Source organism: Clarias gariepinus, chromosome 23 (genome assembly GCF_024256425.1).
Source record: "Clarias gariepinus isolate MV-2021 ecotype Netherlands chromosome 23, CGAR_prim_01v2, whole genome shotgun sequence".
NCBI classification, from domain to species: Eukaryota; Metazoa; Chordata; class Actinopteri; order Siluriformes; family Clariidae; genus Clarias; species Clarias gariepinus.
The window spans coordinates 6491250-6603113 of NC_071122.1; the positions used below are offsets into that span (position 1 = coordinate 6491250).

Genomic DNA, 111864 nt, shown 5'->3' on the forward strand with positions numbered 1-111864 from the left:
AGGTTTTATCTCCTGGGACCTGAAAGGACCCGGACGTTACTGATTTTGTGTACAATGCAATTTCTCCTCAGTGTTTTTTCTTTATTACTTATTGATAACTACAAATTTAGTCAGTGTCTACACAGGAAGAGGTCTGGCAAAAGATTTGTACCCATGTAACGATCTTCATATGCAAATTATACAATGTAAAAAATCATGTCCCCATATAAGGACATTCGGGTCTCAAGAGATTAAATAACTAATTTGATCATATTTTGGGGAAATAAAACATCCTAGTTAGAAAAACACTGTATGCTGTGAAGGTACTGTACAATCAAAAATTATTGGTTAATTAACCTTTGTTGTGAAGAGCAAAGTGTGTATAAATCAAAAATTTGTGTAACTTAACAATAAAGGTACAAGTTAGTACAAGACATTATTTTTACTTTTTAAATGGCAATACCAAATCTCAATTAGTGCCACACGGCCTTTAATCGCTCATGAACCTTTGCTCTAAACTCACACTACACTCACATCCCCACAGAGATAAAATGAAAGCCTGATGCAGTATCACTGTGGTTTCGATCCACAAGCAGCTACCGAGCGCTTGTGGTCGCAGTTATGAAGTAACGCTCGTAGTGGGGGTCTGGAGTCAGCAACTGACTTCCTCCCACTGAAGCTGCAGAAAGCTGCATTCGGTACTCCTGCTTTCCACAAGAACTAGCAAACTCGCTTCTTTATATATTGCATGCCACTTCCTTCTCGGGTTTGTCGGTGAGTTCCTATCTACAAAGCTTCCCCTTCACCAGCAGCAGAACCTCCTGCCTCAGACACAAAGCTCATCAATGGAGAAACATGGCAACTGTGCTGCTTTTGCTGACGTTCAACACCTTTCGTATTTTCAGATTCTTATCGCACTTCCCGTTGAACAAGACGCCTGTTATTAATAGATAATGCATTTGGTTTTTGCTTCCTTGAGATTTGTTTAAGATGTAACTAAACAGAGTGTATTGATCACAATTGAGTTGTTTTAATAGCTGTGAAGTGGAAATCAGTCACACATATTGCTAATGATTCTATACAATTCTGTACTTTAGCATTCTTATACACCAACAAACATGACCTTTTTTTTAAGTGAAGAATGCCACTTGCTTATAATTATTATATAAGTTTGAAAAATATTATATTTCTTTAACAAAGGTTTAATTTTTAAGCCTGAGGAATGGAATGATTTATGGAAGTACTGCCCTCTTGTGGGTTTATTAAACACTTGTCCCTTGACTCCTATTGAATGCTTCGATTTGTATATTATTGATTTTCTCATAACACTATATGAACATGGCAACATTTGACAGAACCATTAGCTTTCATTAGGGATTTTTCTAAGACTGCCTGTTAGTAATACAACAAATTAAAAGAAAAGTAATAAATCAGTGGGTCTAAGTGACTATTTATAGTTTGTAGCTATGATTCAAATCATACCTCACCACCAGCATGCAGGGGAAATATCACCAGCAGTTTTGAGGTATCAGAAAGAATGCTGAAGGTGAATGGTACATAGTGTTCTTCTGAATCATTACATGAATTAATCAGATCAGAAAGTAAAAAGTGAAAGCATATGATCTGATCCAGCATTTAAAAATGAGAAAAAAGCCTACCTCAAGTGTTTCTTCAGCTGGCGAATCAGGCTAAACACAAACTCTCTGCCACATGGGTACAAAGCAAAGGTAAAGGAGTCCCTGTCGGAATACAGAACTTAATGTGGACTATATGTTTTTTTTTTTAAGTTAGCGGAGAAGTGGTGACTCGGAACCTTTAGTTTGTGTTACAGTAAATGTCCCACATGAAAACATTTTAAGCAGTGCAATGGATCAACGTAAATCTTATTACATCTCACCTGTCAGCAAACTTAAAGATTTTAAGTTAACATTTGTTGGTGTCCACAATCTTAATTTAAACATATTTTTTAAAATTGTGTTAAACATAACATTAAAAACATTAACATTAAAACCACCTAGGTAAAGTAAGTGATGTACTCTATTTTACGTGGATCGGACACTGGGTGTTCTGGCACCTTTCTATCAGAGCCAGCATTGACTTTTTTGAAGCAGTTAGCTTTTCTGTTGGATTGGACTAAATAGCCTTTAGACACCACAGGTATAAATAAGCCATCCTTAAGTGTACATAATGTTGTCACCAACTTCTGGGTAATCAATAATTATGAATCAGTGTTGTTCTCAGTTGTGAAATGTTGGCCTTTGTGTTAATGTCATGGTTGGCTGTGTGTGTATATATTTATTTATTACACATGCTGTTGTTAACACAGCAAACACTACAAATATTTTTATTTTACAAATTTACAACAACAAAAAAAGTTCTTCATAAAGTCCTATGTATGGTTTATTTTTTTCTACTTCTAAGCATGTGCTTTGTGAAAAAAAATTGTGAAAGGTAAAATTCTTTGTTTTATACTTTTTATTGGATTCCTAATTTTAAGAGGAGTTTCATAAAATTAGATCATAGTAGGTGGGCCTACATAAATATCCTTGAATATTTAGTTTTCCTATTATAAGATTATTATTAAACAAATATATAAATATATAAAACATTTATATATTTTTTTAAGCTTAACAAGCAGCAACTTTAAGCTTAAATTACTATTGGTATGTTAATTAAAGCATCTATTTCTAAGCAGAAGCAGCCTGGACAACCAAATTGTCACTGTTTACAAGCAGGGAAAACTAACTAATGGGAATTGCTTAAATTACTGGAATCGGGTTAAAACTCCAAAACGTTACATTAAAATCTAACTTTTTTTTTTTTGCTCTAAAATTCAGAATAGTGCTAAATCATCAACTTCATAGAAGAGCATAATTAGAGATTACTTTAACACTTGGTGGAGCTTGATTGTAAATCATTGGAATTTTCTACAGCTGCACGGTGGCGTAGTGGTTAGCACCGCCAGGGTCCGGGTTCGATTCCTGGCCAGGCTCGATTCCGGTCTCTTTGTGCATAAAGTTTGCATGTTCTCCCTGTGCTTGGTGGGTTTCCTCCGGGTACTCCGGTTTCCTCCCACAGTTCAAAGATATCCAACTAATTTCTGTTCCCAAAATTGCCCCGTAGTGTGTGAATGAATGTGTGTGTGTGTCCTGCAATGGATTGGCATCCTGTCCAGGGCCAGGTTGTACCTGTGCTCCAGGTCCCTGCCAGCCTAAATACAGCATAAAGCGGTATAGACGACGAGTGAGTGAGTGGAATTTCCTACATTTGACCTGAGCCTCCAATAACGAACTGGATTTCTGCTCTCTGTTTCACCCAAATGAGGATGGGTTCCCTGTTGAGTCAAGTTTTTTTTTTAGTTTTTCCTTGACACCATCCCCCTCGGGTCGCTCACCAGGGACTTTCTAATCATTTTGATTCAAACCCATTTTTCACATTTCATGCAAATTTCCATAATTTTCTTTTGATTGTAAAAAGCTGCTTTGGGACAATGGCAATTGTTAAAAACGCTAAACAAATGAAATTCTGTTGACTTTTAATTAGCTGAAATGCTGCATAGCAGACAGCTAATCATGTGACACCTGCAATTTAAGCTGTCACTCAAATCAGCCACTTTATGGTTTAATACAAGTTTAACTGATCAAGTCAAGTCATCACTACTGGTCAAGTCATCACTACTGGTCAAGTCATCACTCCGTCGCTCCCTCGGTGTCGTCAGTTTTCCACGAAAAAGTTTCACACCAAAAAAAAAAAATCAGTTAATGGAGCTTCCTTTAAAAGCTCATTGTACTGACATCTAGTGGACAGATTTTGTAAAGCAAATAGATCAACAAAATTAATATGGACATGTAACTACAAATTAAATGTTATACATAATTGACAGTCATGAGTTCCGAACTCGTACAACAGCTCCGCCATTTTGTACAGTTTAAAAATCCATGGTGCAAAGGAAATGTTTGTGCACGTTACTACCATCTCTGTATCTTAAAAAAAAAAAAAACCTGAATACGTTCTAGCAACTTATTACTGTACTTGCCTTATTGGGAGAACTTAACTTCGAAATGTTGCTAAATAATGCTTCTCTTTCTTGGCGCCTCTATTCAAACGTCATATCTGTGTAGCAGCACGTGAGCGCGCTTAAAGCCGGACAGTGTGCTGATTGGTCACGTCACTCTCAGGGAACCGCCCCTTCTGCTCGGCACGAGCCTCGGAGTCGGGCGTAATAATGTAGATCGTCCGGCAAACCCGTAATAGAGAGAAACATAAAGAGCAGTAATTGTGAGAAGAGAAAGAACAGATTTAGAGGTTAGTCATGCTCACACTGAAGTGGATAAACGGTGCCATCTTATTATAAGGAGCGATAATGTAATCTCTAGTCGTCTCGTTTAAGCCTGTGCGTGTGTGCGCACGCGCGTGGGAATCCCGAGTAACAATGCTCGCATTTTCCTTCCACCAGGGGCAACACGAGTCATAAGCGGACTGAGACTGAGGAGAACCGTGCAAGAATTGTAAGAAGACAAAAGGTGAGAAGTGCGCAAACCAAAAGCAAAAATAAGTAATATTTTAGTGTGTAAAAGTATTTATTATAAAGTGTGATTTAACCTACACCTACTGATGCTAAACAGGGCATCTTTTTAATGATGTAGGGAATAAAAAATAAATAATGTGGTGAGTGTTGGGCTTAACACTCACCTGTAATTCATTTTTTTACTCAAGAGAAATATCCTCTTTTTTATGAACTTGCAGGACACACACATGAGAAGTAACACACTACATGGTCAGCCATAAGCAAACAAAACACTTTAATGTTTTACTAGAAAAAACAAGATGCATCATTCACTGTTTAGAAAAAAAAAGCCAACAAACGAAACCAAAAATACAGAAATAAATGCTATCCAACAGTACTCCATCACGATACAGGAAATCCATCAGATGAGGTTAATTCGAGACGCTCTGTAGAAGCGTGATGTTGTCTCCTTTTAGCATGATCCTCCCTGATGGAGAGCAAAAACGGACAACTTGAAATGACAAGTAATAAACATTTTTGTACAACTAATATCACTCCTGCAGTTTTTACCTAAAGGCTTCCTGTTCTTGGTCTTCATGTGCACTTCCTCAGCGTCATCCAAAACCAAGTTCATGTACTCGTCAAAGCCCTATAATTACGAAACAAAACAGCTAAGTAAACACTTTTTTCAGCACTATAGCTCTCTACTAAGGAAAACACAAAGCTTTTATACAATAGTAACACTGAACCCACAAATCTGATCTGGACAGAAAGCCTGGGGTTGTGCCCCCTGATTGGCACAAACTGTAAATCATTTGTTCTAGGTTCTAACAGCAGCTTATTGGCTGGGATCTGTCCTGCTGCCGTCACATACTTTAAATCTAGAAATGAACACTAAAGGACACATTTTGCTCTGGTGAAGGAAGAAAAAGCCACAACATTGAAAGTAAATGAAAAAAATAAATAAATGGCAGTATAACAAATAAAACATGTTAGGATATGCATCTGTAAGAAAACTAATCAACTGCTGGGTAACCGCCACTACACTTTGTGCCAGAGTGCTTTACACCAACTGGATATTTACTTTTTCTATCTGTGTTTAACTTTAGCATTTTTTTTTTTACAGTAAAGACGAATTTAAGTACATTAACAAGAGTGAGAGACAACGAATATAGTTAAGATGCTGCTTATTAGATATCACATCAGCCATGATTGGACTATCTTTTTGACATCACTGCCACAACACTGGTCTCCCAGGAACGCCTTCAATGGCCCTTTACTTAAAAGCAAAATATGGTCTGATTTGATGACCAGAGGCATCTTACTGCTCTTGCTGCCCATTGCTCCACTTGTACATTACACGAACCTGGCTAGCAGTTACTGCCACATTCCATGTAAAGTCCTGACTTCGCTCCAAACCATTTCCACATTTGGGCAAACATTAAAGGAGCTCCTGGGAGACCAGCGTTTCCGAACCCTCAATTACTTGGCACACTTAACATAAAGTAAACGTCAAAATGAAACACTCAAGAAAATCTGAAGGCTAAGATACACACAGAAAATCGTCTCTCCTGTTTAAGTTTGTGCACTAAATCAATCATTCTTTTCACAAAAAGACATGATCAGTGTGTCATTCAAATCAGCACATGTGAAATTTACATAAACACATACAGGGTGATGACAGGTCAGGCACATCAATATTAACAGTATTAAACACTACACCACAGATTCTTCATGATCCCTAACATGCTGAACATTTTAACTGCTGATGTAGTGTGACGCAGGGTGACTAAGTATGTTCACTTACAATAATGCACCCTTCTATCCGCATGTTGATCTGCTCATAAAGCCAAACCTGGATACGGGATCGCTGCAAGAAGACAATAATGACTTATGATTATCAGAACTAAAATTAGACAAGATGCATATGTAGTAGTGTCTGCATTTAAGCTCTCCAAGGCTGATCACCACATGCTCACATTTTCATAGCAATACTTTTTAAAATTTTTAGGAAACTAACCACATTTTATTATTAATATTCTGCATAAAAGCAAAAAAATACTATGCAGATTTAAAATATCAATCCATAACAAAAAATAGCACTCCATACTGTGACCATATATCAAAAAGTTTCAACGTGATTCAGCCTTGGATAAAGATTAAATTTTAAAACACATGCAAAAGAGCAATGCAAAAAAAAAAAAAAAAAAAAAAAAGGCAAATAAACAAACACTTACATTCTGTAGGTACCTGAAAATAAGGTTCTGGGGTCATAAAGTCAAGGCCAAGTAACAATGTGTGCAAATACATCTAAAGTAGTGATTGGAAACCTGACTCGTTTTATTAGTGAGTGCATTTATTTGGACTCACTAATACGAATCGACTCTTTTATTGATCCAATTACATTTTTTTAAGCAAAACAGCGCAGGCAGCGATTAATTCTCATTGTCTAATTATAAGTAAAACTTTTAGTACAATTACTACTCCAAACAAAAAGTCTATAAAATTATTAGTCAACGTTTACTAAAAAGAACCGAGTCAGTGAGTCGAATCACTCCTAAACGACACATCAGTAGTTCTATCAAACCAAAAGTAGTTTTCATATGCACTCACTACATACACGTCTAATAAATAAACATAAACAAAGTATTTCAAAAACATTGTATTCATTTAGCTAATAAAAACAGCTTAAATGGATTACGTTAGCCAAGTTAAATGAATTAGCTTGTAGCCATGCTAACCGGCTAACAGCATGGAAAGATACAATTGGTTGCACCATAACCTTCTGGACTTTCTGCCCTTGTCCCCTGTACGCCATGATTTAGGAAATAATACGCTCCGGATGTTCTTCTGTAAACGTTAAGAAACTGGGGAAAAAAATGTAAGGCTTTCGGCGCGTTATTAAACGAGCTCCTCACGTTGATAAAGGCGACAATGGCCGCGCACCGGATGTAGAATGACGTTATAAATAATCACGTGTCATGAAATAGCGCAGCGCTGCGTGCGGCTAGGAGGAGAACTGTGGCCCTCTGTTACCCTATTACAGCGAAGGGTGCCTTATAATAATAATAATAATAATAATAATAATAATAATAATAATAAAACCTGTTTTTGTTTGTTTTGACAATTATTAATCTTTATGTAATACATAAACATTCCCTCTATAACTCATGTAGTTATGAATAATATATTACCCCTTAATATTTATAATTTGTCATCATTTTTTAAAATAAAGATCAGTTGTATAAATAAAAAGTTCAGGGCATTGAGATGAGTGCATACTTAGTTTGGGTTGGGTTAATTAACATACCCAAACTCCCTACTTGCTTCGAATTGTTTTAATAAAATGCAGAATGTACATTGTAACTCCCATTGATGCATTATAATTTAGCTTTTTAAAAATATAGAAGTTAGAAGTTAGAAGTATACTAGTTAGAAGTATGGTATCACTTTGGTGGTCTTGATATACAATATAACTTCAATTGCTGCATGGTGGCTTAGTGGTTAGCACTGTCAACTTGTACCTTCAGAGTCCGAGTTTGAGTCCTGTCTCCGGTCTGAATGAGTGTGTGTGCCCTGTGATGGATTGGCACCCCATCCAAAGTGTACCCCACCTAATTCTCCTGGGATGGGCCCCAGGCTCCCATGACCCTGTACACAGGATAAAACCATATAGATGATAAGTGAGTAAGTTGTAATGCATCCATGGGTGTTACTATAGACAATATGCATTTTATTAAAACAGCTCGAAGTAAGTAGGCGGTTTGGGTTGATTGGTATAATACAATGCCCTGAATTTTTTATTCATGCAAATGTAATCAATTTACAAATATATGACAAATGTTAAGTAGTATATAATAATAAAATACATATAACTACATAATTTATAGAAGGAACGTTTATGTATTTTATAAAGAATATTTAATATCGCTAATAGTTTATATTATATTAAGATTTTTATTTATACATTTTTGAATAACATTTACTAATTTTGTTAGACCTTTATTTACCAGATCTAAAATAAGTGTTTATTTGTTTGACAATTAAAGACAGATTAATCTTGGGTGTTCCTGTAAAATATATTAACCAAGTGTTTGATTTCGTGCGAAAATAGAGAACTCTAACTAGCTTGTGTAGTTGCTGACTAAAAGTGCGCGCACCTTGATGACGACGTGCGCAGATTCTGGTGACAATATACGCACGTTGCTTATTGGTCAGTGTGTCAGTTCTGTTGTTATTGTTGATATAAAGGCGCTCCGAGGTGAGTACAATGAAACAATGGAAATACACACAGCACTGGAAAATAAAATAAAATAAATAAATGTGTATGAGAATTTTGTTCTTAAAACTTTACTACACTATAAAATAGAACCTTAAAAAGAAAGAAACACATTTAATACTGAGCTACTTTAGCCAGCTAATGCTAATTAGCTAGTTTAGTCACGGTAGTTAGCATGCACGTTAAATATACATTTAACGAGCGGTTTCATATCGCGTGTTTTTGTTTCAGCTCTTTATTTAGATTATTAAGTGATGTATAAGATTTAGCACTGTGAAATATTTATTATTAAGTTACGTAGCTGTGCTAAAGTGGTGAGTAAAGCGGCTCTACATTCTCTTTAGTTATGTATCTAAAACTAACCGGTGCTGATGTAATCAAATACACTTTTAATCGATCTACTTTCTCACGCCTGCGTGCAGCTTGGTTAGTTATAAAGTGTGGATGTGAGGGACAATGACTGCAGCAACTCCCAGAGCTCACTTCTGTCCTGATTAAATCATTTATTTGGGGAAAGAGAAATCATAATTTTCAACATAATCTTTTTGCTTTAATACACTTTGGCTATATGTGCATCAACAAGCGTTCATGTTCTTTCATTAAAAATGTGAGCAACAACGCTGTCTTCACTTCACTCCATCAGAAGTGAACCTCTGGCCTTGTAAGGCTGCTGTCAGGTTCCCAAACAGGTGAAAGTCCTAGAGCACGATAAGGACTATAGGAAGGATGCTTTAACACCCAAACAAAGTTTTTGCAAAGTGTCTTTGGCAGAAGCTTTTGGTAGAAGTTTTTGGCAGAAGTGTGCAGATGCGCATCGTCATCCAAGGTCACAACATCCTTGGATAACAGTCCTCTGAGTTTAATCTGAAGTTTATTCTTCAGCTTTTTAATAAGTGAATCACTGTAACGTGCACTGCTGATTGTTAAACTTTTTTCCCTGATAATGTTCCAATACTGGCCTGTGAGAATCCCAGAAAACTAAGCAATAATGAATATTCAATTCAATTCCATTTTATTTGTATAGCGCTTTTAACGATTGACATTGTCCCAAAGCAGCTTTACACAATCAAAAGAATTATTTAAGTTATAATATTCCAGTTATATATTCCAGTTGATGGTTGACTTTTGAACTTTTTCTCAGAGTGAGGATGTTTCTGTTCCATACTCTGCCATTTCTCCTCACTAGTATTGATTCTCTTTATTGTCCAAATTTTGTCCACTGATATTTACTGCTGATACCAGGTACACCTGTAGACTAGAAAAATACCCACAAATTGCTGCCTGCTGCTCTTTATTCGTGCAGATCACTAGCAGAGCATCCATTTTTCCTCTTACTGCTGATTGTTAAACTGTTAACTGAAATAACATGTTCACACCTTGACGGCAGTGAATGGGGAGACCATAGTCTTAAACAGAAAATGCTGATAAAGAGTGCAAATATTACTTAGCAAATAACTCACTCCTACCGCACAGGATGAAAATGTGTAAATAGTTTACCTTTTAGGATTATGGCTAAACAGTGGAAAAGGCAAATCAGAGGCTTTTAACATGGGCCATTTTTGATAATTTAACGCAATAAAAATGCATTTCTGTTATGTCACTTGGAAGCATCTCTGCTCAGTACAGAATTGTTTATATCCGAGGCTGATCAGTCGATCACCGGTCATGGCCAGTTAAACTGAAAACCAGCCAATTCTAGTCACTGGTCGATCCATCTCTATTATAAATGTAACAGGTTTTAAAAAACAATTTTGGAGTCAGTGTGGCGATACACAAATCGGCACACAAAAGAATCTCGATTTATAACTTGTTTTGTCATAAGAATTTTCACTCAAATTCTATTAGGTATGAGAGGAGATGGTGCAGGAACACACCCGGGGACTGGATGATGGGGCATTATACACACAGTGCATCTTATTCTTAAAATCTTAAAATTAAAATATCATGAAAAAGAAATTTTTTCTTTGTAATTGGATAAAAAAATTAAGTTGTATAGAAGATCCATTACATGTGAAATGAAATATTTTAAATAATTTTAGATTTTTACATTTCCGGACAGTATCTTAAAATATTAAATATTTCCTAAGATCAATCAAAATGATTTACAATATAGAAAAATGTGAAAACATATGTCAATGTATACACGAAATACTTGATCCTTTAACAAAAAAATTTATAAATGTGGCATGGCATGGAGGCGATCAGCCTGTGGCACGACTGAGGCATTATTGATCATCATTGCACGCGCAGAGTGCTTTGTCTGCTCCCAAAATGTCAAACGTCGCTCTCAGAATTGTGGCAGGAATATAATGCCATAGAAATCGGCATCTTCTTAAAACATGTTACTAGATGTAAGTGCTATAAAAATATCGTGGTAGATGGCTGTGTTGACTTTGGACTTGATAAAAACACAGTGAACCAACACCAGCAGATGGCAATGCAATCCAAAACATCACAAACTGTTTAATCTTCACACTGGACTTGGATTCTGTGCCTCTTGACTCTGGGTAAGACTCTGGGACCTTGGCTTTCAAATAAAATGCAAAAAATATTTTCATTTAAAAAAAGGACTTGAGCAGTGGTCCAGTTTTTTTTCGCCTTAGCCCAAGTAAGTGGCTTGATACTTAGAATGTAACAGTTGTAGCCCCTGTTTTAAAGACATCTGCACATGGTGTCTCTTGATGTATTGAATCTGGCCTCACTCAATTTAAAGCTCTTATAACTTCTTAAATTAGCTTTGCTTGACAATTTAAGACTGCATTTTTTTCTTTACCTGTCCCTTTGAGTTAACTTTCCATTAAAATGCTTTGAAACAGCTCTCTGCAAACAGCCATCCCTTTCAACGTTTTCTGGACAATTGTATAGTCTGCAGTCACCCTCGTGTCTGTACTGAACTAATTTTTTTTTTTTTATAATTTGTAGTTTTACTAGTTTTTACTGATTAGTAATTCAACTAAACTCAAAATAAAATATTATAATATTTTAAGATAATGGATTTTTGATTTTCCTAAGCTGTAATGATTCTACAATACACAAGTTTTTCACTTTTTTAATTAAGTTTTGAAACAAAATAATTTTTTTCTGGATATAACATTTTTTCGAGATGCAGTGTATACATTGACATATATTGGGCAGTTTAGACAAGCTAAGGTGGGGAAGAAACCGGAGGAAACCTGCATAGATACAGGAAGTGTATTTTTGTGAGATTTCACAGAGACACAGTAACCTAAGATACTCTGAGGAGACAATGCACCCTGCCTAACCACTATATCTCTGTAATCACTGTAGTAACTCAATATAAAATATTAAGGCATTTGATAATTTTTCATGACAAATAACAGAAACAGCTATTGACTTGTGTGACTCTGTTATAGTGTTATACCGGCTCTGAGTGTTGAGAAATGTTTCACTGGTGCTGTATTTCTTTTGCTTCTCCTCAGGGAATCAGGATGCTGCGATTGCGGTGCAAGGCCAAGAATGGGACTCATCTGATGCAAGGCCTGACGCACCAGTCTTGTGTTCAGGAGCTAAAAGACAAGGTGGAGGAGCTGACAGGGATCCCATGTGACGTGCAAAAGATCATGGTAGGCTACCCACCCTCGAGCCTGGATTTCCGCAATGGAGACGCACATCTGAAAGATTATCCTATAAAATCAGGTGAGGAAGTTTTAGAGAAAGGTGGAAAAACAGCTTGATTCTTATCATACTGTCCAAATGAAAGTAGAATTAAAATAGTCTCATAAACCCTACTTGAATACAGAGATGTCATTTTCTTTATTTATCCAGAAGAGGGTGATATAGAAAAGGAACCATAATCTAGAGTAGGAAATTAAATAGACTTGAGTGATCACATGCACATCTTAAAATTCCTAAAACAGCGTCCTGTCACGTGACAATTTAAGCAGAAATGCATAGTAACATTTTAAAGTAAGATATTAGTTACACTAATTGGCCAGTTTATTAGCTACACTTGTACAGGCTATTCCTTAAGTATACAGTGCTTTAGGACAGTCCATTGGACACCATCACAGACCGTCCAAGATGTACCGTTATGGATGGGTGGACGAGGTCTTTTAGCCTTTTTTTCTTCTGATTGTTCTAGGAAATGTAGTGTAGGCCTCCGAGTGGTGGGGTGGTAAAGAGCTTGCCCTATCATCCAGACATTGCTGGTTCGATCCCCGGGTGATGCTGTTACCTCTCACAGCTGGAGGTCTAGAGAGAGCTGATTGGCCGAGCTCTCTCAGAGGGGAGGGATGAGAGGTACTTTGTGCTCCCACATTAATCACGGCTCTACAGCCAGTCAGGGGCGTCTGTGAGCTCGCACACGCGGAAGGAGCGGCTAGCGCGTGAGCAAGCAGTTCGAAAAGATGTGGTCGGCTGGCGTCCTATGTTCGGAGGAAACACGTGATAGTCTTCGGCCCTCCTGGCTGCATGGTAGTAGTAGCCTTAATGTGGGAGCCCCCCTAGTGACAGGGAGGAATTGGCCACGACTAAATTAGGGGAGAAAATCGAAAAAAAAAAGAATAAAAAAAAAAGAAAATGTAGTGTAGCCTTAGAGTTTCAAAAGCATGCTTAATATCCTCTGATAATCTCATGTAGCAATAAATATAAAATTGTCAATATGATAAAATAATGTTTGTTACTTGTCGTGCAGCATAGCAAGATTTCAAAGCTCCAAGAAACAGTTACTTAATTGAACAGGAAGTGAGGCCTTGTTTGACATTGATTACATGATTAGCTGAACATAATCCAAGCCTCGATACAAAGCCTCCATTGGTTTTCTAACTATTTGAAACATGCCTCACTCACTCATCTAATGTTACATCACTACAAGCTGTATACCCGAGTCGACCTGATAAAGATTCTGACATCAAATGATATGATCCCCATTTTAAATAAAATCCTCCTTGTGGTTGTTTACTGGAATTGAATCAAAAGATTAAAAAAAGAGGCGGCACCGTGGCATAGTGGTTAGCAGTGTGGTCTCGCAGCTCTAGCATCAAGGGTTCGATTAACACCCTTGGTCTGTGTGCATGTTATTCTCGTGCTTCCCATTTTGCATGTTCTTCCTGTGCGTGGTGGGTTTCCTCTGGGTACTCCGGTTAGGGTTAGGGTTAGCCCTTGTAATCATCGTTAAGCTTTTTACAACCCAGTTAATCCAAATACCTTCAGGAGAATAATCACGAGCTTATCAGATTTTTGTTGCTTTGCCTCTGTAAACGTGGCATATCTAGCACCAGGCAGACAGGAGGTACAGATATGGACTCATGTCCTGTCTTCTGTCTCATTCTCCTTTCTGCATTTTCTTATGATTTCTGAATTCTTTTCCAGGAGACACACTGATTGTAGAGGAAGAAAAAAACAAGCCTAAAGTTACCAAGCCGAAATCCCCTCTCCTGGACTGCACACCAGTTCTGGAGCGGCGCACTGTACCCGCTGACAACTCCTGTTTGTTCACCAGTGTTAATTACGTGGTGGAGGGAGGCGTGTATAACGCAGCCTGTGCGCCCGACATGCGCCAGCTCATCGCCCACATCGTAGCCAGCGATCCCTCCGCCTACTCTGAGGCGGTCCTGGGGAAAAATAACGAGGAATATTGTGCTTGGATCTGCCTTAGTGGCACGTGGGGCGGCGCCATCGAGCTCTCCATCCTGTCTAAGTTCTACCAGTGCGAGATCTGCGTGGTTGACACTCAGACAGTCCGCGTGGACCGCTTTGGGGAGGACGCTGGTTACGGCAAACGTGTGCTCCTCATCTACGATGGCATCCACTATGACCCCCTGCAGATGCTTGTGCCTGGGACAGACTGCCCTCCGCAGACCATCTTCTCCACTTCTGACGATGTCATTCTGGCGCAGGCGCTGGAGCTGGCCGACGAGGCGCGCCGCAAACGCCAGTACACGGACGTGAACCGCTTTACTCTGCGATGCATGACGTGTCAGACTGGTCTGGTGGGTCAGATCGAGGCGAGGGAACACGCCAAGGAGACAGGCCACACCAATTTTGGCGAGGTTTAAAACTCAGCTGCTCATAAACGTCAAATGTGTCTGTTACCACAATGCTACATGGTCTCATGATTTTACAGCTGTGTTTCAGTGCCGTTCTCTACCTCACGTTATTCCGATCCCCTTCCCTTTCAGTATTCAACTAAATGGATGACACTGGCTATTGACGTTCTCAAGTTTGAAGCATTAATTTGGTGTGTGTGTCTGTTGGTGTGCTTGTGTGTGAGCACAGTCAAGGTATTGTAATAACTTTTTTTTTTTTCAAATGTATTAGTAGCAGTTAAGTCTGTTGCCTAATCGACTGAGCCTCGATTCGAACCAAATCATGAGGGTGCTTTCACATATGCAGCGTTTAGTCAGTTTGAATCGAAAACTGGTGCAGGTAAGAAAACAGCAATCGCACTTGGATTTGGACCAAAACAACCGGTCTAAGGGGCCTGGTGTGGTTCCAGTGAAATTCCAGTGCAATTCGAACCTGACTTGACTTAAATACAGGAAGAAATGAACCAGTCATGTCATGTGTTTTGGCTTACGGACAATTTTTTTTTTCTTTTTTTTCTTTTTGTCTGTTTAGCACTTTGAGCTGCTAAAGTGAGTAGCAAACTGAGCCAAAGCATGAAGCAGTAGTGCCACAGAAGTGTAAGGTGTTCTGGAGAATGTAAACAGTTTACGCAATACACACGTCTGTTGATATCTTGAATGCGCCTCTCTGTGATTTCTTATGATTTTTTTACAAACACTTTGGCAAGGGCTTGCTTACTTATTTTGTCATTCTATACATGTAACACCTTTAGCCGACGTTTTTTTGTTTTGAGTATCAATTTTGCTCTGATTCAGACTCAAAACTGATAGTAAACATGACTTAAACACATCACAAAATAAATTGTCAAGCTGTGTGATTTAATCAGTTATAAAGCCTAATAAATTTTTGGTTGGTTGATTATAATCAGTTTTTGATTCAGAATTGATTCAGAATTGATTCACACTTTTTCAATGATTTCTATAAAGCTACAGATGTTGCACAGATAAATTTCTTAAGAATATACAACAGCTTCTGCAAAAAATACAAACCGCTTTCATTTTCTGCAAATACTCACGTTTTGTAAGCGCATCACTGTTTTATGCTTTTGACTTTATGGGTGGTTGGTGCAATACCACCACCCACTGGACAGGACAAAAAAAATTAAGACGTAAGCATCAACAACACAAGTTACACAGCATTTAATTCTTTTTTCGATACCTTTAGTAGTTTTAAAAACTTTAAAAAATATAGCTGCCTGAAATAAATCAGACATTAAATGTTACCGCTTTTTAATCAAATGCAAAATAGAGATTCTACCTGAGATATTTTTTTTTTTCATTTTCAGTATGAAAAGGATAGCAAAACATTATTCATCACTATATCAGGTTGTGATTTAGCACTGCTGCCCTCACAGCCTAAATTAGTGTCAAAATTGGGATAGAAGAATTTAAAAGAATGTGTGTCTTGTGTTTTTAAGTGCGTGATCTGCGTCCTGTCAGTTAACCTCGCAGGCATAAAGTACATTGTTGGATCAGGAGCTCTGTTTCACAGTTAAAGAAAAAAAAAATCCAGTTTCTGGTACTTAGGAAAGTAAAGCGCTGCTGAGAGTCAGGCAGTGTTATTTATTTGGATGCAGTGGTGATTTACTTACCTAATCTACTATGGAACCTTGGATTGCAAGTGACTTGGTTTGAGAGCATTTTAAATTAATTTTACCTTAATAAACAAGCGAGGTCTTGATATACGAGTGGTATACATGCGCTTTGTCTGCCAAGTGTCACATAATCACAACTAAGCCAATGGTTCTTTTTCTCTCTGAGCGGCAATCATCTCCTATATAGTCAATATAGTCATATAGTCAATATCCGTGCATACGTGTACTGTTTATTATAACATTTTGACCATGTGTGCACACACACGTAAAGCAAAAGCTAGTTTCATTAGAGGTTACTTATTAAAGATCCAGTTTCCAGAGTCTTTCTCTATTAGAGAGCAGTGATTCCGTTAGTGTGTGTGCGCGCACGCGCGAGTGTCATTAGAGAGGTTCCTTGTTAAAGAAGGTTCCTGACAGAGCAGTGTTTCAGTTAGTTTGTGTGTTAGTTGTGTTAGTTTTTTTTTACATTTTGTATTATTTATTTTTTTATGAATAGTTTTGGGTTATGGAACAAATCATCTGAGTTTCCATTATTTCTTAGTTCTTTGATATACAAGCACGCTTATGGAACGAATTATGCTCGCAATCTTTGACATTAATACTGTCGTCGGTGCCCTCATGCGCATTGTTCCATAGACTGCCAAGTCTCTCCTGTATCAGTTCAACTCCATGCATTGCATTCTGGGACTATAAGTCCGATGTTTGGTGCAAACTTTTCAGTGTAACACCACTAGCAAATCAACAAGTTTCAGGGTGCCCTTTGAGAGAGTCTAATCTGGTGTAAAAAGTGTGTCAGTAAGCAGCATTGCATGTGGCTAAGCCCAGATTACAGTCTGGTCCAGCGCTTCAGTCTAGCTTTGGTACTCAATCAGTAATTCCCTTACATTTCCAGAACGATTACTGGCACTACATGGTCTTAAATGCTCATCGGCTCAATATTAACTGGTACTTGAAGTGCTTGGAGAGATGAACAGAGTTCTATGTTTGCTCTTATCTGAGCTTCTCATTTGAAGGCTTTGTAAACTTCAGCTGTGATGAGAGTTCAGGCCTTCATCTATGAGTGTTTATAGAGACAATAGTGCTGATGGTTAAAATTGCGTAGTAGTGTGCGTTAGGGCTGCACGCTCAAAAATCACAATCACTGAATTTCAAACTCACACGGTGTAAAACAAAACACTATTAATTTACCAATCAGGCCAGAGATTAGCGAATGATTCAGTCATAACATGCCTGTTTCTCTCATTGCTCTTCCTCACTTATGGTGTTCCTCTGTCACTCATTTGACGCAAACTAAACAAGCTATTCATTTCATTTGGATTGAATTGGAGCAGTATGCCGTTCTTTTCGTGCCAAAAATCTAAGCGTAAAACACTTGTTGTTAAAGTCTCACTTAACTCGTGCCCAAACTAACTTTTTCGTGCTTGCTTAATTACAGTACAGCCAATCAAAGGCTAGTGAAGAGACAATACCAGCCAATCAGAAGCTGGGAGGGAGGATAACATTCTGACAACCTGTTTCTGATTTCCTCCTTTTGATGCTCTCTGTGTCATTCAATGCGCATGTATCAAACCATTACATTTTCTTCTCACATATGCGCCCACAAAAAAACTAAAATATATACTACTGTCTAGACAGAGAGTCATCTACAGTTCTAAGTGTGATATAACTTCACTATATTAGTTAATTAAACCCGAGGCCTTGATTCTATAGCATTAAACCTTTGACAACAATAAATTCTGTACCGCAAACTACATGTCTAATTACAAACTACTTAACAAACTTTATTACATTTACTTCATGATGATAAAAATTATATCAACTAATGGATGCAATGATGAAGTGCTGTAGTTGGCTGAATGTTCAAAGCACAGGAGCTATTTAATAGTTATTTTTATTTATCATTATTATTATTATTATTATTATTAACATTCTATTTATATTTAGCGGCTTATTTACTTTAAGGTTTCTAAAATAGGTAAAAGTGAATAGTAAATCACTTTTTGAGTGCAGTAAATGCTTTGGTTGAAAAAAAATAATTTTGGCAAGAAACGTGCAGCCCTATTGTGCATTTCTGTTCATGACATATGCAAAACACTTTGCAAATTGGCTATGAAGTGTGTGTGTGTGTGTGTGTGTGTTTGTGTGTGTATTTTTTAAGTGACTGCAGTGGCAATTATTATTTTTTATTATTATTTTTTTACTTCAGTGGAGAATCATGTCGCATCAGACTTTACTGAAACACTGGGGTAAACGTCACTCGATAACTGAGTAGTACGAGTGAATAAACTGTATATGGAATATATTCCACTAATGAAAACTCTACGTTTGCAATCAGGTATTGTCCATACACTACAAAGTTTTGTAAGTTATTTAACCATTTTCATTTGTGCAAAATTGTTCCACTGTGAGGCCAAAGGAAATCTGTTTATATCATGAAACTTTTTTTGGGTCAGATTATGATTGATATTTGTTTTATTGTTACAAAACTTCATTACTGAGTACGATGTGAGTGACCGAGAATCTGCATGATAAAGTTGTGAAACCAGAAATAAAGGTTACACGTTCTTAAACTAAAGTCTAAAGAATTCTACAAGAGTCATTGCTTCTGGGTTTTGTGGTGTTTTCCTTACTAATGTAAATAGATTTGAATAACATGGGACATTATTGTTTATAAAAGCTATTTATGCTGCAGCACTACATTTTCTATTGGTAGTCATCACAAGCTATAGATTAATTTTCTATAACAACTGGGATGCATAGTTTTATACACTGTTCGGCCAAAAACAGTCACACACTTTGAATATTTTTTGTTGGACCGCCTTTCGCTTAGATTATAGCACGATGAGCTTATGCAATTTTTGTCCAGACTTGCATTAATGTCTCTCCAAGATCTTGTATTATTAATGATGGGACAGTCAGACTGCTGTGTAAAGCCTTCTCTGGCAAATCCCAAAGATTCTCATTGGGGTAAAGGTCTGGACTCTGTGGTGACCAATCCATGAAAATGGTGAAAATGATGTCTTTCTTATCCTGATAAATCCTGATGATTTTAACCTAATATTGGTTAAAATCATGGAATATCCCTGTAAAATCAAGGAAGAAAAAATTAATTGAAGAAAAAACATGCCATAACATAACAGAAGTAGCCCAGATCAAAACACTACCTTCACACGCTTGCACGGTGTAACTGAACTCATTAGATGCTTTTCATTTGGAGAATGAAAAGCATCTAGTGAGTGCATCTCAATAATTAGAATATAATCAAAAAGTTTATTTATTTTCGTAATTCAACTGAAAAGGTGAATTTTGTATATTATATACTGTAGATACATTAACACAGTCTAATATATTTCATGTGTTTATTTCTTTTGATTTTGACGACTATGGCTTACAGGTAATGAAAACCCAAAATTCAGTATCTCAGAAAATTTTAATTATTGTGAAAAAGTTCAATATTGGAGATCATGGTGTCAGACTCTAATCAGCTAATTAATTTAAAACACCTGGTAAAAATGTGGTATACAAAGCTGCACAAGCAACAGGAATAACTGCAGCCTTATATGGATGGTGAAATCCATGGCCCATTCAAGAATTCGGGGAAGATTCAACAGGAGTGGACAGCAGCTGGAGTCGGTGCTTTAAAAGCCACCACAGAAGTATCCAGGACATGGGCTACAACTGTCGCATTCCTTGTGTCAAGCCACTTTTGAATGAGAGACAATGTTGGAGGTGTCTTACCTGGGCTACGGACAAAAAGGACTGGACTGTTCCTCAGTGGGCCAACGTCCTCTTTTCCTTCATTTGGAAATCAAGGTGCCAGAGTCAGGAGAAAGTGAAGAGAGGCACAGAATCCAAGTTGCCTGAAGGCCATTGTAAGGCCCAAGGTCAGCGCAGCTGTCTACCAGGACGTTTAGGAGCACTTTGTACTTCTGCTGACCAGCTTTATAGAGATGATGATTTTATTTTCCAGCAGGACTTGGCACCTACCCACACTGCCAAAAGTAGTAATACCTGGTTTTAGTACCATGGGATCCCTGTGCTTGATAGACCAGCAAACTCACCCAATCTAAATTCAATAGAGAATCTATTAGATTCTAGAGGTACCGTGATAAGGACATTATTTAACATTTCTGTGTTAAAAATTCTTTTTTTTTTTTTATTTATCTTAAGTAATATAAAAAAATTTTAAGATACTGAATTTTGGGGTTTTGTTAGCTGTCAGCGATAATCATCAAAATTAAAGGAAATAAACACTTGAAATATATCAGTCTGTGAGTAATGAAGTTTGCGAGCATTTTAAATTAATTTTACCTTAATAAACAAGCGAGGTCTTGATATACGAGTGGTATACATGCGCTTTGTCTGCCAAGTGTCACATAATCACAACTAAGCCAATGGTTCTTTTTCTCTCTGATGGGCAATCATTTCCTATATAGTCAATATAGTCATATAGTCAATATCCGTGCATACGTGTACTGTATATTATAACATTTTGACCATGTGTGCACACACACGTAAAGCAAAAGCTAGTGTCATTAGAGGTTACTTATTAAAGATCCAGTTTCCAGAGTCTTTCTCTATTAGAGAGCAGTGATTCCGTTAGTGTGTGCGCGCACGTGCGAGTGTCATTAGAGAGGTTCCTTGTTAAAGAAGGTTCCTGACAGAGCAGTGTTTCAGTTAGTTTGTGTGTTAGTTGTGTTAGTTTTTTTTTACATTTTGTATTATTTATTTTTTTATGAATATTTTTGGGTTATGGAACAAATCATCTGAGTTTCCATTATTTCTTAGTTCTTTGATATACAAGCACGCTTATAGAACGAATTATGCTCGCAATCTTTGACATTAATACTGTCGTCGGTGCCCTCATGCGCATTGTTCCATAGACAGATCAAAACACTACCTTCACACGCTTGCACGGTGTAACTCTGAACTCATTAGACCACATTCATTTGGAGAATGAAAAGCATCTAGTGAGTGCATCTCAATAAATTAGAATATAATCAAAAAGTTTATTTATTTTCGTAATTCAACTGAAAAGGTGAATTTTGTATATTATATACTGTAGATACATTAACACAGTCTAATATATTTCATGTGTTTATTTCTTTTGATTTTGACGACTATGGCTTACAGGTAATGAAAACCCAAAATTCAGTATCTCAAAAAATTTGAATTATTGTGAAAAAGTTCAATATTGGAGATCATGGTGTCAGACTCTAATCAGCTAATTAATTTAAAACGCCTGCAAAGGTTTCCTGAGCCTTTAAATGGTTTCTCACTCTGGTTCAGTAGGCCACTAAAGGTCATTGCTAAAGAACCTGGCTGTTTACAGAGTGCTGTATCCAAACACATTAATGGAAAGTTGAATGAAAGGAAAAAATGTGGTATACAAAGCTGCACAAGCAACAGGAATAACTGCAGCCTTATATGGATGGTGAAATCCATGGCCCATTCAAGAATTCGAGGGAGATTCAACAGGAGTGGACAGCAGCTGGAGTCAGTGCTTTAAAAGCCACCACAGAAGTATCCAGGACATGGGCTACAACTGTCGCATTCCTTGTGTCAAGCCACTTTTGAATGAGAGACAATGTTGGAGGTGTCTTACCTGGGCTACGGACAAAAAGGACTGGACTGTTCCTCAGTGGGCCAAAGTCCTCTTTTCCTTCATTTGGAAATCAAGGTGCCAGAGTCAGGAGAAAGTGAAGAGAGGCACAGAATCCAAGTTGCCTGAAGGCCATTGTAAGGCCCAAGGTCAGCGCAGCTGTCTACCAGGACGTTTAGGAGCACTTTGTACTTCTGCTGACCAGCTTTATAGAGATGATGATTTTATTTTCCAGCAGGACTTGGCATCTACCCACACTGCCAAAAGTACTAATACCTGGTTTTAGTACCATGGGATCCCTGTGCTTGATAGACCAGCGAACTCACCCAATCTAAATCCAATAGAGAATCTATTAGATTCTAGAGGTACCGTGATAAGGACATTATTTAACATTTCTGTGTTAAAAATCTTTTTTTTTTTAAATTTATCTTAAGTAATATAAAAAATTTTTAAGATACTGAATTTTGGGGTTTTGTTAGCTGTCAGCGATAATCATCAAAATTAAAGGAAATAAACACTTGAAATATATCAGTCTGTGAGTAATGAATCTGTATAATGTATAAGTTTCAATTTTGGAATTTAAGTACATAAATAAATTTTGATAATATTCTAATTTATTGAGATCCATCGGTATAAGATAAACAATAACCTGTGTCACATATTTTTACAACATGAAACGTTTTAGAATCTTTTATAGAACTTATATCAAAGCCAGTATAAAACCTGGAGTATAAAGTATATACTTTATAAAGTATAAAACCTATTAGTGTTTGCAAACTGCTGTGGTGTAAATATGAGAAATAAAATATGTCCTTATGTGTGGTTAAAGAAATTAATCAGGGTGATGTACCTGGCTAACTGATTATTTTCTAATAACAGCACAACTCCAAGTGCCTTATTACAACATAAATTTCATCCAGGTATGTATCAAGCCCCATAATGAGCGAGGGACATGAGAGGACATGAGAGGACATGAGAAAGAACCCTTAAAAAGAAATAAACTCAATAAGGAAGTGATCCTTTTTTGCTTTGAAACATGTCAAAAGTCCCCCTGCCTATTATCCCCAAACATGCAGTTTGAACTACCAGTCATGTCTGCACTGGGTCAAGCTGAAACAATTAAGACAGGACAGTAATAAACCCCATGACTTACCTACATTTCTCAATAAGATAAGAATCCATAAATAGGGGTCAGGGGTAGCTCAGTGGGTAAGGCATTGGACTACGGTTCGGAAGATCCCAGGTTCGAACCCCACAACCACCAAGTTGCCACTGTTGGGCCCTTGAGCGAGGCCTTTAACCCTCAACTGCTCAGATGTGTAATGAGATAAAAATGTAAGTCGCTCTGGATAAGAGCGTCTGACAAATGCCGTAATGTAATGTAATGTAAATAATACTGGATTTGTGAGCTTACAGTACTTGTGTATGAGGACACTCTGTCCTGAACAGTGGGTGCTGCGTCCTCTGGGGCTGCTTTTTAATTGGTTCCCTGAAGTCCCACCTGTTGCAAGGCAATTTATTTTATCATAGTTTATGGGTGCTGGATCATAAAGTGCACGACTCCGACACACGGTATGTGACTTTAGGACAGGTAAGTTAAGCTTGATTGTGTGCCTATACTTAGAGTCATAGTCTAGACATTGTGTTTTGCATTGGCTCTTTGATAGAATTATTAACACTGGAAGGATATTTGTATGTCTGTTAAGCTTTCTTTCCTTTTTATATATATAATGTTAGCATACCAATCTTTATATAGTTACACCTTCACTCATTACTCATTAATTGAATAAAAAATATCTTAATTATAAAACCACCAATGATGGAGAAAGAGACATTTAGAAACCAATTCTTTTTATTGAATCAAATTACTTTAACTCAAAGAATGGAGTCTGTATTCTAATCATTAACACCACGATTACTAAATTGAAATAGACCTAGATGTTGTAAATATAAAAGTTTTGTAAACGTGATCAATAGTTTTAAGAACTTACATTATCATAATTATTTGGTAAAATAAGTCATCCTTACTAAAATTTACAGGACAAAGTACAGTTTCACTTTCATTATAAGGCTCACAGAAAAAAAAAGTCTAATGGTAAGCTTTTTATCTGAAGGTTTGAAAGGCTTACAGTTTATGTAAGTAAGTAAAAAAACGTCTCATTTAAATAATAATCATTTAAAAAACAGTACATAGTTAATATAATAGTTATTCTGTAAATAAATGTAAAATGGGTATGGAATAGATTAGATCAGCTGTTTGGGTAAAATCCAATTCACTGACATGACTGGCTTAAGGATATGGACTTTGCACATTAAACTTTTAGTTATGGAGTTATAAACTTTAGTGTTTTAAAACTGTAATGTAATTAAATTACATTAAAGCTTTCTCTCTTACACACATTGTGCGTGTGCTGTTTGCATACTTTATTCAAAAGTACCAATTCATAATGTGAGATGTTGTTTCAAAAAGCTCTTTAAGAAGTGAAGATATCACTTAAGCATCACACAAACACATACAATCATGAAATCAGTGAACTGGTGTACTGGTACAAATTAAAACAAGATCAGAAATCTATATGTTTTTTTTACATGACCGTATATATATATATAGTTTAAGTTGTGCTCAAACCTTGGGAGAATTTCTAAGATGTGCAAGATATTTTTTTAAAAGAAAAGATCAGTAAGAATGCAAAACAAATGTATGTTATGTTTTAATTCAATTTTATTTGTATAGCGCTTTTAACAATCGTCATTGTCGCAAAACAGCTTTACACAATCAAAAGAATTATTTAAGTTTGTATGGAATGTGAATGTGTATGAATCAAAATGGTCAGTTTGTCCCTGGTGAGCAAGCCGAGGGCGACAGTGGCAAGGAAAAACTCCCTGAGATGGTAATAGGAAGAAACCTTGAGAGGAACCAGACTCAACAGGAAACCCATCCTCATTTGGGTGAAACAGAGAGCAGGAAATGATTTGCATTTATACAGTGTGTTAGGTGGCAGGCAGTTCAGCTATAACAGTTGATGTTAATTGATGTTAGTATGGAGTCCAGTTATTTATTAGAGGCTCAGGTAGACTTGTAGGAAATTCCAGTCCTGAACTATCGAGAACTGCAGCCAAGTCAAGTCCTCAGAGAAACAGCGGTCAGACACCAGTCTTCATGGTAGAGTGAAACCGTCCCCAGATACCAGACGCATCCCAAAGAGACACGTGACGAGATCTCCAACCAGAAGCGGGGCACCAGGATGGGTCAGACAGGTCCGGAGGGCAGAGGGAGTCTGGATCACTGGCAGCTCAGGAACGACATGAGTATTTCTCATGTATCCTCATTTCTTATACGACAGGACTCAATTTCATTTGTAACACATAACAGATCAAACAAAATCATCAAATAAAACAAGACAAAACAGAAATAATCTCTGTTCAAAAGTTTGCATACCTTTAGTTAATAATATTATGTATTGCCCCCTTTAGCATCAATGATGGCATGCAGTCCTTTAAAATAATTGTGCATGAGGTCCTTAATTCTCTCAGGTTTTATAGCTGCCCATTCTTCTTGGCAAAATGCTTCTTTCGTTGACTTGCATGAACTGCATGTTTAAGATCTCCCCAAAGTGGCTCATGATACTGAGGTCGAGAGACTGTGATGGACACTTCAAAACCTTCAGCTTTTGATGCTGTAGCCATTTGTGAGTAAATTTGTTCTTGTGATTTGGATCACTGTCATGTTGGAACATCCAAGAGCGTCCCATGCGCAGCTTTTATGCTGTAAAATGCAACTTATCTGCCAGTATTTTATGATAACATGCTGCATTCATCTTGCCATCAACTTTCCTGCGCCACTGGTGCAAACACAGGTCGAAAAAACATACAGTGCAAGCGCATTACAGTGGGGATAGTGTACTTTTCACCATAGGCTTGTTGACTCCTCACCAAACCTAACCTTTGGTCTTATCACTCTAAATGACCCTGCTCCAGAATCTGTGATGCTTGTCTAGGTTCTGTCTGTCGTACTTCACGCAGGCCTTTTTGTGCATACAACTATGTGATGATAAATGACTTCATGTGATCAAGATCCTTAAATAAGAAAAAGTATTTTGCATTATGTTATATTTCCCAAATAAATGGCAATGTTTAACAATTTCTCAATTTCTTTCGGGCTATAGACAAACAGACCGACGGATAGAAAGATAGCAGTAGACATGGACTGCATTTGAAGAATAACCTCATATTCTAATAGTTTTTTCTTTTTCTGTGTTAATAACTGATAAAGCATATGGTTCAACAATGAGCATAACTTCATGACAAGACTCTAAAAGCAGCAACATGAAGAGACAAGCACACAGAAGCACGGACAGCACTAGAAGCTATGACAGAATCATCAGCTTTCGATCTTCAGCTGTGAGTCTTCTTTTCCTAAATTTAAATCAATCCAATTTTGCATGAAAACACAATATATTACTTTTTTTTTAGTCAGATGTGATAATACATATATGCTTGCTATCTAAAATATAAATTGATGTATACAGAATCATAACTTTGTTCAGTAACTGAATATCTTATAAAGGCTGTTAATCCTTATTTATTGGTTAATTTTGTTGTTAAAAGCCATAAAGTGACCTTCTTAATAAATAGGACTGTGATCACACACTAGTGATCTGTCAAATGTTTACATGTTAATATTTTTTTTTTCTGTTACAAATCAGGGTACAGATTGCAAAATCAAAAACAAGATTTTGTCCTTTTCTTCGTGGACTGCACAATTCATGTTTGCTGTCCATCTAAACCTATGGTTAAAAACTTTGAGCCTTATGGATTTACTCAATTTTGTACAGTCACTCTCCAGTCCTACACATAACGGAGGCCATACATTGGATCTTGTTTTGACTTGTGGTTTCTCTGTACATATTTTTAAAATATTTGATGCTGGCATTTCTGATCATTATACTGTGGTGTTTGAACCTGTCATTGCATATGTTAGGCCCATCCTTTCCCAGCCAGTACACTACTCTTGTGCCTTTATGGAAATACTGCTCTTGAATTTTAAAAAGCTTATTCCAAGTTTTTCTGAATTTTTGTTCAGAAAATACAAGATAGTAGATGATACCTCTTATCTTTTGCCATAGATAATTCACATCTGGTTCATTTATCCAGTAGCTTTACAAACATTCAGGTGGTGTCTTCGTCTCAATTACTCAAAATAATTTCTCAGATGAACTTACCATTTTGTCAATCTGATGTATTGCCTGGTGGTCTATTTAGAAAGGTTTCAGACACAATCAGCCCCAGCCTCATAGCTATTATAAACAGCTCTTTAATAATCAAGATATTGCCAGAAAGTTTTAAACATGCGGTCGTACAGCCCCTTTTGAAAGGCTCTTATCCTGACCCCACTGTGCACAGCAATTATCATCCTATCTCTAAACTCTCGTTTATTTCAAAAGATGCTCTCACTGTTTAAACCATACCAAAATACCTTTAATATTTTAAACTCAGATTGTTGAAGGTTACAAATTACATTTTGCTGTCTATTGATTCTAGGTCATCTGCTATCATGAAACTTTTAAATTCAAGTGCCACATTCGATACTGTTACTCAATAAGCTCAAATGACTCAAGTGTGTTGTTGGGAGTTAGGGCCTAGCTGTGGTTTGTCTCATACTTAAAGTGAAAACTTTTTCCGTAAATATAGGTTCATTTACTTCACCCCTGTGCCTATCCATTGTGGTGTTTCTCAGGGATCCATTCTTGGACCTCTTTTGTTTTCACTTTAAATGCTCCCTTTGGACTCAATACTTCAGAAACATAATATTAATTATCATTGTTATGCTGATGATCTCCAACTATATCTTCCAATCAAACCAGGAAATGTCTTTTCATTAGATCATCTTTTTTATGCCCTAACGGAGAAAAAAATAAATAAATAAATGAAAATAAAACCCAAAAGTGATTTTACTGGTTCCTTCTGCTACTAACAACTCTATTAAAACAAAGTTAGATGTTTTAAGTAGCCTAATAACCTACACAATCATACAAAAAATCTTGAAGTCCTTTTTGATCCTTTTCTCCAATTTAACATGCATGTAAATGCAGTTGTAAGGAGTAGGATTTTTTTAAATTATCTCAGATAGGTGGCAAAGGTGAAACACCTTCTTTCTAGTAAAGACCTTAAAATTGCACAAAATTTCTTTGATTGGATTACTGTAACTCTTTGTACATTTGTCTGCCTCAAACTACAGTACATTTTGAACCATCTGGTTAAAGATTCTTAACAAAACCAAGAAAAGGGATCATATCTTCCCTGTCCTTGCCTCGTTGCATTGGATCCCTATAAAATTTAGAGTCGATTTTAAGATATTACTTTTTCGCATATAAGGCATTGCATAATTCTGCCCTAGAGTATATTTGTGATCTCATTAGGTCATGTACAGCTTCTAGGCCATTCAGATCTATCCCAATTACTTTTACCTGTCCCACATTTATGTTGTAAAACAAAAGGCGATCAAGCTTTCTCAGTAGTTGCCCCAAGAGCTTCTCCAGCATTGGATGCTTTTAAATCCAGCTTAAAGACTTATTTTTACTCTATAGCATTTGACTGATGTTGTATTTCTACTTTAAATAGTCGAATTGGTGTTAAATAGTTTATTAGTGTATTTTTATATTGTAAAGCACTTTGAATGAACTTGTGTTAAAATTGTGCTATATAAATAACATTTGCCTTGCCCTGCGTATGGACGAAATTTATTAATATAGACAAGATGAGATTAAAACTATTTCACTTGCCTTGTTCCTGAGATGTGGTGCTTACCTTTCAGCATATTTGTGTGTTGCAGGATGATGGCAACCTAAAGGATCTCTCTCCAGATGAGAAGGCTTGTCTCACAGCTTTGGAGGAAACCATCAAATACATAGACTCAGAGGACAGTGCTCTGTCCAGTGACATTGTCGAATCCTCTGGAAACACGATTAGTGCAACCCATCCTGTCACATGTGGTGTTCATGAGGACAGGTATGCTTTTGTTTATACTAAGCTAAATATATGAGTGGTTTTCAAGGCAAACCAGGACTTGTGATGATTTTTTTTGTAGATGAAGCTGTAAAAGCCTTCAATAACACAACTTGCAACTTATAGTAACTTGGCTGGGAGTTTTTGCGACATCCCCTGTACAATCCTGATCTTGCCTCAAGCTATTTTCACATGTTTGAGTAATTAAGATCCTGGGAGGCCAGTGATTCAGACGTGAAGCTGACAGTCTGATCATGGCTCTGGCGTCATGAGGAAAACTTTCTATCTTGATGCTATCCAAGCACTATTGAAACACTGTGATACGTGCATTGGTGTAGGAGGGCATTATATGGAGAAATAAAGAGAGGTTTTTTTACTTTCAGAACTGTGTTGCATTATTCTGTACAATCAAAAGTCCTGGTTTGATTTGAAAAAAAAAAACAACAACTTATAGTCAAATAAGAAAAACATATTCAGAAACCAAAAATGCCCAACATTAGTACTATCAGCTAGGATCCCTGTTAGGATTTGCAAAACTCTTCTTGGTGGCTACAGTTTCAAGATGTCCATGGTAGAAATAAATTAAGTTTTTTCCTCATTTTAAATTTCTACAAGCATATGAGGATCTATGTGTCTATATGCCTGTCTGTATGTCTGTCCAGCTGATTTTGTCACAGCTTCAAAAAACGGCTGCAAAGAATTTAATGGAACTTTTTCAGTCCTTTGGTATTTGCCTGAAGTTAAATCTGCATCATAAATTAAATCAAATTGTTGAGTAGAAGGGACAGATTACCTCACAGCAGCCAGCACCTTTTCCTTCAAAGTGGCCATGGCTATATGCATCACTAAACAGAACCAATCAATGCGATAGTTTACCATAAATACACAGAGTATGTGGAACACACAGAAATGAACCTAATGCCCCTAAAAAGCGCCCAAATCCAAACAAAAACAAACGCGTGACGCAGCATGTCTTACTCTCAAATGATGTTACAAAAGGTATGTAACTTTTGAAAACTGAATCTTCAAAGTTGTATGGACAGATTGTTATATGTTTTTTTTCTTCCCAGCTAGCTAGTGCTTATGTTAATATTCACTCCCTCCTTATTTTAATCTGTAATCCCCCACATCATGGTTCCTGTCCCAAAGAATTCCCGTCCTGCTTCCCTCAACGACTATCGCCCTGTAGCCCTGACCTCAGTAGTGATGAAATGCTTTGAGTCGCTGGTCAGAGACTTCATTATCCACACAACAGATGATGCCATTACTTACCTCCTTCACGCATCACTCACTTACCTGGACACTAGGAAGGGAAATTATGTTAAAATGCTGTTTGTTGACTACAGGTCAGCTTAAAATACTCTAATTCCCTTCTCACACACCACCAAGCTGAGATCCCTAAGACTCAGCCCATCTCTGTGTCAGTGGATCTCCAATTTCCTAACTGGATAAGGGATGGACAGACATGTCTCAGCCTCCCTCACCCTCAGCACTGGAACCCCCAGGGTTGTGTTCTGAGCCACCTGCTGTACTCATTATGTACAGTACATTCTGTATGTACACACATGACTGTGTGGCCACTACCAACTCCACCACCATCAAGTTTGCTGATGACAAACTTCATCAGTGGTGGGGCTGATCTCTGACAACAGAACAGCAAGACAAAAGAGTTGATAGCAGGAGATAAACTACAGTACCAGACTCCCATAATCAATGAGATTGATCTCCCAGTGGAGAGAGTGGACAGCTTCAGATACCTTAGTGTTCACATCATGCAAGACCTGTCATGGTCCTATCACATCTTCTATCACGTCCTAGACACTTCATACTGCTTCTAGTGAGCATCCTGACAGAAAAAATCACAACCTGATTTGGAACCGGCACCCTGCAAGACAGACAAGCTCTACAGAGGATGGTGCAATCAGCTGAGTGCTTCATTCGCACCAAGCTCCCTGACCTGCACTCAATATACTGTACAGCGAGCGGTGCTGGACCAAGGCCAGGAAGATTGTGAAGAACAGGCGGTCGTATAAGCATTTCACTGCATATCATACTGTGTTTAGCTGTGTATGTGACAAATAAAATTTTTATTTGATTTAATTTAATTATATCACTGATTACATTAAAGTTGATCAGCTTATTTTTGGCTTTAAGCTTTTAACTATTCCAAACAACTCTTTACCTGTCAATGACGGGTACTAACTTTAAGAGCAGAGATGAATACAGTGCAGTCTATTTCTTGTTTCTTATATAACTGTTGTCCTTGCTGTTTCCAGGTCTGGAAGGTGTAGCTCACAGGATCTCTCTGCAGAAGAAAATGCTTGTATCAAGCTTTTTGAGAAGACCCTTGAATCCATAGATGATGTTGATCTGTCCAGTGATGGTCCTTCCAAACAAAGAATAGCTTTTCCCAAGGAGAAAAGAGCTCCTAAAAAAGAAAACCAGACTCAGAATGTTCTACCATCATCTGATGATGCATCCCATTTAGGGTCCACGCCCTATGACAGTCTGGAGGAGCTATACAAGAGTGTGTCTTTAATAAAAACATCAATTGAGAAGAAACCATATACCTATAGTGACCAGATGTTTTCTAAAAAAACAGAGGACGTTTCAGAAAGGCATAGCAGTAAGACCAATCATCCACTTGTGCCGCCCAATCCCAAGATAAGACCTTCCTATATGGCTAATTTTATTAGTAAACCATGCACCAAGCCTTATCCAGATTCAAATCAGCATTGCTTACCCCCTAAAAATTTTGGTTTGATAACACCAAACAAGACCAATCTGGAGTCTTTAAGTCAACTATGTCTAATAAAGGAAGATGAAATGGCAGAAAACAAACAAGTTTCAGGCGCTTCATTGCCGAGTTTCTCTTCAGTCCAGCTAGAGCAGGACCAACTAGGAGCGGCTGGGACAAATTTAGAGAGCAACATATCCACGTATGAGCAATTAACACTCCAAAAGTTATCACGTGTTCTAAGCTTAAGCCTACCAAGGGGTCCTGAGACAGAAGGTGAGCGGCAATGGGCTCTAAGAAAACAGGATTTTCTTAAAGACTAATTATTAACAAACCGTTAACTCCAGATTACTGGAACCTTTTGTGGACTATTTGAGATACATAACAGACGAATAGACTAACATGGAAACTGTATAATGTATACAGTATATATGGTATATAATATATATATATATATATATATATATATTTAAAAATATTGTCATTTGATAATTAACATTTGGTGATGTGTCCTGTAGAGAGAATAAGAACCATGAATGTCGCTTGTAGAAGAGCTTGGGACACTTAAGAGTTTGGACACCTGCAGAAGAGCTTGGGACACTTAAGAGCATTAGACACTTGTAATATCACTTGGAACACTTGTATAAGATGTTGAAACATCTCTAGAAGAGCTTGGACACTTGTGGAGGTTTGCACACACTTGTAGAAGGGTATGGAACACTTGTGGAAGGGTATGGAACACTTGTAGCGGATATTGGAACACTTGTAGAAGACCTTGGAACACTTGTAGAAGACCTTGGCATACTTGTAAAGGATTTGGGACAATTGTATCTTAAAGAGCTTGGAAACTTTTAGAAAAGCTTGGAACACTTGTACATGAGCTTGGAACACTTGTAGTAGGCTCATGAACCATGTAGAAAACCATGAATGCTTGCAAATCTGAGTTTTTATGTTTATGCAACAATTTGTGTTGATTTAGTATGTAGAATTATTTTTTTCATAGAAGCTTTATCTATGTACAATAATTAATATCCTGAAAAAGGCAACTTATAGTAATTTATAATTAGGTATAATAATAATTGTATAATACCAGGGCATTATAAAATGTCCTGGTATTAAATAGTAAAGTTTAATTTTAATTCCATTTTACTTCAATGAATGATTCAAATTTGTAACTGAGCTACAAAATTTGTGAATTACATGAATTGCAGTGTATTCAGCACTGTCACTAGATCAGTAGATTAAAGATTGTAATGTTTACACTGCATGAGAGTATCCTATAATTTTATGAACTGCACTTGCACTTTTATCTGTGTGAAAGTATATTATCATTTTATATACTGCACTTGTACTTTAATAATTTATACTTTAATAATACATTTTATTTGGAAAGTAATGCAATGCTCGGTGCAGCGACATGAATGTTAAGGTCACAGGCGGCCGTATAAGCATTTCACTGCATATCATACTGTGTATAGCTGTGTATGTGACAAATAAAATTTTCATTTGATTTAATTTGATTATATCACTGATTACATTAAAGCTGGACAGCTTATTTTTGGCTTTAAGCTTTTAACTATTCCAAAAAACTCGAAGAGCAGAGATGAATACAGTGCAGTCTATTGCTTGTTGTTTCTTGTATAACTGTTGTTCCTGCTGTTTCCAGGTCTGGAAGGTGAAGCTCACAGGATCTCTTTGCAGAAGATATATATAGCAAAATACATGTACAAAGAACAAAAGATAGCACATTTTGGAAACAACATTTCACATATATAAAAATTACTTTTCCCTTTAGCAAAGTGATGTAAGACCAGACGACCGAGAACAATAACAGATTACAAAAATACTAGTCACCTGACTGTTATGCAATTACTTTTTCTTTCTATGAAGGGTCCTTTTATAAACATTTACAGCATAAGTTCTCAAATCTCATTTGTCAGAAGGTTATTTAACAAACAACATATCAGTTATTTAAACCTAATAATAATAATAATGATAAAAAATGTGCTCCGAGTGGCGCAGTGGTAAAACGCTCGCCCTATCATCCGGAGATCGCTGGTTCGATCCCCAGGTGATGCTGTTACCTCTCACAGCTGGAGGTCTAGAGAGAGCTGATTGGTCGAGCTCTCCCAGAGGGGAGGGATGAGAGGTACTTGCGCTTCCACATTAATCACGGCTCCACAGCCAATCAGGGGCGTCTGTGAGCTCGCGCACGCGGAAGGAGCGGCTAGCGCTTTCCTCCGAGTGTGTTACTCCGCCCCTACGGGGCGTGAGCGAGCAGTTCGAAAAGATGCGGTCGGCTGACGTCTTGCGGTTCGGAGGAAACACGGGATAGTCTTCGCCCTCCCGACTGAGTGGTAGTAGTAGCCTTAATGTGGGAGCCCCCTAGTGACGGGGAGGAATTGGCCACGACTACATTAGGGAGAAAATTGAAAAAAAATTATAAAAAAACATCTGTAGATATCGAATCTGTTCTGATGAATCTGTAATGTTTTGTGAATTTTCCATAATGGGAAAGTCTTCAGGCTAGCAAAGTTTTTTTTTTTTAAGTAAAATGGCAAGCTGCATATTTTCATATTATTAGTTTCATATTAATATACAGTTTCAGCACCGTGGGTGGTGACTGGTACAAACTTGTTTTATGGACATTTAACATAAAGAATTTTTAAATTGTCAAAATGAAATGTATTATTTGTAAATTGCTGGTGCAAATTACTTCACACCACTCCATTTTTTCCCTTAATACCCCAAAACAAAAAAGCTAGCCATCATCCATCATTAATAATATTATCCAAAGTTGATACATTTTGTATAAATCAACATATTTGTGAATTATGAATTAAATTAGATGATGAACACATGTTGATATTTATTCCAGCTATAAGTAAAAATAAACTAACAATCACCAATAGGACTAAGACACATGATGTTCAATGGGCAAAACTAATAAGGGAAATAATTATTATTCGCGATAAAGGGACTTATTTTTAGTTGTGGATGAAAGGGAGGCCTATATTTTTACATATAAACACTTATACGTATAAGCAGAAAATAAATGTTAATTCAGAGAGCCCTGATGTAGAGAGTTCCTCCTTCACTCTGATCTTATAACAAAAAGGGAGCCTGCGTAATCCATACTGTTCGCTCCTGAAGACAGTACAACTGAAGATCAGATACCGTCACACGAGGCGTACATCTTGCTCTTTTTTCTCTTGGTTTTGCTGTTGGCAGGCGCGATACCCAGCGACTCCAGGCGAAACGGGCGAGGGAGGAGGGCCTCTGCTGCAGGGTTGGATGCGCAAGGCGTTTGATGCGCCGGGATATTTCCTGGAACAGCAGAGTAAAGGCTGGACTTAGAGATGTGAAACATTAAGCGGATGTGGAACGTTAAAGCGTGTAATGAAGGTTTTCCAATTGATAAAACAAAAATGTTTAAAAACAATGATGCAATGAGCTTTTCACAGTCAATGGACTGAAAGATGTGCTCAGGAACACATAACGGTTTCTGAAATACTAGTGAAAGAATGTGATTTGTATATCTTTTGTCACTTTTGTATGTATTTATCCTTTGGAAAATTATATGCAATGTTTTTTTCACACCAATTTAAGGTAAAATATTATATCATATAACATTATATATATCATATTCATGTTTGCACTTTAAAGTCATGAATTAGTATTTAAGAGTTCCTTAAACAATCAAGTGACCTTAAAAATGTAAGTGGAAACATGATTTAGTTACATTTGGTATTCAATACAATTATCGAATAATATCCAATAAAACTTTTTTTCCCCTTCTTTACCAAACGTTTCAATAATTCTGAACCTTTAAGGAATTTTCTTGTTATTATTATTATGTTTATTTATTTCTTTTAGCATGGTACACAGGCCATTCTGGCCAGTGATCTAGGTGTGATCTAGGAAGCTTGTGCTCTTACCGTGACTCTTTATGGACTCTCCTGATAAAAGCTGATTGGCCCGCTTCATCTTGAAGTAGTTACTGGCGATGTTTTCACTGTCGCTGCGATTCAGCATCTCTTTATAACGATCCTCCTCCTCCTACAGATATAATCATAGCTGTGTATTAGAGTGCCTCCTGTGGGTTCGGCTTGTAGGTTGTACATTGCTTTTGGCTTGTTTCCATATGCATAACAGTCAAACTGCTTTAAACATACCATCTACTGTATATTATTGTCATGTAGTAATCTCGTCTTAATTATTTTATTGTTTTTGGCTTTAATTCGTATTTCTCAAAGTTGGTCATGAATCTGAATTTGCAGAAGTTCCTCTTGCCTACAGCAGAGGGCTTCAAAATTACAATTCCACCCCAACATATCAGGCTTACGGTAATTGAACAATTGATTACCAGGAAAAGCTCCGCTGGGTCCGAGGCTGAATTCCTGCGTCCTGGAAGTCTGGAAGAACTGCTGGCTGCCGACGGCGGCACTGCTGTGAGTCAGAAACATCCTGTCCATTACTGACAGAGCCAAGCATCCCCAGCCCATATCATCACTAATATCACCTCTTGCATCACAACAGCCTCGGACCTACCTGCAGGTAGCGCTGTTTTCTGCACCAGCACCTCAGGCAGCCTCCACACACCGCTGTCCTCATCCCACACCGCCTCCTTCTTCAGGCGCTCCAGGTTGCTGTAGTTGCAGTCCCTGCGCACGAGCGTCACCATGCGCTCCAGGAGGCTCTGTAGTAGCTGCGTTTCACGTTCCAGGCGCCGGATGGAGGCCAGGTAGTCATCACGCTCAGCTGCAAACTCCACCTGCAGATCTCGGATCTCCAACTTGGCAGCTTTTAGCTTAGGGAGAAAATGCGCTCATTGTAACTTGGAAAGATTTTGGCTTTACAGACCAGAAGTAGTCCTAGTTGTCCTGAATTCCCACCTTGCTATGCGTGTTCTCCAGCAGCCTGTTCTTGGCGTGTACCTCCTCCTGGATGGAGTCGTAGACGTTGAGCAGCATGACATCGCTGTCCTCGCTGCACTGACTCAAAGCCTCAATCAGCTGCTTCTTCCTCTGGTTAGCCAGAGTCTTCCTCTGCCTCCTCCGCTGCCGCAGCTCCTCGTTTCTTGCCTGCTCACCCCCGACAAACTCCTTCTCCAGCTGATGAAGCCTGAAGGTCAAAACAGCCTGTCATCTGCATGCTCACATTTGTGTGCATGTTTATTCTTATAATATTATAATGAAGCAGTTTTAGCAAAAAACAAACATAATAATTAGAAAAAGGTCATGTGGTCTGATGAGTCTAGATTTAACCCTGTTACAGAGTGATGGGTGCTTTAGTCTAAAGAAGAGAGTCGGATGAAGTGATGCATCCATCATGCATAGTGCCTACTGTACAAGCCTGGGAGGACAATGTGTTATGATCTGGGGTTGTTCCATTTAAAAGCTCTAAGTTCAGCAATGTGCCCAAAAAATGTGGTCTTTCCAGGTTTTTCCATCAATAGATTTTTTGGGGCAAAAACAAACTCCATGTTGACAATATCGGGATTGATTGGGTTCAAATTGTAAAAGAGTGGTTGATGGACTATGAGACATCATTGTCACACATGGGTTGGCCACTACAGAGTCCAGATCTTAAACCCAATGAGAATCTTTGGGATTTGCTGGAGAAGACGTTACGCAGAGGTCCAACGTTCCCATCATCAATACAAAATCTTGGAGAAACATAAATGCAACTCTGGATGGAAATAAATGTTCAGCATATGCTTATTGAAATGCTCCCACGGCCGTAATCATAGCAAAAGGAGATCCACTGAAATATTAAAATGTGGGACTTTTTTTGTTGGCCGGGCAGTGTACATTAGCTGTATGTTGTAGCTAGATGGGATTAAATAATACACTTTATTTATCAAACACAGTGAAGACATCAATTTTATAACCAGAATTATGTCCGGATTTCCAGCATGACCATGTCTCACATACGACACTGTTATGAAACACACAAAAAGAATTCCCCAGTTTCGTCACCTCACCTTTCCAAAACATGTTTCCGATCCAGTGGGTCTGGCGTAGCAACAACCACTGACTCGGGAACCCCGGGCTCTCCCCCTGGACCTGCTTGAATAGCTCCCTTGTTTTCTCTACTCTCCTGTGAGAAAGGTGTGAGTAAGTCTTGTAAAACAATGAGCACTTTTCCTTAAATGACCCCATATGACTCAGCAATGCACCAATAAAAAGAAAGGCGCTGACCTGTAACTTGACCTGGGACACCCCAGAGGCCCCTGGAGTTTCCCCGTTGACAGGACTGACCACTTTGGTGGAGGCATCTGCTGCAGAAAAGACCAGAGTAAGAATATAACCCTACACTTTTATTCATCTCTGAACAAATAGTAACAAAACAACTATTCACATTATATAAATACAAAAAAATAACAAAAAAAAATGCTCAAAGATATTCCTTCGAGCAGAACATTAATAAACCAAATAAACCAATGGCTCATCTCAGACCTGAAGGGCAAATCTTTCCTTTAAAATCCTCACATACACTCTGATTGTATTTGGTACTTTTTTTGCGGAGGGATGTTTTTAATTATTATTATTTTTTCCCTAATTTAGTCGTGTCCAATTCCTCCCTGTCACTAGGGGGCTCCAACATTAAGCTACTACTACCACTCAGTCGGCAGGGCCGAAGACTATCAAGTGTTTCCTCCGAACCGCGTGACGCCAGCCGACCTCATCTTTTCGAACTGTTTGCTCACGCACTGTTGTGGGCGGAGTAACACACTCGGAGGACAGTGCTATCTGCTCCTTCAGATTGCGCGAGCTCACAGACGCCCCTGATTGGCTGTAGAGCCGTGATTAATGTGCGAGCACGAAGTACCTCTCATTCCTCCCCCCTGAGAGAGCTCGGCCAATCAGCTCTCTCTAGACCTCCAGCTGCGAGAGGTAACAGCATGACCGGGAGATAGGGCGAGCACTTTACAACTGCGCCACTCAGAGGCCATTGTATTTGGTACTTAACCATCTTGTGCCTTAGTGCTCCTAACTTTTCCCTAAGGGTATAGAATCTACACTTGATCTTACATCCTCGACTAGCTTGGGCTCGCTCCAGGCTGGACAGCTTGGTCTCGTAAGACATTCTCAGGGCTGTGATGTCCTCCTGAAGCTTAGCTTTGGATTCCTGCTCTGCGTTGTAGTCTGCCTGTAGTCTGGCAAGCTTCTCCTCGTAATCCTGAATTCTCCACGCACACATCCAAACACACACAATTCTCTTTATCAATCCTGGTGCTCAAAGAAGATTTTCAATCTAAAGTCAGCCAAAGCATTGAATGCATTTTTTTACATTTTTACATTAAGAGCATCTATAACGTACATCCCAGAAAAGACTGTAGTGACATAAATATTTATAACCCAACCTAAAAATTACAACCATATAACTAAAAAGTGAATTTTCTAATATACATGTCAATATTTGTGTCCTTATGGTACAGTACGCACTGACTGGCCAAATCTGAAGAGTCAAATTATTGGCTTGCATCAAGCAAAAAAAACAACAACAACAATTAAGGACATTTGCAGCTACTGGAACTGGCTTAGGAACCCTTAAACACATTATCAAAACCTGGAAATATAGCGCTGAACTATGACTTTCATGAAAGAAATGCGCTCCTGAACAAATCATGATGGAGATGACTTAAACACATTCTAAGAGAGTGTGACTTTTTTTTGGCCAGGCAGTGCATACATCAATTACCTTATTCAAATATTTAGAAACAAAAATAATACCACTAGACAATGTGTGTGTGTGTGTTTGGACTCTGTATAATACAAACCCACCTGTTTAATCTTCTCCTCCTCGCTGCTCTGAGGTCTGGACTGAATGCCTGAGCTCCCCTGTGACCTCTGACCTGCTAGCAAAGCCGACACTAAACAAAGGAGATCTGGTGAACATTTGCAATGTTTACTCTTTTACCTTTTCATGATACGAAGTATTAGGGACGAATCAAAATCTTTTAGCATGAAAAATAACGTGCATGATTTTACAGCAATTACAGCCGCAGAAACCTGCTTACACTTTAGTAAGTGAATATTTATATATATTAAATATTTCAACAGTGTACTTTATCAGGTGTACTTAATGAGAACATAAAGAACTTTAGAGATCTTACAGCTGAGGCTTGCAGTCCCGAGCTGCCCAGAGATGAGCGATTTCAGCTGTTTGATCTCCTCCTGGTATTGCCGCAGGAGTGCATCCTTAGGGTCCTCGTTGATGCGTGGACGGTTCTGGATGCTCTTGGCACGGTTGGCATAGCGCAGCGTGCTCAGGCTCTCCTCGTAGTTGTTGTCGGCAGGAGAGAGGCAGGCCACCATGAGGGTGCGTGTGTTGCCACCTAAGGAGTCCTGAAGGAGGCGAGTAAGCTTGGAGTCGCGGTAAGGGATGTGCTTGGAGCGTCCATCCACCAGTGCCGAGATGACGTTGCCCAGTGCTGACAGGGAAAGGTTGATTTTGGTGGCTTCTTGTAGGCGGTCACCCGTGGCACCGGTCTTGGACTGGCGCTCGCTGCCAGCCAGATCCACCAAGTTGAGCTTCCCGGCGCGTAAGTGATCTTCACCAGCACCATCTCAGATTATATAAGAAAGACAATTAATTATTATTATTTTTCATACTGAAAGCCAAAGGTAAAGTAAGAGAATGCAAATGTTTGCAGTATATCAACAGAATAAAGTAAACACTATTCCGGCTTATTATGGGAATACTGGGTGAGGGGCAGGATTACACCGTGGTTAGAGCACCAGGCCATTATAGTTTCCACACACAAACACACACACGTGGCAATTTAGAGTCACCCTACCTTTTGGAGGTTGGAGGAAATTGGCAAACCAGAGGAAACCACACTGACACAAGGAAAACATAAAACACTCTATATAGATATAATGAATGGTGATTGCACCACCATGCCACTTAATACTATTATATTCAAATCCACATGAAGGTTTTTTAAATGTCTGGTAAAAAAAAAAAATGTAAACAACTTCAAAGCTTAAGCATAAGCAGGAGAAACATTACTCTTCAAACATCTAAAGAAGGTTAGAATAACTTTCCAGGTGAAAGGGTTTCTGTTTCTCTTGTATGGTATTATATTTGCATGTGTATGGTATGTGGGTGTGTGTGCTTGTGTGCGTGTGTGAGCGAGCCCATACCTGTGTTGCAGATCTCCAGGTGGATGGTGAATATGGAATGCGAGCGAGAAGAGTCTTTGTTCATAAGCGTGTATCCAACCGAGCGTTTTTTCCAGCCCAGCTCCATGATCCGCTCACACTCTCCTACACTGTGCACTGTGTGCATGGAGAGGTCTCGCACATACACTCCCTGCTCTGGATGTTCTTTTAGCTGCTCCACACACACAAACACACACACAAACACTAATTATGTGTGTATCTTAACCTGTAAGATTAAGACATGTATTATGCTGTATATACTGTAAATTAAAGAGCAACAGACCTCCAACTTCTGCTTGGTGTCTTTCCCCAGAAGGTCCCTGATTTCCTCTTTGTAGATCTCAAGGTAGGAGGCCCGCACAAGGAACTTGGTGTTTTCTGCGCACTTAAATGTACAGTACATCGATGTATTTAAACGTCCACTCTATAATTAATGGCACTCCTAAGTATTATTACTCAATGCATTTAATACTTTTGATCAATCATTTTTATGAAGGGTGCCAATAATTATGAAGAAGCAAGACAATAACAAGACAAAACATTGAGCTTCTGTTCATCTTTATTATCTCTAAACAAAATCAGGTTTATATGATAAAAAAAAGAAATAACTCTATGTAATAACCTCCCCAATTATTGGCAACCTGGTTATTGGTATTTTTAACAAATAGGCAAATAATAATTTAAAAAAAACGCCACATGAAATAAGTGATGTTATTTAAAGGTGAAAATAATTTTTTGCCACATACATTTTCTCACTCACTCACCCTCTATACCACTTTATCCTGTATTCAGGGCTGCAGCGGGCGTGAAGCCTATCTCAGGAGGCTTAGGGCACGAGGCAGGGTACATCCTGGACAGGGTGCCAATCTATCGCATCAAACTATGAGCAATTTGGGAACGCCAATTATCCTAAACTGCATATCTTTGGACTGTGGGAGGAAACCGGAGTACCCGGAGAAAACCCACCAAACACGGGGAGAACATGCAAACTCCATGCACAGAGAGACCGGAATCGAGTGCAAGGCGACAATGCTAACCACTACACCACAGTGCCACCTCATATACATTTTCTATTAAAAGAAAATGCTATGGTTCAAGTTTTGTTAAAGAACATATACTCCTCATATTGTTTGAGGAAAAAAAAAATACAAGTCATTGTGTTCGAGTTTTATGGCATACAAAAGTTTTTAGCCAACTCTTTTTAAGGGTGCTAATATTTCTGCAAAATACTGGAAAAAAATAGTATCACTAACCTGGATGGTCTCAAAGATGTGCTCAAAAGCTCTGGGTATGACCCCTCTCTGAGCTGGGGGGTCTGACACACCCTGCATGGTGAACGATTTTCCACTTCCTGTTTGTCCGTAAGCAAAAATCGTGCCGTTGTACCCCTCAGTGACACCCTGTAATAAAAGCAGATAAGAGAAAAAGATTGAAAAGTCCTTTAGGGCCTGTTAATTTTTAGGAGTCATCCTCTGTGTCCTCATTGTGTCATTTGAGCTTGACTACTGTAGACCAGGGCTGCTATCCGATTTACCCTCTGTGTCACTGGATTCTGTTTCACACATGGTCAGATTAATGTATATCCCATTGTTAACCCTTTCATCTACAGAGCTCACACTGATACATTGTTAATTAAGAGATGTAAATCTCCTCCAAATCACTGTCATGTTACACACACCTGATGTATCCAGATGTTCATTATTCTATGAAGTGATCTTTCAATCCAACATGGTGGACGTTGATACATGCAACATTTCTTGACCATTTCTCACTCAACTTTTTAATCAAAGTTAAATCAAGCAAAAAAAATGACAAACATCATCATCTTTATTATAAATAAACCTCTCATGAGTGGGAAAAAAAATGACCTCCACTAGAGGATATGCAATCTCGTTGTACATCTGCTCAGTGGTGTGATCGATGAAGTACGTCCCGTCGAAGGTGAACTGCTTAGGCGGCTCTTCGGCGGCTCCCGGCTTCTCAATAAAACATTGGCAGTGACTGCAATCAACAGACACCACCATCTTACAGTTAAGCGCCTTTTCCCTGTTGTTCAGAGGCCGGCATCGGACCACCACCTTCACCGACTCTGATGCCATCACAGAGTGAAGCACAGGAGAGATCAGCTTGAGCCCTCTGATAACTCTACCTAGGCTTTTTCTGTAAAACCATAAAAAATTATGCTTTTAGTCCAAAGATTACATGATTTCATTATACAGCAACTGGGTTCCAAAAAAAAAAAGTTAAAAATTAAAAGATTAATCAAAATAAATGATAATTTAGTGATAACATTTAATATGTATTAATAAAACATATTTTAAAAAGCTCATTATCCAATCAAAATTCACTGTAAAATTAATTAAAACCAGCATTAAATATAATTCTGACTGTTGCACAAATCTGCAATAAAAAAGTTAATTTACATATAAATCTATTTTTTTAACCAGAGATTAACCAGAGCAGGCAGTCTGATCATTCGGCGTACTGAGAAAACTTTCTACTTTGATAATAAGCAGTAGTGAAACACTGTAATGAATGCATTGGTGTAGCAAAGGATAACATAAAGAAATAAAGGGAGATGTTATCCTCATACCTGTGTTTTGTTATTCTGTACAATCCAATCAAAGTCCTGCTTCGAATAGATTGTTAAATTTTACATTACATCTGGTTTTAGCTTTAGAGTAAACCTGAATCGATTTTTATCTTAGTGCTTTATTACTTTTAACACATTAATTTTTAGTAAGGGACACATTTCCTGAGACGCCACAATGGCTTAGTGTTTTGTACTGTCGCCTTGCACCTCCGGTTTGTGGACATGGAGTTTGCATGTATCCCCCGTGCTTGGTGCATTTCCTCCAGGTACTCCGGTTTTCTCTGACAGTCCAAAGACATGCAGGTTAGGCTAATTGGCATTCCCAAATTGCCCATAGTGTATGCAAGAGAGTGTGTGTATGTGTGTGTGTTCAATGCAATGGATTGGCCTCCCATCCAGGGTGTACCCTGCCTCATGCCCTAAGTGTCCTGGGATAGGCTCTAGGCTCCCCATGATCATGTATACAGGATGAAGCGGTATAGATAATGAGTAATACATTCCTATTTTGAATCTTTGAAAAGCACATCACATGCAAAAACAAAACTAAAAATTCTCACTGCCGTAACAATGTTAGTGACAATTCACATGCAAAAATAATTTTTATCAGTCAGACTTAATACCAGTCTGAGATCAGCATGGCTCACAAATTAAGCTCTGTGTGACATGAATAAACATGAAAATCTGAGTTATAACATAAAATAATCCTATATTCATAAATATTCTATCCAGAATACGTTATATTCGAATTAACATCATCGAATAACAGTGCAAAGTCCTAAAGGGATAATAATAATACTGATAATAATAAACCAACTTTCTAGTCATCAATGTAGAAATATAACTTGACTGCCTGCTTAATGTCTTAATACCTCAGTTGCTATATAATAAATCCTATACTGACCTCCAAAGACAAAACATACTAATGCTAGTTTAGTAAAAAAAGTTACTTTATTTTTTTTTTTCAAAAGTACTTCCTAAAGATTCATTTACTTACTTATTCATTTTTTTCTTTTATTTTTAGTTTCCATTTTAAACCTCGTTTTTAATTTTTTTTTTATGTATTTTCTGCATTAAATACCATTAACCTAAATGTTACTATTTAGACACATTGACTTGTTACCCAGTAAAATGTTTAAGCTACTTTGATGCTCGATGTCCACATTTTATTTATTCTTATTCTTATGTAAATTTTACAAGCCTTTAAACAGTTATATTATTGGCATCATTCCTGGAAAGACATAATCACCCAAAAACGTAAATGTGCAATAAATAAAGATTATGGACCAAATTAATTCATTAGCATAACACAGTATATTACTTTATTAGCATAATTTTAAAATATAGCTAAAGGAACTAGCCTTCTAAGAAAAGCCAGCTCGTTATTCTGCCGGCTCTAACGCTATTTAAAAAAATAAAATAAATAAAGATTTAAGAACAGATAATAAAACAAAATATTTGCTTACACCAGTTCTCACCATTCCCAGATCCATAAAAGCGTTAAAGTCGAGCTTAAACAAACACCGTTATTATCAGTGCTGTGTGTCCTGCCGTGGCGTGCTACGTTGCCTAGCAACCTGAAACTCAGCTCGCGCAGAAGTCCCATTCTTTTTTGTTGTAGACACGTAATTACGTCATCAGCGCCGCCATGTAGGAGGAGCTTGGATGGAAGGGGGGGGGGGGGGGTCATCAGCTGTTAAAGAGACTGTAAATGTGACTTGTGGTAAAAGGTAGATGAAATTTACTGAACAGATTAGATTTTAAGAAGCACAAGTTAGTCTGAAGATAAGATTTAACAGAAATGTTCTAATCTTAAAATTAAAGTAAGAAACAACACACATTATGCAATAAGAAAACAATTAACAGAGTGGTATGATGTGCCACATATTTCTGACCTAGGTTTTTTTATATATATATATATATATATATATATATATATATATATATATATATATATATACATACATACATACATATACACACACACACATATCCCCAAGAACCCCTTGTGTTTTAATATAAGATAAATAAAACACTTTGCCAACAATAAATTTTTTTGTCTATAACTGAAGAGGACTTTATATCTATGTAACCATGCAGTTGTAGATATATTTTGTTCTCAACCATGAGACAAGCTCGTATTTATTATGGTACAGCAGTCATAAACTGCCATTTTGTCACCAAAGTCCTCTGTGTTGACACTTAAGAGTCCTCTTATAAAATGTTAAACACCTACCTTCCTATTAAAAAAAATAATAATAATTGCCATACAATATGGCATATGAGCAATATGTCTGTGTTAAATGAAAATAAATTTTTATAGAAACGATTTCGGATTAGTGAGAGTGAAATAGCTACAGTATAATAAATAATATAAATAAAAGAAAGAAAGAAATAAAGAAATAAAGAAAGAAACCAAACAAGGAATCACTTTAAAACATTTTTATATAATTTCAAGATTCTCTTAGGAAAGTGCTTCAGTAGTAAAGCTGATAAAAAGCCTAATAAAAGTTCAAGTTGTGTTAGAAAGGAAAAAGGAGCTGCTGCAATTTCAGAGCTCCTAAGCCAAAGTGCAACTCTGACTGGAGCCAAACACAAACAGTTCCATAAATACCATTAATAAAACAGATTTCACAGACTTTCACATCATTCACAAACTATTTAGCCAAAGTTTTAATTACTCTTCTGCTAACTTGTGTAGAGTGACTCAGTAGTTTACACCTCTGGTTAGTTAACAATACTGCTTAAGAAATTTTTTAAAAATGGTTGGACATAAAACACAAAAAATACAGGGAGGGGGAAAAGCCTCGTCAAGTGTTAACTAAAGAAAAAAAGCCCCTATTTATAAGAACAAAAATAAGAGATGAAAACAAACATAACACTCTAATCACCGTGTGTTTTGTGTCTAAAGTGCAGAACATTAGGAGTTAAGTGAGGTTAAAGATTAAAGTGTCTAGAAATTGATAAAACAGCTGATGAGTTCCCTGTTAAAGAGTCACAAGTCTAAAAATAAAGATATTTACACAGATAGGATTTAAACCCAGGGCTGATTTTTGCTGTTTTTCCGTTCTGGTGAACGTTTATTCTGGAATTTGCTCTCTTCCCATTCGTAACAGTGGTTAACACGAGCACAACTCAGTTGCACCTCCAGTTCTTCTCTTCTTTCAGTGTAGTGCTCGATCAGTGCCGTGAGACTCTCAAACTGTACACGACACTTCTACAGAAAGAATGGAAAAATGAAAGGAAAAAAGCTCAGTTAGTCAACAGACTACATAATGATAGGACACTAACTGATCAAGCACGTTCCCTAAAAGCTGAACAAAATGCATCCATTATAGCAGGAGGCGAACCTGAAATGTTTGTTGCATTGGGTTAAGCTTTACTTTCGGTCCTCATGACAACTCCCAGCACTGCAACATTTTAACAAAACTACTACTGATAAGTCCACTTTTTTTGCAATATCAACAGGTCTCAAAAAGCTCTTTTTGTTGCATGTGTCTAACCAGCCCAAATATGCAGACATATTAAATAACTCAACATCATCCTGATTAAATATATTTCATAAACAATGCAAATATATGGGTAAAAAATTTCACACCACCACTTTGTCATCACTCATAAAAACCGATAAACTTTTGTCTTTTGCTTTACACTGCAGTCCAGTAGATGCCGGTATTGCTCCAATCGCTCAAACTCAAAAGAAGAAGCAGCATTTAGCTCACAAAACAAGAATATTTCACAAGTATGTTGAGAAAGATGTACATGGTTCCTATTTTGCAAAATTAGCTACAATTCCACCTCTTCAGTTATATGATCTTCTCATTTAATTGAGTTTTAGGTGTAGCTCCTGCTGATTTGGAATGAAAACGTCCAGACACAATGGGTCTTTGTGGATAAAATTGGGACACTGTGACTTTCTAATACTACTAGATATTATAACTCTCCATACACGATGCATAAATTTTATAATAAAACCAAAGCTCACCTCGAGGAACAGTCGTCCATTGCTGGAGGTCTTGATAGCCAAATTGACCAGACCTGAAGGGAAGCGTATGAGCAAAGACTCAACACTGGGATCTTTGGGGTGGGGACACAACAAGTAGGAACCGAGGACGTCTTCGGGAAGCAGAGATGAACTGCAGTCACTGGAACACAATGATACTTATTTCACGCATCACTTAAAATCCAAAGTCTTGGTCAACATCTGACAAATTAAAACGTTCCTGAAGATGCTTTAGTCTCACCTTTCTAGCATAAATTTTTCTTTTAATTTTTTAAAATTTATTTTATTTATTTATATATTTTTTTTTAAACATGACTGTTGGATTTTCTTAACCATAAGAACTCCAGTGTGGTGGAAGCACTGCAAATAACCATTTCTTATTTCCTGGTAATAGTCCTGCTGTAGTAGTTATTAAACTTCATTATAGATAAGGCTATAAAAAAAAAAAACACACACACACAACAACAACACTTCACCTAGAGACGCCAGCCCAGCACCACACGGCATGCGCCAGTGCTTCTTCGGTTTCGGCCAAGCTTGGTGCGCGCACCCTGCATACTGGTACACTGTCCTGTCCCTTGTCTTTCACATACATATACACAGAGACACACACACACAAAGTCACATCACAAGGCCACAACAGTCATATACCTCACACACATATCAGACATTCAGTACACACGTGAACGGAATGCACAGACGCACATCACAAATCTCTCACACATACACGCACACAGATTTATCATGAGAAAAAGCCAAGCTGCGTGTATAAAGTGCCCATGTAAGAAGTAGCCCAGTGACACACCTCATCCTACCCCAACCAGTGAGGTCTAGCAGATATTAAGAGGTCTGCATTACCTAAGGAACTCTTTCACTTTTGACAGTGTTCTTTGAACACTCGTCCCACCTTGTAGAGCGTTCAGGCGTTCCTGCAGGCCCCGCTGTTTTACAGGAGTGCAGGTGAAGGAGCGGTAAGCCCCCGAGCGCAGCACTTTGTCCCTCATGGCCTGCTTTCGTACAAGTGTAGGGGACGTCGGAAAGACGTCGTCTGGACTGCTGACAATCTCCGCGCTGGGTTTCAAAGAGCCCTGGTGACGTCAACAGCAATGATCAGGAATCATAATGAGTAAAAAAAAAAAAAAAAAAAAAAACCTTTCCAGTGTGTGATAAAATTTTTTTTTTTTAATTTACCCCAGGCTTTTGGTCTGACAGGAGACCCTGAGCAGGCGCCCTGCGAAAGGACACCAGGGCGTTAACGCTAAGCGGGAAGCCATGGTTCAACAAAGAAGGGTTACGAGCCGGCTTCTTCCCAGATGTCTTGTCCTCGGCCTCTTCTGGATGTTTCTCCAGATAACACAGCTGGAAGCAGCGACACAGCAGCATGTTCAGAAACTGGGCCTTAAACACATCAGACACACACAATATATACTATGAGATTGTATGATATATAAAAGAGGAGAATGAAAAAACATGGCGTTTGGTGAAAACATACAGCTCTGGCATGTCTGGCCTTAAAGAGGTGGCAGTAGAGTTGAGAGTCTGGGGTGCCGGGATTGTGGGCGACAAATGCAAACTGAGCATCAGAGGGACGGGCGATGGACAGTGAGACTCGCTGCAGAGCGTGGGCCATCAGTAGTGTCTGAGTGAATAAACACGTTGAAGAATACTTTCAAGAGATGTCAATGTCTATAAGGAATAACCCAAGATAAGGTTAGATCTTACCGTCTCATCTTCGTTATAAACCTTCACTCCTCTAATGGAGAATTTTAGGGAGACGTATCGCCTACGCTTATACCGCTGTAAAGATGAAACAACTTAGGTGTACTGTACGGATAGGTATATTAAAACAATATTTAATATTGAATATTGTGCAAAAGTTACCTTAAGGGACTTGAGCTGCAAGTGCAGCTTTTGAATTTGTTCATCCAAACAGCAGTCATCCACAGGAAATGAACCAATGTACTAAACAAAAAAATAATAAAAATGAGGGTAGGACGGACTCATGCTCAAAAAAATACAACTAAAAATACATTTAGAAGAGCCTAGAAAAAAATGCCCAGCAGATGTGAGAAAGTTTATGGGGTATGTCAAACTTTTTCATTTGGGCAGGGCAATACAACAATAGACTGTTGAGGTCACAGTCAATTGTGTAACATTCTTTTCTGGTAGACAGATAGCTGTCTGGGTGAACGATATGACAAAAATACTCTATGATATTTAAAAACATTCCTATGATACATGATGTAAATCATGATAAAAAATTGCCACGAAAACAGATACAAAACAAAAACCTGAAATGCTAAAAGTTCTGTAAAGATTTGAACATTTTTCAATGTTAAAGACTTAAGACCGGCTTTTTAAAAAGCTTCTGTTGTAATTAAGAAATCTAACAAAAACATTTTTTGCTGTAGTATAAGCGGAACAAAACACTTTGGCATGAACTAATATTTTAAAATGATCCACTTCTGGATGGGTGCAGGAACTTGACACCACTCTGTTGCTAATTTCTTCCTGTAACTGTTCGGTGTGGTTTCCAAATAGAACCTCTTTTAAGACAAACCATGAAATAAACCCTTGTTAATCCATTTGTGGGAAGCCAGACTATAATCAGATAAACATTTTTTAAAAGCCGCCAATAAATGCACAAGATTTAAACTGTTCTTATTTAAAGCAAGTTTAAAACCTTAAAAGCAAGAAACAGGAAAGCAAACTGAAAATGTGAATAATAGTGACAAATTTTTATTTGATTTTGGGTGGTTGCTCCTCACCTCGGCAGACCTGGTTACAGTTCCATTCACACTGTCCACTTTCTCGTCCATGCTCTTATATGTTCTTCAACTGTGGTTAAGAAAAGAAAACACAAAAGGACACATATTTACACATACTTATTTTTATATTATTTGTGAAACATATTCAAGTTGTACTTTTAATTTTTTTTTTAACTCAATTCATTTAAATGGGGGTGGCACGGTGGTCGCCCTGCAACTCCAGGGTCTGGGTTCGATTCCTGCCTCTGCGTGCATGGAGTTTGCATGTTCTCCCCGTGCTAGATGGGTTTCCTCCTGGTAGACCTGCAGATTAGGCTAACTGGTGTTCCCAAATTGCCCGTAGTGCGTGTGTGTGTGTGTATGCATTTGCCCTGTGATGGTGTGGGTGTACCCCGCCTAGGGCCCCAAGTCTCCTGAGATAGGCACCAGGGCTTCCGCGACCCTGAATACAGGATAAAGTGGAATAGATGATGAGTGAGTGAATTTAAATGGGTCACTTTATAATTTGCTTTTAATAAAGTTTATTTTTGATGATTGTCCCATTGCTGGACAAGTGATCTTTATAGATTGAAACAAACATTTCTTAGTAAAATGTCTTTTAAATGTTTTTATAGTTTGTTTTTTCGCTTATTTGTTTAAGATGCTCCAGATCTAAAGCCGCTTGATTTTTATCTTTAGGGGCATGTGAAGTTCATGGTGTACCAGCTGAAGACAGAGCACCAATATCATTTAAAAAACAAAACAAAAAAACAGTGCAATAACATCCACCAAATATGTTAACACTAATTCATCACAAATGGAATAGACTGTATGTGTGCTTAAAGGGACAATCATGTAAGAAATACAGTTATGTTTTTATGGAGAGATTTGCAGCACCCTATATTATTATAAGATTAAATATAATCCATTTCATTTAAAAAAAAAAAAAGGGGGGGGGGGGTGCTTCATTGTATTTGAGGCATTCAAATAGACTTCGTACATGATGCAAAGTACAAGGAGTGTTTCAAGTAAGTTCCGGGAAACCTCAGCCGTGAACGAAAATCACGGCTGAGGTTTCTCGGAACTTACTGCAGTGATTCAGTGAGTGAAACGCCTGATCCATGAAATGAATAGACAGATAATGTGTTCTTAACTTGCAGTAAACAATAATCTGTCTGTGGCTACGGTACACAAAATCATTCACCAACACCACTTGCACAATACAGGAACTCGGCTGGGAGTTATTGCCACATCCCCTTGTACAGCCCTGCCCTTTCTACATGTTCCGGCCACTAAAGGAGTTCCTGGGAGGCCAGAATTTCAGACAAGCACTAGTCAATCTGATGATAAGTGTAGCAGGGAATTATCAAGAGAAGTAAGTTTTAAACTCTTATAACTGCATTGTTATTCTGCACATTTGAGAAGTCTTACATGGACGAGTTCACACCAGGCCACCTGAGGAAATCGATTTAAAGAGCTAATTTGATTGATCTGTACAAAGACTGTTCGAAATGCCTGAACATGTCTCATCTATATTGCACAAGCAGGATGTTCATAAGTCCACACACACACACACTTACTCACACACTCGTATATGTATTAGTGTCTAGACGTTGTATGAGGCAACTATAAAAGCTCAACATCATTATCTCTCAAAGTTAAACCACTTTATTGACATTGTAGTGTTCAGTTGCAGGTCAGGCCATAAACCTGTTTTAAAGTTAATAGAGTTAAAACCTCAATTATCAGGTACAAGAAAAGATTCACAAATAAACTTTTAAATCTAATCCTATTATTATAAGAATTACAAGTTAAAAACCTCAACAACAAAAAAACCCTTAGTCAGACTGAACGCCACCTGGAGCAGCGTTATAATCACACATGCAGGTGAACCTCGCCTCCGCACTTTCTGTCTTAAAGTTCACCAAACTAGAAAACAAAAAGCACATTAATATAGTGCTATAAGTGTGCCTAATAATCTCTAAAGCGATAAAAACGAAAGTTGGAAAACTTACACTCAAACCGACCACGCCGCGTAAAAACTCCCAGCTGAATTCCCCACCTCGAAGCCCAAGCGCACTGACTCACCTTATCTCTGTGGATCCGCCCACCGCGTTCCTTTGGCTCGGAGACACGCCCACTATAATCCGTTGAACGGTTTATGGTGCCTTCAAGTGCTGCCGGAATTGTTGTAAATACACATTTATGACTATAAAAATGCACACTTTCAAGGCACTTTTCTTTTTCTTTTACATAGTGTGTGTGTGTGATCCAGATTTATAAACGCCTTACACACACCCCTATACCCCCACCCCACCCCACCCCACCTTTCCCCAGTTTGTTTGCACATACAAGGAATTAGTTTTGGTGACAGGAGTTTCCAGAAATGACAACAACACAAAACAAACAAACAAAAACAATTAACAAGAAATGGAATAGGATGTGGGGTATTATTAAAAAAAATCAAATTTATATCCGTGGTATTGCATATATTTTTTATTGCACGGTAAGAACATTTAACTGTTCATAAGGTAAATTGCCTTGGGGTGTTTAGTGCTCTGTAACGCTGACCAGACAGCAAAAGTACAAAGAATAGATGGCTTGGATGAGACAGGGGGTTTCCCAATAAGCTATTAGAATAAAATGGCCAGGGGTAGCTCAGTGGTTAAGGCATTGGACTACGGTTCAGAAGATCACAGGTTCAAACCCCACAACCACTACGTTGCCACTGTTGGGCCACTGTTGGGCCCTTGAGCAAGGCCCTTAACCCCTTAACTGCTCAGATGTGTACTGAGATAAAAATGTAAGTCGCTCTGGATAAGAGTGTCTGCCAAATGCCTAAATGTAAAATCACCTGCCTAGGCATGGACTCCTGATCCAGATCCTCGCAGTCCTAAATGTTGCAAGGTGGGGCCTCCATGGATCAGACTAGTTAGTCCAGCACATTCCATAGATTCTCACTCAGACTGAGATTTGGGGAACTTGGAGGGCACGTCAACACCTTGAACTGTTTGTCATGTTTCTTGTCAAAGTAACATCCACAGGAATGCCAGGACTCAGAATTATTGAGCAGAAAATGAGTCATTGTCAGCTTGCCTCCTTCCCATAGTGCATCATGAAGCCATCTATTGCCAGGGAAATAAGGTACATGTACCCACCCATTCACGTAATGTAAAAGCAGATGCGATCCATCAATCCAGGCCACCTTCCGCCATTCTTCAGTTGTCCAGTTCCGATGTTCACATGCACATTGTAGTAGCTTTTAGCATTGGACAGGGGTCAGCAGGGGAACTCTGGCCAGTCTAAGGCTAGGCAGACCTATAACCAGAAGTAATTTTTTCAGTAAATTGGGTCACAAATCTGTGGGTTTGGCCCAACGGGGATAGCCTTTACTTCCCATGTAGATTAGTGACTTAGACACACATGGCTGTCACCAGTTTACCAGTTGTTGCTCTTTAGACTGTAGAGGTAACCTGGACTATTGTTCCCGAGGTTTTAACCACTATATACCAGGAACACCCCATAAGACCTGTTGTTTTGGAGATGCTCTAACCCAGTTTTCAAGGTCAAACACTTAGCCATTATTTCTGCTTCTAGCACACAAAATGAAACTTTGAAAACTGACTGTTCACTTGCTGCTTAATGTATCCCACCCCTTGATCTTGAAGTGTCAATATTAGGATATATTATTATTCTGAGTGCTTTTTATGTGATGGTTGGTCTGTGTATTGGGTTAGTGCAGTTTCCATGAAATGTAAACTTAAGTCATTGGGAGTACAAATATAGTCACTTTATTAAGGACTACATAAAAGCATAATCAGTTACATACATGCAGGCCATAATTAACGCTCAAATTAAATCAAATATTCTAAATCCGAATACCACTGGGTTTATTTACTGGGTGTGTTACATATCATTCAACATATTTTAATTCATGGAAGTTTTTACTTATTACACAAAGAAAAAAATATATAAAGATACACCTTTATATTACAATTTTAAAAAATCCTGCACGGCCCCAATTATGTGTCAAACTGAAAACTAGGCACCAGTCATGTGTAACTTTATCTCTTTTAATTTAAACAAAAGAACCATCCAGGTTTGCTATTTCCCTACATTACTGTAAATCCACAAGAACGACGAAGAGAGCCTTCTTTAAAAAGAGCGAAAAACGCGAATACTTCGATGGAGAATTCTCAAACACTGCTGAAACATGAGTGTGAACGAAAAGGTTACGGTGTGGATGAAATTAATCTCCCTACCCCAAGACAAACAAGTCGGAAAAAAGCATCTTTATGTGCACAGTCAAGACAACGTGGTGGCGACTACAGATCAGATCTCACAGCAGTGTGGATGTACTCTCAACACAAGAACTCTGTCATAAAAAATATATAATAATAATAATAATAAAATAAAGAGAAACAAAAATGAATTGCTTCTAATGTAGCACTATGGTAGACATTTCAGAACAAAAACAAAACATCTTTCTAACAGGACACTTTGAAAACAGTGAAGCTACTAAAATTATTTTAAAAAGAAAGAATTAGCAAAGCACTGCAGTGACGGGAGCTACAGGTGACAGCGTGGAATCGCTAGGAGATCACTTCCTGGCCCTGAGAGACTTTCGAGCAGCAGATTTAGACTCGGATGAGGTTTCCTGCTTCTTGGCTGGTGCCTTCTTGGGCGTTGGTCGCTTGGACACTCGGCTTGTCATCTTCTTGGCGATGGGCGTTTTAGGTTTTCGGGCTGGAGCTGCTTTCTTGACAGGCGTGGCTTTAGCAGGTGGAGGTATCTTCTTGGAAGCTGTTTTGCTATCAGAGGCTGAGGTTTTCTTAGCTGAAGCTGTCGGTCTCTTGGCAGGAGCAGGCTTTCTGCTGGTAGTCTTGGGTTTTTTTCTGGGTGGAGGTTGGCGCTTTCTGGGCGCGGGCCGCTTCTGACTCCTGTTTAGAACAATGATTCGTTTTTACAATTATTTCAAAGGACACTTTTCTTTTTGCCTTGGAAGCAAATATGCATTCATGTACATGCCTATAAAATTATACTTTGTCTAACCTCTTACGAGGAGGAGGCTCCTCATCCTCCGACTCCTCTTCTTCTTCTTCTTCATCATCTTCATCATCATCATCATCCTCATCTTCTTCATCGGACGACTCCTCTCTCCTCCTCTTTTGCCGTTGGAGCTTATCTTTCTCTTTCTGTTTGATTTTTTCCATCATTTCTGGAAACAGCATGTCTGGACTGATAAGACAATAGATGTATGTAAGGGGAGGAAAAAAAAAACAGCTTTGTGCAGTTACATAAACAGTATGAACAGTTTAGTGTGATGTGGCCTGATGCAAAAGATACATTTCTTATAACAGCATTATTGAAATATTACAGAATTCTGTTAACATTTGCAATTACAAGTCAGGCTTTTCATTTCCTTATAGTTTATAGTATACATTTGATGTTTTGTAGCCTACATTAGTCTCTTTTATCATTTAAACTATAGTAGATAAACAATCTTTATTTTCTTTTTCATACTAAATAACTGCAAAGTACATACTTCTGTTTATGACCCATGTCAGATTATTTACAGCTTTTTACACTGACTGTACAAATATCCAACACACACACACACACACAGACTGTCGGATTTATCAATCTTTGCAAATTTAGCAAACCAAGCTCGAAAAAAGGTACATTTACAAACATTTCAGGAAGACTGATCTACTTCATATTCGAGTTAACGTCATTAAAAACAAGTAATTTAAACTTGTTTCTACATTCTGGACATCATGAAGTAATCCATGTGAACTGAATTTTTATCTGTATGTTAGTTCCTTTCCTTACATGTAAATATCCACACCCAGAAGCATGAGTAGAATACAAAGTTTTTTTCTCCTTAAACTTTCCCCAGAATTTTCATGAATATCAAATTTCTTGCATCAACACTCAAATTCATGAATAAATCTGTTCATCTCCGGGTTGATAAATGAGTCCCACTGTTAAATCCACTTTCCTGGTTTAAATCCATACAGCAATATACAGTTAACGTTTCTCCCCCAAATAGGCCTGTTCTCAGAATAAGAGCCTGAACTTTTTACACACAGTGGCTGTAAATAAACTTGCTAAGACAAGATTTTATACAGTTGCCAGGTGAACAGGTGCTGATGCATCAGCTAACATCCATTTCATATAAATTCCTATTACTGTTTTAGTGCGCTTGTTTAACCGTTATGCAAGAATACCGTAGATTAATGTAAATGTGGATGCAGAAGTGAATCCAGAGTGTACCTCGGGTAAAAGGGGTAGCTGAGCTGGTATGACCCGCTGAGCCCGTGACCAGTGATCTGCTCCATCCAGCCCATCATCTTACACCTCTGCAGCGTTCTCTTCAGGTTTGCCACTGCGAAGAGTCAGTTTAAACACAAACAAACAAACAAAAAAGTCTGAATACCAAAGAAGATTAAACAAGAATGTGTAAAAGATAGTTGGACTGGAGATCATTACCGATGAAATAAGCCGTCTTGTCTTGGTGGTTCTCTACTAGGAACTTGCGCAGCACGCTTATGCTGCAGCACTTGGGCTCATTCATGGCGGTGATCGCAGCGACAATCGCATCCTCTAGGAGCCCACCGCCCAGAAGGACCTTATTCCCAGATTTCTTCAGCTAGTAAAATAAACAAATGAACAGAAACACCAGCCTTTAGTGAAGAGTACATAGTTAAAAGACAGCTCCCTGACTGATAATGAACTTTCTTTTTTTTTTTTTTTTTTTTTGATCAGGTGTTTTATCTGATAAGGAGTTTTATTCTTCACTTCTTGCATGCAAAGTGACATTTACAACCCCCCCCCATGCACTTCTTCAACTCATGCAAAATTCTCCGAACCCTTTAAGAACTTTCGAATTCCCTTCTGAATATATATTTAATGTGGTCATTCAAACTGAAGTGAAATAATTAAGGCAGTTAGCAATAAATAATAATAGCAAAAACAAATAGTAAGCATAAAGTAGGGATGCACCGAAATTTCGGCCGCCGAAAATTTTCGGCCGAAATAGCATTATCGGTTTCGGCAGAAACGTAAGAAAGCGCCGAAAATAAAAGCCGAAATTGTCGCCACGCCTCTCCCATCCTCCCGTCTCGTTCGCGCTGTCATTACGCATCAAACACGGAGTATGTCGGCGGTTTGGAAGCACTTCAAAGTTTCAGATGAGGACAGCAAAGTTGCAATATGTTACAGAAAGAAATTTTATTTAGTTTTATTACTGTTAAACAGCCTTATTACTGTTATTTATTATCAATAAAAGTTTGATTGCTTAATTAATTTGTGGTTTTTTATCATACAAACAAAAAGAAAATATTTTAAACATGTTTTTTAATGAAGCCATTTTCGGTATCGGTTTTCGGCCAAGTGCATCCAAAAATTTCGGTTTCGTTTTCGGCCCAGAATTTTCATTTCGGTGCATCCCTAGCATAAAGTGTTACTTTTGAGAACTTTAATTTCATCCTGACCAGACAGGGTACCAATTACTAGCAAGTTAATATTCAAACACATCTAAAACAACTTTCTGATGCTCTGAGCACAACACACCCTTTTAATCAAAATCATTCACGTGACAGAAACCAGAAGGTAGGAATGTTAACAACTAATCATCAGTTGCTGTTAAGGGTTTAATACTTATTAACCGATAATGTTTGTTTTCGCATCGTATTTTTAAGTAGCTGCCATTTGTAATAACTTGTACACCACAAGAGAGCACACCTAAAGGGAAAAGCAACAGCTTTTTTTTTTTTTTTTGGGATTGATTAATTCACAATCTGAAATGAATCAGATTTTTTTTATCTGACCTGCTGATTCAGACTTTCTTTCCAAAAACTTTAATTGACAAAAAATTTTCATTAAACTTTTTGTTGTATGTACATTGTTAAAAAACAACTTCTTCACACGGTTATGGACTCAAACAAATACAAAAAGTGCTCGGAGTTACATGACAGAGTAAAAACTTTTATTTACGGGTAAAACCTAAAACTGTCCGAATCTGCTCACTGACTCATCGATAGGTGCAGCTACATAAATCTGCTTTACACAACTACATTTGTTGGGATTGTGCCGCTAGGGGTGTCTAAATATAACTTAAACCAGGGGGGAAAAAAATGCCCTTTATATTATACCTCGTTATTAATAATTAATTGATTATTGAGTGTTGATTTTTCTAACCATCAATTCAGAAAAATGTTTTGAAATTTGCAAACCTGGAAGGTTCCTGAGGCGCCTTTCCCGGTGATCTGCTCCAAGTATCCCTTTTCCACAGACCTTTGCAGGCAGTTCTTAAGCACATCAGGCCTGAGAGACACCCAAACATCTGGCGCATCAGGCTTCATGTACGCATGACCATCAAAGTATAGCTTAAAGGTATAGTATATTCTACAGCCCCTGACCTGCTCTCTACGTTGAGCTGGGGGAAATGCTGCTCCAGGTATTTTTTGATGAGGATGTACGAAGCCTCCTTGGGTTCACAGAGGCGAGTCATGATCAGCGGAAGAGCCTCGCCCAGTGTCCCACCCTTCGTTCCTGACAAGCTTGAGGTTGAGTTCTTCTAAGGAGGGAAAAAAAAGGTAGAGATCCAACACTTATTATTAACGTCTGTTGATAGTATTAGAAAAATCACATGCGATGCACATGACCGGTGTGAAAATTACTCGACAAGGTGGGATCGTGGACTTGCCACTCCACCCAGTTAATACTGCATGATCAAACAACTTCATTCGCATCATACCTTCTTCGAGTTGGACTCAGTAGGGAGCTTCCCGATGGTGAAACTCCCTGAGAATCCTTTTCCTTTTAGCTGCAAAGGGAAACAAGACATACACGGAACAGCATTTAGCGTTTTCAAGAGAACTATCAGAACTTCACTGCTTTTAAAACTATTTTAATCCATTAGCAAAAAAACAACAACAAAAAAAAAAAAAAACATACTTCTAGAGTCCTGACTGACAATTCGAAAGGTCAAAAATTTTAAATATATACCGAGAGGTCATGAAAATGTCCTTAAACCCTATGTGGTGAGTAGTGAACTCGATTTCAATAAATTACTTATAATGAAGTAGTTGACATTACTGATAATTAATGATAAAAATCATTAATATTAAAAACACATTCTAACTCTGATAATGACGAGCGAACAATACTCCAGAGCTACTTTTTAAACCACCACTGACTTTGGTCACACACAAGACTCGCACGCGTAATTATTCGTCTCAGCTCACCTGCTTGACTACTCCTTTTTCCACCAGCTTCTTCATCGCCCGCTTGTACTGGCTTTTCGTCCTTTTGTCCATTTCCATGGAGGAATATTTCTTGGTTACGTATTTCATGATGGTGAAGATAGAAGCACCAGATCGTTCTTTACAGTTCTGAAAAATTGATACTAACATTAAAATTTAAATAAGTATCACAGCACAACTTCCCTTCCCATGTGATGAGTTACAAACTGCACAAAAAGTAAGGCACTTCACCTCTTACTTTATATACTAGCTTGAACTGATACTACAGGGCATCCCAAAACTTTCCGCACACAAGAAAAAATGTCTTTAAAATTGTTTTATAGTCAGGCAACCCTTAAAACGCCTTTACAAAAGAAGAATGTACTAAAGGCATTCTGGTGGCTGGATTATGAAGCTGTTTATTTCCTCTGTGGAAATAAAGTGTGGAGACTTTTGGGACACCCTGCGAGGTATTATGGTTGGAAAATAGACCTGAATAGCATCAAGGAGGATTTCTTCCACTTTGGGCTGAGACACAGAAAGGCTTTTTGGGGCACAGGCAAGTTTGCTGGCGGACATCGTGGCCCAAGCAGGGATTTTCCTTTTTACTTTTTTATTCTTCTCCTCACCTCCTTCCTTCTCCCTGTAATCAGATTAAATCAGCAACACAGACAATATTATGTAACTTTAAATTTATGACATTAACAATAAACTACGCAAATCTGCTCAATATCAAGCGCTCGTGTTTGACCCACTCTGCTTTCTTTGCAGCATCCTTCTTTTTCTTCTTCTTCCCCTGCTCATCTGCTCCGCTTTGCTTTTCGGATTTCTCCCCCTCCGCAGTTTCTCCATCCTCTCCAGTCTTTCCGTCTTCTGGAGCTTTTTCAGTGGACTTCTCTCCTGTGGCTGCCTTTTCCTCTCCCTCTGGGGCTGCTGCAGGTTCCTTTGACTCCTCCTCTGCAGAGGTGGACTCACCAGAGTTTGTTTTGGCCTCTGGAAAAACCACACAGAGCATGTTTCTTGATTAGACTACATTATTTAATTTTGGGAATGCTGCAACATTGTGAATAAAAACTTTTTAATGTTTGCACATGGATGCGACAAACTTAGCTCGTATTTACTGAGTTTTAAAGAGAGTTGTATATGACATGTTAGAATAATCTACAGTTAAAAGTCTTTCTTTCATCAGTAGGAACCCAATATGACCAAATGCGCTCTAGCATTGTTGTTAGTTCTTTAGCCGCTTCAGCCGGGGTTGCCACAGTGGACCATCCAATCCGCACACAACTTGGGATAGGTTTCATGCCGGGTGCCCTTCCTGATGCAACCGTCCCGTTTAATCCGGCTTGAGACCAGCACTGCATCCAGTGGCTGGGGTTTGGCCAAAGGTTTCTCAAGTGGGAATCGAACCAGGACAGAGAAACCGATCACTAAGCCACCAATGCCCAGTTTGCAGCATTGTATTTAATAAGAATTGAGAATATTTAAATTAAAATACAGCGTACACAGGAAATAAAGTCACATTTTGCTTTGGAGTGCGAATGCAGGGTTAGAGACCTGGTAAAGGTGCGGCTCATACCTGGCTCAGGTGCCGGTGCTGGAGGCGTGTCCTCTTTAGGAGGAGCCGCAGCTGAACGGCGAATCGGCATGATGATATGCTGCAAACGAGATAGACATAATCTTTTTTTAATTTATAATAAAATGACATGGTAGTGCATAAGTTCTTAAATGGGACAAGATATTCAGATCATTTGTTTATGTTTGCATGCTCAAGTGCTCCAAAGCTCTAGTGAATGAAAACCCTGCAAAAATGATTCATAATAATCCATGCATAATTACTTTGTATGTCTGGATTTTTTTTTTAAGGTTGTGTTTGTGTAATGATACAATTCGAGTGCAATAAAACTGTGCAAGCTTAGTATGAGTGTAAAGGTGACCGGCAGGGTGCACGAGCTGAAAGGGAAGGAGAGAAGAAGCAGGCTCGTGAAGACAACAGTAATTCGTTACAATGGGAAGAGGTCAGGATTCAATCCTAATGATCTGTGTGCTCTAAACAGAAAAGCAGAAGACGGTGGATGATTTCCCAGTGCAAAAACGCCCGAAAATAACATGCAGCTGCATGCATCGAGCAAATGACGACTTGTTCAAGAAAACAGCTTGGACACAAATCACAAAATGGCCATTTTGTCCATTTTACCCTACACAGTAATGGCGCTTGCATTGCACTGATGGTAAATATATGGAGTTGAAACAGCATTGACGGAGAACTAGAAAAGGAACGCGCGTGCACGGTTGCCATGTTGCGACCAATTCGATGATGCAATAACTGTGTTTTTTTTTACGGAAAAAAAAGATGTGAGTTTTATTTCGTACCTCAATGCACTCGGTTTATCAGTTGAAGTAAATTCGCTTCTTCTTCTTTGTTCGGGATTCTCTCTGTTTACACGCCCCTCCCACTTTCTACGTCCACGTAGAGACGTAACGAACGCCTGGGCGTGGTCTAGATCTAGATTGCCCCCGCCCCCTCCCAAAAAAATATAAATAAATGTGGTTCAACCTATCAAAACTGGCCACGTCAGATCGCTTCCTGTGCTAGGTTTGAACGTGCATACTAACCACCCTAAGTAGTACACAAGAACAGTGTCCTTTCTGCAATACTAGCTTGTCTAGTATTTTAGCATACTGGTAGCACGGTTAGTGTGAGATTATAAAGTTTACGACGAAATAAATCCTAGTTTTCAATTGTGGCCTGTTAAAGTAATTTATTCGCTGTTTAAAATAATAATATTAATAATAAGAATAAGAAGAAAAGGTAGCAACAAAAATATATTAAAAGTAATTTCTTTATTTCCTCACAAAGCTTTAAAGATTTTGCCCCCCCCAAAAAAAAAAGGCCTACTGATTAAGAAAATATGTACACCAATAACACTGGTATGAAATTTGTAAACAAACACAAAAAAAACCTGTTAGTGACGGTTCTGCACCATACCACAAGATGGCAGCGTTGTAACGCTGTTCGCTATTTCACATTGCAGAAGAAGAAGCACAACAACAACAACAACAGCAATAATAAAAAATAATAAATATAACACTGAATTACATTACCAAACATTTTGTTATTTGAGAGTTCATAGAGGTGACACAGGAGCTTAGTGATTAGTACGGTAGCCTTGTACCTCCAGGGTTAATTTCCTGCTGTCTGCTTCTGTGTGTGTGTGTGTGTGGGGGGGGGGGGGTTGCATGTGTGTCATCTGTGTGGTGTGTGTCTGTGTGCATGGGGTATGCATGTTCTTCTCGTGCTTGGTGGGGTTCCTCCTGGGTACTTTGGTTTCCTCCCACGGCACAAAGACATGCAGATTAGGCTAAGTGAAATGGCCAAATTTCCTGTAGTGTGTGAATGAGCGTGTGAGTGTGTGCATGTGTATACCCTCTAATGGTTTGGCACTATTTTAATAAACATACTGATAATGCTCTTACAGGCCTGATCGTTACATCCAAAAATAAATCACTTGTGAAATAATCATGTTAAAAGAATGATGTGAGATAAATCACATGTGAAAATAAAGGCCCAAAAATCAAATGAAATGAAAGGAATTGTATAATGACTGAAACTGCATGACGAAAAAAGTTGGCAAATTGGTCAAGAGTCCTTAATATGTTGTTCTTTACATTAATTATTTATTTAAAAGACAAAACATTTATTGAGATTGCTGAAATGACTGGAAGTGGAGCTGGAACTAAGCTGTGTGGTGATAAGAAAACCACCTGTTAGTCAGGCTAATCAGACAAAATTCTTCAGTTTGCTGTGGAGCATAAACATTGGACTTTGGAGCAATTAAAAGAAAGGTCATGTGGTCTGATGAATCCAGATTGACTCTATTTCAGAGTGATTGGTGCATTACAGTAGAAGGGATGCACATCAAGCGATGCACTCATCCTGCATAGTGACCACTGTATAATACTCTGAGGCAGTGTTATGATCTGGGGTTACTTCAGTTGCTCAGGTCTAAGCTCAGCAACATTATGTAGCAATAAAATAAAGACAACGGATGACCTGAATGTACTGAATGACCAGGTTATCCCCTCTATGGAGTTCTTCTTGCCTGATGACGTGGCCATATTCTGGGACTCTGAAAGAGTGTTTCTGGGAGCATGTGGAATCGATTTCATACATGAACTTGACATAACTGGAAGTATTAGGAATTTGCTGTAGGAGCTTTTGCGAAGTGGTTTGACTCTCCCAACATCAATACATGATCTCCACTATAAATGAATGCAACTCTGGATGGAAATAAATGTTGCGATGTTGCATAAGGTTCTAAAACAATGCTATGCCCTCTAATCAAAGGTAAAAGTCGAATAATGTATTAGAGTGAAAAAAAAATTACACATAAACGAAATCCATATTATATATTACAATTAAATTATATTCATAATATTTTATAATATATAGCCTTTTACACATTTGTGATAAGTATGATTTTTTATTAATATAATTAATGATACTGTTTTTTAGAAATGTTGCTGAACTTTATGCTCCTATTTTCACACTGTCACTGTTCTCCATATGTAGTAGTTGTGGAGCATTTTGTCAAGACTAAAGACGAAAAAAAAAAGATGTTTTGATGCGGGGCTCCAGCATCGCAGCAAACACCCACCCACACACTCTCTCTGTGTTTCTCACTTCCTGCACAAAGCCGCCCTCGCCCATGGCTCTGTAAGCACATAAAGCAGCCAGGTTAGGCTAATAACATTCGAGAGTGAAGCTCTAATTTGCTTTGTGATGGTAGCACGTTCATATCAGAGTCATTGTGGCGGACTTTCGAATTCTATCCGGTGCCAAAAGTGGAGCTGGTATGTAACAAGGCTGGTTTGCGGTTACCATGCCAACACAAGCCTTCATCTCTTCAGAGGACTGCTCTAGTGTTGCCGTGGAGTCAAGTCCAAAGAATTCATTCTATTTTTTTGTATTTATTTATTTTATTAATTTATTTTTGTATATTCATGGTGTCTAAATAAATGCCAAAAATTATTCCTTGACCTTGGATGCATCTATTCTTTCCTTTATCTTCACAAAGTGCTTTATCCTTTGGGAACACTGGGCAGGAATACACTCTGGATGGGACACCACAAGTCTATCTGAGGACACTATGCAGACATATTTACACACTGATTAGCACTTCGGGGCAATTCTGAGTCACCAGTTATCATGCTGTCTTGTTTCTGAGATGCAAAAATGCAAACAGACAGTAACCTGAGCTCAGAATCAAACCAGGAACCTTCCCATTTGAATCAATCTTGTTATATATTTTTAATAAATGTTTTGATATTTTTGATGGACATTTTAAATTCCATGTAAAAAATGGTGCACTGTTACCACTGTTTTAAGAATCAGGGTGCTATATGAGTGTTTGAACTAAAATTTTCCCTCTCAGATTCCTTAAAATGATAAAGGGTTCATTTACTAGGTGTGAGATTAACAATATAAATTATATTCCATTCATCTATTAACTGAGCAAATAAAAAAAAGATTAAACCATTTTGTATAATTTTGGAATTGAAATAAATAACTTATGAGGTAACTGTGGGAGTGAGTGTATCTGCAATAACATGATAAACAAGCAAAGGGACATGAGCTTCATACAGTGGATCTGAATAATAATCTGAGTCATTTATAACCATGCACTGTCCATTAGTCAGTGTAGCCTGTTTCAAGGAAATGATAGACGGTGAAGTTTTCACTGAAGTCGGCCACGTGAAGTTAGAAATTGATAAAATCCTCATGACATGCACTCACACAGCTGTGTTTTACACCTAGTCGTCTAATTAATGCCTGATGTCGAGCTTTTCGCTGCCTTAATTCATAATTAATTGGTTCTTGGTCTAGATCTGACTGTTTTCACAAACGTTGAATTAGTAGCCAAACAAGAAAACAAAAAAATATTTTGGTTATGATGCTTGAAATTTGACACATTCATTGTGTATATTTTAATACTAAATACATGATTTTTATTTGTTTTTGAATGTGCTAGAGGTACTATTTAAAAATGATGTAATAGTTTTTAGATTTTTTTTTTTTTTTAATTCTACAGATTTTTATAGATGAGATATTGTATCATCCAGGATCTCCCCCACACCCCCACACCCTGCACAAAAAAGGAAAATAATTAAATATCTTTTTAACACTTCATGCCCTAACATTTAGTATTAGGTAACTTTGTAGCTATCAAACCTATTATTACTATTATTATAATATTATTATTAACAGTAGCTTGCCGGTAATTATTAGCCTCTAACCATGGAATTTAGCTGTTCAGTTGCAATTTTTATATTTCCATAGAACCCCAATGGTTTAACCCCAGTGGTTTGAATCTGATAGACCTAACTCATTATAGCTCATATCTTTCACTTTGACCCCATTTAAGTTTATTCACTGTCTCTTAACAGAAATGAACACAGCAGGTGAGTGTGATTGGCTTAACTAATCACTTAATTTACAATTAAAGGTTTTGAGAGAAACTTGCACCTTCATGTTTTACATTTTCGTTTAATTTTAGTTTACAAATTTAATCCATGAATATTGTTCTAACTATGAACACAGGTTTTGAGGTGCAATATTTTGCTATGTTTCTGTGAGGTCCACATTCAAAGTACAAAAATATATATTTTTTAAAAGAGTGTATTTTAGTATGCATTTTGTTTTATTTTATTTCTATCCTGCCACTAGTGTAGGAGTTATTCAATAAATGAATCTTTGTGTGCTAGTTCCTCAATAACACTGAGTGACTCAGTGTAACATCCGATGCTATGAAATTGAAAGTGAAAATACGCCAAAATAGTTTACAAGCAGAGTGACTTAAGAGAAATGTCAGTAATAATTAAGTGTATTAGATCAATGATTAGTATTCTTGACTCCCCTTCAAGAAACTGACTAATTTAACTTTTTGTTCTTGGCAAAACCAACTTGTGTCCTAAATCCTTTACCTATACTTATACACCAGAAATAATTGAATCCCTTTTAAAAATACTAAATTCTTCTCTTAGCAATTTTTTAAACTAGCGGTTGTCAACCCTCTGATTAAGGAACCTGACCTTGATCCCTGTCAGCTCTCCAACAATAGGCTAATATCAAATCTTCCCTTTATGTCAAGGTCCTAGAAGAAATTGGGGCACAACAGTTGTTGCTTTTACCTACATATAAACAACATTAATAAATGTATGAGTCAGAATTTAGGCATCAACATGCACAGGGACAACACTGGTTAAACGCCTCTGATCAGGGTTGTGTCTTCTTGCTTGTGTTGCTTAACCTTAGTGTTGTTGGAGTTGCCTGGTTCAGGTCTTATTTGACTGAACATTATCAGTCTGTAGATGTAAATTCTGACCTTTTTATGCATACTAAAGCAAAGCTTGGTATTACTCAAGGTTTGGTTTTAGGCCCACTGCTATTTTCTCTCTATTTGCTTCCCCTTGGTAATATCATTTATAAACATGGTGCTAGTTTCTAGTATTATAGAGATAACATATGGTAAAATATTTCAGCAAAGCCAGATGAGTGTTATTACACAGTAACTCTTTTTGTTTCATCATGTGCAGCAATAAAATACTGTGGGGTGATTATTGGGTGAAATAATCTCACTTCATGATGCAGAAAAAAAATAGTTCATGCTTTTGTTACCTCCAGGTTGGACTGTAGTGCCTTACTGTTTGGATGTTCCACTAGATGCATAAAAAGGGCAGCAGCTGGAATTCTTACTAGTTCCAAAAGGTATGACTACATCATCGTTACCCTATTCACACTGCACTGGGTCTCAATTTTGCATTGATTTTAAAATACGATATTGACCTATAAATGATCTGCATGGTCTTGGCGTGATCTGCCATGCCTAGTTTGATCAGAAGGTGCAAGCTATTTGATGATAACTTGTAATATGAAAACTACAGCAGGGTCCAGAACTTTTCCTTACAACGACCAAAAGCAAATTAATTTTTGATACTCAGAAGAAACTTTTAGCACATAAGTCTAGGCTGAAAAGTATTTGTTTAGTGATTCAATTTATAAATATTCTTTTCCTTATGTAGAGGAGCGGAGTTGGTATCACATGGGCATAAAGTTTTTTGGTGAACTGTTATGTTTGGATGTTTTCACTGAGCACCTCGGTTTTCAATGAGGTTTGTTGATAGTGGAGTGACTGGTTGCTTTATTTCCCTGGGAGCCCTCATGTCTGGGTTTCTTTTCACGTCTCCCTTTTACTGTAGTGAAAAAAGTGTGCAAAGAGCTTACACTTTGCACAAAATTCTCTCTCTCTGTCTCTCTCTTCCTCACTCTTATCCTACTCATGGCACTCCCGTGTTAGTCCTGACCCCTTATGAATACCAGTTTCATCCTGATGCGCTACTTCTGCTTGGAGTTCTCATTACATTTAGTCCATTCACTGATGCTGGTGAAGATGGTGCGGTCACTTTTGATCTTTATTCACATAGTAAATAAAAAAAACATTTTATAGTCATGTTGTCTGTTATCTCCCATATAAGAAAAGATTCCCTTTAAGTCCGTTTTCTCTAAAAGAATCTTCCTTATGTCGTCTCACAGAGTTTTTCCTCTCACCAAAATGAGTATGGGTTCCGTGTTCATCCCAAGGTTTTTTCCTGCTGCCATCTTAAGGTTTTTTTCCTTGCCACTGTTGCCACTGTTGCCATTGTCCTCGGCTTGCTCACCAGGGACAATCTTATCATTTTGATTTATACACATTCACATTTCATACAAACTTAAATAATTCTTTGGTTGTGTAAAGCTGCTTTGCGACAATGTCAATTGTTAAAAGCGCTATACAAATAAAATTGAATTGAATTGAAACAGGCGGCACAGTGGTGTAGTGGTTAGCACTGTCGCCCGGCCTGGCTCGATTCCGGTCTCTGTGTGCATGTTCTCCCCGTGCTTGGTACATGTAGGTAAGACAGTATATAACAGCATTGTTACGCAAACTATACTGAGTAAAATCTTTTAATACATAAAGGTGTTTAGCATTGTAAATGTTTTCACAAAATACTACATGAGCTGCAGTATTAAATTGGTGTTGTGCTTTACAAGAATTCTAGTCTATGTTGTCTGCTTTTCTGTAAGACACTAAGGTCCTGAAAAGTTTGGGGAAATAAAACACTGATTTTCTCTTTTTACTTGCGGCTGCAATCGTTTTCTATTCACTACAGTTGATTCACATTTAATAATTCATGCATGCTGAATATTTGTCATGGAATTAATGACTTCTGACAGCCAACATACTTACTGGAGCAAAACTGTGGCTCTGCAGATGGCAAAGTTTGTCGTTTTCAACATGGTGACACTAAACTGAAGCCAAGCGGTGCCTGATAAACAAGAATGATTCAGTCAGTGCCAATCTGTCATGTTGTTTTTCCCCTTTTTTTTTTTTTTTTTTTTAAAAAAAAGGAAATGTTGTGTCTATTGAATATAGATAATCCAATCCTAATTAAATCATTTGACATAATAGAGAAGGAATGAAACACATTGGGTTGTATTTTTATTTAAAAAAATAAATAAAGTTACCTCTCTGATAATTATAATTTTTCTATAAAAGTGTGTCCTTGAAGCATTTGATTACTTTTAGATTACAGCAATTTACCAATGTTATCACTAAATTGGTTCCCTCACAGTTTTTCAGTCAAAGCAATTTTTCCAGGCGCCAGTCAGCTCTATCATCTAAATCTTGCTCTATCATCTGACATGTTGCTCATGCTGGATTCTATCCACCCAATTTTGCATGCATGAACGCACTCATTCCCATACACATAAATTATGGGCAACTTTGCCCGTGACACTTGAGGTGTCTTTAGGATTCAGACTTGTGACACTGCAAATGCTCTTTTGTGAAATAGCTTCAGAAGAAGTAGTTCCTGTTATCAATGATGTAATGGCAGCCAGAAAACAGCTGTTTCCTCACCAAAGTCTGATCTTTCAAAATGGTTGAATATGATATGCTTACTATTAGTCTTTAAAAAAAATGGAAAGAATTGACTAAAGTAGAAAAGGTATATGGTGCAATACTGTCGATTATGACCTGTAATGGTGATACAGTATGTAAAACATCAGTTTGTACCAGTCTGTTAAAGCACAGCGTGTAATAGTGGAGTGAAAAATAGCACACCCTGTAGCAGTCTTAAAATATAGCATTGATTTTTAGGTGGAAATTTTTACTCAATGCTATGGATGTAAAGTGGGTTACTAAAGTCTGAGAGCACTAGCTTCAAATTTGTGTTCCTTTCTAGATTTTATATCATGCACAAAAGTGTTATTAGAAATGGTATTAACAGCAATAATTTGTGTGAAATATCAAATCTTAATTGAATTTTTTTTAGAATTTTTTATATTATTCATATTTATGGTTCCGTGGGGTTTGATGATCTACTTGATGATAAACTTGATGATCCATGATCCATGTCATCAGATTTTCATCTGATGATATTTTTTATACAAAGAAGTTATTATGGTGAAGATTACAAATTTGCTTACATTTAATTAAGGATCTAGAAACAGTGCAGACATAAAATTGATTCTCTAAGATAAAAAAAAATGTTTTTTCATTTGTTTAAAAAAATTATTAATTTTTTTCTCAGATTTTGATTACCCTCTGACTTTTGGACCAGACTATATATTTATATGGATTGCTCCTCAGTGAATGGTTTTTACCTTTAATTATTTTTACACAAGGTCTCATTTTAAATATATATATATATATATTCAAGTTGAATAGACTTGTCATAAGCGATTGCTCGTTTTATAGATGTTGAATAGATCTGTCATCTTCACAGATGGCGCTTCTCTTTGACTTTAAAAATAAAGAATTTAGACATTTACCCACTTGTAGAAAAATGAATAAGAAAAGAAATTGCCAGAAAGAGGAGAAAAATACACCCGCGCATGTTCTACATCCACACATGGCTAGCTACAGTCCTCCTCTCATCCCTGTGTGTATGTGTGTGTGTGTGTGAGAGAGAGAGTGTGTGAACGCATGTGAGTGTGTATGAGTGTGTGGGCGTGTGTATGTGAGTGACTGAGAAAGAGAACCAGAGCCAGAAGTCAGGTTCTGACTAACAGTGCTGAGTGCAACTGCCAGTGAATGTGCATGTGTATGTGTGTGTGTGTGTGTGTGCGCGTGTGTGTGTGTAGAGGTTTGTTCAGTTCGAGGTAAGTCTGCATGTCAGCTCACTTCCTCTTTTTAAGCGTGGATTTTGTAGCCACTTTCGGTTCTGTATTCTTGCTGTGTCTCTACTGTTTTTTGTTTCTCATAGTCATCACTCCATCATCATCATTATCATCATCATCCTCGTCATCATCATCAGCAACAACATTCCTTCTTACTTCTTTGTCTCTTTGCATGATCCCTGCCTGCTTCTCTTTGTCTCTTTGTTCATCACTTTGTTGAGTCCCCATCACCTACTTTGCAATTTGCATGAATGACATCCTGTATTTCCTCCATCACTAAAACAAACGAGTGCGACAAAAGAGGAACAGGGCCTGAGCAGAAGAGGGTGGCACGCTCGTATTACGCGTTCCAAGGTCAGTTAACGGATTCCCTTGTCGCATGGATGAAAGCTGAAGCAGCTTATCAAAGAAGTTTTGGTGAGTGACTTTTTTTTTTCTTTTCTTTTTCTTACTTTCCACTTATCCAGAGAAAAAATCTTGGCAATCTGATGATAAGGAAGTCATTCACTTGTGTGGCGGTTTGATTGACAAAAAGATAGTATTCAAACTAGAAGAACTGAAGGATATGTGCATAGTAGAGTTCATATCTGAAATAGAGAACGCTCATCGTTTGTCTGAATATTAAAATCCTGAATAAACTGTGAACAGAGCAATGCAGTGTGGCTTGACATTTATTTTAATCTCACTTATGTCATGGTGTCAGAAATGTTGTTTAACCATCAGCCATTTTACTCCAGGAAGCTACCCTTATAATTACTCCTCTATTTGTAATAATACACTAGAACTAAATGGTCCGTATGTGTAACCTTTGACATATTTTTAGCTTAGCGGAGAGAAAAAAGCTTTAAGTCAAGTGACAGAAGTCAACAATCGAGCTGCAGACAGAGGAAGTAAGAGGAGTTTACAGTGTTCGTGAATAAAACAACAAAGACAAATGTTCGTAGATACTAGGTTTAAAAATGATTAGTCCTATAACTTAGTAAATCAATAATACAGGAAACAAGTTTAATATCATGTTGATTCATACTTAGTACAGTACCTACAGTGTGTATGTACAATATGTATGTATGTATGTAGCATCTGTGTACGTGTGTGTGGACAGGCGTGGAGCACGTACAAGTAAACAGCAACACTACTGAGCTTTAAACATTTATAAAAGCAGGAACTGTATAGGAAAATAATGTAATGCAGTACAGTGCACAACAGAGGACCAGTTCTCATCATAAAGCTGATTCTTTCCCTAAAACAACCCATCATGGAGCATTTTATTCTGATTATACCACAGCAATGTTCCAACAATTACTATTTTAATGAATGAATGATTAACACATTTTGCTATTCATTATTTATTGGGCCTAACATTAGGAATCATCCATAAAAAAAGGTAGTTCATGTTATTTACATTTGGCAGAAGCTCTTATCTAGAGTGACTTACATTTTTTTTTTTTTTTTTAATCTCATTACACATCTGAGCAGTTGAGGGTTAAGGGCCTTGCTCAAGGGCCCATCAGGGGCAACTTGGTGGTTGTGGGGTTTGAACCTGGGATCTTCGGAACCGTAGTCCAATGCCTTATCCACTGAGCTACCCCTGACCTGATGTTATCACTTATGTTATAGTGGCTATAAACACTTAAAACCCACCTTTTTTTTTTTTGGTTTGTTTTTTGCTTACAATTATTAAGCAAAATTAATTTTGTCATGTTACCAAGGAACTGGAAAGTCCCGAAAGTTTTCCCATTACTGTTCAAAAAAAACAAACAAACCCAGACACACTTCCAAAAAAAAAAAAAACCCTTCCTGTATCAAACAATTTAGTGCAGGTCTTTGTTAAATAACGTTATGTTTTTTTAATTTGTTCATTATTAGACTAAGATCACAGTACTTTTACTACAGTATGTTACATTAATTGTATAATATTAACAGTAACAATAATACATCATTATTAATAGTAAACATTCACAATATTTTATTAGCCAGTTTAATTAATATTTTTAAAATCACTATTAAATTAAATTCGATCTGTTTGCTGCCTAATGCTTAAACTAAGAGAACAACATTATTGTGTCTGAGAACAACGATGCTTTTGGCTTGATTTTTATGCCTCAAGATGAGTCAGACTTATACCACAATCAATACGACCTCTGATTACATCTCATCTGTATGTTTCTGCAGTATGCAAAATAGCCAAAATGCTTTGATTGCAAACGGGTGGTTCATTTCATTCTATTCTTCTTCTCAGATGCTTTTTTAGAACTTCATTTCAAATCATGCGCATTACTTGAAGTTTCTGGGATTCTGACACACTACTGCCTCATTAGCGGTAAATGGTAAAGGCATGGTAAAGGGACAGGATTTTTTTTTCTAGAGCAGAATTTTTTTTTCCAAAACAACCCTATTCGCTTCATGGCTCTCTATGTGACCAGCGCACCAGAACTGGAAATTCAGTGTTCTTTATGGATTGGTATAAGCACCATTATGACTGGATCACTGGTTGTATTTGTTGTATAACTAAAAATAGTGGACCAAAATGGTCAGTGAGATCAGACTTGCCAATAAGTGTTGGTACATGAGTACACAAGCTATTTATGTTTTATCATGAGTTTTTTTTTTTTTATTATTAAAATAGGTTATTAGAAATCTTTTTTGTAGCAATTTGTTTATGTTTATTTACTTTTTTTTTTATTCATCTTTAGAATTTTATTTTATCTTAAAATCTTTTACTTGATTTTCTACCGATCTATAAAGCTATATGCTGGTTTACAGTATAATACGTCTGTATTTTCTTTTGCAAACTGCGAACTGCATTCCTATTCATAAGGGAGTGATATTTTAAATCACTGGAATAGGGGGGCCTAATGAAAACTGTTTCCTTTTTTGCAGGTAATTATCAGGCTCAGTCTCTGAACATTATAAGAGCGCTGTTACCATGGCAACTGGCAAGCAAGGCTTTGTGAGAGCTGCAGAGCCTCAGCATTCTGTCTCTGTACAGGGAGAGAAAGAGATGCATGTTCAGGCCCCACTACCAGCCATGTATATCCAAGCGGTGCCCAGGCTACCATCCTACCCTCAGGTCCAGCCAGCTGGTGTTCAAGATGCAGCAGTCCTTCCTTTGTCCGTCCCGATGATGTATACCAACCAGGCTCTGCCCTTTCTGACCCTGCACATAGCCAGTGGGGCAGGTCTCCAGCAGCAAAGACCAGAACTTCCAGTGTCTTCTCCCAGACCTAAGTCTTTAGGGAAGCATGTGTGCCCACATTGTGGAAGGGACTGCCTGAAACCTAGTGTACTGGAAAAGCACCTGCGCTGCCACACTGGAGAGAGGCCATATCCTTGTGCCACCTGTGGCATCTCCTTTAAGACACAGAGCAACCTCTACAAACACAAGCGCACTCAAGCCCATGCTCGTCTGTCCAGCGAATCTGGGAAGGGAACCTTCAGCAGTCAGGAGAGCACTGAGAGCTCAAGAGAGAATTGCTCTAGTCCCTTACTGGAATTACAAAAGGAAGATTCAGGTGACACAAACAGGAATGATGGTGTTCTTCCAGCAGTAGCAACGAGCACTGGTGGTTCAGGTGGGGTCAAGACAGGCTCTGAGACAGAGTGGGCTTTATGCAAGGCTGCAGTGGTTGGAGTTATTGCTTCACCAGCACATGGGCATCAGGTACTTTCACACACTATAACACAGAGGGTACCTCAGTTACCATCTGATGCTGCACCAATAATGGCAAAAAGTCCAAATGAAGATGGACGTGCTCCACTGACTCCAAATCGCACTCCTCTTCAGAGACAGGAGGCGCTCTTTCCTAAACCTCAAAGCCATGACAGCACAGACTCAGGCTTCAGTGAATGCAATGAACAAACCTCAACCTGCAGTCCTGGTGCTACCACGCACAATCCCAGCATGGACCTGGAAGAGCCTGAAACATCTGAGAAACTCCCAGATATGTGTACTGATGATGTCAAAGACAAAGTGTCATTTCAAGAGAAACAAAAGCTAGAGAAACACATCTTGAAGCTGATTTCCGAAAACAGCGTGGTAATGGACGACAAACACCTAGTGAACGTTCGGCCAAGGAAGACGGTGCTGTCGAAACAAGGCAGCATTGACCTTCCCATGCCGTACACTTACAAAGACTCGTTCCATTTCGAAATAAGAAGTAGCAAACAGCACCTAGTCGGTTCACAAAGGCAAGACAGAAACGGTAGGGCTATATACAGCTCTATGCCTACACAACATTCTACAAGCTTGGAACATGCACCATTAACCCGAAGCAGTTCTTTACCGTTTAGCGTGGGCATTCAGAAAAGTGACAGCACGGTTTCGCCTTATAATGTAGACAATATTCCGTTGAGCAGAAGGTGTAGTGCGGGACATATCCATCCATACAAGTCAGTAGATCAACACACACACAGCCATCGTTCACTGGTCAGACAAGTAGCAGTGGATGGTTTATTTGCAGTGGAAGGATCTCCAATGGAAAGAGGCAGTCTTAGTAGCCTCAGTTCTGATGGAGACTGTGCTGACTCAGCTTCGGAAGCAGCTGTCAAAAGAAGTCGCCGGAAGAAGGCACAAAAGTTTGCCTATAATAAATGGTACATGTATGGTGGCGGGACATTCAAAAAGCTCTACAACATAGAGAAAGACCCTGTGTTAAAGAGCAGAAAGTCCACACGTAGCCCAGAGCAAACCAATAGCCAGGTAACCCAACAGAACAATAGCAATTTGTCTGGATCCAGATCACTGAGTTATACCTCCTGCTCAACTGCAAGTGTGTCTCCTGTTGCTAACGTCCTCACAGCACAGACATCCAGTCAGGTTCCGTCCTCGTATGTACTTGTACAAAATACACCAGTGAAACAAATGACTTGCCAACAATCGACCCAGCCAAGTCTAATCAAGCAAACTAATGTTCCAAGTTCTGATTTGAGTACTGCAATAAAAATCACAGAAGAAAAAGTCAAAGCACCAGAAACACAACTTTCAACTCCGATACCTTCAGAGAGGAAAAAGCAAAAGACAGACGAACATCTTTCATCTCTCGTCGAAAATACAGAGGCCCTAATAAGGATGCAGCAGTGTACAAGTCGACAGGTAACCACCAACCTACATCAGTCATTACCATCAGAGTGTGTTGAGGTGCCCCAAAAGTCAAGCCTAACTTCACTGCAGAGAGACAATGAGTTAAGTCTTAACAGGCAAGGCAGTTTCACCAGTCTGCCTTCGTCCTCAAATCAGAGACAGCTCCTTTTTAAGAGGCACAGTTCTCCGCTTTTTATGGCCAATATAAGCGGGACATCTGCGTCTCCTTCTGCCTCCTCTAGCATCTCCTCGATTTCTCAAGCCAAGACCAGCTTTCTTCCCAAGTACCAGCTGAAGATTCCTGTAATGACAGATGGCATGTCAGAGCCAAGTCTTGGCAATAGTTCCTTGCTGAATCCATCTTCACCCAGACAGAGCATTAGTCTGAATCAGCAATGTGCAACAGTTTCACCGTCCACAACACAAAACCAGTCAGCTATGTTCTCTGGGCAAGAACAAAGTACTTTGTGTATAACAGCCATAACAAATGCAACGTCTGTTACATCTGTCGTGTACAGTTGTCAGGATGCTAATGCCTACACATCAACATACACCTCTACAACATCATGCTCATTAGCATCTCCCTTAGCGTTCACAGACCTGAATGTCACTGTTAGCACAATCTCAGTCTCAACAGTAAATAATGTATCTACATCATCCAAAAATAGCACACCTGTGTCATCTGTACAAGAAAACCCTGTAACGTCTGTAGTGAGCCCAACACAATCGCCTGGAGTTATACCTACACCAGCGATTCCAAGCTCTACAGAAGGCCTCCCTTTGGAGATAAGCAGCACTGAGATCCCAGGATCTCAGGACACTTTTTATGTGCAAACAGCAGACCTTCAGATAGTCATGCAACTCATTTCAGATGAGCAGCTTGCGCTGATAGAACCGCAGATTGAAATGCAGGACTATAAAACCACTGGAAGTCATTGTTTCTTCAGCAAAGATCCAGAAATGGCCAACACTGACCCAAACCAAACAAGTGTTTTACAGGAAAGACATAAACAACACTCTGACAATACAAGAACAAAGCAATCTGTTCAACAGGGGAGTTTAAAGTGTGGTGTGCTCAACAACATCCCAGACATCCCAGACAACCCAGACGTAACACTCATGTCCTTTGGATCAACAGTTACAGAGCACCAGGCAAAGAGTACAAACAGCACACAAGATATTTATGGAACAAATACTGTTGTTAAAGGGCTTATTTCAAGTTCGCCATCCAAGTCAGAGCATAATGTTTCAACTTTATTGGATTGCAAGACACTGGGACAACAGTGTAAATCGTTAACTTCAACACCCAAGAATAAAACGATGCCGAAAAACTCAGAGACTGCAGGGTGTGGTGTTAGTGCTAGATTATATGGATCACATAAACAAAAGCCTAGTGAGAAATTAAGCAAAGATACAGGAAATAAATCCAGTCCAAAAGATGAATCACAGGTAAGCAAATTTTCTGCACATGACCAGGTCATGGGAAACTATCCAACTTCCATAATATGCAGTGTTCAGAAAAAATGTCAAGACACTACAAAAATCCATGGGACAAGTGATACTGCTGTGGCTTCTAACAAAATTGCAACAATGTCCCCTGATGGCAAAATGAAGGTGGCATCTTTTCCAGAAATAACTGCAAGAAGCCCAAACCACCAGCCTGGACAAACGACTGTTCAACAGCACAAATCATTTGAAGAAATACAGGCAGCTGAAACAGACACATCAAGCATCTCTGTGCGTTCTTCAGGTCAGGCTCTACCACTGACCCCCATTTCAGCTTTAAACCAAAAAGAACTGATAAATCAAAAAGCATATCAGTCATCAGGTGCCTCCTCAGCCATGGAAAGACCAATCAGCTCACGGAGTGTATTAGCGTGCCGTGTATGTCCACAACACCCTTTAAACCAGACAGGTGGCTGCAGTGGAGACACGTCAAAGTATGAAGAAAAGGAAACCTCCACTTCAGGTCAATCCGTACAACATTTAGCCCTGCATGACTTGGGTAAAAATCAGGAAGTCAAGGAAACCATATCCAGGACTGCTCGTATAACCAGTGCTCAATCTGAGCCACAGAGACCATTGTCCACCTGTCTAAATGAGGAAAATCTAAAATGTGCACTGGATCCTAGCAGAATGCTTCAGGTCAATCAGGATACAATAACAGGTGAGTTTAAAGGCTCATTCAGCTATGGTTCTGTTAAGAATGTCCATAAAAGATCCATACATTTTCAGAAAAGTCAATTTTCTGTATGTGGAGATTTTCATAATTAGTTAACATAACATGGTTCACTAATCCAAACACTGAAAAATGTATTAATTCACAGTGCATGTTATTTCAAATAATTATAGGACTTACGAATTCTTTTGAGTATTAAGAGCTGCAGACCTACTAGGGTTTCAGCGAATGTGGATGCCTCCTTAACATTTTTATAACACACAGATTTCTACATTCTAGAACAACACTGCGGATTCCAAAATTAGGAAATATCACATATGGCATTAGATAATTAAGTAACAACAAAAACACTCAGTTGTTATTTAAAGACATGAAGGTCAGTGTTTCTGGAATAGTTCTTGCAAGAACAATGTTGCCAGGTGCATTTGCAAAAACCCATAAAGCACCGTGATGAAACTGGCTTTCATAAAGATCATCATAAGGAATGCAAGACAAAAACTTGCCTCTGCTGCAGAGTCTATTTAGAGTTACCAGCCCTAAAAATCACCAATTAACAGTACTTCGCAGTTCTTAGAGCGTATGGATTGTAGGATTGTAGGATTATGAAGGCTTTATGGAGCGCAGCAGACACATCTCAACATCAACTGTTCAAAGGAAATTATTTCCTATTTTGAATGAATTTAGCATATAAATAAATAAAAATCATAGAATTAAAAGGTATATCCAAATTTTTGACTGGTATATATGTGCGTGCCCAGATACAAACCATATGTTAAAAGTAAGTTATGTTAACCATAAGTTACACCATGAGTAAAAAGTATGTTAACCGTAACATAAGTTGAAATATAATGTGGCCCACTAAGGACATAAAAGCCAGACCAGTCCTATAGCAGATGCTTATCTCTGTTCCCATTCGTCTAAAAACCAGGACACACTGCTGAATGTATTATCAACTAATACTTATCAGAATGCAAAATAATGCAATGCAACAGCAATAAATATTGCAGGAAGAAGGTAGATTAAAAATGCTCCATGTTCACTGGTGCTTAAAGTCATGGTAGTGCTTGAAACAGACACAACATGTTGTTTGCTTCTTCTCGTGTCTGAAACTTATGGAGCTCCTAAAGTGCCAAAAGGTATGTTTAAATACAGCAATAAAGGTTTTCATGTAAAATAACAAAGTGTCAGCGTAAATACAAATAACCCAGCTGTTTTCATGCAAAAGCCTAGCGTGATTTTAAAGCTGTGCAGATAAAAATCTTTTTCATACAATAACTTGTGGTGACAGAAATAGACATCTCTTATAAGATTTGTCTGGCCTGTATTATAGAAGTTATCAGTTTTATTTTCTGTTTTTTTAATGCCTTTAGTAGTATACCTAAATTTAAGTGATCACAGTGATCACTTTTTTTTACAGCTTAAAAAATAATAATACAAGGGATGTTCATGTCAAACCAGGACTTTTAGTTGTGCAGAAAAACAAAACTTATCCCAGCATTTCTCTACTGCTTGAATACCATCAAGGTAGAAAGTTTTCTCAGTACGCCAGAACCACGACCAAACTGCTTCACATCTAAAGAACTTTTTTAATGGCCCAAACATGGTGCGGGGTCAGGACTGTTTGACAGATGTGGCAATAAATCCCAGCCGAGTTCCTGTAATATACAAGTGATGGTGTTAAATTGTTGTGTGTATAATATACAGTTCCCTCAGACAGATGCATCTCTTCTGCAAGTTGATGACAATCGATTTTCAAGGATCAGGCATTCCACCCTCTAAATTTTTTATAGGAACGACTGCAGTGGGCCGTCTTGTGCAAAAAGCCACTCTCAAACTAATAATGAGTAACATGCATGTGTATTAGCAGAAACTTGTCATCAGACAAACCTGATATGTAACTCCATATCTCCACAAGATGGAGACAACTGACAATTATTTAATGCACACCGTCTCACGCTGTGCTCCACAGAAGAATTGAACTTTCCACCATAGCTGACCTTCATGTCTTGAAATAACAATTGACTGACTCAGGCTATTTTATAGAGATTGGATGTGGAGACATTTACAGCCATTTTCTTTCAGAAGACTATTGAGTAATGCCGAGTGAACTTCTACAGTACTGTATATCACTCTGGATTGGTTTTAAGTGCATTAGAATATGTAAGGAATACAACACTTGGCAAAAGTTCAGTTTTCTGAGTTATCCACAGTTGTTAGATTTTGTTTTTAATTAATGACAAATTATACTGTAAATGACACTGTACTTAGTTGTGTAGCACTTGTCGTTCAACGCAAAAAGTTCATTATTTGAGGTTATTGTCCAACAGTTACAAACTTTTTAAATTACGAATGGTCATTTATTTAATTTTCCCTTTTTACGCTTGCAGAATGTCTGAGAAACAAGTTCCTGTTGTGTCTTAAATTACTGCAGCTATAAACAGTCATACCCTGACCAGCCACTTTTTTTTCTCTTAAAAAGACAAAATGATTTAAATTGTCAGGTTACTAATAAACTTTAAACTCCTTTGTTATAAAGAAAACCTGCAAACTCTTGAAAACCCCTCACATTCGAGGTTCCTTTCATAATGTTAAATAAACATTTCCTAATAGAAACCTTTGATCTATAAATTTCGACAGTTTTTTTTTTGATAGGTCGCTGTGAATAAGCCGTTACTACAGGAACAATAAAACATTAAAACAATTGTATCAGTATAAAGCTGAGATTTAATATTGGAGCTATTCTCAGAGCTACTGTTAGAGAAAATCACAGTAGGAAAAGAGATTTCAGACTGTGGTAAATTTATGTAACATAATGTAGTTATTTAAATATGATTCATTTGTGATGTTATTAGGGTAGCAAATCAAAGTGAGTAAAGGAAGGAATTTGACGATTTTAAAGTTACTGCCCCCAAAAAAGTGATTATAAAGTTAGTTAGAAACAATGAGGAACAATAAATAATAGACACAATAAATCTTCCAGACTTTCTGGTATAATCTTATTTATTTATTTATCATAATACAATCTAGTTCAAGTCAAACATTTTATTAAATCCACTTTCACTACTATTATTTAAAGTTCAATAAAAAATGGTAGTCTTTTGCACTGCATCTGTTACAGAGATCATTCTTAATTAATCTCTTAACAGAACAGGCATTTTTAGAAGATTTCAATGTAGGTTTCAAACCAGATTGTTTATTTAAAGTGAGAAGGTCAGGTTAATTGTGTTCTCTTTCTTTCTCTTCCTTTGGAGTCTATATACAGTATATAAACTCAGCAAAAAAAAAGAAACGTCCCTTTTTCAGGACTGTGTATTTCAACAATAATGTTGTAAAAATCCAAATAACTTTATAGATCTTAATTGTAAAGGGTTTAAACAATGTTTTCCATGCATGTTCAATTAACCATAATCAATTAATTAACATGCACCTGTGGAATGGTCGTTAAGACCTTAACAGCTTACAGAAAGTAGGCATTTAATGTCACAGTTCTAAAAACGCAGGACACTAAAGAGACTTGTCTACCGATCGGTACATCCGAATATCACACCTGCGTGACAGGTACAGGATGGCCACAACAACTGCCCGAGACAACTGCCCAGGAACACACAATCCCTCCATCAGTGCTCAGACTGTCCGCAATAGGCAGTCCATGAGGAGGAGATGCACTGCAGTACTTCAAGCAGCTGGTGGCCACACCAGATACTGACTGGTACTTTTGATTTTGAGCCACCCTTCATTCAGGGACACATTGTGAAACATTTAGTTTATGTCTTATGGTGTTGACTCTTTTAGTGTTCATACAACTATTTACACATTAAGTTTACTGAAAGTAAAAACAGTTAAAAGTCAGAGGACGTTTCTTTTTTTGCTGAGTATATATATATATATATATATATATATATATATATATATAGTATTTTACCTTCTTGGCCTCTTTCTAATCGTTCACAGTCATTTAATAGCAGAATCCTGTTTAAGAGAAAACATTTAATCCTTTTAAGTCCTAACAGTGTTGACTTGCCTTGTAGCAGTTCCAAGAAGATTCCCTTTCAGTAGGTCACAGGTCATGTGAATTAGTCACAGTAACAAAAATAAGAAAGGTCAAAGGATGATCAGAAGGGCTAAGAATAAACAAAACCTCTCCTTTTTTCCCTTGATAAGCCTGATTGGAAAAGCATTCATCACTCTGATGAGTCTTTCCCTTTTTTCCTTTTTGGTTTGCGTTACTCTAAATCCGTGGGGAGAAGTTTTGAATTCTGCACCAAACTCCTCCACTGCCTTTTCAACTAACCTCCTTTAAGTGAGGTTGATTGATTAGATCTTATCAGGGAGTGGACAGAGGATCCAGCATGGAGGTCCCTACTGAGCAAAAGCCTTGGGGTTGGGAGGTTTTATTAATCGCACATCTCCATTACAAATGACCGTCTTGACCTGAGCTTCCACTTAGAGCACAGAGGCACGTGCAAGAGTTTAGCCAAATCAACCATGACCTGAATGATCAGGGTAGACAATTATTTTTAGTATCTGCATGTCTGAATTCTGGAATCTGATTGGTCAGCAAGGTGTAGCCTTAATGGTAAACAGAACCATGGCTTAGATTAAAACTAGCACAGTTCTCAGCCCATATATATTTTATATCAATATAAAAATGGAGACAATCTGAAAATCTTAAGATGACTAAAAAGTGGATTTTTCCTAATATATGACCTTAAATGCTTGCATCCGCATTAATTCATTCTAGCTTATTCACATGTACTTGTATGCACAATGTTGCAAATGAATATAATGTACTGTCGTAAAAAAAAATTACAAGATTAGAAGTATGTCATTCATTTATTAGTAAAAATATGTAAACACTGCTGTGGATATAAAAGACATAAAATACTTTAAGTAGTAAGCATATCAGACCACCCTGTCATTTTTCATTCTTTATAGAAAGCTCTCACTCACTTACTCACTCACTCACTCATCGTCTATACCGCTTTATTCTGTATTCAGGGTTGGGGGGTTTGGAGCCTATCCCAGAGGCAGGGTACATCCTGGACAGGGTGCCAATCCATCACAGGGCACATACACATACACACACTCACACCCTACGGGCAATTTGAGAACAGCAATTAATCTGCAGTTCTTTTGGAATTCGGAAGAAGACCGGGGTACCCAGAGGAACATGCAAACTCTATGCACACAGAAACAGAAATCGAGTCTGGGGGTGCAAGGTGATAGTGCTAACCACTACACCACTGTGCCGCCCCCTTATAGAAAGCTTCATATTATAGACTGTTGAGTCATTGGTCAGGTCACTCATTATTATACAATGCTTTGTCATATTTTCTGTGTTTAGATGTTTGAGTCATCTTTAAGGTAACATTACGACATCAAATGTGTATACATCTCTATTAGTAATAACTATTTTTTTTGCCAGTTACCAGGCTGCTCCGGTTGTGTATTTCAATTTTCTCTTGGATAGAGGAGGTGTTAAAAACAAGACACTTACATCTCGACATGTCTTGGCTCCAGCTACGTGAAAGCAATTAAGTTTGTGGAATTCAAGCTTTGAAGGTTACACACCAGTACCTCAGGGGACCGCCGAGGCAAGCCGAGGCCAAGCTTTGGCTACAAATCTCTGCAAGCTATGGAAGGCTTTTTCAGAGATTTGTAACAACTGGAATTAATTTATTCTCCCCTTAGGGCCTCCGGTGAGCTGTTCTTCTCAAAGCTTTAAGCACCAATGGGAAGCTGGTGCTGAGAAACAGCAGTGGATCCCCTTGGAACCTAAGAACAGAGGAGGAGATGGACCAGAGTGGCTGGGAACATGGAAAACACAGGGCGTGTGGACAAAACAGGAAGAGTATGCTCTGGAAAATAAAGGAGAGGTAAGTCAAAGGAGTGAGGAGCTCATTGAGTGTTTGCCAAGTTCCCAACAAAAGCTACACCCATAACATTTCTAGCATAGTCAGATTATTAAAATGATCCGAGTGTAGTTCATGCCTCCAAGGCTGCCAATTTTTTCTTGAGTAAAGGTGTTTTTATGTGCTTTTTCTGACATGCTTTTTATTCAAGGTAATATCACATGAGAAAAATCTACTTAAGCTGTAACCAATAGATGTCTTCATAAAGAATTGTACTAAGAGTAAATTTTATAGTTAGAATTATTTAGCTCTGTTTCTTTTACCCTCCTTCTAGGCATGATGTGGGCATTATTTCTGTCAACATTGGAATTATATTTAATATTTCCTATTATGAGATCACTACTAAATACATTTAGCATTAAGATTATTTTTCTATTACTGTTTGATGTTTGTTTTACTTGCCATCCTGGTAGGAAGAAGGCTAATACTTGCTAGCAAGTATACTAGGCTAATGTTTGCTAGTCTGCATTTATGACCACTGGATTTCATGATACAGTAGCTGGACAGTTTTTTGAATTGCAAAATGTCAGCTAACTGACTATAACTTGTTTGTAGTTACTTATTTTGTAAGGTAGTCAGTGTTGTGTTTAAGCTTTGTAGCTAATGCTGCCAAGTTTGAATGAGCTTAAAGGTGTAAATGCCGGTCAAGGTGTGTAATGGTGCTCCTCTCTTTAGAATATTTACTCCATGAAGTGAAGAACATCATATTCCAAAATTTGCTAACATTCTTCGCCCTGTCTTTTGTATTTACACAGGAGCCCAATTGCACTGACAGCTATATTCAGAAAGCGGTGAAACCACATCCAAACCTTTCCACATCCCAACACGTGTCTAATATCACCAGAACTCCAACTGAGCTTGTTTCCATCAACACTACACTTTCAGTCTATGAAAAAAACACCCCATTGCACGAAAGAAAGTGTCTCACCAACAAAGCTCATGTTATGGAAAACAGTCCCAATGCGGCTCCAAAACAAACAGATCCAAGTCACACAAATGTGAAGAAGCAGGATTCTCTTGGACATTGTGAAAGGTTTACGTCATTATCCAGAGGACCAGGTGACATGAGGCATCTCTTGGCTCATCCTTCTTTGTTGAATGACATTCAGAACGAGGTTCAAAAAGAGACACAAACCAAAAACTCTGCAAGGCAACTGACTCATTTAATCTCACAAGCACAAAGGCCATCGACAGAGCGAGAAACAGATGGACCCATCATGCTGAACGAACTCTACGTGACATCACCTTGTCACACAGAACACTGTCAGATAATAAAAACCACACCAGTGTACACCCGTCCTTCATGCTCAAACCAGACTAACAGCTCTTGCAAACATCCAATTTCAACTAGTACATCCAGTATACCCAATAATGCAGCAGAACATAATACTTTACAAAGCTACATGGAGGAGGAGGAGGAGGAGGAGAGGTCCAGCAGCGACGATGAAGGAAAGCTAGTTATTGAACTTGAATAACACCAAATGCTAATGAGACTATGGTGGCAAAACCTATTACAAAACATATTAAATGGCTATGGACATGACAGGAAAACCAAAAACACAACAACTCAAATAACCCATTAACACAAAATGGAAAGGAACAGTCCTTATTGTTCATCACATGTTTGTTACTGGTTGGCTATACTGAATCTGTTTAAATGAATGCAGAAGACACAGAGCTGGAGGATGTTTTGAGTAATAGTAAAACCTATTGTGACATTACTATGGATGAAGTTACTACAGGTGACACAGTGGTGATGGTGACTCCATACTGAGTTCAGGCTATAGTCTGTACAGAGTTTTCATGTTCTCCTTACATCTGCATGCATTTACTCTTGTGTTCTCTGGTTTTCTTTCCACATTTCACAAACAAATATGCAAACTATGCTAAATTGCCCCTAGGTTTGAATGTGCAAAGGACAGACATCCTACCTGAGATATTTTCCCACCATGTACCCATTTACACATCCATATTTGGCCACGCCCACTTAGGGTTTAGGATCCAAATACAAATATGAATATTTAGAGCATTTAAAAGATCTAGATAAAGGTAAAAACAGTGGTAATACATTACAACATTAACAGACATGTAGTTCTTTTTGTTTTGCTTTTTTACTTTTTCTTTGTATTTTCTGGTTTGTAATTTTCTGTATTTGGCATTTACAGGCGACCCTAGCACACTCATAAAACCTCTGGCTACATTTTTATCCAGGCCAACACCAAACATTAAAATGCCGAACAAACAAAAAGGAATGCACTCACTCATGATTCATGAGAAAACAGGTCTTGAATGCATGAATCTGCATTCCCATAGTCTCTGGAGTTCCACAGGGATCGATCATAAGCCCAGCAAGAATTTTTGGTAAAAGAAGATTTAACAGACAAGAGATTTAGCTTTTAGAATGCCATAATGGCTGTAAACACAAAAAGTCATCATTACCATCTTTTCCCATCTGTCTGCTTTTTTTATCAGCCTGCTGTTGAAAGTCATTTAACTTAAGCAAATGTGTGAATAATACTGTGGACCCAAACTTACCCAGTCATTTAACTAATAAAATGTCAAAATGTTGAATGACCTTTTTGGATATGTTTTTAATTAAAATGCTATTCTCCACCATATTAGATTTGCAAAAACAAGTAAATAAGAAACAAGAACATTTTCGACTTGAGCATACGGAATGTACTTTTACATGCAAAAATTGGCTAATGCTTTGGGAGACCAGATAGAGCTTCATCCTTCATTTACCTTTTAAACTGCAAGTGGTGCTTTTCCTTTTTAGAAAGCGATATTTATCATCATCTATATTTCAACAGGGGCAATGACATAAAGTCAATGGGGAAGTATCTTCACTGTCATCTTGTCTACTGCAAATAAAGTTACTTAAATTACTTGCCTGAAGGAAGGGAAAGGGGGGAAAAAAGGTAAGGAATGTAAAAAAAAACATACAGAAAATGTCAGTCCACTATATGATTGAAAATATGTGGTCTGATCAACTGATCATGATGATTATATGTAGTTTTTAAGATAACTTTAAATTAAGGTTTCAATGTTAGATTAATTTGTTTAAGAAGTACAGAGCGGAGAAGTACAGAGAAGGTAACAGGGAGTTGCATTGTGTCTTTTTAGATTTAGAGAAAGCGTATGACAGGGTGCCAAGAGAGGAGCTGTGGTATTGTATGAGGAAGTCTGGAGTGGCAGAGAAGTATGTTAGAGTGGTGCAGGACATGTATGAGAGCTGTAAGACAGTGGTAAGATGTGCTGTAGGTGTGACAGAAGAGTTCAAGGTGGAGGTGGGTCTGCATCAAGGATCGGCTCTAAGCCCCTTTTTGTTTGCTCTGGTGATGGACAGGATGACAGATGAGGTAAGACAGGAGTCCCCATGGACTATGATGTTTGCAGATGACATTGTGCTCTGTAGCGAGAGCAGGGAACAGGTGGAGGAAAATTTGGAGAGGTGGAGGTATGCTCTGGAAAGCAGAGGAATGAAGGTTAGCCGCAGCAAGACAGAATACATGTGTATAAATGAGAGGGACCCAGGAGGATCGGTGAGGCTACAGGGAGCAGAGGTAAAGAAGGTGCAGGATTTTAAGTACTTAGGGTCAACGGTCCAGAGCAACGGAGAGTGTTCAAAGGAGGTGAAGAGGCGGGTACAGGCAGGTTGGAATGGGTGGAGAAAAGTGTCAGGTGTGTTGTGCGATAAAAGAGTATCAGCGAGAATGAAAGGAAAGGTGTACAGGACAGTGGTGAGACCAGCAATGCTCTACGGCCTAGAGACAGTGGCGCAGAAGAAAAGACAGGAGGCAGAGTTGGAGGTAGCAGAGCTGAAGATATTGAGGTTTTCTTTGGGAGTGACAAGGATGGATAGGATCAAGAATGAGTTTATCAGAGGGACAACCCACGTTAGATGTTTTGGAGATGAGGTCAGAGAGGCCAGATTGAGGTGGTTTGGACATGTTCAGAGGAGAGATAGTGAGTATATCGGTAGAAGGATGCTGAGGTTGGAACTGCCAGGCAGGAGGTCTAGAGGAAGACCAAAGAGGAGATTTATTGATGCAGTGAGAGAGGACATAAAGTTAGTTGGTGTGAGAGAAGAGGATGCAGAGGATAGGGTTAGATGGAGGCAAATGAGTGGCGACCCCTGAAAGGGAACAGCCGAAAGACAAAGAAGAAGAAGAAGAAGAATGTTAGATTAATTTGTTTAAGCAAAGCACCTTCCACTTTCTAAATTTGGCAGAATCCAATGCATAGAATTAAGCAGTTTAAATTTAGAACACATAAAGGCCCAAAGTTTTACTATTTGTTTAACAAGTTAACATAAATGGGAAGCAAAATGTATGGGCTATTTATGACCCATTCCCCTCTAGAGAACAGGAGACACATTGGGAGAAATCTCATTATCTTGTTTAAGCCCTGCCACTTCAAAAATGTACAATGGTCAAAAAAAGCAGAGATTTTTTTCCCCGTTACATTTACGCACACACTGGAGACTATCTGAATATCTAAAAATGATGCCAAAAATGTAAATTTTGCATAATAGGTCCATTGTAATTGTTCTTTGATTTATAAACCAGTGCAGCACAATTCTTCACATCCAGTATGAGTACAGATGTAACCCAGATAGTATACATTTTGGACTAATTTTTATTTATCCAAAGAACCCCTGAGGAACAACTCATTTGAAAACTCTTTTTTTTTTTTTTTTTTTCAAAAATGTACTAATGCTAAAGTGTAAAAGTGTTTTATGTGTGAAAATTATTCCTCATGCTTTCAGAATCACTCTCTAAGAGTTTGACTTCTGGAAAATGACCGTGCCATTAACTTAAAAAAAAAAAACTCCATAGATGTAATAACCTGGTCATTCAGTACATCTGGTTAATGACTTTAATTTTTCACCACACAACATTGAACTGAAGCACCAGATTATAACACTGCCTTCAGAGGATTGTACTGTGGCCATTATGCATGATGGGTGCATCGCGTCATGTGCTTTTCTTCTTAGCCTCATACATCCATGACTCTGGAAAAAGGATCTGGACTCATTAGACCACATGACCTTTTGACATTGCTCCAAAGTAAAATCCTTACAGGTCATATATATGTGCTCATTATCAAATTTAAAGTGCTTTTGTCTTTTTCTCACTAACAAGTGTTTTTTTTATGGCCACACAGCTTACACAAAATTGACGGTTCAGCACAATCTTTCCAAGTTTTGATAAAGTGTTCCATTAACCTAATTCCAGTAATTTCAATATTCCTTAGTTATTAATTAATAACTCAATAATTTGATCCTTCTGAAATGTTTTATTTTATTCATTTAGTTTTTGGCCAGGCAGTGTATTTAGATTTGGTACCAGTCACTGTGTTTTGCAGTAGGTTCCACCTCATCTTTTATTATTTTCCTGTTACAACACACTTTCTAATTGCAATTGATTAATTCTGTAATAGACCACGTATCTGTATTTGCTCAGGACTGGTAGTGAAATTAGAAAAAATTCTATTAATATTCTGCTAAAAGATCTGTAGACAAATCATAAATTGGAACTATACTTGTTAATTTACAAACTGTGTGGTTTGTACCGTTCACATGGAAACACAGAAAACCTCCCACATTTCCACATCTGCAGTATGACTGTTGCATGCAGTATGCATTTTTTTAGCATTTGTGTTTGTGATTTGGTAGTACAAAGAGAAAAAAAACAATGGACTGAACTTTATTATACAGGCATTTGTTTTTATCCCATCTGCATAGAGTTCTCTGAAGTCAAAGAAAATAATTTTGTTAAGAAACAGGGTCTTGTTCTAAATCTAAAATTTAATTTGTACTTGATAAAGTAAATCACTCTTTGTCCAAACCAGATGTTTTCAATGCAAAGGCTTTTTTCTAATCCCAGAAAAAGATACAATTTACATTACACAGGGCCTTCATTGCCAAACAATGCCAAACAATTAGGCTAGATTGTGTAACAGAAATGCTGAAAACAAAACTACATACACACCAAACAACCATAACATTATAAACATTAACATTAAAACCACATAGGTTTTGGGTCCCCTTGCCCCCTTATGGCCTTGGGACATGGCACTTAAGGGCCTCTGGTGGTGTGCCGTGGTGTCTGGCACAAGGACATTGATAGCAGATCATTTTGGGGCTGTGGTTTGCGAGGTAGGGACCCTGTTGACTTGTTCACCTGTTGTCCGGTGTATCCCATAAGTGCTTGATCGGGTTGGGATCTGGGGAGGAGGTCGGGCCAGCAGGCTTTGGTATTTTGTTCTTGTGCCTTTCTATCCTAGCCATTGACTTTTTCAGTGATTTGTGTTACATTTGTGGCTTTTGGTCCCTGTGGGCATAAGTAAGCCTTGACTACCCAAGGTCTTGTCACCAGTTTACTGGTGGAAAGTTGGCGATCAGTGTTGTGTCAGTTTAACTGGCTGTGGGAATGATGTAATCTCTAGACAGGTAAGTAAAAAAAAAAAAAACCCAGACATTTATGCGAGTGATGTTTGGCTGGCATGGACTAAGGGTCCACAGGGCTTTCTCTTATAATTAAACCTTTCTTACTTAATAAGTGTGGTTACTTTTAACATGTCTCAACCCTCATTCATGGGGCATGGGGGCTTTGCTGAATGGTTTGATCAGGAAGAAAATAATGCAAGCCATATGAGTGGTGCAGGCGAAATTATTTGCCATGCCTTTGAAAGACCATTTAAAAGTTCAAATTCCAATGGAGTCACGGCAATTGGTGGTCTGGAGTCCAGGAGAGCGAAACTAGCTGTGCTGTCTGGGTGAGAGGGAAAGGGATAGATAAGATAGTCTTCCTCTGAGGGTGTCTGCACTCTTATGAAGAATACGTGGATGTTTGAACAGATATAGAGATGTCACATGTTACAGGGGAAGCACTGCCTGGTGGAATTTCAAATAACAAATTATGGAGAAAACAGGGTAAAAAAAGCTTTTAGAAAAATGTTGTTTATCACTTCAGTATAGATTCACAGATGTGTATAATCTATGCCAATGTGCTAAGACACTGCATAATAAATTTATGTTACTTTATGTTCCATAATATAATAGATTAAAGAATTATGGACCACAGTGTCTGCTCCTCAAACAGCAAATAGTTTATAATAATAATAATAATAATAATAATATAAACAACAACAACAACAACAACAACAATAATAATAATAATAATAATAATATGCCTACTACAAGTGGCCAAGTTTTGTCCTATATGTCCAGCAACACAGACAAAACTTGGCCACAGGTTTTTAAATATGTGCTGAAATGTAAACACTGCATTCTTTGACCTCATAATAAGGTTTCACACATTGTTTTACGACTTGTCCTTTCATCATGTTTTCCTGCTCCTGATGTTGAGAAAAAAAAAAAAAAAACAGAAAGTACGAGTATGAGCCAAACACTATAATTCTCTTCATGCTCCTGCTGCCAAGAGAGAGCTTAGGGATGCAGGTTTTGTGTACCTTTTGCAAAGTTCACAGACAAGTTCAAAGACTATGCCAATAAAGCAGTTAATGCATGGTACAGTTGTTCTTTCATTATTGCAATGATATTAATAATATGTCAACAAAGGTAGGTGGTAACATACTGTAAATAACAGCTGTATATTTGCAGTCAGAAGAGGTTATGTTGTTGTATGGTTTTAATTGTGGTCTGAGGCTGTAATTATATATATATATATATATAAAACAGAAATACAGGACAAATCTAAAAAAGAAAAATGACACTTTGCTAAATGTTCTAGCTGTAGTACATTTCTACACTATGTTTCACTTTTTTTTTTACAATTGTCTATGAATATTTTAAAATAACACATATGCCATTATGTTGTGACAAATACAACAGTTAAAAGATATACTTTATTTATTTCAAATACTTAACAGTTTTCTAGTAGATGCTTTGCTTACTCTCAGCATCTTCCCCATGATCTTCATTAGGATCTTCACTTGCTAAATAATAATATTTTGTATAATATTTCATTCTCTTTGTGCAAAGAAGCAAATCTGGTGGGTTCATCAACACAATGTGTTTTGATGAAGTTGTATGTTTGGATGCCTGTAGATCACTCAGATTTGTTGACTGGTATGTTTGGATGCTGTCTTCCTCACTCTCATTGATCACTCAGGTTTGCTGACGGTGAGGTGATTGTTTGCTTTACATGTCAGGAAGCCCTCATGTTTGTGTTTCCTTCTGGCTCTCCCTTTTAGTTATGCTGTCATAGTTAGTCCTGCCGGAGTCTCTGCTGGCACTCTACAGTTAATATACATTCACATTATACATTGTGTGACTGTGACCATACCTAACTGCCATCTCTCCTCTTCTTCTCTTTCCCCTCCTCTTTCTCTTTCCTCTCTCCTCCTGTCTCCCCCTTTCACTCTTTCTCTCTCTCTCTGTCGAGCTACACATGTCGTTCCTGAGCTGCCAGTGATCCAGACTCCCTCTGCCCTCCGGACCTGTCTGACCCATCCTGGTGCCCCGCTTCTGGCTGAAGATCTCGTCACATGGATGCCCCGTGTGTCTCTCTGGGATGCGTCTGGTGTCTGGGAATGATTCTCTCTACCTAGAAGATGGTTCTGGCCTTGACTGGTGTTGGCAACTGTTTCAATAGTTTAGGACTGGAACTTCCTACAAGTCTACCTGGGTCTTCAATAACTACCTGGACTCCATATTAACATCAATTAACATCAACTGTTATAGCTGAAGTGCCTGCCACCTAATATGTTAGTTTAATAATAATGGTAAAAATAGACTTAATTAAATTTACAAACAATATATGTAAGTAAACTTTACATATCAATCAATAAAAGCTACACAAGGCCAACATATTTTAAGTGTATTATAAGCAAAAAAAAAAAAAACTTTAGTGCTGCTACTGTATATGTAAATCAACTAAAAGAAAAAAGTAAGATAATAAAAAAAGATTCTTTTTAAAGCAGTCCCCTTCCAACCACTGAATTTATATATATACCAACATGCCAACCAAGGTCAAAAGTTACAAAAATACCAAAGCTAAGCATAATTAATTCCACACCAAACATCCAGCAAATGTAATATAATCATGCTTATGGCTTCCACTGTCAGTCAAGCGGCATATGTTTCAGTTTTTTCCCCAGCTGTGGTTACGAACAGACAGACACATAGGATTATCTCAGGCAGTCTGCTGCTACTGACATGACTGTTAAGACGAGATCCCTGCTGTCCGCTCCCGTATGACCCAGCAGGAGACCACCAGGGGTGGGGGAAAGGGTGCATTCCAGGGGCGCGGACAGGAAGAAGACAGCTCAGAGAATTACATATTCCAAACCACTCCGAGCTAACCATCGGTAGCCTATCCAAACCACACAGCTAGGTGATAAATAATTATAACAGTGTTGATAAGTATTGGTAATTATCAATTTTTGAAACTATAAAAATATAACTTATTGTTATTATTGTTATTATTATTATTATTATTATTAGTAGTAGTAGTAGTAGTAGTAGTAGTAGTAACAGTAATTGAATTAGTAGTCATGGTAGTATTATTAGAAGTACACATGTTGCCACATGTTTTCTTGGCTTAATGGCAAAATCATCAAAGTAGAAAATCAGGTAACTTGTTCTTTTGGTAGCTTAGGTGAATGAAATTAAGATTTGCCGGAATGTTATTAAATTCTGAATATGAAATGAATGTATTTACTTAAAAAAAAAAAATTAAATCGCTGTTTAATGTGGTTTTGTGTGATGGATGTTCCATATAATCTAGGGGGAAAAATTGTAACTTTTTAATCTTATTATATTAAAATATGTATTCTTGTGATTTTCAAAAAATCTAATTTCCACCTTTAAAACAAATGAGGTCCCAGATCATATTATTTATAGGTGTTTTATTTTAGATTTTTCGACTAATTAAGTTTAAATATCCAGTTAAACAAGTAAAAGCAAATTTGATATTGACCGGTTGTGATTGCTACTACAGATAACTGTATGCAATCACAGGCATGTGGCAATGCGTTAGGAGTTTTAGGAATCATTACCAACTTATAACTATAAGTATGAACTATAAGTTTATAGCTTTTATGATTTATGACTATGGACCTTATTTTGTATATTAGTGCATTTCAGTGGCTCATATGCAGCAAGCAGTAAATAACGAATGGATGATAAGAAGATAAGCATCTCAAGGGTGTTGTAAAGTCCAGGTGGGATTTGTCCTTAAGCAGCGAGTCAGGAGCTGTCTGACAGTGACTGAAATGCAACGTCCACTCTAAATTGGATTAGACCCATCTATCTGAAATTGGCCCCAGGGAATAAGGGTGCGAGACCTCGTCACTCAGTGCTGAGGAGTCGTCTTACAGAAAACAAAAGTATCAGAGATTATTATTCTTTTCCATCTTTGGGTGAGAGCCTCTGTCCATTATCTCTTCATGCAAGACTGAAAAGTTACAGTGTTTTGGGGGTGAAAAAAAAAAAATCTGCGGATAGTAAAAAAAACTCTCAGCTTTACCCCTAGGGAGCAATAAGCAGGTCATACATCACTGTGACAGTTCACAAACAAAGTGTAACGGTGATCACCCGAAAGGATCTGAGTTTCTTTGGGCTTCATGCTGCTGAGAGAGTCAGAACTGGGTCACATGTTGTCTTGGCTTAATGGCAATCATATTAGGAAATCCTCTCCTGGCTCGGAGGGATAACCTGTTCTCTTGCTAGTTAGGTGCGTGAAATTGTGATTTTGGGAAATGTTATTAAATTCTAAATATGAAATAAATATAATTAATTGCGAGTATAACTGATACTGAAGCAAGAATTTTGTAAATCGCTGTTTAATGTCTTGCATGTAAAAATGGTTCCACATGGATGACATTTTTCACTGCTTATCTTGTCCTGCTCAAACTTATATAATAATAATAATAATAGTAAAAATAATACAAAGACACATGAAAATTATTTGTAAAGTGTTACATTTTATATTTGATCTTTGATCTTCTAGGTGTAAAACGTATTGCCATTTACAAAGACTTTAAGCACAGTACAGTGATTAGGTGTTTGAATGGAGCAAATATTTGAAAGAAGGCCATATGTCATGACAGAGGTGGCTCGGAGCTGACTGCCGTCATACCTGTAAACTTTCAGCAAGTGAAACGCCTGATCAAGGCGATCAGATCATTCATCTAACCAACATGAATACACCTGCAAAAAGAAGGGGTCAGAACTTGTAGACTGTCAGTTAAAAAGAAGAGTTCAAACATCAGCAAAAATTTCAATTGTCGTAGTTTTCCATTATGATTGGCTCAGCAGGGGAAAGGCTTATTATATCAAACCATATCAACAGTTACAGAGTTATTTACCTGGTTTATGTGAAACATCCACCGTACAAGTCTAAGTGGTTAAACTTATTATATTAAGAGTAAGAATATTTACTGTAAATACAAGATGTATTGTATTTTACTTATGTGGAAATTATTCATTTAATCATGGCAGAATTTTAATGAAAATACATTTATGTATAGAATTGTATTTAATGAATTTATCATAAATTTAACATTATTTTTCAAATTTTCCTTTAATTTACTTATTTTACTTAAGTGGAAATTCTGCCTTTAATTTAATGACGCATAAATACTTTTATTCAGAGTAAGTGATTTACAGTACCTAGCAATTCTTACCAGAATCAGAAGTAACAATTCAGCAGCTGCGTAATGTAAAGATATTTAGTGTGTGCCTTGTACCATATTTTTTTTATTTAAAAGTTGAATAGGTGACATTACTAAACAATGTTAATAATAGGAAATGTAATAAATGTTGTGATAAAAATAAAGAATTAGCTTCTTTAGATCACTCTCTTTTTTGGAGTTTTAATGTAACTAATATAAATGTATAAGGTGACTCTATAGGTTATAATATTAAGTCTTACGTTTGTTTAGAAGTTAGTGTGGTTTTTTGAGTTAAAGTGCTGATCGTCAAATTAACAAGCGTTTGCCCTATTATTAGATTTTGAGTTGAAATCCTATCTGAGCAGGGTGCCCATGCTCTTGGGAAAAGGGGTAAGTCATGGTGAGTTCTAATGGTGTGTGAGCAACAGCTCAGGAAATAGAAGGCGTCACCTGCCGTCACATTTCTCAGAGAATGCGAGTTTTTTAAGTTTAAATACTTAAAATGTTATCTTTTCATTTGTATGAAATATAAATTATCTGAACTAAAAGTTAATTAGTTGGTTTGAATTTTTTAACTTATCTCTTTAATATTTAAAGTGTACATTTATCTCTTTAAAATATTACGGTTGCTACAGTATGTTATGGGAGTAAACATTATATAATAACGATGACAGGCCACCGGTGGTTTCAATAACATACCTCATGCTCACATGCTTTAGAGACGGTCTCATATTGCACAGTACAGGCTGATAAAGCAGCCTTTTAGTGTGCACTGAAAAATGATCTGCCTACAGAAGTGTGTTTTACAGTGCTGAAGAAGTGAAAGGCAAAAAAAAAAAGGAGGCAGACTATAATATAGTAGGTGGGTGTTCATTAGCTAGGTATTGAAATGTGTAATGGGTACAGCACTTTTCTACATACTCAGATTAAAAAAAAAAATTCATTAAAAAATATATATTATTATCATTATTATTATTATTTATTTATTCATTCATTCATTTATTATTTATTTATTCATTTTTGTTGTTGTTAAACGTAAAGGGTAGATATAGTGTATCCAGAAGAACATGTAGTTAAAGGTTTATTGGGAACACACCACCCTCTCCGACTGGAACTAATCTAGAATAAATAAGTAGTTCAATAACACTTAATAAACACTCTGTAAGTACTGTAAGTAAGAACAATATTAACTATTCCTAAGGATGTTCATTATTAACTAAGCAGTAATTCTTGAGTTTTACATTTTAGCTCTTGTGTAATATTGGGATAAAATATTGATTTCAGCAAAACAAATTTAAAAAATCTCATAAATATTTTTTTTCTATTGAGGTTTAATAGAAAAAGGCTATAATAATTTTAGGTGTGTTTGAATAGTTCACATGTAAAATTGCGACATCCATAAGAGCCTGGCAGAAATAGCCTGCCCTCAATGGCCCCATGCTGGAGGGGCAGCTGGGCTCTGGTGTACTTGTTTTCTCAGGATTAATTTCCCAACGGGATAAACCAGGAATGGAGATTTTAATCCTTTGCATGGCATTCCCATGATATACAAAGTAACGTCTAACACCCGCCTTACCTCCTCCATTCCTCTGACTTTCTTGTACTGTATCGTCCTGTAACATCAGACTTTAAAATAGACAATAACAAGACTTTTTCTTGCTGTCTGCACAGCACCCTTAAGGACCCTAAAATCTGGGATTCTTAAGGATTCTTATGGCGTGAACCTAAAGTCATATGTAAAACTCCAACACTGTGTTTTCTTTTCTGTAACATGTTAAATTAAGCTTTTATTTGTCACATATACTGTACAGTGAAAATTCTTGTCTTTGCATTTCTAAGCTTAGGAGGTTGAGGTCAGAGCGCAGGGTCAGTAATGATACAGCATCTCTGGAGCAAATAGAGTTAAGGGCCTTGCTAAAGGGTCCAACAGTTAATGACAGTGATTTGGAGTTTGGAGAACATACTGTTTTTGGCAATGGTACACAATACAGGAAGTCTGCCAGAGCTGGGACTTTATAAAGGACCAGTGGGAATAGATGCTGTAGGGCACCACAAACAGGCTGCACACAGATGCTGATTCCATCAGGCCCACCACCGTCTTACCTGTGCAGAGTTCTCACAAGAATAATATGGTTTTAGAGAAGCAACTGTTGCTGCACAGTAATATAGAAAGGGTTATAAAAGCAACTCTAAACAGTTTAGAGTTCAACATTCAACAGTGAGAAAGATTATTCACAAGTGAAAATTATTCAATAAAGTCGCCAATCTTCCCCGGAGTAGATGTTCCCGAACATTTACCCTAAGGTCAGACTATGCACTGCTCAGAAAATTACAAAAACCTAAAAGCTAAATTGGTGACCCTGCAGGTCTTACTGAGCATGACAAATGTTAAAGTCCATGGTAGCACAATTAGAAGAAGACTGAATGGTTTGTTTGGAGGGGTTGCCAGGAGAAACCTCTTCTGCTTAAAAAGAACATGGAAGCATGACTTTGGTTTGCAATAATTTTATCTGAACAAACTACAAGCCTTTTCAAACAATGTCCTATGGACAGATGACACCAAAGTGGAGTTGTTTGGCCTTAATGTTTAGCACTTTATAGGTGAAAACCAAATAGCGTTTCGGCAGAAATATCTCACACCCACTGTCAAGCACGGTGGTCAAGTGATGATGAATTGGGCTTTCTTGCAGCCATAGGACCTGGGCACCTTACAGTCATTGGGTCGATCATTTACTCCTCTATATACCAAATTATTCTAGAGGCAAATGTAAAGCCATCTGACGCACAGTTAAAGCTTTGTTATGATTTGGTTATGCAACAGAATAATGATCTGAAGAACACCAGGAAAATCTACATAAGAACAGCTAAAAAAAAAAAAGGAAAAGAATCAAGGTTTTGGAATGGCCTAGTCAAAGTCCAGACCTCAACCCAATTCAAATGTGTGACCTTCAGAGAGCTGTGCATAAGTAAATACCCAAAAACCTCAAAGAACTAAAGCAATGTTGTAAAGAAGACTGGGCCAAAAAGATGTGAGAATAATAAAGTCAGATTAAAATGCTTACTTCAAGTTATTGCTGATTATTTTTTTCTTATAATAACGACACAAATTATATGTTGTTGTTTGAGGTTGTATTGATTAATTTGATTATGTTTTTACATTAAATACATAGAATTTAAAAGAGGGGGCACTGACTTTTACAAACGACCGTATGTCCTATAATCTCTTCTGTTACATTCCACACACCCTGAGAAACTTCTGAGTGTGAAATGATGTTGCTATGAATGCTTGGCAAGTTTTCGTCATTAGTTTACTAACCACCGGATGTATCTGCATCATTGTGACTGGTGCATCACCAAAGGGTGGGGCATACATAACCGAATAAAATTGTGTGTGAAAACTTCTATGGTATGTACAGTTATATGGCCACATATTAAACAGGAAGAACTCAGTATTCATCTTTCACAGCAAAGCAATTTATACAGTAGGGTTGTATCACCTATCACTTACATAAACAGCTAGTCTACTTCATTTGTTCTTATGGCTGGTCGCTGTAAACCTGTCTAAAATGCATGACGGGAAAACCTTCCAGTGGAATGTCTGAGTGCCATGTTTAAGCAAAAAAAAAATTTGTGCTTGAAGAAGTTTTGTACTATTGGTTTTATTTAAAGCTGTCAAAAGTCCTGTTACCCATTGCATGCTCTCCCCATGCTTAGTAGTTTTCTTCTGGGTACTCAGGTTACCTCCCAGCATCCAATGACATACAGATTAGGCTAATTGGCATTTCCAAGTTGCCTGTTGTGCATACTTGTGCCCTGCAATGGACTGGGACTGCATCCAAGTTGGCTCCAGAACTCATTAAAGTGAATGAGTATTTGACTGCAGTTATCAAACGCCCTATTTTTTTGGCTAACTCAACCCTCTTATTGACTGAAGTAAATTTGCCATGAAGAACATAATTCTTTTTTGACGTGTATTATTTGGATGTTTCTTTTTTCACTCAATACCTTGAATACCATCTGTGTTCAAATCAAAACCACCATGCTGAGCCGACTATCAAAACAAGCACTTCACAGACAAAACTTTCTGAGCGGTTCTTATTCTTGTGGGATTGGTCTCCTGTCGTTTCTTTAAAAACATTCACTGCAAATGCTTTTCCAGAGATTAGGCCTGAATGGGGGAATGTAATGCTCATAAGCAAAGAACATCATACAGTTAGGAAAATAATCCAAGATTAAAAAATGTCTAAACTTTCTCATTCAAACCATAATGAAAGATCTGATCTCTTAGTAAATTATAATAGTGTCAAATGAACAATGATGAAGTAATTATTAAAGAAACGTTGTCAGCTCCCCTTTAAGTCAGAAAAGATGTGATTATTTTAATTATCTTGCAAACAATTTATTATCGTTTGCACACAAGTTATTTATCTTGTTGGAGCAATTTAATTAACTACATATGTTTAAAGGCATGCTAGGATTTTTTTTTAAGTTGTGAGGATTTTTTTCCCTTTACATTGAGATTTTTTATTTCAAGAATATCTTTGGAGTATAAAAGCCTTTATTGCTTTATATGAACAGTTCATTCACTTGTGGTTAGAAGGTGAGCTGTGTATGTAATAACTTATTCCTACAATAAATATAACAAAATAAAAACTATTGCAAAGAAGATAATAACACTTGGCTCATACTGTACAAGATAATATCTTGTTTCCACCAAATTAACTACTAGTTCCCACATGATAAACAACTTTTTATTATTTATCTTGATTTTGTTTCTTTTTTATTGTTCTGGTATTAGAAAAAAAAACAATTTGGATTATGCTTCTATTGAAAAGTAATCAGTTTGGATTAAAGCATGCCATAATTAATTATGCTCCTATAACAGCACACCCAAAATCTTAACAGCATGGCATGTTCAGACAGTATTGTAAACAGTCATTAAAACTAAGTGACTAATAATGATTGAATCGCTTTGACTCAATTCCTGTCTACGGCAGCTTTAACATAAACTGGCAAAGGCAAATTGGCCGTCATGAGTTAAATAATGCATCAGTGGATGACTAAAATAAATGGAATCTCAGAATATTTAAAACTGGTTGTTTACAGTAAAAAGTATTCATACCTATTGAACTTTTCCACATTTTGTCAGGTTACAACCACAAATGTAAATGCATTTAGATTTTATGGAACAGATAGAGGGCAGCACGGTGGTGTAGTGGTTAGTACTGTCGCCTTGCACCTGCAGGGTCCAGGTTTAATTCTGTCTCTGTGTGCATAGAGTTTGCATGTTCTCCCCGTGCTTGGTGGGTTTCCTCCGGGTGCTCCGGGTTCCTCCCAAAGTTCAAAAACATGCAGATTAGGCTAATTTTCGTTCCCAAATGGCCATAGTGTGTGAATGAGTGGATAAATGTGTGTGTGCGCCTAATTAGTAAATAGAGTCCACCTGTGTGTAATTAATCTCAAGACAGGTCAGTGATAAAGTTGTGGAGAAGTTTTCGGTAAAGTTGTTAAAAAAACCATCATAAAAGCAAGTTTTCTTTTAAGCTCTTGTTCTGTTTGAAAAATTCAAGAAATTGCATATAAGATTGTAATATATACAGTTAATACATATTTCTGCTGAAATACAAAAACAGTGACTGTCCTTCTAATTATAAATGATTTTCCATAAAATCTGGGTATTTGACACAGAAAACACACAGTCCATTCCAATGTGCCAACCATGCGCAGGACATTTACACACTCACTCACACCTAGGGTTTTTAAACAAAGGATCTTACAGCTCGAATGTTAAATAACTTTCAGCACTGTCAGCATGCTTTAGTAATAAAAAAAACTAAAGAAAGTGAGAGTAATGCTTTTACAGTGTGGTACATTAATATAAATTAATTAGTTATATAATAAAGTGTCACAAGTTTATGTTTTTGTTCTTTATGTTGATGGTAATGAAGAGAATGAGGACGAGGAGGATGCATGATGATGATGTTGAAGAGAAGAAGGGTGCATAATAATCATGATGAGTACGAGAAGAACAAGAAGGATGGATGATGATAATGATGATGATGATGATGGAGGATGCATGATGAGGAGGAGGAGGAGTTGGAGGAGGAGGAGAGGAAGATGTACCATGGTGATGATGAAGAAGAGGAAGAGGATGCATGATGATGATGATAATGATGAGAAGGAGGAGGAGGTGGATGCATGATGATGATGATGAGAAGGAGGAGAAGGAAGGTGCATGATGATGCATGACGCGGGCGCAAGAATGTCTTTTTTTTTTTTTTGAGGTGATGGCTACATCACATGGTTGCAGTGGGGAGGGTGGTGCTCTGAAGAAGTTATACTCTATAAAAAACCTGTTTGAGCATTCAGCCACACACACCCACACACACACACACTCACGCTCACACTCCTGGATGCAGGTCTCTCTGGAGCGCGTGCCATGTGAAAAGCGCACGGTTTTGCCGGGAAAATGCGGAGCTTCTGGCTGAAAATGTGGTTCCTTGGAGGTCACCGGGGAATAATTTGAACAGTCTTTGGTTCGTTGGACACGTTTTGTTCTTCTTCTTTTTGTTCTTTTTCCCTTTTGGAATAAAACCCCTGGGGATGGCCAAGACGTCGCTTCTGGATTTGGGCGTTTTGATTTTAATCGGATTAACAGCCGCTCGCGCAAACGGTATTATATATCTATTTTTTACTGAGAGAGGATGATGATGATGAAAGTCGGGGATCTTTAGAGTAAGTCCTGTGAAGGAGTTTTGATCTGGAATGTTCCACTCACGCGCTGAGTGAAGCTCCGGAGACTCCGCGTTACACCAGGAGTTTAATGATTAATTGAAGACACTGTAATTAATAACGGCATCATTTCCAACATTTCCTACCCTATATATTCGTGTTTATGTGAGTTTTTTTTTTTTTTTAAGCTAATTAACGTTCTTAACCAAACTGGAAATTTGACTAAAACATTCCAGGCGTAATTTTTTTATGGAAAAAAAAAAATAGTCAGTCAGTAAACACTTTTTTCTTTTCACAATTTAATTAAATTATTCCGCTTTTTGCGCTTCATTCCGTACAGGATCCAGAGTCTCTGCTGTGAACTCAGTGTAAAGCGGAAGCTCATCCTAGATTCATCTTAGATGGGATGTCAGTACATTTCAGCGCAACATACACACATATATTTAAAACTAGCTTACAGTATTTCTCTATATTGGTATGTTTCTGAGACGTGGAAGGAAATGCACAAAGACTCAAGGAGAAGGTCTAGAAAAACCTTTTTTCTGTTATATACAAAAATTAAAAAATAAGGAAAGACTAACCCTCTGATCATTTTTGAAAGTCATTAAATTTTTTAAGTAGTTGAAATTTCTACTTTGGAAAATAAGATATTTCTATTTATTCTGTGTCGGCACGGTGGCATCGAACCCTTGACCCTGGAGGTGTGAGGCCACCGTTTCGCTCTGTTTTCCCCGTGGGTTTCTTCCAGGTACTCCAGTTTCTTCCCACAATCCAAAGACATTCAGATTAGGCTAATTGGTGTTTCCAAAGTGTGTAAATATGTGTGTTTGTGTGCCCTGTGATGGATTTGCACCCCATCCAGAGTGTTCCCCGCCTAGTTCCCCTGGGATAGGCCTCAGGGCTCATGTGACCCTGTACAGGATAAGCAGTATAGAGAATGAGTGAGTGAGTAATTACTCTGTGTAGAAGCCCTAAAGCCAACTGTATCATCTGGACTTTAGGAAATTAGTCCCAAAACGTTTACTGTTTTAACATTTTTAGGGCTTTCATGGGTCCTGAAGACATCCTCAGAAAGTCACTAGTTTGCATGGTTCTGAAGACATCCTGCAGTTCTATGTGTATCAGACAGAAAAGCATTTTGCTGCAAAGCTAAATATTTGTGATAAGTATTGTGCGTAGTAAAACTGTTAGATCTTTTCAGCATATTGTAGATTTTAGGTTATTTAGGGTTCACAAAACTACTCACTCCCTTTATTTCTGGGCTGTTTTTAGGCATTTTGCTTCACAGGGTTGTCCCGCACGAGGAAAGAACACTGGAGCTCGAGAAAGTGAACATGGGTGTGAGGACTGCACCGACAGAACAAGCCTGCAGATCTGATGACGGCCATGACAGCCACAAGGAGGTTGCAGGAATGCCACATGACACTCATTCACGTAACAGAGCCAAACGCTGCACGTGTTATACGTACAAAGACAAAGAGTGCGTTTATTATTGCCACCTGGATGTCATTTGGGTGAACACACCAGAGTGAGTGCATTGTTTACTACTATTAACTTAAAAAAATAAATATTATTTACAGAATCAGCTTTTGTTGAAAAAGTTAAAATGTTCCTGGCGGCATGGTGGTGTAGTGGTTAAAGCAAGCAAGAAAGAAAGATAATGCAATGCACCAGAAAGTTCATTGTGCACTTGCCCTATTAGGGGCTCTGTACATTATTTTTTATATTATATTTATTGCTTTGAGGTCTGTCCACTAACAAGATGACATTGAAAATTAGATCAAAATCTCATTACTTTTTCTAAACATAAAACAAAATCATTACCATAGTCAATACCACACCTTAAGCACAGACCAAAAAGCATGAAAAAAAAGGTTTACAGTAAAATCCTTGGAAAAATGCTTTTGAATTTGATTTTCGACAAATAACATACCAAAGGTTATAACTTTTTTAGCTGTAGTACTGCAACACACCTTACTGTAGGCACAATTCTTTTCTATACATGATACAGTAATGCACTGAAAAAAGAGAGCAAGATTACAGAGAGAATCTCGAGCATTTAAAGAGATGAAGGATTAAAAAGGTCTGGACTTGTTTAACCAGGTAGACAAGATGATCCCAAATGTATGAAATATGAACATAAAGCTGCAGGATCTAATGACTGCATCTGCATCCACTGCTACATAGTCAATATAACAGGAAAGCTAGAGAAGAACAGAGTTCTACTTTTGCTTTGTTTCACTTCTCTGTTTCTGGGTTTCACCTGATCCTAATCATGAGATCATTACAGGTGGGATCAGGTGTGGAGTAATCTAAAACCATCCTGAAATGGCAGGCTGGATTCACGAAAAAAGGTTGGGGGTCGTACAAAGACAAATGAATGAAAATAGATCTTTAAGCATATACCTGGTCAAGAACCTTTCAAAGCTTCCTTATTGTGAGAATTAATTCTAACAAGATAAAAAATAAAATTAATAAAATTAATTTCTAAGGTACACGATTTACCCAGAAATAGGAGTACTAAACTTCCTACTGTCTTTCTATTTATAAAATAAAAGGTGTATCCTTTATTGTTTATGTATTATATACATGGTAACATATATGTACTTTATGCATTTTAACCCTTAATCTAATAATTCCAAAGATTACTTTAAATGTAACTGCGTACACATCTCCAAGTGAAAGACACACACAACAGGTACGAAAGATGTACAGTACACACCCCTGAGGCTACCACAGCTTTAACAAAGAAAACAAGTTTACTACATTTTTGAGTGTGTATGGTATAATAATATAACCGCAACCGTGTATCATGTGTAAATGTACACAAATGGGAATTACATGAAGTACATGCAAAAGTAATTTTTTAAATATGACTTATTGTAGTCATGTAGAGTTTTATACAGCATGGTACATGCATAAAAATACAGGGAAAAAATATTTACCCCAAACTGCATCCTAATATAATGTATCTGATTTTTACACAGGATGCTCCTTGCTAATAAACTCAGTTGTGTAACCACATGTGGTCTTGTGCATTGGCTTGGAAAAAAAACAGGCCTCCTGCGTGGCAGGTGATGATTCTAACACTAAAACACCAATTCCCAAAGGTGGGACAACCTTAATTAGTTTGGTGTAGGAATTAGTGCACCTTATGATTTGGTTAATTTTATCCCTAAAATGGGATTATAAACCAATTCATGCTTTGTGAATGACATAACAATTAATACAAAAACAAGGCTTAATATATACAGCATTTATTTTATATAACCAACAGAATAATAAACAGAATATAAGTAGCTTAGTAGTGTATAAAAATAAGTACTTTTTAAAGAATAATTTTTAAGACTTCCTGAAGGACCTTTTTTGTCTCCCATTTTCAGTCTAGTCCCTGTATCTGTTTTAGAAGAATATTTTTTATTTGTTATGCCACGCAGTGACCTATGAATCATTCACATATAAAAAGCTTTTTAACTTAGAGTATGGCATGAACCAGTGAGAAAGAGATGACAGATGATAATCAGGCTGGTGATTAGTATACTGTTGATGCTGAAGACGAGAGGGGAAATGAGATTGCTGCTGAGGTGGCTACATAAACAACCAATATTTAAGTTTTATTTAATTGTCTTTAATTTAATTTACATGATTAGAATTATTAGAAAGAAAGTATGGGTATCAAGACAGTACTGTACATCCAAATTTACTTTATCTGAATTAATAGACAGCAAACTGTAAAGAAATTTATTCTCAGCGAGTTTTAAGGTTTTATGAGAAACATTAAGAACCATTGTTTATTATAACACGTGTGTGCGCGTATAAAGCAAAAGCAAGTCTCATAAGAGCGTAAAGATCCATTTTTTCTCTCCCTCTTTGTATTAGCCTGTCGTGTCTGTCAATGCGTAATTTGACACCGTGCTCCTTCTCTCACACCAACACACACACACAAACACACACACTCGCCTTTACAGCTCCTCTCTCACCCCCTCCTCCTCTCGGCACACATACAGACGCACACTCTCTGCCTTACACAGAAACTCTGCTCTGTCGCGATTCTTTTCAAAGGTAAAGTGTCGGTCCATTTGTTGTTTTTTTTTTGTTTTTTTTTACTTTACAGCAGTGATTCCGTTAGTATGTGCTCATGCAAGTGTGATTAGCTATTATGTTCCTTGCTGATTTTTCTGATAAAACAGTCTTTCCGTTTATGTGTGTGTGTGTGCACGCACATTAAACACACACACAGCGCCTGCGCGCATAAATGGTACACTTATCTGTCGGGATTTATTTTTACTTTTTTTAAAGGTAAAGTGCAGATCAATTTGTTTTATTTATATTTTATATTTTGTTTTAATTATTTTATGTATTACTTTTTTTTGGCTGTAGAATAAATAATTTGAGTTTCCATTATTACTTATGGAAAAATTAAATTTGGTTGACGAGTGTTTTGGAATACAAGCCCACTTCCGGAATGAATTATGCTCGTAATCCAAGGTTCCACTGTAAACGTTTAAAGTTAACCAGTTAAACACAAATTAAGTAACACAGTAATTAGTGTGAAAATCTAAAATCTTGATTTATATCTCAAGTGTTAGGCTTTGTACAGGAGATTTGCAAACTGGACTACGTATCTACACTCGTCAGAGACACCAGCGATCTCTGCTACTTTATTTTAATTTGTAATATTTCTAACCACATTTACCAATCGGTTAAACATCATCATTCATTTGAATTTGTAGGCATTGTTATCCAATAACTAATTTGCAAGAAATTACTGCACAGTCATTGAGGCACAGTCACTGCGATCCCAGCTCCGTGTCATAGACATACAAAAACAACAAAAATTAATGGTTTCCTGTCAGGTGGTTGCTGTGAGACTCACTAACCACAGAGAGAAAGACGGATGTTAATTCTTTTAATTTGGGATTTGCAAATTGGTTCAATACACACACCAGAAAGCAAGGCAGGCAAAAAGTTAAGAACTTGTTTGCGTTAGGGTTTTATAATCTGTGTCTAAGCATTATGCAGTCTTTGTAAAAAATATTGGTTGACCTTGTAATTGAACTTTAATTCTCACATCTTACACAAGGCATTCAGAGGTTTGCATTCTCAACACAATCTTCACACAGACTTAATTATTAAGTACAATAAGCACAGATGAGAGAAATGTTTTCCTGTCACAGCCACAGCTGACTTTAAATCACAATTTCCAGAAAAGCTTCTTTGACTTTTGCTATCTACAGTAGTCATTTCCCACAAATTTTTAACAAAGTGTTACCCTAGGGGTTGTATTAAAGAGTTATACAGATGTACTGCACTGAAATGGATTAAATTAAATTTTTTTAGTGAAAAGTGAATTTCAATTGAAGCTCTTCTTCTGTTCTGTGTGTTGAAAGGCGCATAGTCCCATACGGCATGTCAAGTTACAGAGGCTCTCTGCGTGCACGGCGCTCAGCGGAAAACAAGAAAACGACATGGAGATGTGTGTGCGCTCTCCAAAGCGACTCTCACTGTAACAGCTTCTGTGGGAAAAGGTAAATGTTTATAATTCTACCATAGTGCTGTTGAATTCTCAGAATTTCGATTGCATTATTTTCTAAAACAGCAGTTCTAACGGTTACAGATTTGCAAATAAGAGGTTTATATACTGCCCAGCCAAAAAAAGGCACACACTTTAATATTTCATTAGACTGCTTTTTGCTTCGATTACAGCTATGGCATTGTTTCGATAAGCTTGTGCAATGTCACAACATTTATTTCAGTACAGTATTGCATTACCTTACTTCCAAGATCTTGTATTGATGATGGGAGAGTCACTGCTTAAAGTATTCTCCAGCACATCCCAAAGATTTTCAATGGAGTTAAGTTCTCTGGTGGCCAATCCATGTGTGGAAAAATTTTTTGTAACCAGACGTGTTTAAGTTGGCAAAAATTTACAAAATTTGACACAACTTACAACCTCAGTGATGTACTACTGGCAATAGACTGCTGTTTTATTTATTTTATTTCACGTTCGAGCAAAAATAACTAGTTTGCATTTCTTTTCACCAACTGATGGTTTAATTGTTATTTAACTGCCTTTGTCTCATCCTATTAGGGGGAGGATACCATGGCCATCTGTTACTGGAGAGCTAAGCCATGCTGTAAATGACCTGCCCATGCATTCTTCTGTCCTAACACCTGGACATACCTTAAAGAAAAGAAGCTTATCTGTCTGAAGAGAAGGAAGAATTCCATTATCCAGGGGGGAGTGATGTGAAAGGAAAGAAGAAGGACACAATGGAGAGTTTGTGGAATGCTTACGCAACCCACGAGCCCGTAGTTGGAGTCTGATTCAAAGAGAGGATATTTAACCCAACTGGCTTTATGCTAACTCATCATGTTACAGCTCGCCTTCTGCAACACCCAAGGCTGATTCTTCAGGCCGACTGTTGGCTCAGCTTTGTCGCCTTTAATTAAAGATATACAGAGCCAAGAACTAAGACTAACTTGCTATAATAATATTCAGATTTCTGAATCACCGGTCGGGCAAAATCACCTGTCAGCATTTGATGGGTGTACAATATAGATACCAAGATGACAAAGAGCTCCTTTCTCATTTTTAACCTACGGTAACGCTTCTGATTAGATGGCACTTAAATATGAACTCGCTAACAGAGAAATAAAACTGAGGACTGTACATAAAGCAACAAGTTTTCTATCTATAATATACCAATAATTAATATGATTTATAATTTTTTAATATGAACACATACAATATTTGTCCTTATGTAACTTGTGGGCATTGCATTACTTTAAAAAATCTCAGTATACAAATTCTAACATTTTTTACATTGCCATAATGTGTGATATAATCCAGCCGATTTCCATTTTTATTACTATTAAATTATATGTGATTATTGTTTAAGAAAAAACAACATAGATTGAAAATTACTGGGGGTCATTTAGGTGTCTTACATTTCTAAGATTTCAGAATTATAATAATGGCATATTGTGTCAAATTGAACACAACAGGAACTGTTATTTAAACGGTGCATGGTAAACAGTTTAAGGAAATAAATAAATTCGCATAGCAATAAAAATAATTTCTGAAAGTTCCTGCAATTAGGATAACATTTAATGAGATGGGATGTCTTTGAAACAAGTTTTCATTTCGTTATTGCAGTTATTAATTGTTATTCTTTCATTCTTTCTGTTTGTTTCTCTCTCTTGAGGAGAATAATGCGAACATTTTAATGTTTTTCTGATAAACTAGAGAGCCAAGCTACTCAATGTTTTCAAAGAGCTGACACTGGAGACGCTTTCCTTTCTTTTTTTCAAAAAAGTTTAATAAATCTCTTATAAATATCATAAATGCTACATAAATATAATCATATCAATTATTACACATTTCCCTTTCTTATATTTGTACATTGTACATTTTCTTTGCTATATATGTTTTGCATGTTTTATTAAATTAGGGTTATGTTCACCTTATTTCATTACAAGTGAGGCGTCTTCTGGATCTGAACTAATACAGCTGACTAACTGGCGTGAGCAAATATGTATTGATTTTAGAAGACAGATGCATGCACAAAAAAATCAGATAAAAGTCAATTATGAATTGTAATTATAAATGTGAACCGTCATGACATGCAAATCCGATCTGAACAAACAATCAGAATTTAACAATGTGACTTAAAATGTGAACATAGCCTACAGTATGTGTAGTTTCTGCTGTGATGTCACTGTTACTATGAAAACAGTAGAGCTAATGTGTGTCTAATACTTAATTAAACATGTCACTCTTAATATCATCAGTGCCACTCAAACTCAAACAAAATAACAAACATAAAAAATGCAGCCTGCTGATCCATATAGACTTCCACAGTTCTTGGTTTTCGCTGTTTCTTTTATATTGCAATCAGGGGATGTGGAACTTGGAATTGACCCAGGACTCTGCTCTCATGTGCTTGGATTCACAAGGGAAAGGTGCACAGGAGTGGAAGCTGAAGTAATGAAAAATTATCTTTCAACGTGGAATAAACTAGGTTCTGCTTCATTTACAGGTTCGAAAAAAGACGGCAGATTGGCAGGAGGGAACTACATAAACAGTTGTGCGTCAGTGAGTGTGACAGAAAAGGGTTCTTCAAGGGTTCTTAGCTTTCTAACAGGGTTCATTTAAGAACTCTGCAAAAGTCACTCTTAAGCATTCAATACCTGAACCAAATATATGAGGCTCGTATAAGTAAAAACCGGGCCGTGAACAGAACACAGTTAAACTCTCTTTATTTCTCTATACAATACCCTAATCTAGTGCACGTATCTGAATATTTGACTAGTGCTTGGATACCATCAAGGTAGAAAGTTTTGTCAGTACATTGGAGCCATGATCGGGCTGTTTACTTCACAGCTGAAACGCTGGCCTCCCACATACTCCTTTAATGGCCCAAACATCTGGAAATGTCTTAAAGTGAGGTCAGGACTGTACGGGGATGTGCAATAACTCCCAGCCGACTTCCTGTAATGTCATAAGTGGTGTTTGTGAATGATGGTTTGTACGGTTCCCACAAACAGATGCGTCTCTTCTGCAAGTTGGCAACAAGTTATCAAATGATTTTCAAGGATCAGACGTTATACTTGATGAATGTTCACAGGAACAACTAGCCACCTTGGCCGCGATTGATAAACGGCCTTTTTTTAAATGTTTTTTTTTTTGTTGCAAATGCTTTACGGTGAGTCTACAAGTTTACTGCGACTTTACACTGAGTCTAAACTTTGTACTGTGCTTAAAGTCTTCTGTAAATGTTGGTGTAATCGTTTTTTTACGCCTTCCTTTACCAGACATTTCATCCCAAGTACAGGTTTGTCTTGGACACCCCTCATATTTATGCTAATGATATAATATTTTTTATATAAGTATTGAATTATATTAGTGTTTAATTAATATTATTATATAATTTCGATATTTTCTAAAAAATACCCTTTTAAAAAAGCATAATAATATATTATATATTATATAACAAAACTTGAACGCTTGATATGTAAAGAAAATCTAAAAAAAATCTAAAATTTTAATAATCATAAAATAACAAATAAATCAAGTTATATTTGCTTAAAGAGCTATCTAATAGAATCTAAAAATGATGTTTTTACTTGTAAACCTACTAAATTGGTTTAAAACCTAGGGGTAAAAAATAAACATGTATAACAGTACACCTCCGTGTTGTTGCATATTTTCCTATTACAACAACAAGGTATGGTGTGTTTTATTCCTTATTATACATTTAAATACAACACACTAATTTGATTAAATATGTTTTCAAAGTTCTGAGATCATTAGATAAAAGTCTAATTCAACCAGTTTTTTTTTTTTTCAGAAATTTTACATCGCTACAGATCGTCTCTTAGACTCTGGGTTATTATTGTGTTGATGGAGCAAAAAATTACTAAAAAGATTTGGCTTTTTTATGTCACAATGTGTCAGCTGCTCGATATTATATAGAACTGCATAAATTGCTATATCACTAACAATATGAACAGCACTCTTGATTGAAAGAATTGAAGCAT

At 37.6% G+C, this 111864-nt stretch overlaps 8 protein-coding genes across 13 annotated transcripts; 4 read left to right on the plus strand and 4 right to left on the minus strand.

The window, feature by feature from the left end:
• Positions 1–4442: 4442 nt before the first annotated feature.
• On the plus strand, positions 4443–15674 carry yod1 (YOD1 deubiquitinase). Of its 2 annotated transcripts, none has more exons than XM_053484360.1 (3): positions 4443–4502; positions 12206–12422; positions 14097–15674. In XM_053484360.1, the coding sequence occupies exons 2-3, from the start codon at positions 12215–12217 to the stop codon at positions 14780–14782; spliced, it is 894 nt and encodes a 297-aa protein (XP_053340335.1). In that variant the 5' UTR covers positions 4443–4502; positions 12206–12214; the 3' UTR covers positions 14783–15674. The 2 variants fall into 2 exon arrangements, with proteins under 2 accessions (XP_053340335.1, XP_053340334.1); XM_053484359.1 differs by lacking the exon at positions 4443–4502 and adding an exon at positions 8703–8747.
• snrpe (small nuclear ribonucleoprotein polypeptide E) lies at positions 4765–7442 on the minus strand. Its single transcript, XM_053484361.1, has 5 exons — positions 7251–7442; positions 6724–6750; positions 6294–6356; positions 5057–5135; positions 4765–4973 (listed from the first exon to the last, which is right to left on the minus strand). The coding sequence occupies exons 1-5, from the start codon at positions 7302–7304 to the stop codon at positions 4918–4920; spliced, it is 279 nt and encodes a 92-aa protein (XP_053340336.1). The 5' UTR covers positions 7305–7442; the 3' UTR covers positions 4765–4917.
• A 7934-nt stretch (positions 15675–23608) lies between the features above and the next one.
• Positions 23609–32659, plus strand: zgc:158258 (uncharacterized protein LOC791186 homolog). The gene is made up of 4 exons (XM_053484427.1): positions 23609–23639; positions 26322–26449; positions 28881–29056; positions 31330–32659. The coding sequence occupies exons 2-4, from the start codon at positions 26375–26377 to the stop codon at positions 32111–32113; spliced, it is 1035 nt and encodes a 344-aa protein (XP_053340402.1). The 5' UTR covers positions 23609–23639; positions 26322–26374; the 3' UTR covers positions 32114–32659.
• Positions 32660–34785: 2126 nt separating this feature from the next.
• kif17 (kinesin family member 17) lies at positions 34786–45089 on the minus strand. Its single transcript, XM_053484387.1, has 15 exons — positions 45020–45089; positions 42832–43123; positions 42217–42363; positions 41247–41348; positions 40946–41135; positions 39913–40365; positions 39581–39669; positions 38828–38975; positions 37994–38073; positions 37777–37892; positions 36686–36914; positions 36342–36600; positions 36157–36239; positions 35742–35849; positions 34786–35151 (listed from the first exon to the last, which is right to left on the minus strand). The coding sequence occupies exons 2-15, from the start codon at positions 43060–43062 to the stop codon at positions 34960–34962; spliced, it is 2427 nt and encodes an 808-aa protein (XP_053340362.1). The 5' UTR covers positions 43063–43123; positions 45020–45089; the 3' UTR covers positions 34786–34959.
• Positions 45090–45980: 891 nt separating this feature from the next.
• sh2d5 (SH2 domain containing 5) lies at positions 45981–52383 on the minus strand. Of its 2 annotated transcripts, none has more exons than XM_053484382.1 (10): positions 52319–52383; positions 50325–50394; positions 49438–49518; positions 49279–49353; positions 49049–49195; positions 48748–48915; positions 48464–48644; positions 48033–48138; positions 47539–47698; positions 45981–46770 (listed from the first exon to the last, which is right to left on the minus strand). In XM_053484382.1, the coding sequence occupies exons 2-10, from the start codon at positions 50373–50375 to the stop codon at positions 46588–46590; spliced, it is 1152 nt and encodes a 383-aa protein (XP_053340357.1). In that variant the 5' UTR covers positions 50376–50394; positions 52319–52383; the 3' UTR covers positions 45981–46587. The 2 variants fall into 2 exon arrangements, with proteins under 2 accessions (XP_053340357.1, XP_053340356.1); XM_053484381.1 differs by having other exon boundaries at positions 48748–48954.
• Positions 52384–54068: 1685 nt separating this feature from the next.
• On the minus strand, positions 54069–62022 carry hp1bp3 (heterochromatin protein 1, binding protein 3). 2 transcript variants are annotated; one of them, XM_053484685.1, is made up of 12 exons: positions 61925–62022; positions 61131–61209; positions 60307–60544; positions 60044–60194; positions 59555–59701; positions 59065–59133; positions 58727–58881; positions 58541–58631; positions 56796–56955; positions 56580–56691; positions 55356–55541; positions 54069–55243 (listed from the first exon to the last, which is right to left on the minus strand). In XM_053484685.1, the coding sequence occupies exons 2-12, from the start codon at positions 61198–61200 to the stop codon at positions 54904–54906; spliced, it is 1719 nt and encodes a 572-aa protein (XP_053340660.1). In that variant the 5' UTR covers positions 61201–61209; positions 61925–62022; the 3' UTR covers positions 54069–54903. The 2 variants fall into 2 exon arrangements, with proteins under 2 accessions (XP_053340660.1, XP_053340659.1); XM_053484684.1 differs by having other exon boundaries at positions 58727–58884.
• An 8607-nt stretch (positions 62023–70629) lies between these two features.
• Positions 70630–86531, plus strand: znf831 (zinc finger protein 831). Of its 3 annotated transcripts, XM_053484154.1 has the most exons (5): positions 70630–70754; positions 70859–71189; positions 73653–78019; positions 83723–83907; positions 84699–86531. In XM_053484154.1, the coding sequence occupies exons 3-5, from the start codon at positions 73699–73701 to the stop codon at positions 85416–85418; spliced, it is 5226 nt and encodes a 1741-aa protein (XP_053340129.1). In that variant the 5' UTR covers positions 70630–70754; positions 70859–71189; positions 73653–73698; the 3' UTR covers positions 85419–86531. The 3 variants fall into 3 exon arrangements, with proteins under 3 accessions (XP_053340129.1, XP_053340128.1, XP_053340130.1); XM_053484153.1 differs by having other exon boundaries at positions 70641–71189; XM_053484155.1 differs by lacking the exons at positions 83723–83907; positions 84699–86531 and adding an exon at positions 83457–83714 and having other exon boundaries at positions 70641–71189.
• A 15456-nt stretch (positions 86532–101987) lies between these two features.
• Positions 101988–110085, plus strand: LOC128511512 (endothelin-3). The gene is made up of 4 exons (XM_053484402.1): positions 101988–102262; positions 103594–103849; positions 107712–107849; positions 108413–110085. The coding sequence occupies exons 1-4, from the start codon at positions 102193–102195 to the stop codon at positions 108531–108533; spliced, it is 585 nt and encodes a 194-aa protein (XP_053340377.1). The 5' UTR covers positions 101988–102192; the 3' UTR covers positions 108534–110085.
• Positions 110086–111864: the final 1779 nt, after the last annotated feature.

Coding starts and splice junctions, on each gene's coding strand:
- snrpe (XM_053484361.1), bottom strand. CDS start 7,304: ATGGCGTACAGGGGACAAGGGCAGAAAGTCCAGAAGGTTATGGTGCAA. Junction 6,751..7,250: donor AGGTTATGGTGCAACCAATT/GTATCTTTCCAT, acceptor TTATGACCCCAG/AACCTTATTTTCAGGTACCT. Junction 5,136..6,293: donor GGATAGAAGGGTGCATTATT/GTAAGTGAACAT, acceptor TCGTAATTATAG/GGCTTTGACGAGTACATGAA.
- yod1 (XM_053484360.1), top strand. CDS start 12,215: ATGCTGCGATTGCGGTGCAAGGCCAAGAATGGGACTCATCTGATGCAA. Junction 12,423..14,096: donor AGATTATCCTATAAAATCAG/GTGAGGAAGTTT, acceptor ATTCTTTTCCAG/GAGACACACTGATTGTAGAG.
- zgc:158258 (XM_053484427.1), top strand. CDS start 26,375: ATGAAGAGACAAGCACACAGAAGCACGGACAGCACTAGAAGCTATGAC. Junction 26,450..28,880: donor TCAGCTTTCGATCTTCAGCT/GTGAGTCTTCTT, acceptor TGTGTGTTGCAG/GATGATGGCAACCTAAAGGA. Junction 29,057..31,329: donor TGTGGTGTTCATGAGGACAG/GTATGCTTTTGT, acceptor TGCTGTTTCCAG/GTCTGGAAGGTGTAGCTCAC.
- kif17 (XM_053484387.1), bottom strand. CDS start 43,062: ATGGCATCAGAGTCGGTGAAGGTGGTGGTCCGATGCCGGCCTCTGAAC. Junction 36,601..36,685: donor TGGAGAACACGCATAGCAAG/GTGGGAATTCAG, acceptor TTTCTCCCTAAG/CTAAAAGCTGCCAAGTTGGA. Junction 36,240..36,341: donor GAAAACAGCGCTACCTGCAG/GTAGGTCCGAGG, acceptor TCTGACTCACAG/CAGTGCCGCCGTCGGCAGCC.
- sh2d5 (XM_053484381.1), bottom strand. CDS start 50,375: ATGGACGAGAAAGTGGACAGTGTGAATGGAACTGTAACCAGGTCTGCC. Junction 49,519..50,324: donor CTGTAACCAGGTCTGCCGAG/GTGAGGAGCAAC, acceptor TTTTTTGTTTAG/TACATTGGTTCATTTCCTGT. Junction 48,955..49,048: donor AGGCCAGACATGCCAGAGCT/GTATGTTTTCAC, acceptor GATGTGTTTAAG/GCCCAGTTTCTGAACATGCT.
- hp1bp3 (XM_053484684.1), bottom strand. CDS start 61,200: ATGCCGATTCGCCGTTCAGCTGCGGCTCCTCCTAAAGAGGACACGCCT. Junction 58,885..59,064: donor CTGAGTCCAACTCGAAGAAG/GTATGATGCGAA, acceptor TTCCCTCCTTAG/AAGAACTCAACCTCAAGCTT. Junction 56,956..58,540: donor GCGCCTCAGGAACCTTCCAG/GTTTGCAAATTT, acceptor TTATTTTACTAG/CTGAAGAAATCTGGGAATAA.
- znf831 (XM_053484154.1), top strand. CDS start 73,699: ATGGCAACTGGCAAGCAAGGCTTTGTGAGAGCTGCAGAGCCTCAGCAT. Junction 78,020..83,722: donor CAATCAGGATACAATAACAG/GTGAGTTTAAAG, acceptor TTCTCCCCTTAG/GGCCTCCGGTGAGCTGTTCT. Junction 83,908..84,698: donor CTCTGGAAAATAAAGGAGAG/GTAAGTCAAAGG, acceptor GTATTTACACAG/GAGCCCAATTGCACTGACAG.
- LOC128511512 (XM_053484402.1), top strand. CDS start 102,193: ATGGCCAAGACGTCGCTTCTGGATTTGGGCGTTTTGATTTTAATCGGA. Junction 103,850..107,711: donor ATTTGGGTGAACACACCAGA/GTGAGTGCATTG, acceptor GTGTGTTGAAAG/GCGCATAGTCCCATACGGCA. Junction 107,850..108,412: donor AACAGCTTCTGTGGGAAAAG/GTAAATGTTTAT, acceptor TCATCCTATTAG/GGGGAGGATACCATGGCCAT.